The following is a 144179-nucleotide window of genomic DNA, read 5'->3' on the forward strand; positions in this document are numbered from 1 at the left end:
CAGACTTCCATTTTCATCTTTACACACACACACACACACACACACACACACACACACACACACACAAGATTATTGCCCAAGTCATCAATAAACTTCATATTAACAAATATATACTCCTATCTACTTGTCTAGACCATAGTTTCTAAACATTGTATTTAAATATTCTTGGTGGTTCCATGAATATATTTGTAGATATAACACTTTAATCAGTAGAGATCACTTTCATCTATTTAGTTAAAGACTGCAATAAGAAAAGAAAGAAAGAGCTTGACTTCCTAGGGGACTGGGAATTCTGCCAGCAAACAATATTCAAATTCAAACTACAACTCACCTTGGTCCTCAGAAGATTTTAGTCCTCTTGGTGTCCATAAGTGTGCAAGGTATTTGTTTTGTTCATTTTGCCAAGTTTTAAACACACAGATTTAGCTCCAAGTAAATTAATTTTATAACATGAAAGATATTTTATGTAAAAGCATAAAAACAAACAAAGTTATAATCTACATAGGTGGAACATGATTTTGATTTTCTTCTACAGTGGCCATTGGATACTGGAACATGTAACTCCAAGTGGAGGTGTCAGGTTTATGTTGGTTGGCTTCTTCAATTGTTCTCTATCTTATATTTTAATCTTTTATTTATTTACTTGCAAGGCAAGAGAGAGAGACAGAGAGAGAGAGAAGGAGAATGGGTACACCAGGGCCCCCTGACACTGCAAACTCCAGGTGCATGTGCTACTTTGTGCATCTGGCTTGATGTTGGTACTGGGAAACTGAACTTGGGTCCCTAGCCTTCCTAGGAGAGACCCTTAATTGCTAAGCCATCACTCCAGCCCTTTATTCTTTTTTTTAATTTTTATTTATTTATTTGAGAGCAACAGAGAGAGAGAATGGGCATGCCAGGGCCTCCAGACACTGCAAACAAACTCCAGATGTGTGCGTCCCCAAATACATCTGACTAACGTGGGACCTGGGGAATCAAGCCTCAAACCAGGGTCCTTAGGCTTCACAGGCAAGCGCTTAACCACTAAACCATCTCTCCAGCCCAGCCCTTTATTTTTATTTTAAGGTAAAGACTTAAGCATATGCATGTCTTAAGTAACATTCAAGAAAATTATATCTCAGTATTTAATATTATCTCTTCACTTTGTGCTTTAAATTCTAGAAGATTTAATAATTACATTTAACATCTGACCAAATATACCACATATTCTTCAATGAAATCAAATTTGGAATACTTGATATTTTCTTTTTTTTTTAGAGCTTATTCCTACTTTTTAAAATTAATTATAAGCTATACAATGAACAAATGATGTGTTGGTCCAATTTCTTCCATGTGTTATCTTCTTAGATCTCATCTTCCCCCCACTCCATTCCATTAAGAGTTACTCTCAGTGGAATTGTTGGTATTCACCATGGGGTTATGAATATGTCAGTCAGTTTCTCTGGGTAGAGGCACAATGTATCCATCATACCCTGTGGCTCTTAAAATCTTTTTGTTTCCATTCCACAGTGTTCCCTGAGACTTGGAGAGTATGTTACATGTCTGCTTTTGTTCTGAGTTCTGTTCATCTCTGGATTTCTTCTTTGATGAGTTTTGAGTGTCTTCAGGGTCTATCACCATCTTCTGGAGAAGGTTATCGGCGTAGCAGTTGAAAGAAGCACTCATGTTTAAATCATCACTTCCTCTGTGATGTCTCCTGGGCACTAGCAGATGTTCTAGAGATGGCTTATTTTTCTAGGAAGTTAGATATGTTTTCATGGCATATTGATGAATCTTCTTTGTTTTTGCTGATTTTTGTTGCATCTATAAAAACTGTAAAATACAAAAATAAATAAGCAGATTCTACAACCAAGAGTGAGATCAGTATGGATTAAAGGAGATAAACATTATTAATTAAGTCACATTTTGATGGGTATAACCAATCTTCTTAGCCAAAGAATATTGAGAGCTTCTCTCTGGGGTCTATGACCATAGGAGACATAGGATTCTGACTGGGCTCTCAGTACATAGTATGAGTTGTCTTCCACTGAATGGGAATTTTATCCAATCAAACAGCTATTGATTAATTGCATAGAATGTGTGCCACTATTCCACAGGTGTGTACCTCTTGTCAGACTGGTTGATTTTGCAGCTTGTGGGGTTTCCTGCTTGTTCACACTGTTGATGGCCATTATCCTCCAGCATCTCATATAGCACTTTCCAGCACTATGAGGGACAGCAAGGAGGGAACTGGTTTCCAATGTAATCCTTCAACGCCCTGTTTCTGCAGCCTATGATGTCTTCAGCAATAGGGTATTACCATTTATCTCTGCAGAGTAACCAAGTGCTTTGGCAACAGCCTTCATTGTTTAGGGGGCCTCATAGGTATCCATGGCCATCAGCTCACTGTGGATTATAACCTGGTTCTTGGACTGGGATTTACAAGTCAGTCTATAAATTTGGTATTGGTCTTTCTTTGCTGTCTTGCAGGACTCTTCTCCCTGAGTGCCCCTGCCTCCTTCTTATTAAGGGCTATATCTTTGACTTTGCTATGCAGGGTGAAGGTTTCTATGGTATTGATTCATATTGTCATTAGTTTTGTGTAAATAACCCACCCATCCTTCACCCTAATCCCCAATACTCTTTCTCCCCCTGTGATTTTTCCCTCTAGCTGCCTGTCAAATATCCCCTCCTTCACCCCCTCCCTATTGACACTTTCTCCTAGCTTTATTCTAGTTCCCTGTCAAGAATCGGAATATTTCCTGTCACTTACACACAGACCAAACTTCTGTGTTAGGAACCACGTGAGGGAGAACCTGTAGCGTTTGTCTCTCTGTGCTGGTCTGACTTTGCTCAGTATGATTTTTTTATTCCATCCACTTTCTGCAAATTTAATTATTTCATTTTTCCTTGCAACTTAGAAATATACTGTGGGTATGTAACATATAAGACCAGATGCTAGGTATGTACACATCTGCCTACAGCAGGTAAGAGCAGGCAGCTTCTAACACCAACCTTATTGTTTCTGTTTCCCTGAGGAATCCTGCTTAATAAATTTCCTATATTGATTCTAAAGTTTCTCCACTATGGCCACTGGCACATTCATTCCTCTTCCCTTTCAGGCTGTTTTAAACTTATCCTTTAAATAAAGTTCTATTTTCTTTATTGGCTTTCCATCAAGTCTCACAGCTTCAAATTCCACATGTATTCCAAGTTCTTACATCTCTTTCTTCAAACGCATATGTCTATTTATACACTGTGGTTTTAAAATATATGCCTTTTAGGGGCAAAGGAGTAATTCAGTTAGTAAGAAATTTGCTTTCCAAACACCAGAACCTGAATTTGATCCTCAATAGCTATGCAAAATGCTAGCTGTGGTACATGTCGGTATATTTTATGAGGTCACATATAAAAATATCAAGAAACAGGCTGGAGAGATGGATTAGTTGTTTAGGCATTTACCTGCAAAGCCAAAGGACCGCAGTTCGACTCTCCAGGACCCATGTAAGTCAGATGCACAAGGAGGCACATTCATCTGGAGTTCATTTGCAGTGGCTGGTGTGCCCATTATCTCTCTCACTCTCTCTCTCTCTCTCTTAAATAAATAAATAAATAAATAAATAAATAAATAAATAAATAAATAAATATTTTTTTTAATGTCAAAAAACCCATTACTCACAATGCTGGGATAATAGAGACAGGAGGATCTCTGGGACTCAGTGGCCAGCTAATCTAGCCATTTAGTAAGCTCCAGGCCAATGAGAGGCCATAATCTTTGAATGTGTGTGTATGTGTATTGCTAATTATATCACTAATTACTAATCAATATTGCTAATCAATAAATAGAATATCATCTTCTGCAGTAAATTTGATGTGAATGGAGGACTAATATTGAATATCTATGTTCATATGCAGATGTTTAAAGAATATAAACTGAATGTATAGTAATTATTACTAGAGGCTAAGACAAGGAGGGATAGAGAGGCTTTAGATAGTGGGGACCAAAACAGTTAGATAGAAGTATATTGTAGTGTTCCAGAGCTCAACTTCTTAAACTGCAGGTGGCAGCCTCAAATGGGGTGGTATAACTAAATGTGGTGGTCATAAAAATTGTTAATAGTAAAAGGCTTCTGAACACATAATTACCAAAAATTAATCCAATATCAAATGCAATATGATTCCAAATATGTTTCTGGCAGCACCTGTTCATGTTGCAGCACACAGCCTCATTGCCTCCTTGGCTCTAAACACACGATGCAAACACTTTGCAGAGCATGAGTCACCACATTGTGCATTGGCAATGAATGGTGCCTGAAACCCCTTGGCTCAGATTTGAGACTATTGTATATTATGAAAGGCAGTGTTTTTACTGTACACAAACATGTATATAAAAATGACTTAATTAGGCTAGAGAGATGGCTTAGCAGGTAAGATGCTTGCATGAGAAGCCAAAGGACTCACATAAGCCAGATGCAGAAGGGATGCATGTGTCCAGAGTGTGTTTGCAGTGACTAGAGGCCCTAGCACACCCATTCTCTCTCTACCTCCACTTTAACTCTTTGCTTGCAAATAAATAAATAAAAATTTCAAAATAACTTTCACAGCATGTAGTATCAAATTAGTATATACCTGGATCATATTGTGCCAAAGTGTTTATTTTTAAAATTATTGATTGAGTTACTGTCTTAAGTTTCATAAAAAAATATTAAATGAGCTGAATGTGATGGCATACACCTTTAATCCCAGCAATCAGGGGGAAGAGGTGGATCACCATGAGTTCAAGGCAACCCTGGGACTACATAGTGAATTTTAGGTCAGTCTGGGATAGAGTGAGACCCAACCTCAAAAAACCAAAAAAAAAAAAAAAAAATTAAAAAAATTATATATATGTGTGTGTGTGTGTGTGTGTGTGTGTGTGTATTGTAGCAGACAGCTTCAGGTTCGCTGAAATGAACCTTAAGACCAGACGGACTTATGGAGGAAGGGATATTTATTGAAGCTCACAGATCCAGGGGAAGTTCCATAATGGCAGAAGAAACTGGCCTGCCTTCACAGGACCAAGCAGAGAGAGAGAAGCACAAGTGAAAAAGCCAAAAGCCACATAACACACTTTAGGAACTCCAGCTAGGCACACTTTGCATATCTTTAAATTGAAATTTGAAATCTGAAACCCACCACCACACCTTAAGATCCACCCAGTGACACTGCCTCCATCCAGGTGGCTGCATATGCAAACTATAAACAAATAAAAAACTGAATATATTGGGGGCCATCTATTCAAACCACAACATACATACATACATTTATATATATATATATATATATATATATATATATATATATATATTCTAAATGAATTTTGGTTTTAGAAAAGGAAAACATTTTTAACAATTTCTGAAATGGCTCTAAGCATACTTCTGTCAGTTTGCACAACAAATTTGTATAAAACAGAGTTTTCAACAATGACAAATGACAATAAGAAATTAAGATAGTGATCAATTCTGAAAAAAAAATTAAGATTATCTACATAATATCAAATTCTTGCCAAGGGTTAATTATTTATATAAAAATAAATCAACAAACCTAGATCATTTGCAGCAGGTTTGCTATCATCTTAAATGAATTATAAAATTATATGGATACCAAAAAATTGTTTCAAATAAATTTTCTCTCCAATTTATCATCAGTAATTGCCCATATATATGCCTGTTTTATGTACCCATATACCACGGGTCATAGGAAAACTTCTTGGGAAAAATTTTATTGCATGCAAAAATAATTTCAGAAGCCCTGACCTAGGTAACATAACAAAATCCTACTTATAAAATGAATGAATGATAAATGAATATTTTTATAGAAAAAGGAAAAGCAATATGTACCTCTGTGACACTCCTCATAAATATCTATTTGAACATTTAAATTAAATCTGTGCTATGGCTGATGTCCTAGGTGATATTTTCATAAATTGTTTATCAAATTTTGGAGAAAATTCTTACAAAGCTTTTGGATGCTCCATGAATAATATATAGGCATGTTGTTTCTAGAGAGAAATAGTGGGGACTGTGTTAAAACATTCCTAGTACATATGTAAAATATGTGTAGTACCTTCTATACATAATGTACTTTTTCCTATTTATAAAGAACATAAATATAATGCCTTTCCCACATTAACAAAGTATATATCAAGCATGGTGGTTGTTACGTTTCATTTAAAGCTTGAAAATAAAACTAGCAAAAATATATTTTTCTTGTTCAAAAGTTGATGGGTCAAAGATTGGTTCCTTCTACAGAAGTTAGGAGCTTAAAGAGCTTTTACCTTTCCATTAAACAAAAGCACTTTTACCATACTTCCATAATCAATGTGATAACTTAGAAGGTTAGTAATAACCAATGTCAGTAGTCTATCCTGCATGGATATGCTAACCAAAGAGATGATTCCCATCCAGCAAAGGATGGAGTCAAACAATATGAGATCAAATCACACTACTCAGATAGATTGTTTATTTATGGAATTTTGTTTTATGATCATGAATAACTGAAGCTGTGGAAGACAAAACCATGAATCAGGTAGCCTCAAATTATTGAGAGGAATAATTATTGATTTAAGTATAAGTCCTAACTGAATTTGATTGTCTTGTCTTGGATGAGATAGGGACTGGTAAAGACCATTTCTGTTTAATTCTCTAAATTCCTTGCTTATACATGTTTATCAAATGTAACAATGCTATTAATAAGGTTTGAATTTTATAAAGGACTAATTTTGCTCTCAGTCTAATGACACTTGTTTGAAAAAAAAAAAAACTATTTAAATGCCAACTGATTCATCACTGCTCAACAGTTCTCAGTGGGAAAATGCTTGCCTAGCATGCACAGTGCCTTAGTTTTAATTTCCAGTACTGTAAAAAAAAAATCTGACTTACAAACTGAAGATCTTAAAAAAAGGCAAATCTTTTTTTTTTCATTTGATTTTTTTTTATTTTTTATTTATTTATTTATTTGAGAGCGACAGACCCAGAGAGAAAGACAGATAGAGGGAGAGAGAGAATGGGCATGCCAGGGCTTCCAGCCTCTGCAAACAAACTCCAGACACATGCGCCCCCTTGTGCATCTGGCTAACGTGGGACCTGGGGAACCGAGCCTCGAACTGGGGTCCTTAGGCTTCACAGGCAAGCGCTTAACCGCTAAGCCATCTCTCCAGCCCAAGGCAAATCTTAAAATAAATGTTACTGCCTCCTCATCATACCTGTCTTTCCAAACAAATATTTAATTACATTTTTTTAACTTTTTCAAGTTATTTTGCTTATATGTCTATGATATGTATGCATGTATATGTGTGGATTCACATGTATGTGTGGTTGAACACACATGTGTGCATGCAGGAGGCGGCCAGACATTGATGTCAGTGTCTCTTTAATGGCTCCCTACCTTGAAGTCAGTTTTATTCTCTCTCTCTCTCTCTTTTTTATTTTTGTGAGGTAGGGTCTCACTCTAGCTCAGGCTGACCTGGAATTCACTATGTAGTCTCAGGGTGGTCTCAAACGCATGGCAATCCTCCTACCTCTGACTCCCAAGTGCTGGGATTAAAGGCGTGCACCATCATGCACCATCATGCCTGGCTTTTATTCTCATTTTAAGATAAGCCTAAATCAGAAAAAAAGATAATAACTTTCTCAATGTCATTGTCTAAGTGATACATCTATCTTTCAAACTCTGATAAAATTTATGTCTAGGTATTAAAAAACACTTCTCCAATTTACCTCCAGTAGATTATCAGATAATGCTTTTCTATAAACCTACTTCATTGACATTATGAATACAAATCAAATATCATTTTATCTCTACCTATGTTTTAAGCCCTTTCCCTATAGCCATAATGCCTGAATGAGCTATCACCTTGGATATCATTTCACCTTTGTACTGTGTATTTCCTTATTTGACATATAAATAACTTGTCATCAATTTACCTGACCTGTAGGTAACAAAAAGGAAGGAAATGGGAGTAAGTAAAATATCATGTTAATATATTTTAAAAAATATTTTCATTTATTTATTTGCAAATAGAGAAAAGTGAGAGAGACAATGGGCATTCCAAGGCCTCCAGGTGCTGCAAATGAACAGAGGATGCATGTGCCACCTTGCACATCTGGCTTTAAGTGGGTGCTGCAACCAGGGTCATTAGGCCTTTTAAGCAAGCACCTTAACCACTAAGCAATCTCTGTAGCCCCATGTCAAGATGTTTTTTAAAGTTAAAATTGCAAAAGAATATTTGCAGTATTTATTTCATGAGTCACTCACAGGCTCCCTTTAGAATTTTTCAGTGTATATTGTCTATTCTTTTTTGAATAATTTGCTGTTCACTATTTTCAAATGTAAGCCTCCTTTTCATATATATTAGCTGCTTTTAATTTCAAGTAGAATTTATAAGTTTGGTGGGCTGTGAGCACAAGGTTATTTCTCCCCTTCTGATTATAAAACAATTATTGAAAGGCCAGAGAGGATGGCGGTGGTTATGAACTTGAGTTTACAATCATACAAATGAGAAATTATAAAGTAAACTTCATGTGAATGTTCTCCTATATCTACTGATGGCTAAGTGCATTCTGAAACATTATCAGTTATTTTTTTCCAAATTTTGAATTTGTTGTTCTCTCCAACCTCATCCCAAAGGTCAAAACCTCTATAAATTAAGTTCATGTTCCTATTACCAAAATATCATAGAGATATTTAAGAAAGGAAATATTTATCTGGCCTCATGGTTTAAGCAGACATCAGTATATCAGGACAAAAAAAAGGTCTAACAGAGCAAGTACTTTGACCAGCAGCTTCACAATTCACCACGGATTGGGATACAAGAGTATTAGGAAGCAGGGAATGTGTCTAACCATCATAAGTGATGCTCCTAGTGATCTGCTTCCTGTAGCTAGGCTCCACCTTCCAAAGCTTCAGTCAGAGCAAGGGTAGATTGTGATCAAATCAAATGAGTCATTGTGCATCTCCTTTTTGTGTATTACTAGTCTGAGCCCTGATTATAACCCTTGAGGTATTTCACTACATAAACTACAAGAAGAGTTAGGCCAAAACCATTACTCTGCTAGATTTCTTCATTGCTTCTCATTCAAGGGAAATGCTTCTCTCTATGATATTCAGTAATGAGGTCCTTGTAGATGAGAAGTGTATTTTGTCTCTTTCTGATTTTCACTTTGGAAAACATGTTTATCAACTCAGAGATGAATCATTGCAGCTGTTATGCTAAGTTGACAATCCCGGACTATGTAGTTATTTTCCACTATCAAGGCAGCCTCTCTTTTTTACTTACACTCCTGACCTCCACACAATCCTGTTGATCAGAAATGCTGGCCTTCTGTCCAGACATTCGAAATCTGATTATGGAGTAGTCTGAAGGCAGATCTGATTGGTTTACCCTACCTCAAGGTCAGCAACACCTCAGTGGGAGCCCTGCTTCTCCTCTCCAAGCAAGATGCTATGGAACGAGCTGCCAGCCACTCTGAGTCATTGGCCAACAAGAGTGGAGCACAAGCTGTCCTGAAATGACACAGGAGAAAGCAGAGTCAGGCATCAGCTTTGTTCTCTTCTGACTGCAGATGATGCTCAGGAGACAGGTTATAAGGATTCCCATTGAACTTTATCTTTCATTGAAAAGAACATCTATCCTTGTGAAGCGGTGTGGAGCAGGGGTTAAAGACTACAGTGGTGAATGCTTATGTTTATGTCTTCCAAATCCGTATGTCAAAAATTTCACTGCCAAGATAGTGGCAGTACAGGAGTGTTTAGAATGTGATTAGCTCACCAGGCAAAGCATTTTTGCTATCCTCATGAAAGAAGACCTTGAGAGACTCTGTGTCTGATATGCTCATAGGATTATAATGGGAAGATTTATGTAGTAGAAGAAGGCATCTCTAGGCATTGAGTCAGAATAAAATAATTTTCTGTTGTCTATTGGACACCAAATCCATTACATTGTGTATAACAGCCCAGGGACTGAGGTTATGAATCAAAGGTCATTGGATTCAGATTCAGGCATAGATTCACCAATGTTACCGAAAGACCGTTTCCTTGTTTGAGAATTTTGGCTAATCTCAGTAGTTACCATATAGGGTGGTTGTAAAGAATAGAAAATATGCTAAAGACAAAGCCTATGCCCAGGTACAAGATAACAACTCAAAACCTGGTGGTGTTATTGTGGCAGAAAGCTTTATTTTCATCCCAAATCAATAGCCTTTGAGCTGTCACTACTATCATATATCCTTCTTATTTAGCCATTCTCATCTCTTAACTCTCCTCAGAATGCTTCTTTTATCATACTTCCCTTCCCACCTCAAAACCATCCTTTATTCCAGAAGAAAAAAGACAAAGTTTCTCCTGCCTAAGGAACAGAATTCAGAACTACCACTAGCATTACTGTAAAACTCAAAGAATAAAATAATCCTAAATTATTTTATATGAAGGCCTATCTAAGACCTTCTGGCAATAACCTTTGTTTATTTCTTTGTCTTTAATAATTATTTTTGATTTATAATAATAGTAATAAACTCATTTATATAAATTTAGGCAAACCTTAGAGTATTTACTAATAGGTCAGAATTCACAGGGCATTGTGTTAGAAAAAAAAGTACAAATGTAGTTTAGAATAGAAAACAAAGTTAGGGGCTAGAGAGATACCTTTTAATTATTGTATAATATTCTGGGACAAATGCCTATCACAGTGAATAATTCATTCTTGTTTTGGTATATACTGAGATTGTTATTAAGTTGTTGGCTATTATAAACCCTACCATAAGGGGGAACATTTTTGTACCTATTCTCCATGTGATCATGTACAATTTTTCTCCATAAACTTTAACCCTTAAGGCTGAAGAGGTTTTATATTTATAACTGTATTAGATACGAAATTGCTTTCCAAAATGGTGTGTAACAACAGCAACCTTACAAAACTCTGTATTATATAACAGTGCACTTAATGTTTCTGATCTCTGATAAGTATCTTTTCTACATCTGTTAGAAACTTATGTTTCTTTTTTTCTCTCTTCCAACTTCTGCTCATTTTCTTACTGATTTTCAAGATTTAATTATATCCTCTCAATTCAAATGCTTTCTTGAATGTATCCACTGCAAATAGGTAAGGACAGTCTTTATCCTATTATTCACTGGTCTATGGTGTGTTCTGCTGAATGTATCACTTTTATGGTTTATTTTTCTGTGTGTGTGTCACACTGGTGTCACAATGTGCATGAGGAGATGAGAACAAGTTTCAGGTGTTGCTCCTCACCTTCCACCTTGTTTGAGGCAGGGCCTCTTACTGTTTTTTCACTGCTGTGTTGGCCAGGCTAGCTTCTGGAAAGTTCTCCTGTCTATATTGCCCATCTCATTATGAGCATGGCTTCTGGCATTTTCTGTAGAGTCTGCAGTTCCAAACCCAGGTAGCCAGGTTTAGGCTATATCCACTTTATCCACTGACTCCCTAGTCCTGTATAGAAAAATTTAATATTATCAAACTTATCTCTTTTTCCTTACAAATATGTGTGTGGGGTGGGGGTTGAGATAGGATCTCACACTAGCTCAGACTGATCTGGAATTCACTATGTAGACTCAGGGAGACCTTGAACTCACAGCAATCCTTCTACCTCAGCCTCCTTAGGACTGAGATTAAAGGCATGCACCACCATGCCCAGCTATTCTTTACAAATATTTTGGGAGAAAAAAAATGAAGAAAACATTCTTTAATAAAACATTCTTTAATATGGCACTTTTTATACTTAGGAGTATTTTCTTTTATTATTTTAAGTTTATTTTCATCTAGTCCATAATAAAGCAAACATGTATGAATCTTACAGAAATGTTGAATAAATTGGTAGGCATGCTTACCTCTTTTACAATCTTTGATAGCTCCAATGGCTGATTTTAAAGGTGATGAACTCCTTTTTATAGTTTGTTACAACTGGTGACCTTGTCTCTCATGAGCCTTAACACAGTGTAACATGAATGGCTCCTTAAGAAGTCTTTGTAGGTGGAAATCCTGAAAATATGCATTTGGCCTGGTTCTACACTTATTTATGCTCAGCACTACTTGGTATTTCTGTCTGAGATTAATTTTTAAATATCATTTTCTTTTTTGTTACAGTTTAACTATTTTTCTTATTTTCTTGTTTTCAATTTATTTATTTATTTGTTTATTTATGAGACAGAGAAAGAGGTAGAGAGAAAGAATGACACTACAGAGTCTCTAGCCAATGCAATGAACTTCAGACACATGCTCCATTTTGTGCATCTGGCTTTACATGGGTTCTGGAAATCAAATCTGGGTCCTCAGGATTTGCAGGCATGTTCCTTAATCACTTAGCCATCTCTCTAGCCCATTTTTTCATATTTTCTAAACGCAATGTATGTTGCATATATTTTTTGCACTTTATTACCTGTTTATACAGGTATATACTATTCATTGAGCACATTCCATCTCTCCAGACCTATTTTTCTTATTTTCTAAATGCAATGTGGATTGCATATATTCATTGCACTTTGTTACATGTTTGCAAATTAATACATCAAGTTTTGACAATTTTATCCATGTATATATTTTGGTCATATTCAATTCCCCCTTATTCTCTCTTCCTATCCCGCTGAACTCCTTCTCAACTAACCCTATTTCTACTTTGATGTCTTTTTTGTTTGTTTAATACTTTTTTATTGCTAAATATTATATATCCATAAGATATAGTAAAATTTATAGCACAAAATTAATAAAATATTCTTTGCTATATTTTTAACCTCACTAGGAATTTTGTTTTGGTCATAAATCACATGACAGTTTCAGATTTTAGAATCTCAGTGAATCTTTCATAAGGAGGATATCATCAGTGATGTTTTCCAGTCTCCACTGATTGTCACTGGCTGCCAAATTACTGCTGTTAGAAAAATTGCAAAAATGCTCAAGAGAAATATTGTGCTATCAAGAAATATTTCCTATCATCATTTTGGGGTGAAAGTAGGGCCAATCTGAATTTATATCAATAATATTTTTAAGTCTCACAAATAACATTTCTAGTGGTGTCCCAGGTGTTCTACCCTTAATAGCGCTTACCTACACATATATAGAATCATTTGGGCTGACAAGATTGTTTAGTGGTTAACATGCTTGCCCGTGAAGCCTAGTAACTCATGTTCGGCTCTTCAGATCCCACATAAGCCAGAAAGGCGACACAAGTGTGCAAGGTCACACATGTGCACAAGATGGTGCACGCATCTGGAGTTCAATTACAGTGGCTGGAGGCCCTGGCATGCCAATTCTCTCTCTCTCTCTCTCTCTCTAATTCTCTCATATAATAAAAAGGCCAGCCTGTTGGGCTTGCTTCCTCAATAAACAAAAATAAATAAATAAAAGAATCAAGTGATGTCATTTCTCAAATCTCATCTATAGGCTTCTACCAAGAAAAAGATTTTTTAATCAACTAAAATTTATTTTGCATAGGATTTATCTCTCTTTTTGCTTCTTTGATTTTTTTTTTTTAAATAATGCTTGTTGTCATTTGCTGAGAAAAGAGAAATTGGTAAAATGTCATTGGTTAATCTAATCAACCAAGAATGTCTGTTTAACAGAGTTCTCAGAAATCTCTTCACCCTTTATTTTGCTATGTGATTTCACAGAATGAGTAGTACAGTGGAATTAGACAGAGCCAATGTAGCACAGTTTCCAGAATTGAAGGAAACAATACGTCTTGTGTATGTATGCCATTCCTCTGTATCACTCAGCCCGTCCTGAGGGTGTTGAGCAGGAGTCCCTCCCAAGGTCCCCAGATTTCATGTAATGGAAAGCATATGTAGCTATGAAATTCAGTTGTTTATGAGAAGTCATTAGAGAAAAGTTTACTCACACAATGCTTCATTCATAAAGTGCTGGTGCTCAGCAAAAAATTTTTTAAACACCTCTATCATATGTAGTATATGATACATTTGCTTCTATTTGTAATAAAACACTAAAAGCAATTTCCTGGTGATTATTTTCAGAGAGCTTGAACTTAACAGATATTCCCAATATGAATCTCTTTGAGAGTGTCTATATTTATTTTCAACTCCTATTTTTTCCTTATTTAGATCTTTCACATTAAAATATCAACATTCTCACACCAAAATATTTATGTCACCAGTTACTACTTGCATTAAAAGTCTATGAGCATATAGCCTGACATGGTAGGTCATGCCTATAATCCCTGCACTGTAAAGGGTAAGGTAGGAGGGCCACCTCAATGAGTGTAAGGCCACCTGGGACTAAAAGTGAGTTCCAAGTCACCCTGGGCTACAGTGATACCTTATCTCAAAAAAAAAAAGTCTGTGGGGCTGCAAGATTGCTCAATAATAGTTAAAGGTACATGCTTGCAAAGCCTGCTAGCCTAAGTTCAATGCTCCATTATCTATATAAAGCCAGATGAGAAAAGTGGTACAAGCATCCGGCATTCATTTGGAGCCATGGGAGATCCTGGGTTGTCCATACCCCCGACCCCACACACACACTTACACACTTGCAAATAAATAAAAACTATTTAAAAACCTGTGAACAAGCAGGAATGTGGTGATTCATGCCTTTAATTACAACACTCAGGAGGCTGAAATAGGAGGATTACTGTGAGTTCAAGGCCAGCCTGGGACTCCACAGTGAATTCCAGGCTTTTCTGCGCTAAAGTGAGACCCTACCCCAAAAAAGTAAAGGGGAAAAAATTTGTGAACATATGTAAATAGAAGTGTTTTACAAGATTTTGCTGTGCATTTTAAATCTTATTTCATTGATGCATTTTGCAAATGTATCTATAATGAAAAAGGTTTATCACTAGGTACTACTAGTATAAAATGAAAAGAAAATTGAGCTGGAGAAATGGCTTGGTGGTTGGGGGTCTTTTCTACAAGGCCAAGGGATGCAGGTTCAATTCCCCAGGACCCACATAAGCCAGATGCACAAAGGGATCTGGAATTCATTTACAGCAGCTGGCAGCCCTGGTGTGCCCATTCTCTCCCCGCCTATTTCTACTTCTCTCTCTCTCTCTCTCAATCTCTCTCAAATCAGTGAAGAACAAGCAAAAGAAAAACATTTTAAAATGAAAAGATAATATTAATAGTACCTAAATAATCTGATGTTTGAGATTATACAAAACAGACCAGATAGAGCATGACATGTATTGCATATTGTAACATATACCACACTTGAAATTCTCAATTGGAATTATTTAAAATACAGAGAACTTTGATTAACCTAATTTTCTGGTGGTGTCAAAATATTTGTAAGTATCAGTAATCTGCAGTAGAAATTTTAAAAATGCCAGATGTACTGGTATATATTTTTAATCCTAGAATTCAGGAAACTAGGTCAGGGGGTTATGAATTTGAGGCCAAACAGGGCTACATTACTGAGTTCAAGGATAGATGAACTATAAACAAACAAAAAAAGAAAACAAAATAGGAGTTAGATAATTATGTTTTGAAATCTTGCTTTGATCATGGACTTTGAACTCATATTTAGAAAGTATTGATTTATTAAACTATGGCTTAAATTTTTCCTGTTATTACTAAGATAATACTTGATGTAAAATATATTCTCATTAATTCCATCTTTATTAACAACATTGAAAAATTAGAATATGCTCATATTTAATGACAAGTGAAGCCATACAATTTTATATTTTTGTGACATTATTCTATGCTTCTAATAATAGCATAATAGTTAATATTGTTTCAATATTCATCATTCTTTTATTTATTTATTTTATTTATGGATATGTAACATGGTGTGTGTTTGTGAGGTGGTATATGCATCTATATGTACCCTTAGAATACCCCATGAGCTCATTTGTGGCAGCTCACTTGAGCTAAGGTTTCTGTGCCCTGCTCCATCACTATTTGTCTTTGTATAGTCTTATTGGAACTTGAGTCTATGACTGTGCCTAGAACATGCCATTTTTTGTGCTGGAAGCTCAAGTGATTCTTGAGTCTCTGCTCCCCTAAAGGTCTGGGGTTGCAAATATTCATGGCCATGCCCAAATCATTATGTGGGTTCTGGAGATTGAACCCTCTCAGCCTTTCTAGTCCTTATGTTTGCAAAGGAAGTGCTCTTAACTGTTGAGCCATCCTTCCAGCCCCAAATTAATCAAATTTGTTAATTTTTTGGAGAATTTTCTTTGTCATAATTTTCAGTGTAATTCACTAGCACTCATCTAACTTGAAAATTCTTGATTCCTGGGTTTCTGGCCACTTTCTATTCTCCTATTTGAACTTTGTAAGCAGTATTCTCCAGTTGTTAGAACATAAGTTACTGTGTAGTAAGAGAAAATAGGTATGCTTAGTTTAGAGGGCAGAAGACATTGGCAAAAAATAACTGTTTTCATTTCTTCAAAGGGAATCCTAGGACCCGGGTAGTCCCTGGTGGACTTATAAATGCAAATGACAAACGAATTTGGAGCAAAAAAAAACCCTAAGTTTATAGCTTCTCTTGTAGATGTTCTCTGTCATATTAATGCCAACCTGTCATCTCATCTCTACATATTTTATAATTTTTCCATAAATATGAAATACAAATGTTCTAATATCTGCTAATTAACAATAACATTTGCTGCTACTGATGATCTATAAGCATCTTATAGATCTTATAAGATCCTATTAATCTTATAGATTAATAAATATAACAATCTAGAAAAGTAAAAAGAAAAAAATGGGACTGATGGCTCCAGGTAGTAAATTACAAAAATAGATATTATGATAAAATTTATGTCCCCTAAGATTCCTTTACTGAAGCTTAACCCCCTAGTACATTTGAAGGGACAACATTTAGTGGTAAGTCTTTAACTGTAGTAATTAGCTAAAAGCAGACCTTTAGGATGGTCCATAATTCAATCTGACAGATATCCTCATAAGGAAAAAGAAATGTTTGGATGCAAACTGTACCATGTGAAGAGAACAAGAGGAGACAGCAACCTGTAACCAAGAAAATGGGATTCTGGAGAAACCAAACCTGCTACCACATTGATCTTGAAGTTCTGTCATGGATGCACATAAGCAAATAAATCTCTCAGAAGTCACTCAATCTGCAGTATTTTGTCATGGCAATGTTAGAAAACTAATACAAAGGTGATGCTAAATGCAATTGACAATTGAAATTGACCAGGGTACTCTGCAAAACATAGACCAACATTAACCTAAAAAAGAGCTAGCTAATAGCAAACAGGCAAGTAAACACGAATACGCCTTAGAGGACAAACAGAAAACAGGTGTGAAAATTTAAAGAATGGTATCAAAGAATGATGATAATCATTGACCTAGATGTTTCCCAGTTTTGTTTCACTTGAACTTTCTTTTAGGGGTTCCTGAGAGACCAGAAAAAGCCTAGATCCCTATAAAAAGCTGGACCCCTGTGACACAGAGCAATGACAGGACTCAGAGTTACCCGAGGCTCAGGTTGTACACCTGTTTAGAAGTATGACAATACTGCATCTTTATCATTCACTACATGAAAATATCAATTGAACATTTGTAAAAAATGTAAGAAGCAAGGGTATAAAATACAATGGAAGAAGAGAACCTATTTACTGAAGAAGAAATCCATAATTACAAAAATGAATACTATTAAATAGATTAAACCAAATAAGAAATCATAAGAAAATAATGAGTTGCACAGAGTGAAGCAAGCAGTAGAGATCATAGTGGAACTAGTGAGAGAGAGAACAAAGTATAACAGAATTTTGGGTAAAGTACATGTGGGAGGCCTATGGCGATGCTAATAAAAATCAGTATATATTAATCATTAATCAAGAAATTAAAAGGAGTGGTAAATATAAAGACAGCATAAAATCATAAAAGTAGAAAAAATTATATAATGTACACAAATAATTTTGAAAACTCAGAATTTCAAATTCCTGAAAAATGAAATACAATTGTCAAAACTATTAACTAGAAACTGAAAATCAGAATACCTCAAATATCATTGAACATAGGGGAATAAGAATTTAAATACTTCCACAAGGAAAATACTAGTCCCAGATAATTTTAACTGAGTTCTGTCAAACAATCAAGAAAGGCATAATTTAAGTCTAATAAGAACTACTTCTTTCTTTTTCTTTTTCTTTCACTGTTTTACAAAATTTCTTAATAAGCTTTTAGTTTTCTGGTCCATGGAGTGGCCCCACATCCAATCAGAGAGCAGTTGGTTATCCTTTAAGAGTCATGCCACTACTGCACCAGTGAATCTGGCTTGCCTGGCTGCTTTGTTGTACTGCTCCAAAGCTCTACCACTGGGTAAGATCATTGGTGACTTTCTGATGCAGCAGCCTGCATAACACCTTCCAACCCGATGACAGTTAGCCATCAGGAAGAGAGCTCCAGCTCAGTTTCAGTTTGTTTTCTCTGTATCCTGGTACCAAAGCAAATGTTGGATTCCACTATAGGATCTTAGTATTTAGATCTGGTGAACAACCAAAATCAGTGTGATATGAACTATTCGTGAATGTCCAAATACAGAAGTGAAAAATATGTGACCTTCAATGGAAGAGCATGAAAAAAATCTCACAACTATATTATTGCATGAATATATAAATTTTCCTGTGATACATTAACATGGCACCATTTATGCAAAGTTTAAACATTGTAAAAGTGTATTTTTGAGACACACACACACACACATATGGTAAGCTATGGACAAATAAGAAATAAGAAAAAAGTAAGAAACAAGAAAACAAATACCTTCATTAAGTTACCTTGTTCTAGAAATCAGAGGCTATCATGTCAAAGCATGCATGTAAAATGACTGGTAGTGTCCTATAACTTAACGAGCAATGAGTACCTAAGCATTCCTTTTCTTATCTGTGTATTTTATGAATTTTAACTGTTACTAATGCCAAATTTGTACAAGAAGAAAATTCTCTAAGCTTTTAATTTTTTTCAATAACTACTAGATTCACAAAATTTAACAATGCAAAATATGGACAAAGTAGGAAATGGAAAATCTATTTATCATTGTCCCTGTTCTGCCAATTTCTAACTTCCTAGCAAACAATTATAAATCCTGTTATACTTTCTGAATTTAAGAGTTTACAAGCAAATATGCATATGTATTTAATTGCCCATTTTGCATGTAAATGATTATGTGGCATATAAACATGTGTGTATGCCTATCCATGTGTGTGGCATGTCTATGTATGCACATGCACATCCATGTGGATACCAGAGGTCAGTATCAGCTGTCAATTTCTCTCTACCTTATAATTTTGAGAAAGTGTCCCTTATTGTACCCAGCACTCACTGATTTAGTTAGATAGGCTAGTCATAATACTTGGAGGAACCTCCAGTCTCCAACTTACCATGGCTGGTATTACAAATGCATACTACCATGCCTAGCATTTCCATAGGTGCTGGGAATCCAAACTCTGGTCTCATGGAAGTGTTGTAATATGTTTTCCTAAAAGCAGTGTGTAGAATAGGTATTTTTTCACACAATGTCCTTAGATTGTGTTATCAAACTAACTCAAGAGTTTGTTTCTACTGTGATTCTTAGTATAGGGTAGTATCTTTTCCTCTTTTATTATATGTTATATTATGTTAATTATTTATATTATATTATATTAATTATATTATATTATGAGAAAAAGAGGAATACAGAGAGAGAATTGGCATGCCAGGGCCTTTTACCACTGCAAATAAACTCCAGATATGCCTACCACTTTGTGTATCTGGGCCATCAAGCTTTGTAAGCAAGTGCATTTAGCCACTGAGCCATCATCTCTCTAGCTTCCAAACTATTTTCTATAGTTTTCCTTTTATATCAAATTGTAAAGCCTCATAACATATTAGGTAGCTAAGCTCTATGTTTCTAATTGGTGATTTTCTTCACTGTTCCAGTTGTCTTTTAACTTTTCTTAAGATATTTTGTATGAAAAAATAAGATATCTTGTAATCAAATATTTTACTATGAAATTTGAATAATAATATGAAAGCTGTTAGTTCAAAGTTATAAAACTATTCTTTTGTACTGTCTATATCTTTCTGCTTTTTTATTTGAAAATTTTATTCCATTTCAAATTTATCATAATACATGATGTGGTATTTAGAGCTCCACTTTATTTTTTTATCATGTAGAAACTTTTATGAATGCATCATATGTTGGTACCATCATTTCCCTCCTCCCTGCCCCCATTCTACTGAGGGCCCTCCTCATTGGAATTTCTGGTATTCTCCTAGTTTTGCAGGTCATAATATGTAAAAGCATCAGTCAGTAATCATAAGGTGGGGGTCCAGTGTCGCTGGACATTTTGGGCTCAGCTTTAAGTGTTTTGTTGTTGTTGTTGTTGTTCTAGAGAGGAAGAGAGAGAAAGAGATGAGAGGGAGAGAGAGAGAATTGGCCTCAGCTGCTGAATTCAAACTCCAGACACTTGGGCCACCTAGTAGGCATGTGTGACTTTGTGCTTGCCTTGCCCTTCGTGCATCTGACTAACATGGGATCTGTAGAGAGAGGGAACATGGGTACTTAGGCTTCACAGGCAAGTGCCTTAACAGCTAAGCAATCTCTCCAGCCCAGGGCTCAACTTTTTAACCACAATCTCTTTCCTCGAAATAAAACAATTTTTTTACATACATTTCTGTCAACTGGCCACTATCTTATCAATATACTTTAAATGAATTGAAAGAGTATGATTCTGTGGAAGTTTTCTGTCTTCATTGTGGCTTCAATGCAATGTCTACATACATTATTTTTAAAACCATAAAATTGCAATTAAGTGTTAGACAAAAATGTTAGTGGTGGGCTGGAGAGTTGGCTTAGTGGTTAAGCACTTGCCCGTGAAGCCTAACGATCCTCGTTCGAGGCTTGATTCTCCAGGACCCACGTTAGCCAGATGCACAAGGGGCACATGCATCTGGAGTTCGTTTGCAGTGGCTGGAAGCCCTGGCGGGTCCATTCTTTCTCTTTCTCTCTGTCTCTTTCTCTCTCTCTCTCTGTCACTCTCAAATAAATAAATAAAAATAAACAAAAAAAGTTTGTGGTCATGTAACTCCGATAACATCCATTTCTAAATTCAACATCACCAATTATGGTAGTTTGAATGGAAAATATATGTCCACCCCCCCCATAGCCTGAGGTATTTTTTATTAAGATTAAGCTTCCTACTAGTGTTCATCAGACAGAGCCCTGATGGAGGAAGTATGTCCTAGGTATGGCTCTTGGGTCCAACCTTGCTGGGTCTGTGGAGAACCAGCTTGAGCTCTGGCTGTTCCTGCTTGCTGGTGTTGGTTCTGCCTCTCTGCTGTGGATGTGTGAAGTGAGCCAGCTCCTCCCACAATGATAGAGCTTCTCCTGGAATCTTGTAGGCAAATAAACCCTTTTCCCATAAGCTGCATCTGGCCATGTATTTGAACAGCAACAAGAATTATCTGTGACACTAATGCTCAAATAACTTCAGTTATAACCTGATTTTAAAAATCACCTTATGTTTAACTAAATAAAATATTTCACATGCTTAGATTAAATCCATGTATTAACACCTACCACTTATGTCCACATACATTCTTTTAAGATATGGCAATATCTGATCTCTTGCAATTCTAGCCCAGACAGTTCTGATAATTAATCTTGTGAGAAACCATGTCATAAGTTATCACACTGGGGGAAAATTCCTGAATCAACCTATAGGAAAGACTCCCTCTCTCTCTCAATTACTGCATCAGTTTTAACTATAGTAAATGTCTCCAAAGTCTCCGTAATTCATTGATAAGTGTAGAAAAGAAAGTTAAGACTTAAGGAAATTAGCTGTCATGAGCTTCTATCTTTCTCATTGGCTGAATAAATACTTCACACATAAGGGTTTGTTGAAAGTCTCCCTGATGTCAGGGAACACATTTCTAAACACACAGTAATTAGCTTCTCTAGGACTGTCTTTTGATTTACATTTAGGCCTGATGAAATGCTATCTTCCCACTTGGCTGGGCTCAGTCTAAATCCATGGACTTTTATAATCCTAAAATATTTATAACGTGAAGAGACCTTAATACCACCCACTCCCTTGAATCCACAAATGTCACTGAAGAAAATATTGGTAGAAAATTCTAGGCATAGCAAATGATAGGAAGTCAAATGAAGGCATATGCAGGTAGAACAAAATTTAACATTAAAAGGAAAATTATTAAAAGTAGTACAAACATAACTGGGCTGGTTGAGACTTATGTTTTTTTAGCAATTTTCTTAACTTATTGTTTGACTTCTCGGAAGACAGTCCTTATTTTTTTTTTAATTTATTTTTTGTCTGCAGTTTTTCAAGGTAGGGTTTCATTCTAGCACAGGCTGACTTGGAATTTACTATGTAATCTCAGAAAACAGTCAGAAATAGTTCAATATTTATATGCTAGAAAAATGAGGGATTGGGATTATTTAATCTTTAATTTGTTTTTCAGTAGTAACATTTATTTCCTCAAAGAAAGTGAGAAGACAGACTATCTTGGCTAGTAAGAAATAATAAACGCTATTTGTTTATTTCCTCTAGATGTTGATAATAACTTTTTTTGAGGTAGGGTCTCTCTGTAGCCCCGGCTTACCTGGAATTCACTCTGTAGTCTCAGGGTGGTCTGGAATTCATGGCAATCCTCCTACCTCTGCCTCACAAATACTGGGATTAAAGGTGTGTGCCACCATGCCTGGCTTGATAATAACATGTTTGACAATCTACATTAATTAAATATATTGGGTTATTATAAAATTTCTTCAAAGTTACTCTAAATTTTAAAATATGTATAATTAAAATAAATTAAAATATGTGCAGTTAAGGAATATGCAGTTCCTTAAATTTCACTGTCTTAAGGGAGGTGTGGAGAAGACAATAGAACACACTGAAGTGGATGAGAGCCAAATGGTACATCAGGGAAGTGGAGCAGGGAGATAAGGGATTAGGAATAGAACCAACAAACACAATGTATTATGAAAATGCCAGGAGGAAAACTGCTACTCTAAAAGCTAAGTAAAAGGAATAAGCAATGAAGAAACTTAAATGAAAAAACAAACAAACAGATGAGTTCTCTCTCTCTCTGTCTCTCTCTCTCTCTCTCTCTTTCTCTCTCTCATAAAAAATAGAGCTAGAGAGAAGCCTTAGCAGTTAAGGCACTTGTCTGTGAAGCCTAAGGACCTACCTTCAACTCTCCAGGAACCATGTAAGTCAAACACACAAAGAAACACAAGTGTTCACAAGGTCGCACATGTGCACAAGGTGGCAAATGTATCTGGAGTTGGATTACAGTGGCTAGAGTTCCTGGTGTACCAGTTTCTCTCTTTATCACTCACTCTCTCATAATTGAGTTATTTATGGTTTTAGCATTTTTGAGGAAATTCTGTTCAAGCATGTTTAAATGGCATTTAAGTAACAAATAGACCACTACGGGAATGTAAGTTTTTAAATTCCTTGCTCAAGAAAAATGTTTTTAGATGGCCTTTAGTCAATAAGTTATGTAAAATCAAAATTTTCTTTTAGAAGCTATTAAATCTTCAATGTTTAATAAATAAGGGAAATGCATTGATAATAATACCATAAAGACATCAGTTCATTAAAAAGGTAACTTGAAAAGTACCTATACCTTCCTGAATTCAAAAGCATAATGCAGTATTATGTCCATGATAGGTGCCTTTTTTCCCTTGGTAAATCTGATGAAGCAGTTGTCAATGTCATAAAATGTTTCTTTATGAAAGCCATTATTTCGAGAGAATCATTTTTTCTGGTAATGTTTTTAATAGTATGTCCTGGAAGAGTGTGTACTGATATGATTGTAGGTTTTGGTGTTTTAACATTTAAAAAAATATTTTTTTCATTTATTTATTTGAAAGAGAAAAAAAGGCAGAGAGAGAGAGAGACAGAGAAAGAGAGAGAGAATGGGCACACCAGGGCCTCTAGCCACACCAAATGAACTCCAGATGTATGCATTACCTTATGCACATTGCTTACATGGGTACTGGAGAATCAAAGCTTGGTCATTTGGCTTTGTAAGCAAGGGCCTTAACCACTAAGCAATCTTTCCAGCCCTGTTTGAATTTTTTTTAAGCATGAGAAGTGAATTGTTTTATGTTCACTAATTGACATGACATATAGCTTTTAATAATGGATGCTCTCCATTACTGAATTTGTTCTATATTACAAGGCAATGGTTGTTTGGAAGTTGTATATTATAAGGAAACTGTATTTACTCATGTTTCCTCTACAATGAACTATAGTCAATATTCATGGTATTCTTCTATTCTGTCTATACTTTGAGGTTTACTCATAGTAAATTTCTCAATGTATCTTGTGATATAACTACCTAACAGAAAGCAACCACTCTCATTAACTTTCACATGCAAGCATGAAATAACCCTTCTAAAATCACCAACATTAGCACCTTTGGAACCACACCAGTTTGGGTTTGTCTTACTGATATATAAAATATACCCAGATATATCATCATAAATTATGGGCTTATAATTCCATCTGCTGATAAGATTAAATGGCAGATTGAATTGTGTAAAATATCAGTATTTTAAACATTTCTTTCTTTCTAATAGAAATGTGACATCTATTTTTTAGTTATTATAAATTAAAGCAGTATTGAAATACATCATAAGATAAACCTAAGCACACTGATTGTGAATTTGATTTGTCCCCATATCTGCAAAACCTGCAACTTCTGAGCATATCAACAGCTGAATCCATCATCCCCTCCACTTATTTTGGAGGACGATTTTCTAAGTGACCCTGTCTTGTAACTGCATTTATCATTCTGAAAATCAGGACATGCCTTCCAAAAATTTAGAGTTCACATAAAATATACAACATAGCCATACATGTTAAAATTTAAGGAGATTTAATGTTATGTCAAAAAAAGTGAAAGGGCACACACCCACATTTATGAATCAGGAATTTCATTTAGTGACATTTTATTTAACAGAGCTCCGTTCATCCTCACAAATCAAAAATGACAATGCAATAGTTTCTTTGTGACAAGTAAATTAAACAATAATGTTATGTTTTCAATAACATACATCCATTACAAAGTGGACACAATAACATTTCCAAAAGAATATATATTTTAGGACTACATCATAGAGATTATTAAAAAAAGAAAACCTCAATAGGTGAGAACATGAACTGCATATCTTCCATGAGCTGCGCACACTTGAGTTTGAACTCTGTACTTCTGGAGTGACACTAAGTGCATTTTTAAAGTTTTGCAAAAAGAACATAGAGGTAAGTGGATTCTCCTGTACAGACTACCAAAGATCAAATTGCAATAAATAAGAAAATGTTGCCTTGCTCCTGAACAACAGTAGCTATTGTCTCCTCTAGAGAAGTTTCCCCAAGTGTCTGTCAACCCTGATCACCATATATTTGTGTGACTGACAAGGTACATGATTTATGTTAATTAACAATGTGCTGCATAGCACAAAATGAGAAATCCCAAAGTCACTAAAAGACTGACCAGCTTCTGGAATATTTTCAAATGTCTGTCCCTATTCTCCAGGATATGAATCCTTGATTAGTGTCACTTAGTAATTCTGATCTTCAGTGTGTTCTTAGTACAAAGCCTGGAAGGAGATGATGAGACTGGAGGCTTGAGTTACTACACTTTTGGGAAAGGCAAGACATTATAGCTGTGGGAAAGGTACAACTTAGGTTTGGTAAGAATAAAAGAAAAACTAGAAATTTCTTATAAAAATAAGAAAGCAATCACACCACAAAACATATCTGGAATATCTCATTAACAAGATTAATAAGTCATTTCAAACAGTAAAAAATTAAGAATATGTAGATAGTCAAGATAACTTTTGTAATTTTACAAAAGTATAACTGTAACTCAAATAAAAATGAAAAGCAAGAAGTACAGTAAGCCAGACAGACAATATGAGCATGATCCCTACTATCTCGTGTAAGAACTAAATTTTTTTCACCAAAAAACAAAGGTATCAAATGTAAAACCTAATTGATGTAAAACTTCTGTGAGCAATGTTTGCCGACTAAATGCATGTAATGTATTATTTCTAGAGCATGAATGAATCTTTGAATCACCAAAATACTTTTTTGTTCATATTATGCTTGCTATAGAGAAGGTATAATCAAATCTCTCTTCTTCCACCCCTCTTCTTTATAATAAAATAACTACAGAGACACATTGTCTTAATCTGGCTTTCATTATTGGAAGAATTAAAGTTTTCTAACTTCCTGTAGATTTTAAAAATTGGAAATAACTAAAATTATCACTGAAGAGTAAGTCCCTATATTTTCTATCTCAAAACCACTTTCCACCTGAGGAATCTTATGGTATCAAAGAACTTTCACCAAGTATAAAATATGTATAGGACCCAATGATGACTTTTGAGTTATTTCCACAGACCAAGCTGATGTATAACTTGTTTTCTGGAATTGAAATTATATTTAGAGATATGGAAAATAAAAATTCTGGTTTATATTTCTATTATTATTAGGGAAGGAGAAATTTCTCATTTAAAATATGAATAACACAATTATTTTAAGATTAAATTAAAATTTCCTTAAATGTATACTACTGGCTAATATATAACAAGGACTTAAGCCAATGAAGAGCTTCATTCAATCTTTTTTGGACTTGCTACCATGTTTCAGGTACTGTTTACGACACCAGAAAGCAACAGTAATCAAACAGACAAAAATTCCCCGCCCTATGGAATCACATTGCATTATGAGAAAATGTCAGAAAAGTAAATAAGGTATGTATGATCTATAAGGAGATCAATGTTATGTGGGAGAAATAGATCAAGAAGCAACTCATATTCCTTCATTTTAAATACAAAGAGAGGCTTTAGTAATAGAATGAAAGGGACTTGAAAGATGTAAAAGAGATGAGGGATAAACCCTATGAGATGGACATATGAAATGGAAGCATAACCGTAACGAGGTGGAAGTATCTCTGTCACTCAAGTGCCTAGAAGAATAAGAATGGTTATTTGGCAAAGGAATAATAAAGGACATATTATTAAAAGATTGTCTGAGAAAAGTCAAGGTCAGGGGTGCAAAAACTTTAAAAATAAAATATACTTTCAACAAGTTATTTTGTATGGGTGGTAATACCATTCCAGTTGAAACTGCCCAGTGGCTACACTGATACTTAAGGGACTTAATATGACTTCTCCTTATACATCTTCCTATACACTTTGATTTGGGGAATAATAAAACTATCAGACTTACAATTTAGTAGGTTTAAGCTTGCAAATAGTTAGAAGCTAAGGGCAGAAGCAAAGAGACTTTGAGATTACCTAAGTACTTCAGGTGAAAAATCTTAAAAGACTGGGACAGAAGTACTAATAAAAGTAAGAAAGGTGTTCAGTACTGGATACATGCTGATAGAAAGCAAGCAGTGCAGTTGGGCTGATTGCAGGAGTTCAGAGAGAGAGAGAGAGAGAGAAAGAGAGAGAGCAGAAGTAAAGTGAGAACTTCAAAGATGCAGCCTTAGAAGCTTGGAGGTTGGAACCAACACACTGTTAAGATGGGAAAACTAAGGGATACATGGAGTTAAATCAAAGTTATATAAACTTAAAGATGTATAAAAGCAAAGTTTTATAAATTTAAAGATGAGATCCCCTGAACATAAAACTGAAGTGTTTATGTATGTGTCTCTGTGTGTATATATATATATAATATATATGTATATATATATAATATATATGATATATATAATATATATTACATATATAATATATATTACATATATAATATATATTACATATATATTATATATTACATATATATTATACTATATATTATTACATATATATTATATATATAGACAGAGATACATATATATATGTATATATATAATATATAATGTGTATTTGTAAAAGAATGTTAGAATGATACTAGTTTTCTCCATAAATTCTATTCAAAGAATATTTCATTGTCATCTTGTGCAAATACTTTATAGGTACACCCTTTTAATTTTAGATACAATTTACAAAGTAGCATGCAAGTATTTTAATCATATGAACCTTTATTGTGATTATAGCTGGATAATACAGCATCTTTCAAAAAAGGCAATAATGTATGTGTGATTTCTGCTGGATATTTTGTCACAGGAATTTTTTTAAATGCAGAATAATTAATACTTATCTTGATTTTTGGCAGAAAAGTGATGGTCATAGGTAAGAGATCTGGAGAATGTGGTCGCTATGTAGATCCAGACTCCACCACAGCCTGGCCTTCACCTCTACACAGCTTCTGCTCATTGAGAATATAAACCTTTGACACTTTTTAAAGAGTTTTCTGTATTGTAACAAAAATGTTTTCTCCTTACCCCTCCTAAAGAATAAACATGAAAAGGTGGAGATTGTATTCTTGAGTTTTCTTGCAGTCTCTGATTGCCCTGGGCTTATTCCCATTAAAGATACAAGTTACATATCCTGACAAGTCTTTAAAAAAAGTGCTGATGATGCTCAAATCATATCCAGGAAAATTCTTTATATTTGGGCCAAAGAGAGTCATAAAGAAACCTATAGTGAGACTGCAAATGTAACTGAGTATCTTTCACCTCACTACCTGACTTTCTATCTGCAGGTACAGCAAACAAGTGAACACCATAGAACGCACAAATTTGTATTTGTTGAATAAGCATGCTTTCTTCAATTAGGCTAATTTCTATTTTACTTACTATTTTGATCTCGGATTATTTTCAATAGGCTTTATTTAGATCAATGTGTAGTTTTGCAATGCAAATTTATAAATTTAGTCTTTTGCCCACTACAATGGTGTTCTGTGAGAACGTGAAAGTTTTATTTAGAAACTGCTATGCTAGTGTATACAACGTAAAAGTTAAAGTCTTTAAACTATATTTTGGAAGTCTATGAGGATATAGAATACAAAATATCATTGTGATAAAGCAAATGTGAAATTATAGACTTTCCCTTTAAGGCCCAAATATACCAATAACAGGAAAAAATTGAGGTAACCTAATCTAAAGAGTCAAGAACAATTTCTCCAAACAAAACAAATCACCAGTGATTTTTAGGTGGCACCCTGGAACCAACATGTCTCAAGCACAGCAGGTCTAGTGCCGCAGGTCCACGTGCAGAGTAAATATTTCTGACCGGAATGCATACTTCCTACATGATATGCTTTGCTAGCTATAATTTTCAATTGCAAGTCATAAGACCCTCCAAAGGTCAAAGAGAAAATAGTATGATATAAAACATAAATTATGTGTAGGAGCAGTAGCAGCAATTATCATATTTGAGCAAAATAACATATAAGGTGTTTAGTTTTATCAAAAACTTATTAAATTTCCTCTTAGATTCTTTTTTATATTTATTTGAGAGAGGCAGAGAGAGAATGTATGGGCATGCCAAGGCTTTATGCAGCTGCAAATGAACTCTAGACACACGTGCCACTTTTTGCATCTGGTTTACATAGGTACTGGTGAGTCAAACCAAAGCCACCAGGCTTTTCAAATAAGCACATTTAAACACTGAGCCATCTCTCCAGCCTCAGCCTCCTATATACTTTTAATGGACTATTGTTTATTTTATTTACTATTTTATTTTCATTTATTTATTAGGGAGAATGGACATGCCAGGGCCTCTGGCCAATGCAAACAAAGTCCAGACACATGCACTACCATGTGCATCTGGCTTATGTGGGTTCTGGGCACTCAAACTTGGATTCTTAGGCTTTGCAGGCAAGTACCTTAACCACTAAGTAATTTCTCCAGCCCATAACAGATATTTTTAAGACAAAAATATTGAATTTTTTGTAATTTTCTCATGTGATTTTTAATGAAACACAAAACCTGAAAACACTAAATTAGAAATAAGACAATAATTTGAATCTGTAATATGTAAATTCATGTTAGCTCACTGGAATTTTTCAAATAGCTTGGTATTGGCTCATACTCAAAAGTTTTGTTAATATTTGGTTGATTTTTATCCAGATCTATTTCATTAGCCAAAAATATTTTGACTAAGTTAATGTATTTATCTGATAACTTTAAGGATGAAAAATTGTCATTGGGACTTGAAATTAAGTCAAATACTGTTATCGTTTTGAATTAGTATGAAAGGTTTCTTATTAAAGGTACTTATTAATTTTACTTCAACAATTAGATGTACAGGCTACTTTGAATTGGAAGTCCAGTTTTAGTGCTTCAAACACAGTTTCAATTTTCAAATTTCTTCCTAGAACCTGTGGGAATTGATTCTCATAGTTACTAAGTGATGCCTCTCATAGGATTACTTTTATTTGTGGGACTAGCCTCCAGATGTTCATAAAAAAAAATTTTGAATTCGTAAAAATATTCTGCAGGCTATGAAAGCTGTGAGAAGGCTACAAAGTCAAGCCTTGCATTTCTATTTATTTTTCCCATTTGAAGTAGGAAATAATGACTGATCATTCTGAACACATATGAGTAGCTGTTTCTTCTAATGTAACAAAACAGGCAAATATTTCCCATGACTGAAGATGGTACAAATCCTGCATATTGAGCCAGTCTTATTTTGTTCAATATACTTGCACAGATTTACATTGTACAATCATGTTTTAGGCTACACATGCATACAGCAATTCTAAAATGGAATATTTTACTATGAGCCTATTTACAAACATGTAAAGTTGAATTATCATATCAGGACTGTATTCATTTTACTTTGCATTTTGAGAGTCTGTCTGGAATGTCTCCATGGTTGATGGTCACTTTTCAAGTTGTCATTAATATTTATTCAGCAAAAGAAGCAAGGAGACATGATTAACCAACAAAACAAGGCAGACTTTTAAATAAAACAAGACAAGACTATGCAGCCTTTTAGCAGTTTTCCTTGGTGTACCTTCACTGAAGGACCACAGGCATAAGCCTAAGTCTGCACTTGTGTATAGAAGCAGAAAGAGCACATATTAGAAGATACTGCTTTAGCTGTAAAGGTTTCTTACTGAGAGGAGTTACACTTTCCTTGAAGCCTAAAACAATTCTTCATTTTCTTGGTGCTGTAGAGAGCCTTCTATTCCCTTGGGAATATTACAAAAACCATAAACATTTTACTTAATAATGTGATCCAATTGATAATATCAAAGAAAAACTCTTACTTGCATTTTCTATTTGTGAATATGTGAGTTTTAGTATCTTAAAGTTAACAAGCATTTTATATGAATGGACTTATGGAGTACTTCTGTCTACACTTATGAAAACTACTACTGAATTAAAAGAATTCATGGCTGGGCATGGTGGTGCACACCTTTAATCCCAGCACTCGGGAGGCAGAGGGAGGAGGATTGCCATGCGTTCAAGGCCACCCTGAGACTACATAGTGAATTCCAGGTCAGCCTGACCTAGAATGAGACCCTATCTTGAAAAAAACAATCACGTATACCCACTTCAATAACTTGCTTGAAAAAAATCCATTTAAAATGTCAACATTGTTTTAACATAGCGCTATGTTTTGAAGTATGGATTAAAGTTATCATTTTTAATTTACATAGTAGACTTAATATTGTATGAAAGTATTCAAACCAATCCCTCAGTTATGTTTTTTGAATAATATCTGTATTTTACCCTCTCAATATAGATATGCATGATGATTTTTGAAAGGGTGGAGATAAAATTTGTATACCTTTATCTCTGTTATTCTATGCTTAATGAGGCACTTCCTATTTCTTAGAATATATTTTCATAATCACTTTCTATTAAGTAGCAGTCATATGTGGGTGCAAACCTCAGAAAATGATAAGAAAGCAATTCAAATTTTTTTTTATTTTACTTTTTAGCTTTGGAAATGTATGCCTCTGAAACAGCAAAACAAAAAGAAATAAAGAAAGAGATATGAAATACAAGGTTGAACAGAGTGAAAAGTCAAAAGGAGGCTGACAAGTAGTTAAATGATAAGTGCCTATCTGAGCTTCTTAAGACCCTAGATTGGATCCCCAGCACATTTTTTTTAAAGAAGTAAAAGTATTATTTGACTACTCCCAATCAATGAAGACCACAGATTTTAAGTAATAAAGAAATTAAAAGGCAGAATATAAATCTCAAATAAAAGAGAAAGATTTGTAGGACTATCTAATGTGCATATATGTGGGGATTACTGCAGCAATTAAAGCAAAAGAATACAGCACTGCTTCTGTATGAAACTACATAACCATAAACATGAGGGGAAACCATGTCTAACTAGTGTTAGTCAGATGGTGCTGAAGGGAAAAGCTATAAAGCTGAGTAAACAACCCTTGAGTGAGCAGCTTCCAAATCACTGCCGGAAAAAGAATTTACTCACAAACCGAACTAGATATAGCAATTTCAAAGGGCATCATTGTTGGGATTTGTTCATTCACTTTTACATACTTTATACCTCATAGCCAACTTGCAATTGCTCATTTGAAGAACAGACACTTGGCAATGCCAATGTTAAATTTCCAAATACGGGGTTGGGAAAGACTGAGAAAGATGCTAGTCATTTTTACATGTGACACAAACATTATGAGAGGGGAATGAAGTAGGCAATGCTAGCTAACATTTGAAGATAGTGAAACTCTTAACATTGGCAAGGAATGATGCACATCAATAGAAATGCATGAGAATGAACACTTGATTGCCTGTCTATAATTACACTGTTTCTGTTATATCCCAATAGATTATGCTATCTGACACATGTTTGTATTGTATATAGCTCAGGACTACAGAATACATGCCAGGTAGACAGAATCAATGGAAGGTTCTTCAATTCATTGCAATCTCCATGCCAATGATGGGGAGAGCACAGTTTCTAACAGTTCATTCTGAATCTGAATGGAGGTCCTACTTTTCTTAAAGTATCTCTCAAAACTTCTGGTAATTTTTATTTTACAAACATGAGCATGGTACAGATTGGTATCCTGATTCAATTGTAATACTTTTGGCTGTATGATTATAAGCAGAATTTTTTAACCTTGTGGCTAAAGAGTGTGTAAAGGCTGTTATCTGCCTTTACTTCTGTGAATTTCCAAGAGTTTTTGGATTTACATTTCTTTCAAAAGAATGGTAAATTCTCAATTTCAGAACTCATCATGCTGAAAGGTTGATAAAAATCTTGCCTTTCTACATAGGAGTTTGAAAGTTAAAATAAGACTTTCAACATTTGCTGTAATTACAAAATTTTTATAAAATGAAGTTTTAATTCATATACAGATTTGAAGTTTAGAATCAAATCATTGTATGTTATATTAAATTCTCTCCAATGCTTTCATAGTTTATCTGATTGTATCATGTTTTCCTTCAGTTTATTTTTTCTGTAAAGAAAATATGGGCACATAGAAACACTAGGACAATTAACTTGTATTTAAGGGAAACTATTTTATTCTTCATTGCTAGTACCTAGATTATGTTGAGGCTCATTTCTTCTTTGAAGAAAAATATATTTTGCTATGGTGATACTTATTCAAGAATGCATCCTAAGATATATTGAAATTCTAAGGTGAAACCTATTCAAGAACATATTCTAAGATATATTGAAATTCCCTTAAATTGTCACATTAATATGCTTCACTATTTCTCATTCTCATTATCTTCAGTGAAAGTGATTTCCCAGAATTGGCATCTCATACAAATATCTATATCATCTCTATGACTGTTAATGCTTGTGATTTATTTTTGAAGCCTGTCATATCAATAATTAAAACTCAGTAAAAATATATGTTACATGTGAATATATGTATTTTACAACAAGTGCATACTAATTAAAAATTAGTCCAATACTGGTAAATTTCATCTTCAAAATTAGCTGTCAAAACACTATTCATGTATGAGTTCTTTTTCCTTGGCCAAAGAATTATGGGGAAAACATTCTTAAGGTACTTCAGAGATTACAATGGAGTCTGAGTAAAGGGCATATGGTGACAGCAGTATAGAAACAATCCATTCTTTTTCAGAATTTCCCACCCTAAAAAGGGAAAGAGATCTTCTCGCAAGACTCTGAGAACTGAGCAACACAGAGTTCAAGTGCTTCATTCACCAGCTCATCCACCATTCTTTGTCTCCAGAGCATAGTCAGTGATAGTTCTAGAACATAATTTCTCTGAAATGAAAGTTACTAAATACATGAAGTGTAACAATTGCCTAGAATTATTAATTTCCAGTGCCCATTTAAAGTGTGTTTGAATACTGACAAGCGTTTCTGAGAAAAAAATGAAACAATTCACTATGATAGCAGAAATATGGCTTCATAGGAAATAGGGCTACATGGAGTTAGCTTTGATATTTTGCTTTTTTCTTTTTCTTGTTCATATCACCCATCCCATCTTTAAGACAATCTTTCCCAAATGAAATAACTACCAAAATTTACAAACTTGACATGAAGATTATATTGTATTTACAAAGACCTTGGCACTTACAGAATAAATTAGTGACTTTTTTTTTTAGAAAAATCCAACCTAGGGCATCCATGGTTCAGGCAAAGGCCTGATGCCTTATTATATATTATGCTACATTGTCAAGAATAAGTAGTCTTCAAGCAGATAATTCCTCCAAAGTTCTGTCCTTGCTGCTGAAAACCAGTACCTTCTCTTATTCTGTGTGTGGTAGGGGAAGATCTTGGGAAGTTACTAGTCCAGAGACAGCAAAGGCTGCATGTTTTCTTCCTCGTGTTTATCCATGTGCTTTAGTACTGTGGGATCCACTACTGACTGGGATCTGGAAAGGACAAAGCCATGGTCAATGAGTTAGTACCAAATAATTATCAAGATGACATTTTCTTCTCTGTATATTTTGCCACTTCTCCTATAAATGTGAATTCTCTTCCACTATATCAGAGAATGTACAAGCCTTGTGTCTCGCACATTTAGAGAAACATTGTAAGATTTGGCACCAAGGTGAGGAAAGAGTTCCCTCTGACCCTAAACACAGAAGTAAAGGGCTCTAAACACATAAGAATTCATGGAACTTTTTTCTTCATTATTGAACAAGAGACTTTTCTTTAACACACTGAAAGTTTCTATTGTAGGACATATCTTTTCCAATATAATATATCCAAATTGTAAAAAAAAAGAAGAAGAAGAAGCTACAACAGTGCAACGATTGTTATAGCTTAGCTAGGAAGAAAAATCTTAATTTTTAGACCCTAAATATGATAAAATGTAGCTACAATTTCTGAATTTTAAGACTTACTAAGTAACAATAAAAGTAAACTCTGAAAGAAGGGAAGTTAGAAACAGTTGTGGGGTGGGGTACCTGCTCACAAAGTACAGGTGGCAGAGGCATAGCATTGTGAACATGGAACAAGACCTAGTGAATGAAGTTGCCACAAGGGGATGGCTAAGGGAAAGACTTTATTAACTAGTAAAGGAAGAATCATGGGTACATTAAATATACCTTTCTCCAATTCTTAAACAGCTCATTTCCACAGACAGGGAACTTGTGCCATATTATCCTGAAAGGGTAGAAGTGATTTCTGTCAAAAACATGAGACTACACCTCCAGACTGGAGCCCTGCTCTACTAAATACAGATTGTTAATACTGAGGTTACAATACCTGTTTACTAAGCTTGCTATTTTAATATAATACATTAATGTATGAAGGCACCTAGTAAGGGCCTTCCTTATTCCCAATGAATTGCTGCTAAATTATAACTATCATTAATAGAATTATTTGTATTAAATGGGAATTATTCACAGGAAATTGCTTTTAATGATCATTTTATAAAAGCTTTTTTGGAGAGTTTGATAAAATATATGCCTTCCCTCTAGAGATATGTGAGAAAAATTATAACTTATAAATATATTTACACACACACAAGAATTTTGACATAGTTCCATACTGAACAAATCTTTGATAGAAAGAAAAGAAAGTACAATAACAGCAAGGTGGAAGAGACCAACTTTAGATTATGTGTAGCACCCCCAAGTCAGAGATATGACCAAGAGACCATCAGACATTCATCAGAAAAATATGCAGGTCAGAATTTATCATGATAAGTGTAACATCTGTGCATCTTCCTTGAAATATATGAGGAGAGACCCACAGGGCTATGACTGACACAGTTCTGTTGATGTTAATCAAACATGAGTAATCTTTGTTACCATTATTTGACCACACTCTGGGTTTCTGGGGCATGAGGAAGCCTGTGACTTCCAACCAGTCTTGTTTGCTATATGTTGCAAAAGCACAGCCAATTCTGCCTGAGTGTGTCTGAAACCTTCCCCACCACATGCTGAAAGAAAAATTGGTAAAGTTGTATAAAAGCTGTGAGTGTAAACTGAGCACCAGATTCTGACTCAAGAGTGAACTTGACAAAGATTAAACCTCTAAAGAAAGTATTTTGTACTATAAATGGTTAGACCTTTACATAAAGACTTGGCAGAGACATAGAAAAGATAACAGAAGCCTTGTAGGTAGTATTTGAATAAGATTTTGTGAGCATGTGAACATGCATGTGTGCATGTGTTACTTGTGTGGTCCCTTTCTTCAAAGATAATCTTACACTGAATCCAATAAATAATTAGAAAGTTGTTATCACTGCAAGCTTTTAAAATCCCATGAAAGGAAAGCATGTCATGTGTAACTGGTCCCACCTCTTCCTCTCGGCACCATATTGAGCTTGAATGGAAGAGGGGAGTCCTCTCAGGTCTCAAAATTGAGGTGAAACCACAGCCTGGTGCCCCAGCCTGACTCCATCCATTACTACTGTGGGGAAAGGCCATGATCCAAAGGCACTATAGCAGTTGAAAAAGCTGTTTATTAATGGTCTGGGCTTTGAAAAGACAGATGAGTTTGAGAAATGGAGCACACTCACAGATTGTACGGTCATGAGAAACTCCCAAAGTGTTCCAGAGGCTTTGGCTTTGTGACTAACACATGTGGTGAAGAGGCGGAGGCAGCAGTGTGTGCTCGGCTACACAAGGTTGACGGGTGTGTAGTGGAACCAACGAGACCTGTTTCTACAGAGGATTTTGTAAAGGCTGGTGACCATTGAACAGTGAAGAAAATTTTTGTTGGTAGTATTAAAGAAGACACAGAAGAGTATAAACTGAGAGACTACCTTCGAAAAGCATGACAAGTTTGAAATCATCAAAGTGACAGAAGATAGGAAAAGTGGGAAAAAGAGAGGATTTGCTTTCTTAACTTTCAATGATAATATAGTTCATAAAATTGTCATTCAGAAATATCACTCTATCAATGGGCAATTTTGAAGTGAGAAGAGCCCTTTATGCTGGGTCACAGAGGTTATAGAAATGAATATGGCAATTTTATGAAGGAATAGGAGGAAGCTTTGATGATGGTGAAGGTAATTTACCATGATGGAAACTTTGGCGGAAGAGGTGGCTAAAGAGGTGGAGGTATGTTAGAGGTGATGGTGGATATAATGGATTTGGAGATGACAGTGGCAACTATGTGGTTATAGTAGTAGAGGAGGCTGTGGTGGCAGTGGACTAGGACATGGAAACCAAGGTGGTGGGTATGGTGGTGGAGGAGCAGGATACGATGTTTACAATGAAAGAGGAAATTTTGGTGGTGGAGGTGGGAACTATAATGATTTTTTAAAGTATAGTGGACAGCAGCAATCAAACTGTGGACCCATAAAGGAGGCAGTGTAAATAGCTCTGGCAGTCCCTATGGTAGTAGTCGTGGATCTGGTGGTGGAAGCTGTGGATACGGTAGCAAAAGGTTATAAAAACAGCAGGAAGGGGCCACTGCACTTAGCAGGAGAGAGTGCAAGGAGTTGTTGGAAAAGCTGCAGCTTACTTTGAGACCATCGTTCTAAATGCACTAGAGGAACTGTATGGCTCTCCCACAGAAGGAGGATGGTCCACAGTCAGAAGAGTTACTGTAGCTTAAGCTGGAAAGGCTTCCTCTTCAGGACTTCATAGTCACCGTTTGCAAAAGGTGCAATTAGTGATTAATGCAATGTAGTGCCAATTACATTGAGTACATAGAGTCATTCCTGAGCTCTTTCATCTTTTTTTGCCTTGTCTTCTCCTTTTCCTTTCATTACATCAGGTATATTGTCCTGTAAATTGTGGCAGTGGTACCAGAACTAAAAAATTAAGGATTTTTTAACTATTCAATATTTCTGTAGCTCAATTTTTCTATTTTTCTTTTTCTGTTTGGTACAGAAACTTTAGCAAAATGCAGTTTTGAAGGTATTTCCTCATGAGTTAATGAGTAAAGAAGACCATTGTTAATTACTATTTTGTATGAATTTTGCTAATGTTAACTGTAAATAAGCATCTACTGAGTTGCAGTTTAAAGGGAATCTATTCTCCCTACTTTCAAACATGCTACGAATGGCCACCACATGTGGAAAGAGTAGATATTTTTGTTTATAATGTGTGTTCTAGAATAATTATGATTGGGTACTTAATGGATTAGCATATTTGTGAACTTAATAGCATTAAGATTTCCTTCAAATGAAAAAGATCTCAAATTTTCAAAAAAAAAAACCCACAAAATACATTAATGGATTGATTAACTAAAAACATATTCAAGGAGAAAATGGAAGTTGGACTCAGGGTACCCTCCCCCACACCAGCTCCAGCCACTTTCCATCAACCTCCAGCATACCTACCTCTTCATGGACTTCGGGGAGAGTTCCTTTTCTACTTCCTTCATATGCATGCTATAGGAGTCCACATTGTATTCACTGTCATCATCATACTCGTGGTCAAGCAGGGTTCTTGCCCATGTGCCCATATCATATGGGGGTAGCATTCCTCCAAATTCAGAGGGCAGGATGTCAGGATGAATTAGTTGATGTAGACTGTTCAGATTGTTACCATGCAAAAATATCTATAAAAGTAAGACATGGCATGGAAGGGAAACACACAGAGGAAACTAAATACCATTCAAAGACTGTGGGGAACCCATGAGGATGGGCAAAGCTAATACATGTTTTCCATGTCTGTCAAAGTATTTAAGCCTCCATGTACTCCATGAAACAGGCACAACTTGTGCTCCCACATCATATCAAAGTCCTTAGATGCAGGACTATTTGGTTACTGGAAGGTCGGATAGGGACTGGGTTAAGCAGCTGGGATCATAAATTTGGATTCTTGCCTCATAGTCAGGGGCACAGCAGCATCAGCTCGGAGATCTGTACTCCACCTTAGTATTCACTGTATACACCTAGTGATATGCATAGTGAACATTGTTCATGTCGATCCTTCTCACAAGAGACTCATCAGTTCCAGAGCACACCCAAGTAATCAGTGGCAAAAGATGTCCCTGCTGTGGATTTCTCTTTATCACAAATAAATGGAGGAATGCTGCAATCACCAAATTTCTACTTTATAATGTAAAGTGGGTGACATACATTAAAGCAAATCAGCATCCTCATAAAGAAAGACTGAGTGAGACCCATGTCCCAAAGGATGTATACTCTGCCGGGCAACCAGCAGCCTCTGTCCTACAAACTTCCATACTCATCATCCGAACAGAAAACAGAACAAGGATTGAAAGTGAAACACAGAATATGCATGATACTTATTGGTCTCACTGTATTCATGGAGCTGATTTTAATAACCTGTGACTGGTTGAAGCCACCATCTCAAAACTTGTTTCTCCATTAACTGCTACTCCTCCCCTCTACTCTAAAATAACTTTATTCTAGTTATTTAATTCCTTTCATCAGAACTATGTGTTTGGTAACTTTTTTTTAACAAATGTTGTATATGTACTTAATAAATTTTTATCATAATTTTCCCCTTACTCTCTATTTGTCTCCTGCTTCCATGTACCTCTTCCTTGAACTCCTTCCTCCCTCCAAACAGTTCCTGTACTATTTGATGTCTTTATCCTCCTCCAGTATCCATGAGATCCTGTTGCCTAGCTCAATATTGTGCAAAAGTAATGGCAGCCAATGCAAGGTCCATTCATGGTCCAGAATACAGTGTTTCACTCCTCCCCATCTTCTGGCTCTTACATTCTTTCTGTCACCATTTCCACAAGGTTCCCTGAACCCTGGTGATGCTCAGTGTTTAACTGGTATTCCTTTCTTCTGTTTTCACTTATATCTCAACACTACATATCAGCCTTTTCTAAGAAAACAGTGTTGTCATCTCACATAAGTTTCTGTAATATTTAAGAAGGACAGTTCATAAACAAACTTGTGCACACTTTTGCCTCAGTGTACTGAGTTAACCTGAAATACTTCCATGTTTTCAATTTTGTTTTTCTATATTGTACCATTGCAGAAATATGCTAGGTAATTTGGAAGAGAAAGAATCAGCAAGGAGTAAAAAACAGTCTACCATATTGGGGAAGAGACAGTAATTCAAAAGTAATTCATGCTATTTTTATGAAAACTGGCTCCCTGTCAATCTTTTGAGGGTAGTAAATCCACAAATAGCAGTTGTTTAGATTGCAATAGGGTTGAAGCTGAGCCATGAGGGAAGAGCAGAAGTCTTTAATTCCAGGAATGAATACTCTGTTGAACAATGAGGTTGACAGGCATGGTCATGAGAGATGGGAAGGTTGGCATGAAAAATTCCAGATATTGTTGAAACTATGAGAAGGAGCCTATAACACCAAAGATTGAAATTTATGTAAGCCCAATATTTTGGAGACTCAATTTCAGAATGAATTTAATTCAAGCAAATGATGAACTAGATGTTTCTTGCATACCTCGGTCTATGGAAGAAAATTCAAAATTTTTAAGAATATCTTTCACCAACGTCTCAGAACATAGATTTATATGTAGTCTCTGACTTAGGAAGTGCTTAAGTGATATTATAGTACTGAGTTCCTTGTAATGCCAGTAAGAAATATTTTGCCTTGAATATTTAAGTATAAACCAAGTTATTTAATATATATTTATTTTATATGAAAATTTCCAGGTCATAATTTTAATTAAAATTCTGAATTTCATTTATCTCACTTCCATCAGCAATAGTGCTAGAAATCCATTTTTGTATGTAAATGAAGCAAATACTGTCAAAGTCAGGCTGGGGATATGGTTCAGTGGTTCAAGGCACTAACTTATAAAGCCTGCTGGCCTGGGTTAAATTCCCCAGTATCCACATAAAGCCAGATGCACAAAATGATCCATGAATCTGAAATTCATTTGCAGCAGTAAGAGGCCCTAATATGATATCTATCTCTCCCCTCACCTTCCTCTTCTCACAAATAAATAAATAAGGCTGAAAAGATGGCTCAATAGTTAAAGGTACTTGCTTACAAACAAATATATATATTTTTTAAATTGCCAAAGTCAATAACAAAATTCCTAAACCTAATGTTCCCTCTGTTTTTCAAACTCTTCAGCCTTCTCCAAATACAAAACAACCATGTTATATCATGTCAGAAGAAGACACTGCTTTGACCAAGCCTATCAAGTATTTATTACTTTACTCTGACTGAAAGACAGAAGGCCTTACAATGGTGCCCAAGCCATGTATGATCAAGTGTACTGTAGTCTCTTCTACCCCAACTCATACTACTTTCCCCATGTTTCATTCTATTCCAGATCTTTTGGCCTCCTTGCTTTTGTCAAATATCTAGGCAGATGTCAATCTACAGCATTGGTCTTTACTCTCCTCTCTGTGTAGGATTTTCTTCCCCATCAACCTGCAGTTCCAGCCTGCTACCTACTAGTGGTGATTCAGAGATTGCTCAACTTTCTGTGAGCCATGTCCCCATTGATGAAGTGAGAAAAAACAATACTTAACCTAAAGCGACTATTTGAGAATGAAATGAGTTAACATGTGTAAAGTGCTGACAGCACCATGTGGTACATGAACACATATAAGCATTCATGAGTGTAATTTGTACTAAAAGCCCCAGCAGGTATTTTAGAAAACCTGATCACTCCTTCAGGAAACAAAGCCTGGAAATGCATTTTCTGAGGCACTTGAATATATTCTTTCAAACTCTATAGTATGCATAATTTCATGCTTGGTGGTAGAAACAACTTTTAATATAAATTATAATTACTTGTAGAGCTCTTCCTTATAAACTACTGGTTATCTTCAATAAGTTCATACACAACCAACCCTCTGCTCACTAAAGTTTGATGTGAACACATAATTACTATAAGTTCATACTCACAGTGAAGTCTTTACAATACTGAAACACCTGAAGCCCTTTCTCAAACATTAAGATGCAAGTTGTGGACTGGAGAGGTGGCTTAGCAGTTAAGGTATTTTCCTGTAAAGCCTAAGGATTCAGGATTGATTCCCCAGAACCTAGATAAGCCATATGCATATGCATATGGCACATGCATCTGGAGTTTGTTTGCAGTGTCAGGAGGTCCTGGTATGTCCTATCTTACTTTCTCCCTCCTTCCCTGTCTCTCAAGTAAATAAGTAAAACTTAAAAAAATTAAAAAAATGAAAAGCTACAAGTTGCTATTATTGTTCACATAGGTTTAGAAGTAAGTATATTTTACGGTGGGTGGATCTAACCATTTGTAATTTGAGCTACAAAGGAGGTCTCACCATGGAGCCTTATGATTTGGGTTTGTATGTTTATATGGTTTATATGTCAGCACTGTAATTTTACAGCTGTGCCTATGAGTAAGCATGCCACCTACTTAATCAGCCTCAGACTTCCTTCCTTAGCTCTGAGATAGGAGATCATGTTTAGTAAGTTCACTTTGAAGAGTTGAGAGGAGAAAAAAGTTATCAGAGGCTGGCAAGGGAGAGATGGGGAAAATGTGGTTTATGTGTAACAAGTTACAATTTAATAAGGAACACAAGTCAGCATGGCAACTGTAGATAATGATAATGCACTGAGTAAAAAGCAGGAATAAAAGAGTATGAATGTTTTCATCACAAACAAACAGTAACTATTTTAGGAATAGATATATTTACCCTGATTTGAACACCTTACAATATGTACATGTTTTGGAAAAATAAATAAGTGAACAATGCTTTAATATATTTCCCAGAGCTGCTGAAAGGATTAAATGAAATGAGATGGACTAAAATGTGTTCTACTTTATTTTGTTAAAATATTTTATTTGCAAGCAGGGAAGGAGGGAGGGGAGAGAGAGAGTGAGTATGGGTATGTCAGGGCCTATAGCCACTGCAAATGAACTCATGTGCCACCTTGTACATATGGCCTTACATGGGTACTGAATAATCAAACTCAGGTCTTTAAGGCTATGCAGACAAACACCTTAACTGCTGAGACATCTATCCAGTCCCTAAAATACATTGTAAGCCTATGTTAATATGAATGATAAACATGTTTAGATATACCATTTGCTATGTATTGGTAGTAAATGCTTTAAATAAGTTATCATAGTCTCAAAAATTGTGGCTATTGTTTTATGCACTTTGATTACCCTCCTTGTTGGATGAAATTCAATTTTAGACAAGTTGAAAAAGCATAGAATTTAAATAAATATTATGGTGCCTATACATTACTACAATTTTCTAAAAGGCTGATTTATCTAAAATTGTGCAAGTATATCAAATATGAAAATTTCACTATTCATGGCAGTAAATATTGTGCAATGATAAACTCTCATTTATCCGCAAGTAAACTACAATGTTGTCTCAGCCTTACTAGAAATGAAGTGTACCAATAGCAATATGGTATCATTGCTTCTGAGCTTTACAATGAATTGAGTGTGATAAAATATCCTGCTTCTGTAAGAAAGCAGAGCTTGTTCTAAGTGCTCCATTTACAAAACACTGTACAGAATTAGCCACTAGGTCTCTAAGACTTTACAATGCCTGTTTTTATATTTTGATTTACTTTTTCCATTTTTAAATATATCATATATATATATATATATATATATATATATATATATATATATATTGAGCCTATTCCCCACCATTACCCCCTGTTTATGCCTCCTCTCTCCTATTAACATCCTTTTCTCCCCCATTAATCCCCATCATAACTTTATACCTTTTTAAACTCATTGCACTAAATTAGGGCTGCTTGCATGATCATGGGTGGAAGGTTCTTTACCACAGAAACTTACCAGTACCTACACAGCTGATGAACCTGACTTGATATACATAACATGACTGCACACTCCACCTTCTGCACAGGAAACATTATTTTTGACTCAATGAATGGTGAGAAGAGATTTTAAAACAAAGAATAAGCGTACCCTTTTCCGAGTCTTTTCCTTCAAGAATGGCCGGATCACAGTGTACAAAGCATGAATATACCATGGTTGATTGACAAAATGAATTCCTCCAAATCGCGCTGGGAAGCTATCCTAGGACAATATGGAAGGGGAAAATGTCAAGGCAAGCTTATCTACACAAGGTAGCTCAGGGGAGGTCTTACAGCACTTACATTATTTGTCACTCCACATACGAGAGTATCTGTGCAGCTACAGAGAAGGTCTACCCTCACTGCACTGGAACTTTCTTACAGAAACTAAAGTAACAGCAACATGGAGTAAAGTAAAATCTTCTCATGACAGGTTGTTGAAGAGAATTTTAGCATTTTTTAGAGTATGCCATGTTGTAAGTTTACAAACTGCTAACATTCATTATCATCCCAGAAACATAAATACAAAGATAAATATTTGTCAAATATTGAATTTATGTAGAATGCCTCATTTAAATTATTTATATTTATAAACAATGAAAATATTTTGTTAAATAAAGTTAAATATTTTAGTAAATTTTAAGTGCAGCCGTTTGTAAATGGGAATACTACTAGATATCAAAACTCACTTCTTCTCTCATCTTATTACTTATAAATTTATTATACAGAGTCTACTTTCCTTATTTCATTTATAAAACTGGAATCATACTTAAACAAAAATGAAAATACACAGTTGTGTTTCAAGAAATTTGAGGATCCATTCACTAGGTCAAATGAGAGTCTAAAATGCTCTGACCTCATGCTTTTAAGTCTTCCTAAGAAAAATTAGTGAAACAAGCAAGGGTGCTGTTTTCCTGATGAACTGGATACCAGCACAAGGGGGAAAGAGATCAACACAGAGAAAAATCAACTCCTACCAAATCAGAGAGCCAGAGGCCCAGAATCCCCCAACACCTCATCACTGAAGCAGACCAAAAATGAACCTAACATGGCTTAGAGAAATTTTGCAGAAGAGGGACAGAAAGAATGTCAGAGCCACATGTTGGGTCATAATATCTTACACCTAACTGTGGGCTAACTCCACAATGCACAACCCATATACCTCAATAAGGAGGGGCCAAGGGGATGAGCCTAATAATGGTACCAAACTGACTGTATTTGCTGAAGACAAAACTGATTAATAAAAAAAATAAAAAAAAACAGTTGTCAATGACATAAAAAGTAGCTAACCAGATGTCAAATAATAATAACCTACTTAATAATTTTAATGCTATAAAAAATAAATGCTCAAGATCTAAAAAAAATAAAAGTCTTCCTTCTTAGTAAAACTTACCAAGTGTTAAACTTAAGGGCAAAGTGAAAAGAGAGATATGTTCTTGCCTATGAACACACGTGTATCTGCAGGCCAATTCCTAGTGTGAGGGATCCCTAAGTCATGTGAATAGCAACCATGACACCTGGATAAGTATGTGAAGGATTCTACACAAAACATCTTGTCTTTTCTCTCCTCTGTTAATTCAAACTTCCACAATGAATCACCTTTCAACATCTTCAGACATAACCAAACAAAATACTCCATCTACACCTATCCATTAAGTAGCATCTTAATAACTGGCATCCTAGTGTGTACTACTCAGAACATGGGCAGGGGCAAAGGAAAGGCCAGGGTATAGGTTTAATAACTTGGTGATATTTATTAAAACACCCCTTTAGTAAAAATCTCTGGCTCCAACACACAGAGCATAGCCCATTGAAAGGTTCTGGTTTCATGTGAGATACTTAGTGAATTAGTGATTTTTGCAGACTGAATTCAGAGCTAATGAATAGTTCTTTAAGAAGTTTAGGGATTGCAGATATAGTTCATTGTTAGCATCTTGCCTAACATGAATGAGATCCTCAACACATGCATATGTGGAAACAACAAAACATCAGTTTAAAAATGCTTTTCATTCAGCAAGAGAATATTACAATAAGAATTAATAGTACAGAAGTAAAAATGTGATGAATACATGAATGTATAAACCACAAAGGGATAATGAAACACTCAAGTGATTCCATTCAACTTAAACATACAACATGATAGACTAATTTGAGTATTATAATATTCATATAATTTCACTACTCGCAGCCTAGAGTTTCATATTATATTTTGTTTATATTTTGTTTTAAATATTATAATCTTAAGCACTATTTTTATTAACTTATTACTTTTTGTGTCCTATTCTATATCTTACTATGGGTATGCTCTTAACATACTAAGTTCTTAAAAACTTAAAAACTTTATACAAATGTCATATTGTAACTACATCTGGTGTCATATAACATTGTCTCTGAGGTTTGTTATTCTTTAGATCATGTACATTGAAGGCAGCAATAGTTTCCTTACCATTGTAAATTACATCATAATTTATTTACTCTTGTTTGTACACATTGATCTACAGGATTTTTGTTTATTTTGCCATTACCAACATTGTTACCTCAAGACTTCCTAAGCACTTCTGTCATTTCCTAGAGTGCATGTATTTCTAATTTCCAAAATCAGTAAGAGCAATCCTACCAACTTGCATGCCTCCTTTCCCAAGTAATGTATACCATTCCAGTTATTCCGCATAGCATGCTAAGTCTATTACAAAATTTTTAACTTTTCCAAATTGTGTAGAAATAAAATATAATCTCATATAAATTTTATTTGCTAGGTTCTTAGTCTTTACTCATTTTGATTAACTTTATAATTAGTAATGGGAGTTTTTAGCATAATATTTTATTTTTGAGTTGCTGGAAGTGTGAATTGCTTTTGATCTTTACTGACTTTTCTCATGGTTTCTGGTTCATGATGAGCTCATGTTTGGCTAATACCAGTTTCTAAGGAGCCTGAAGTGGCTGTCTTGATGATGCCTTTGTCCAGACAAGATCAATTTTTCTCCTCCACAACGGTGAGTTTGTGCCTTGGCACTTGCCTCCAGAGCTGTCTGAATATCATCATCTACCTTCCTTTTATTTTCCTATAGATTTTGTGTCCTTGGGCCAGAGAAGTTGACTCATGTTCCTGAGAACTCAGAGATATACATGTAATTGTTTTGTTGTGATGTATCCAATATCTTTCTGCTTCATGGCAGGAACAGCTTCAAGAATTTTGAAGTAGACTATGTTTTATGTTTTTAAAACATATTCCTGTATGAGAATTTAATCTCTATGACAAAATATAAATAATGTCAACTTTCAAAGCCAAGTTCAAGATTCTTAACCTTTAACAATCAAAGAGAAGCCATGTTAGTTTTCTCCTGAAAAGTCAGTCTGTACTAAATATACATAACCTGAACATAATGTCATGGATTTAATGGACATATCTTTCAACATAAACTGGATTTGTACTAAATTACAGTTGAGGCAGAGAACAAAGGCAGGGAAAGTACTCCCTTTTTAATTAAGTAGATTTAGTTTAAAATTTTCCTTAATCAACCATCAAAGTCCAAATCAAAGATAACATCATTCTTTTCTGGACTGGAATTTTCTCCTAATCATGGTATTGAATCTTTCCACAGCCCTTGCTTCTGTGAAGCTTCCTCTTCTCCTTACACACCATGTCAATATGATCCCATGAAAGCCTAAATCCCATCAACTTCACAGCACATGACTTTCTTGCATGCCTTTCAAGCCTGTGGTCACCAGGTTTTTCATGTGGACTTTGTTCTCCTTCCTATGCCAAGCATGACCTTCTCTCCCTTTGTGTATATTCTGCTTCTACTGAGCGCAGACAATATCATTTCCATAACTCTTACTTCTCAAATCCCTTCTCTCAATTCTCATGCTAGTGCTCATTCACAAAAGTCCATATTCTGCTACCACTAGCACCATTCCCAATCCCATCCCTACACTTGCCTCACAGTCCTGTCTTTCTATTTGTCAACTTTGCTCATTGAGTGCAAAAGCTGAGAGTTTTTATATGGTCTACTGATGCTTAGCCTGGAATCCATTTCCACCCATACCAGGACCCACTCTAGAAGAAGAAGGTCAAAAGTTAAACATAAATCTTGCAGAGGGTTGTGACTGAAGAGTTCTGTCAAAGAAATACACTTGAATGGGAATTAAAGAATCAAAGGTAGAAGCAGTCACCTTCCTTCATAATGACAATGGCTAGTGAAGCTCTCAGACTTTTGTTGGTAGAGCCTGCAACTTCCTTCCACTTGCTAGATGCCATTCAGGAGGTAAGTCCCTAGGGTAGCTGCAGAAAATGTGCTCACAGCAATTTATTGGTTTCTGAATAACAAGATATGGCCTCAAAACCAAGACCTTTGAAGCAAGACCTCCAGTAAGTTCCATTGCCTCACCTCTTCCAACAACCTACTTGTTCTTGAAAACTTGCTTTGTGTAATGAACTGAGCTAAACCAAGTCTGAGTCATCCTAATTTTCTCAGTATTTTGCAAATGTCCCAGAGCAGAGCTAGGCAAATTTTATTGAATGAAATAAACTCTGGTATTTACTACTTAAATAAACTATCTTTCTTCTATGAGCCACAATTTCCTTTCCTGCAGGAACAACATTTTACAAGAATGTTAATATCTAACAATTTACTAAACATACTTCATAGATACAAGGTGCCGTATTCATTGTTAAGCCCACTTTAGAAAACTGAAAATGTTCATGAATGAATTTTATAATGAGGTAAAATGGGCAGCTATTTGGCCCATAAGAACACTGTGTTGTAGAAAAAAAACAAACATAACCCATCAATGATTCTGCCTATATCACAGTTCTCCCCTAGAAGGAGTGACACAGAAAATGCCCTACAGCTAGTAAGAGCATAGCCAAGATGGGCTTAAGATAACGAATGAAATTTCTACCCACCACAAGTTCTGATGATTCACCCATTCTATTTATTGATATTTTTCCTTGAGCAGAACACACTGTGCTTGACACACAAATTGCTTTGTCTGAATGCTTCAGAGACTGAAGAACTGGTCCAGAAAGGTCTCATTGAAATCAGCATTTCTTCCAGCCTCTGTTAACAACACACCCTAACAAATATCCTTCTCAGGGAGAGGATGGATTTGGATGTACATCCAGCATACAGCATGAGTTGCAAACAACTACAATACAGGTATGGAGTGACACAACCCTCTATCTTCTCATTAGCACCACACACATTATATTGGGAGCATTTGTGTGTATGTATACATCACAAGTGTCAGTGAATTGTTCATATATTTCTGGCAAAAAGGTCTCAAATAAGTTCTAATAAAAATGGGGTATCTGAACTACTAGCATGTCATTCAGGTTTGGAAATTAATTTTGATGGATCATATCAATTAGTATAAGCTAATAGTCTTAGGTAATACTATCAATCACAGGATAAAAACAATGTAATTTTTGATGCAATCATGGCACAGTGTGCAGCATAAATGAGAATAAATGAATTTTCCTGTATTAAATCCACAACTCTGGTATTATTTCACAAGTCAGACTTCAAGGATTCCTGAAATCAATGGTATTAAAACATACTCTTGGGGCTGGAGAGATGGCTTTGCAGTTAAGTGCTTGCCTGTGAAGCCTAAGGACCCCAGTTCGAGGCTTGGTTCCCCAGGTCCCTCGTTAGCCAGATGCACAAGGGGGTGCACACTTCTGGAGTTCGTTTGCAGTGGCCAGAGGCCCTGGTGCGCCCATTCTCTCTCTCTCCCTCTATCTGTCTTTCTCACTCAGATATATAAATAAATAATGAACAAAAAAATATTTAAAAGAAAACATACTCTTTGTAAGCAGAAATTGTGTGTGTGTGTGTGTGTGTGTGTGTGTACCTCACCCATTTACCATTAAACCAATCAAACTACTACTTTCAGCATTATGGGAGACATAGAAATGCAAATATAGTGATAAATTATAGCAATTAGCACTCAAGAATTAAATTTTTAATTCCATAAATCTACTTTGTTGTGATAATGGATACTGGATCTAGAGACATGGACGTGCTATCCAAAGACTCTACCACTGAGCTGTATTCTCAGCTTTCTTGTTCTTTCTTTATTTCTTTTTTTTTTTTTTTTTGACACAGAGTATCACTAAGTTACTCAGACTAGATTTGAACTCACTCTTTAACCCAGGCAGTTATTGACATCTTCCTGCCTAAATGTATTAAGTAGCTGGAAATACAGACCTGCGTGACTAGGCTAGGCCCATTAATGTACTCTTAAAGTTAAAGAGCCCAATACAATGCAGTATTCCTTTATGATATTTTACTATCAGTAATAAGACATGATTTTGTACAAATGTTGATTTTAAAAAACACAATAAAAGTTACTCATGTCCTTTTCAGTCAACAACAACAATATTCTAAACATCTTGTTATAAGTTCTCAATTCACTTAGTTTTTATACAAATGACATGAAACTCTGGAAGTCTAGCATGTTGATAACAGCTTTTCATAACTCACAGATACACACTATTACTTTCTCTGACAGTGTGCCTTAATACAGGAAGTAAAAGGGACCGTTGCAGCAGCTGGTGCACCTGGTCCCTGCCGTCACCATTAGTCTTCCTTCCCTGTGTCTAAACTTCCCAAGCTTGCTGCCCTTTGACTTACTAACTCCACTGTGTTGTCCTTAGTATGTCCTTTGGGGACTTCTTTTCTAGATAGTATAATAATGTTCACATATGTTACCTCCGTCTTTTGTGATTTATATTAACCATGTTTATCTCTGTTCCAAATGCCTAAAGGAAATTAAGCTTGTCTTTGTTCCAAACCGTTACTCCCATCTCCCATGTGAAGTTGAAGAAAAGGAAACACTAGTTGTAGTTACACAAGCTCCAACTCATCCTTACTAAACATACAGATCAGGCAAGTGGTTCATTTGCTTCCATAAAAAAAAGGATCTTTTTCACTTTTTCCAACTAGTGTCTTCTGCCAAACTGAGAAGGGACAGCCAGGAAAGCATTTTCTTACCAGCTGATTAGAATGAATTTTTCTGTTCCTATATTTTCAATGGTAATGAGCCATATTTAATGGATCGAAGTAACTAGTTGAAAAAAAGCATTTCATCCCTAATCTGGCACAGATATAATAATTTAATTTAAAATTATACACTTGCTGTGTAAATCTTTACCTCCAACCTCTTAACTTCAAACTGCTCATTACAATCTCTTCCTACCCAGGTTGACAGTAAAGTCATTTGTTTAGATGCATTTAGATGTTAGATGACTACATAGAAGCAACATTTCAACAACAGAAAATAATTGTTCTGATATATATCAGAAAATAATAACACTTTCTACAACCAGATTATTTAACACTTAGGAATTTTCAACAAGGGAAAGAAAATGAAAAACTGGTTAAAAAATGGACAATTCCTTTTATAAGAGCCAAGGAACCTCCTATGGAACAAGGCACTGTACTCCATAGCAGGTAGCCAGTCTTTCTATTTGATAACTAATCTTCAAAGCAAAATAGATGCAAGACACACATTTATATTTTCATAATTCCTCTAAATTTTGTCTTAATTGTACTAGGTATTTTAAGTCTTTATTTTTTAATATAGTTTATTTATTTGAGAGAAAGAGGGAGGGAGACAAGGAGAGAGTGAAAGAGAGAAAGAGAGAATGGGCACACCAGATCTTCAGCCACTGTAAACGAACTCCAGACATATGTGCCACCTTGTGCATCTGGCTTACATAGGTCCTGGGTAATTTAACCTCAGTCTTTTGGCTTCACAGGAAAACACCTCAACATCTAACCCACTCCTCCAGCCCTGTAGTCGATATTTTAAAGAAATAGTGTAGATTTACCACAATGGATTGTTTAAAATTGTATTTCTTAATTCCACTTTAATACATAACTTTTTAGGTAGAATTGTCTCTGCAACTTTTAATTTTTGAAACATGGATATATGTTGAAATAATTGTGGCCTTTCAGGTGTTAAAAGCTAAAATCTAAGTATATATTAAAATGCGGGTAATAGTCTAGGTTCTAATTTTAAATTTGAAAACTAATTTTCAAGGTTTGTACTTTTATATTTGTGCCAGCAACACTTTTGATTGTTCTGAAGACATGCATGTCAACATGAATTTCTCTCCAGGGAGGAACAGAATGGGCTATATTTAAAGGTGTACCTATCATTTCATGGACTTCTATTTAAAAATTGCAATTTCCGGGGAAGGGAGGGAATTGCCATGGGATTTTTTTTTTATAATCTTGGAAAATGTTAATAAAAATTTAAAAATTAAAAAAAAATAAAAATTGCAATTTCCATGGGAAGCACTGGAACATGCTTGTATCCCAGAACTCGAGAGGAGGTTGCAATAGCATACCTGAGACTTTGACATTAGTACACAGTAAAGCCTTGCCCCAGATAAACAAACAAGCAAAACGTGAATTTTCCCATCATACATGCATTAATATTTTGCTAATGAATATTGCACAATATCATACTACCTGGAAAATTTTCTTGTGCCTTGCCACTGTCCTTTCATGGGATTTAGTTCCTATTATAGAAATGTGCTAGCATTAATCTATTTCAGTTCTGTCTAGGGGTGTCTTTTTATGTTAATTTGAAATGATGTTCTATTCTAATAATATTTTCTGATGAGCTTCTGTACAGTTGCAAAGCTAACAAGCAAATGAATGAATGAAGGACTCAACCATCTTGAATAAATACAATACAGGGACATATCTTCTCAATGCACACACTTGCAAAACTTCCAGAGAAGAGGAGAGGTTGAAGAAAGAGATCCCTCAAATTGTGATGGACATATACTCGAAGAAGAGCCAGTCTCATGAACTGTTTTGAAGGCAAAGGCATTTGACTACATTGCTTTGATAATTCTGATTAGCATTTGTTGTTTGGATAAGGAGATATTTTCAAGCCAACTGGGAAGTATGTTCTTGGACCACTTATCCCACAATAATGGCCAGTACTACTCTGAGAAAGGGGTAGGATGACACTACATTCATCCAAGATTACACCATGGTGGTTACCTACCTCTGTTAAAATGAGAGATTTTGTTTCCTTGTCATTATTGCATCATAGTGTAGATTCTCATTTCTACATTAATAATTTTATTTTGTAAATCTAGAAAATGCAGTTAGTATAGTTGATTTAATAAATTTATAGTGAACAACCTCATTTCCTCTTTTGACACTAAATTATTGCTTGGAAATACAATTATAAGTTTAGTCCTTGTGGAGGAAAATATATTTTTACTCCTGTTTTTTCTCTTGCTATGTTTTAAACACAATATATTGAAATAATATATAACACTCTTGTCTTATAAGTTCCAATGATAAATTCACTATCTCCCAAAATAGAACTAATCCAAACAGCAGACTTGGAATATACTGAGTCATTATATAGCTGAATGGGCAAGAATATATCTCTGGTAAACAAAACGAGTATGGCATCCTCTCAGCTGCTCTGTTAGAGAAGGTTGATAATGCATCGAAGTCATAGCCACCAGCCTCCTCTCATCTAGGTCACTGCTATTGTGCTGATGTAATCAGGAAGTCAGGCAGTCTTGAGAACATGACAGAAACCATGCTTAAATATCTTCCCAATCCATGAAGTACCAAGGTTAGTGAAGTCTAACAGCAGAGAGAATCCACAGTAAAAACTCAAACTTCTAGGAGAAACATCACATTATCACATTGCTAAGCCGGGCTCTTTTTGAGGGTTATAGTTCCCATCTCCACATCAGTTGACAGTAGGAATGCCTTACTCCTACTCCCGCGGGTATAATGACAATGGATCAGGTCTCCCACGGGACTTTCACACTGCGCGAAATAACATGCATCCAGAAGTGCTCCCAAGTGCCCAAAGGGAAGGAAACAGCAGAACTGCAAGAGGAACTGAAAATAGTGAGTATAGTAATAATAGGACAAAGTCCCTTAAATGGGTATTTCAGGACATCCTTGTCTTCACCAAGCATATTACACTAGTCAACATTCCAAGTAGGCTTGGCATAACAAGAACTGTCATAGTTAGCTAAGGAGCACAAACTTATAACATAGTTCTGGCAGGAACTTTAATAACTTCTGTTAATGTCACCTAATGTTACTTCCCGCCGTTAAGTATATGAAAATTATTAGTAATTGTGGCAAAATGTTATATAAAAGAATGTTATTAATTTTTACATTTCATAACTAATAAAATATTGAGATCAATTTTAATTTACTTCAAGAAATGAAGGAACAAATTCCGTATATATCTTAAGATGAAACATAAAGAAGCCATTAAAATAATATTTCCAAAGAATTCCTAAATTCAAAACAACCAAAATATATTTATAGTATTATGTCAACAAATCAGGAGAAGATTAACTTACTTTAAATAAGAATACACAAAAAAAACAGAAAAATACATCAAAAACTACATTAAAAGATTAATCTTTTTAATTCGTATAGTCGAATAATATTTGACTTTAATTTATTCTTTGTACATTGCATATGTTTGTATATGAATGTGTGCCTGTGTGTGTGTGTGTGTGTGTGTGTGTGAAATCCAGGGGACAACCTTGGATATCATTTTGCAGGAATGCTTTCTTGAGACGGGACCTTTTTTTTTTTTTTTTAGAAGGCTCTCCCTCTAGTCCAGGCTTACTATGCAGTCTATGTATTTACTTAGTTTATTTACTATGTAATAGACTATGCATGAGGCTGGCTTCAGACTCACAGCAATCCTCCTATTGTTGCCTCCTGAGTACTGGGATTAAATATGTGCATCACCATGTCCAGATAGACAGGACCTCTTAACGTCCTGGAGCTCACCAACTGGGTTATACTGGCTGGCCAGTGAGACACAGACATCTACTTGTCTCTACCTACACAGAGCTGGAAATACAAGCGTGAGCCACCATATATGACTTTTTGTTTACTCAGGTTCTTATGTATAAAGGCAAGCACATTACCATCAAAGCTATCTCCCTATTCCCATATTTGATATTTTTCAAAGGTTTTGAAATAACTATATACTACATACATGTGTACATACACTTTTATGAATATGAATAATAGTAAAATGTCACATATTTTAGAAAATCAGTACAAAGACAACAATATGAAGCACTCAATATCAAATAAGTCTAACTTTTACTGAAGATTTCTCAAGGCTGAGAAATGTAAGAGGAATGCAAGTGAATATTCCCTTTACAATAAAGGAGTTTATGCTCTCATAACAAAAGTAATAACATAGATCACTTCCAGCCAAGATGGCGACCACCTTACTATGCCACACATCCCCGGTAAAGAAAGACAAGACATTAATGGTTCACTGGGTCTTTTAGGGGAGAGCAATCTCCAATAGATTGCTAGTGGGAGGGCACAGAAGGGAAAATCATGGAGTTACTAATTCCCTTGTGAGCGGGTAGTCCACCCAACCACCCAAGCAGCCACTGTACCCATAGTTCCAGCTTCAGAAGACTCCTGCACTTATTGTAGGAAAAGAGTCCCAGGCCAACATAGTTCCACTTGCTTCACTGCACAGAGGCAATCACCCTGCTATCTCTGCCCATGAGTGACCTTGGACAGGCTACACCTGCTGGCCCGTTGGAGCTCAGGCTTCTTTGATGAATTTGCCCCCCAAAAGTGCCACTGTGCTGATCCCTGCTTGTGCAAGCTTAGTCTGCTCCACCCATGTGCTGACCTACTGCTCAAGCCGCCCCACATATTCACACTCGAGCACAAGCCCATTACAACTGCCCACACAAGCTCAGGCTGTCCTTGTCTGTGCTCATCCCAGCTCAGGTGCCAGCCCCTCCCTGTCTGCCATGCTGGCCAACCACCATTGTCCTGTTGCAGGGGAGCGCAGACTGCTTCCAGGTCCCAGTGTTCCCCCATGCCAGAGTTTGGACTGCTTGCCTCAGTGTCCCTCCTAGGGCAAGTGAAGGCAGCTTTAACACACTACTGCAACAGAGCTCAAGCAACTTTGGCACCCCTGACAGGCAAGAGCTCCAGCAGCTTTGGCAAGTGAGAGCCAAAGCCCAGACTGCTTGGCAACTGCCTCAGGCTGCTTCAGCTTCCCACTGTGCTGGAGCCCAGGCTGATCCACCCACCTACTTGCCCATACACTGCAATGGGCAGACCACAGCACAAAAGAAATAACATGAAAAATCAAATGCAAGAAAATCCAGTTAGATCACCAAATCCTACAATGAACATCTCTAATCAAAACACAGAAGAAACATTAGGACCAGAACACCAAAATGAAGCTATGAGCAATGCAACCCTGAGTAAGCTACTGGTAGAACTTGCAGAAAAGCAACATAGGACCGATAATCACGTGGATGCTGTCATCACTAGACTAGACCTAATAGATAAGAAAATGGAAGGAATTCAAAGACAGTTAAGAGATATGAGGGAGAGTGAAAAAAAAAAATCTCAAAAATCAGCTGACAAAGCTAAGTGAAGACATAAAGGAATGCAAGGATTAATTCCAAGAAGCATCAAGAAACTCAGAAAATGATGTGAAAAGGGAGCTTGTCAGAGGGATGGAAACTATAAATAGAAAAATAGTAGAAAATGCAAACCTAATGGAACAAGTCCAAAACTCTCTAGAAGCTCTCAAGAATACAGTCAGCCATGTAGGGGATAGACACTCTGATCTGGAAGACAAGATGGAAGAAACAGTTCAAGAGTTCAAAAGTTTCTGTGAACAGAACATGAGGGAATTGTGGGATATGTTTAAGCATCCTAATATCAGGATCACTGGAATACCAAAAGAGAAGAAATTCAGACCAAAGGCATGGAGAACTTATGTAACAAAATAATTAATGAAAACTTCCCCAGTCTCTTCAAAGAAAGGCCCATCAAGATACAAGAAGCGAACAGAACTCCAAACAGACTGGACCAAAGGAGAAACTCTCCAATACATATTGTCATTAAGACTCTAAACATTGACACCAAAGAGAAAATCCTAAAAGCACCTAGGGAAAAACAGCATACAGCTTTTAAAGGTAATCCCATCAGAATTACTCCACACTTCTCAATGGAAACCCTGAAAGCTAGAAGGGCCTGTAATGAAACACTGAAAAGTCTAAGAACCTATGGCTTTCAACCCAAACTACTCTACCCAGCAAAAGTATTGCTCGTAATAGATGGTGAAAGAAAAACCTTACATGACAAAACTCAACTTTACAATTATATGAACACAAAACCAAACCTACAGAGAATATTTCAAGAAATTCTCCACAGAGAAAAATCAAAAAAGCAAACTCAAATGCCTACAAAAAGCAGAAAACAACTCAGAGAAGGCACAAAAAGCTTCAAAGTCCATGGAAACACCAAACCACATATACCATCACAATATGGCAGGGATCAAATCAAAACTCACAGTCATTACCCTAAATATTAATGGCCTTAATTCCCCCATCAAGAGACACAAGTTAACAAGATGGATCAAAAAATTAGACCCCTCAATCTGTTGTCTTCAAGAAACTCACCTCATGACTAAAGACAGACATCTCTTCAGGGTGAAATGGTAAAAAACAATATTGCAAGCAAACAGGAATAAGAAAGAAGCAGACATAGCTATATTAAAATCAGAGAAAATAGACTTCAAACAAAAAATAATCAAAAAAAAGAAGGCCTTTTCCTACTTATCAAGGGAACAATCCATCAGGAGGGTATTACAATCATAAATCTGTATGCGCCAAACACAGGGACACCACAGTTTATAAACCAAAATATACTTGACAATAAAACAGAAATAACCAGCAACACCATCATAGTTGGGGACTTCAATACACCATTATCAGTAATACACAGATCATCCAAACAGAAACTCAACATGGAAGTAAAAGAGTTCAACCAAACCATAGATTTAGACCTAACAGACATCTACAGAACTTTCCATCCCAAATCCACAGACTACACATTCTTCTCAGCAGCCCATGGAAATTCTCAAAAACAGATCATATACTGGGTCACAAAGCCTGCCTCCACATACTTAGGAAGATGGACATAATTCCCTGCATGATATCAGATCACAATGCTATATTGCTAGAAATTAACAACAAAAGACCCACCAAGAATCCCAACAGCACCAGGAAACTGAATAGTACACTTCTAAACAATAAATGGATAATGGATGAAATAAAAAATGAAATTGCAAAATTTTTAGAAATAAATGACGAGAACACATCATACCAAAAGTTCTGGGACACAGTGAAGGTGGTCCTCAGGGAAAAGCTCATAGTGCTCAATGCCTTTGTAACAAAGACAGAGATCCCAAATCAATAACCTAACCATCTACCTGAAGGCACTGGAAAAAAAAAAAAAAAAAAGAAAAATCAAATTCAATGAGCTTCAGAAGGAAAGAAATAATCAAAATCAGAGCTGAAATTAATGAATTGGAAACTAAGAAAACAATTAAGACAATTGACAAAACAAAAAGCTGCTTCATTGAAAAAGTGAACATGATTGATAAACCCATGGCCAATTTGATCAAGCAAAAAAAAAAAAAAAAGAGAGAAGCTTCAAATTAACAAAATTCAAAATGAAAAAAGAGAGATCACAACAGATATAAGTGAAATTGGGAGAATCATCAGGACTTATTTCAAAAACCTCTATTCCACAAAACTGGATAATATGGAGGAAATGGATAAATTTCTGGATGCATACCATCTATCAAAGCTAAACTCATAGCAGATTAATCTCCTAAACAAACCTATCACACTCATTGACATTGAAAAAGTAATAAAAACCTCCCCCAAAAAAAGTCTCCAGGACCAGATGGCTTCTCAGCTGAATTCTACCAAACCATCATGGAAGGACTAAAACCAATCTTCCTCATACTGTGCCACACAATTGAAGAACAGGGAAAGCTACCCGACTCCTTTTATGAAGCTAGTATCACCCCAATGCCAAAATCAGTCAGAGATGCCACAAGAAAAGAAAAATACAGGCCTATTTCCTTGATAAACTTAGATGCAAATATCCTGAATAAAAGCCTCACAAACCAAATCCAAAAACACATCAAAAGCATTATCCACCTTGACCAAGTGGGATTCATCCCAGGAACACAGGGGTGATTCAACATATGGAAATCCGTCAATGTAATACAACATATAAACAAGTTTAAACACAAAAACCACATGGTCATTTCAATAGGTGCAGAAAAGGCATTTGACAAGATACATCATTTCATGATCAAAACATTGGAGAGAATTGGCATGGTTGGTTCATATCTTAACATAATAAAGACAATATACAAAGCTCCTAAGGCCCAAATAATACTTAATGGAGAGAGACTTGAGGAATTCCCATTGATATTAGGAAGAAGAGAGGGTTGTCTACTCTCACCTCTGCTCTTCAATATAGTACTAAAAGTCCTAGCTCAAGCAATAAGACAGGAGAAGGAAATAAAAGGGATACAATTTGGAAAGGAAGAAGTTAAGTTAGCCCCATTCGCTGATGACATGGTTGTATATGTAAGAGACCTGAGAGACTCCCATCCCAAAACTCCTGAAGGTGATTGACTCCTATAGCAAAGTAGCAGGACACAAAATCAATGCAAAAAATCAGTAGCCTTTTTATATGCAAATGACAAAGATACAGAGGAAGAAATATGGGACATGGTCCCATTTTCAATAGCAACAACAACAAGAAAATACGCTGGAATAATGATAATCAAGGAAATGAAAGATCTATACCATGAAAACATAAAACCACTCAAAAAAGAAATTGGGGAGGACTTGAGAAAATGGAAATACTTCCCATGTTCCTGGTTAGGCAGAATTAACATTGTGAAGATGGAAATCCTATGAAAGGCAATATACAGATTTAATGCAACTTTAATTAAAATCCCAACAGTGTTCTTCACAGAGATAGAAAAAAATGATCTCAAATTTCATATGGAAAGGCAGAAGGCCTCACATATCCAAACATATCCTCAGCAAAAGAAATACCTCTGAAGGCATCACCGTACCTGATCTAAAGCTATATTATAAAGCCATAGTAACAAAACAGCATGGTATTGGCATACGAACAGGAGTATAGACCAATGGAATAGACTTGAGGGCCTGGACTTTGGGTCAAGCAACTATAGCTACTTGATGTTTGACAAAGGCCCTAACAATATAGGCTGGAAAAAAGACAGAATCTTCAACAAATGGAGCTGGACAAACTGGATAACCATATGTATAAAACTAAAAATTGATCCACATATTTCACCATACACTACACTCAAGTACAAATGGATCAAAGACCTCAATATAAGACCAGAAATTTGACTACTACTCAAAGAAAATATGGGAGGAACGTTCTGTGATACAGAAATGGAAAAAGACTTCCTGAACAAAACCCCAGTAGCTCACGATCTTAAACTGTCACTCAACCAATGGGATCACGTGAAGCTGAAGAGTTTCTTTACAGACAAGCATACAATAAGCAAAGTCAATAGATTACCCACAAAATGGGAGAAAATATTTGCTGGCTATCCAACTGACAGAGGCCTACCCTAGAATCTACAAAGAACTCAAAAACCTAAACAATAAAAAGTCAAACAACCCACCTACAAAATGGGGCAAAGAGCTGAACAGGCAGTTCACAGAGGAAGAAATCCAAATGGCAAACACAAACTTAAGAGAACGTCCATCATCCCTAATCATCAGGGAAATGCAAATTAAAACAACTATGAGATTCCAATTTACCCCAGTAAGGATAACAAATATCAAAAAATCAAGTGAAAATAAATGCTGGCGAGGATGTGGAGAAGTAGGAACACTCATCCACTGTTGGTGGGAATGTACAATGGTTCAACCACTTTGGAAAGCAATATGTAAACTCCTGAAAAAGCTGACTATAGCAATACCAACAGACCCAGTTATTCCCTTACTGGGCATCTACCCTAAAACTGTTAGACCACAGGTCAGAGATTTGCTCAACCATGTTTGTAGCAGGTCAATTCATAATAGCTAAGAGCTAGAATCAAGCCAGATGTCCATCACTAGTAGAATGGATAACTAAGATGGGGTATATCTACACAATAGAATTGTATACAGCAGTAAGAAAAAATGACATAATGAAATTTGAGGAAAAATGGTTGAGCCTGGAACAGATCATTCTCAGTGCACTTACCCAATCACAGAAAGAAAATCCCGCATAGTCTCACTCATCTATAGCACCTAACCTGAATCTACCCACAATTCCTTACATACCCAGATAGCAGCTCGTAGACTAGACAATATAATGGGTGGGGAAGGAGGGAAGGACAAGAGAAGTAGTGGGAAACACAAATCTAGACCCAAATGGCAATGGTACCATAAAATTCTACATCCTAAAAGGCAGAACAAATGGCTGAACCTTCACCAGGCCCTTGGAGGGAACACCTGAGCCACAAGACACTGGATAGGGTATGATGAAGACTGACCTTAATCTTCTACAGTTTCTCTCTTCCCCCCTTCTCGCTAACTCTTTTATATTAGTTATCTTTTCTTCCTTTTCTTAGTGGGCAATGACCTATAACTCCCAGTACCAGCATGTGGCTATCATCCACAATGAGCTTTTGTCCAGAGGGACCTACAAGGTTTCCTAAAAGAAAGGCAGATTTCTTTCAGAGTACTTGATGACCTACCAAAGATTAGTGATAAGACCCTACTGCTGAAGACACCTTATGTGGTTGACACATAAAATGGAAGATCATGGCTGGAAGCTGGAAGAGAGTCAGTCCCCAGACAGTCAGTGCATCTAGTGCCAGAAGGTGATAAATGTGCCACTGGGGAAAAATGACCAATATCTGTCCAAGCAACTCAAGGTGTAACCTACTTAGCAGCAAATAACCTGCTGTGATGTTAACACAAGTGCAATAGTGGCACACAGCCATGGTGAGGAACCAACTGCTCTTGATTAGGCTAACTGATCCCCTCAGTGGTATGGGACCCATAGCTGGAGCTGGGAAACAAGTCAGAACCATATCCAAACCTAAGCCCAATCTCCATTATCAAGCTACCACCAATCGTGGGCTACAAGAGGGCCTACACCTATTAAATTCTCTATAAAAAAGTAAGGGTTATATCATTTCTCTGGTGCTAACTTACTCTCCACTGGAGAATCTGCTTCTCTTTTTCAGATAGACATAGATCCTAAGGAGAGAGCCACCCCATAATACCTCAAAAGGGCCCCAGCTGAAACTAAGAACAATTGGCGAAACAAGCAAGGGTGCTGTTTTCTTGGTGAACCAGGTACCACCACAAGGGTGAAGGAGATCAACACAGAGAAAAATCAACTCCTACCAAACCAGAGATCCAGAGACACAGAGGCCCCCAACACCTCATCACTGAAGCAGATGAAAAATGAACCCAACATGGCTCAGGGAAATTTTGTGGAAGAGGGGACCAAAAGAATGTCAGACCCACACTTTGGATCATGATATGCAGTGACATTTATCCTACCCATAACTGGGGGATAACTCCAGAATGCATGACCCATATTCCTCAACAAGGAGGGGCCAGGGGGATGGGGTAGGACATGGATGAGCCTAACAATGGTACCAAATTGACTGTATTCGCTAAGTACAAAACTAATTTAAAAAGTAATAATATAAAACAGGGAACAAGTTTTTGTGAAGTTTAAAGAAGAAAAAGAATGAGAAATCAGAGCAAAGAGATAGAAGCATGAGTAAAGAACTGTCAGAAGAGGAAGTAATTAGAAAAGTCCCTATGGTTACGCTTTAGAGTCCTGTAGGGGAGCATCACCGGGAGAAGGAAGAGCAGACACACACAGGAAGAGTCCCGTAGGGGAGCACCCCCAGGAGAAGGAAGAGCTGACACACACAGGAAGAGTCCTGTAGGGAGCATTGCCAGGAGAAGGAATAGCTCTGCCCCGGCTGTCTGTGGGCAACTGAAGGTATGTGTCAGGAAGTCTTGACAGTGTGTGTAAAAAGAAGGCAGTTTTGTGCCATTTTGGCAATAGCAAATGCTCTGAGAGATTTTTTAAGTCTTAGTGTCCTTGAGAATAAAGCAGTGTACTAGGACTGTGCTGCAGGATCACTAACTTAGCAAAACCTTGTAGAAAGGAAATTTGATATTTTAACATTTTTATTTCAGTGTAACCAATGAGGAGACAATTTCAAGTTAAAAACGAAAAGAAACCACTAGAGGTTAGGTTTAATTATTTTGCTAGGTGACCAAGTATTGCAGTTATGTTTTGTTGCTAAGACAAAATACCCAACCAGAAACAGCTTATGGGAGGAAAGAAGTACTTCAAGCTTCCATTTTCAATAGGAAGCTTCATCATGGTGGAGGAAGCTGACTGCCTTTATCGCACATGCACAGCATAGAGAAAGGCAAGAATGAGCCAGCTCTGGACCTCCAATGGGCTAGATGCACCAGTGCCAAGGTCCCCCACTAGTGAAACACCTCCTTCAGCAAGGCGCAACCTCCTGAAGGCTTGACTAGTAGAGGAGTAAATATCTGGCTTAATTACGAACACTTGAGATTACAGGGGATATTTTACATTGAAACCACCACATCAGGTAACCTGTGAAACTGATGTTCACATGCCAGGTAAGGTCTTAACTTCTGCCAGGCGTGGAAGTAAGTGTGATGAATGGTTTACTGCTGGAGTAAGGCCTGGAAAGAGAAGACAAAGCAGAGAAGACAAAGGAATGTCTCTGGTACAAATTTCCTGAAACAGAAATGGTGATTTTATGTTTTGGTGTGCTCTATTTGATGATGACTCACAAAATTTCTCTTTTTGATGCTTTATTTTGTTTGTTTGTTTCTTTGTTTGCTTGTTGGTTTTGAGACAGAGAGTGAGTATGGGTGTGCCACAGCATTCTGCCACTGAAAACTAAGTCCAGACACATGTGCTACTTTGTGTTTCTGGCTTTATGTAGGTACTGGGGAATCGAACCTAGCCCATCAGGCTTTGCAAGCAAGCACCCTTAACCATTGAGCTTCACTTAGTCTCCAGCCCCTCACAAAATTTCTTGATCAGCTTTATACAAGGAAGAAAACAATGAATGGAGAAGAAAGTGAAGTGATGAAGTCATAGTAGATTACACAAGCAGTTAAAGCCTAAATCTTAGTTACATCAATGGGCAAACAAAAAGTAAAAGAAGTGTGCAAGTTATAAATAGGGGGAGAGGGGTTGAGAGACGGCTTAGCAGTTCAGGTGCTTGTCTGAAAAGCCTAAAGGCCAAGTTTTGACTCACCGGAACCCAGATGAGCCAGATGCAAAAGGTGATGCATGTGCACAGGAGCTACGTGTGCACAAGGTGGCAAACACATCTGGATTTTTTTTAATTTTTTTGTTTATTTTTAATTTATTTATTTGAGAATGACAGACAGAGAGAGAAAGAGGCAGATAGAGAGTGAGAGAGAGAATGGGCACGCCAGGGCCTCCAGCCACTGCGAACGAACTCCAGATACGTGCACCCCCTTGTGCATCTGGCTAACGTGGGTCCTGGGGAATCAAGCCTCGAACCAGGGTCCTTAGGCTTCACAGGCAAGCGCTTAACCGCTAAGGCATCTCTCCAGCCCACATCTGGATTTTCTTTTTCAATGGCTAAGGCCCTAGTGCACCAATTCTCTCTCTCTCCCTCTCTCACCCTCATAAATAAAAAATTAAAACAAAAAAAATAGGAGAAGAAATAGACCATACAATCCAATGAGGGCTGATATCATGTTGCCCCCATTTGAATCATGACTACTAGAGATCACTAATTGTACTAGAAACTTAAAGAAGGAAGGGGTTATATTTGAGGAGCCATGTGATATACTGAATTTCAAGTTTCAATAAACCATATATATGAATATTTTCCTAAACTGACCTAGTTTGGGCTAGGGTAGATATGCAGAAAATCAGAAATGGTTCCAGGAATATAAATAAAAGTATTGAAGTATTTAAATATTATTTATTAATATTGACATTATTAATATCATTAAAATAATGGAATTGTGCATTTATAATTTTTATCCCTAGCTTAAGTTGTTGATCATTATCATGGAACTGGCTGGAGCATGGATTGGAAAGAAACACTGAAGAGCAACAGTGTCCAGAACACTTTTAAGTAGCTCTGCACTACACCTAGAGCTGCATGGTGTCCATATAGAATGTGAGCTCATATTGTACAGTGTGAGAGAACCTAAAGTTGTTTCCGGACATGATCTTCAAATAAAGGTCCTGTAGACTCCAAGTGGAGGCCTGGGCTGCAGCAGCCTCTCTGGTTGTCCAGCAGTGGAGATGAGCTCCCACTCAGCCTCTAACAACTGCATGGAGTGGAGAGGAAGAGAAGTCCTCTGCCTACCTGGTAAGGAGAATACTTTTTTCTCTTAGTTTTACAACAGAAAGGGAGCAACAGATCAGCTTGAGATCGTTACTCCCTTTCCAAAATCCAGAAGCCATGAATGCACCTCTAAATATGAAAAAAAAAAAAAAAAGAACTACTAATTCAATGCTTTAAAAGTTTTCTGTGCTTTTCTTGTACTTACTACCAAATCTTTAGATACTTTTCAATATTGGTTGTACAGATTTTAATTAAACCACCAGGAAATGCTTGTGGTCTAATCCATATGTTTTATTTTTGCTTTACCACCTGTGACTTAATTGGAAAATAGTAAATCACCCAAAGTTATTCCATAGTACTTTTCCTTCAAATAGCTTCAGTCTTCCTACAAAACAAAGTTGTGTAAAACATACTTTAAAAGTGTCTGAAATGTGGTGTGATCCCTGGAGTTGAACTGCCTACCATGCCATCACTATGACTTCAGCATCTCTGCTCACTCACTCTTAAATGTTACAATGGAATTCAAGAGCTTATATTGGACTTTATGTATACCAATCATATGAACAAGTATGAGTAATATATTTTGGACTAGCTTTTCCAAACATTTACAACACAGCAACCATACATATTTGTGGTCTTTCATCCAACAATCACATTCATGATGTATAACAGAAAATGAAAAATTGTCCAGCCAACTTAATAATGATTTCTAAAGAAAAGTCTTATTTTCTAAAGAAGAAAAAGTTATATATAATAGGAGTTACATAGATTTATTTAATTTTTTTTTATTTTTGAGGCAAGACCAAAAGACGGGCCTTGTTTATGAGACAAAGATAGAGTTTTGATGTATGTAACAGGGCCTCCAGGCACTGTAATCAAACTCCAGAAGCATACACCACCTTGTGTGCATGTGTGGCCTTGTCCATGTATAACCTTAGGTGGGATCTGAGGAAGTCAAACCTGGGTCCCTAGGCTTCACAGGCAAGCACATTAACTGCTAAGCCATCTCTCTCTCCAGACATATATATGTGTTTTAAAAAATATTTTAATTTATTTATTTGTGAGAGAGTCAGACAGAAAAAGGAAGAAAGAAAAGGCAGAAAGGAAAATGAGTTTGAGTATGCTAGGGCCTCCTGCCACTACAAACGAACACCAGATGCATGCACTACCCTGTGCATCTGGTTTTATGAAGAACTGTGGAATCAAACCCAGGCTATAAGCTCTTCCTAACAAATACCTCCAACTGCTGAGCCATCTATCCAGCACATGTTTGAGTTTTTTTAAGGCCTCCTAGCTTATACTCCCTTGGAATTCATGAGTAGAATAAACAAATTTTTTTCTACCTACTTATGATACCTAATTGAGCATAACAATTCTGAAATAGAGCAAAGCTGATCCATGACATAGGAATCTGAAATTGGGGCACTGCATGTCATTTGAAATGTAGAAAATCGTATTTTAGGGCTGGAGAGATGGCTTAGTGGTTAAGCGCTTGCCTGTGAAGCCTAAGGACCTGGTTCGAGGCTCGATTCCCCAGGACCCACGTTAGCCAGATGCACAAGGGGGCACACACGTCTGGAGTTCGTTTGCAGTGGCTGGAGGCCCTGGCACGCCCATTCCCCCTCTCTATCTACCTGCCTCTCTCTCTCTCTGCCTGTTGCTCTCAAATAAATAAATTAATTAATTAAAAATTACAAAAAGAAAATAGTATTTTAATTGATGTCTGTTTTGCTTTGTTTATATTTGGTTGTTTCTTCCTGTGAGATCAGTTCTAGCTTTATTGCCCAGGTAAGCCTCATCCTTCTGCAGTCAAGAGATCTTACTGCCTTAGCCTACAAGGATATGAGTATAACCACACATGGCTAACATGCATCACTAAAGAAAATCGTCTATTCTCTAGGATAGAAAGTAGTATGGCTCATCTGTGACACAACTTAAAACTGCTTAATACAATTGTGTGACATTTTTTGAAATAGATAATAAACATTTTCTCACTGACTATTTATTTCTTGTGGTTCATACATACTGGCACAGTGAAAGGAGCAGAACATCTGGTCTGTGGTCCTGTCACTTTTTTACCACTCAGTACATACATGTTTTAATCTACTAACTCAATGATTCTTCACAATCAAGTTCAAAAATTCTAGCCAGGGGCTGGAGAGATGGCTTAGCGGTTAAGCGCTTGCCTGTGAAGCCTAAGGACCCCAGTTCGAGGCTCGGTTCCCCAGGTCCCACGTTAGCCAGATGCACAAGGGGGCGCACGCGTCTGGAGTTCGTTTGCAGAGGCTGGAAGCCCTGGCGCGCCCATTCTCTCTTTCTCCCTCTATCTGTCTTTCTCTCTGTGTCTGTCGCTCTCAAATAAATAAATAAGAAAAAAAGAACAAAAAAAAATTAAAAAAAAAAATTCTAGCCAGGTCTGGTGGCACATGCACTCAGGAGGCTAAGGTAGAAAGATCACCAGAAGATCAAGGCCAGTCTGAGTCTGTAGAGTGAGTTCTAGGCCAGACCAGAGTGAGATCTTGCCTTAAAAAAAAAAAAAAAAAAACTTTATTCCTAGCTCTAGACACCAAAGAGTTTCTAAAAGTCTTAGCCTTGTGTTTTACATTTAAATCTATCATTGATTAGAGTTAACTCTTGAAAAAAGTTGAGATTCTTGGTTTTGCCTATGAGAGTCCAATTATTTCCAGCATCAAGTGTTTATAAAAGCTGAACATCTACTTTGTTGCTTTTGCAAGTTTTCAAATGTTAGTCAGCTACACCTACATAAGTCTACTTCTCTATTCTCTTTCAATGGTCTACAGTTATCCCTTTATGAGCTCTAAATTCTGAAATCCATTGAATATTCTTACTGTTATATATACTTCACAAAATGTACAAAATATCTATATAAAGGCATATAAATTAAATATGCTACAAATATAACCCTGTGCTGTTCTCTAAAAGCTAAGTAAAAGATAATTTTAAAAAATATTAGTGACCAGAAACAGCAGTCAAATGAGCTTGTAATTTTAAATCCTTTAATTCCATGAATTAGAGATGATGAGTTTGAAAACAGAAAACAACTAATATGTCAACATGAATCAGGACCTTAGTCAAAGGACCATTTATACAAACAAAGAAAAATTAGTAGCAGCAAATGACTAATTAAAATCTATGACATGTATAAAAAGGTAGGCAACTTTTAAAAGTATGTTGGTGTTTTTGGCTTACAAATGCCCATAAGATCTTCACAAACCTGTGTTACTGTAATTCAGACCCAAGGAAGTGTTATCACATAAAAGTAAGTCCTGTTTAATCAAGCATTCATATTCAAAGTTAACATGTTCTCCTACCATATTTTAAATTTTATCACGTACTTCAGGTGGATCATGTTTCCCCTCCAAACTGGTAAGTGGAAAGGAGTATAAAATTGAATATCAAATCAAAGCTAAGTATAATACTAACTAAATGTAAACCAATGTGACATCCATAGTTGTGATGTGGCTTCACCCACCTTACCACCAGCACCTCCTTCTTTAACATTTCAATAGATAAGTCAAAAAGAAAGCTGTATTCTATCATGAATACACTAATTCAAGGAATATTGTGAAACACTATTTTTGACATTTTCTTAATGCCTATAACATACCACACTGTTTTGCTATCTAACTGAAATAACTGTTTTGTACTCTATGTTTGGTCAGAAAACCTTTTGGCGAATTACAGTGATAAATAAAATTATTTTAAAGAAGAATAATTTTTTGCTGACAGAAAAGGAACAAGAACATTTATTTGTCTTCCATACTCGTGAGACTTCATAAAAAGTGGTTAGAAAGAAATTTTTTAAAGTAGTAACAACTAGCAAAAAGTCTCATTTAAACCATGTCAAACTATTTTTGGAATAGGAAAAGGAGACAGATGTCTATTGCATAAAATAAAGGCAATCCAAGTACATAATGAAAAATGCAGGTTAGGCATGTTTTATGTATTAAACAAGAAATAGTAAATTAAAAGCAAGGGTTAAATAAAAAGTTCAGAATCACACTCATACAGCCAGTATAGAAAGTAGCTGGGCAAGGTAGAATAAACAGAGGTTAGGCCTAAAAGAAAGAAAGAAAGAAAGGGAGGGGGGGGGGGGAAGGGAAGGGAAGGGAAGGGAAGGGGAGGGGAGGGGAGGGGAGGGGAGGGGAGGGGAGGGGAGGGGAGGGGAGGGGAGGGAAGGGAAGGGCAAATCAAAGCAAGGAAAGGAAAAGAAAAGAAAAGAAAAGAAAAGAAAAGAAAAGAAAAGAAAAGAAAAGAAAAGAAAAGAAAAGAAAAGAGAAAAGAAAAGAAGAGTAATATTTTTTAAAGAACAGAAATTATTTCCTAAATTAATATTATAAAAAGTAACTCCAGAATGTTGGTAATAGACCATAGTGTGTTACTAGCTTAAATTAATAATATAAAAAGTAACTCTATTCTCAAAAGAAGAAATACAGATGGCATAAAAGCATCTATAAAAATGTTCTACATCCTTAGTCATCAGGGAAATGCAGATTAAAACTACCTTGAGATTCCATCTCACTCCTATCAGATTGGCTACCATCATGAAAACAAATGACCATAAATGCTGGTGAGGATGTGGAAAAGGAGGAACCCTTCTACACTGTGGTGAGAATGTAATCTGGTCCAGCCATTGTGGAAATCAGTGTGGAGGTTCCTAAGACAACTAAAAATAGATCTACCATATGACCCAGCTATAGCACTCTTAGGCATATATCCTAAGGACTCATCTGACTACCTTAGAGATACTTGCTCAACATGTTTATTGCCGCTCTATTCACAATAGCTGGGAAATGGAACCAGCCTAGATGTCCCTCAACTGATGAGTGGATAATGAAGATATGGCACATTTACACAATGGAGTTCTACTCAGTGGTAAAGAAAAATGAAGTTATGAAATTTGCAGGAAAATGGGTGGATCTGGAAAGGATTAGACTAAGTGAGGTAACCCAGGCCCAGAAAGCCAAGCATTGCATGTTCCCTCTCATATGTGGATCCTAGCTACAGATGATTGGACTTCTGTGTGAGTATGAAGAAAACTCAGTAGCAAAGGCCAGTAAGCTAGAAAAAAGATATAAAGGGAAGAGAAAGGAAGGGAGGGGACAATTAATAGGATAGTATTGTATATATGTAAGTAGAAGGATAGATTAATGGGAGTGAAAAGGCCCAAGTGAGGTCAGGGGAAGAGATTGAATGAAGGAAAGGTAGAGGGAGGCCTAATCAAAATCTAAGAGGATATACATTAATCATATATAAATAATATGGAAACCTATATTTTTCGACAATGGAACACTCAGGAGACATAGATTGTTACTACAAAATTTTCAGAGCTAAGGATGGGATACCTTCCAGTAAGTTGTTGTCCAGGAAGGCCCTTGATGCCCCCAAAACATTACAGGCCATTGACAAGGCCCTTGGTTCCCACCAGGAATAGATGGTAAGACCCTATTGCTGAAGATTCCACATACTTGAGCGGCAAGGCCACTCAGAAATCCTGCTGGAACTGAGCTGATAACCTCCTCCATGTAGACCAGCTGACAGAAAACTGGAAGAACCCATTCTGCATGCAGTTCAATGGAAGAAAGAGAAATCACCAGTGAAGATACTCAACAGTGGACAATGAAAGCCTTATATTTTGCCAGCTAGGCCAAATGAGCCAACAGAAGCAATAGTGGCATGTCTGTCATGGTGGAAACCAACTGCCCTCTAATTGGACTGCAGGCCCACTCCATGGGCAGGGGGAATACATGCCTGATACTGAAAACCTAAAACAGGGGTAGTCGTAAGCCTTAGGGGTGTAATGTCTGCTACTCTCTGGCTAAATATATATACTATGCTCATCAAAGAAGCACTTCTCTTAATGTTCATACCTATATATTAATGCTATTCTCACTTTTGGATAGAGAACCTTCTCTTTTCAGATGGCAGTGACCTTGGGATGACTCAGAAGGCATCGTGGTGCTGGGAAGAAGTGACAGGAGTACTGAGCACTGCAATATCTCTATCACACCTTCCAAGGCTCAGGGTCCATTGTGGAAGAGGTGACAGAAAGAATGTAAGAGCCAAAGGAAGGGTGCAACTCCTTACAACATGCTCCACCAAATATAAAATGGCCTGGGTATCCTTGACCTCACAGTGCCTGACACTACCTACATAAGACCATCATAATAGGAAAACATGATGACATCAAAATAAAAGACAGACTGATTCAGAGGGGGAAGGGATATGATAGAGAATGGAGTTTCAAAGGGGAAAGTGGGAGAAGGAAGGGCTTTACCATGGATATTGTTTATAATCATGGAAGTTGTTAATTAAAAAATAAATAAATAAATAAATAAATAAATAAATAAATAAATAAATAAATAAAACGTAACTCTAGAGTGTTGGTAATAGGCCACAGTGTATTACTAGCTTTTCTTTGTTTGTGAGTGAGTACTTGGCAGAAACAATTTAAAGGAGGAAGGGTCAGCTTTGGCTTATAGTTTCAGAAACTTGGGTAATGAGTTCTTGGCACCATGGGTTTAAGCAGAACACTGTGGCAGTGATAGCATGTGGTGAGTAACTGTTCATGTCCCAGTGGTCAGAAATCAGAGAATAACAGAGGAAGTGGTCAAAAACAATATTCTCTCAAGCAGCCACCCTCAGTATCTCACTTTCTCCAAGTCAGGCCCACCTCCTACATCTCCACAACCTTCAATAAGGGACTGATGCCACCTGGGAACCAAGCATTCAAATCATAAGCTTGTGAGGAAGCAGGGCATGTACAAATCACAATGGTGGGAATATATTTTACCTTAGTTTTTTTTTTAACTTTTATTTATTTATTTGAGAGTGACAGACACAGAGAGAAAGACAGATAGAGGGAGAGAGAGAGAATGGGCACACCAGGGCTTCCAGCCTCTGCAACCGAACTCCAAATGCGTGCGCCCCCTTGTGCATCTGGCTAATGTGGGACCTGGGGAACTGAGCCTCGAACCGGGGTCCTTAGGCTTCACAGGCAAGCGCTTAACCGCTAAGCCATCTCTCCAGCCCCTTTACCTTAGTTTTAAGTTTATTCTTTTACATAGAGGTATAAAATTCTAACTTGATACTATATCACTAGCCAAATGTAAAAACAGGAAACATATGGCCAAGACTTTAAAACTAAGGCTAGTGCATTTGTTTAAGTGGCCATGTAAAAGAATATCTGATTACTTCTTCCCCTCAATTTTATTGAGATACATTAACTGATAAATTTTAAATATGCATATTTAATGTGTACCCCATTTTGACATACATATATTGTGAAATAATACTTAAGCTAATTAACACATCCATCACTTTTCAAAGTTACCACATGTGTGTGTGTGCATATGTGATGAGAACATTGAAATCATCCCTGAGCAAATTTCAATATACCATGTAGCATCATTATCATAGTAATGGTGTATGTTAGATAACAAAAACTTACTCATCTTGTATAATTGAAATTTTATTCCCTTTAACCAACATCTCCCTATTTCTCCCTCTTTTAGCAGATAAGTGAACTGAACTTCAAGCTGGCATTTGCTTCTGCAAACAAAAGTACCTTAGTAGCATACAATAGCAATCTACCCTTCATTCATGTTGCAATGAACCTTGGACAATCTTCTGGGGGTTGGGGGTTAATTCTGTCCTTACAAAATTAATTTTATTCTGCATAATATATAGCAAATAAGGTAGAATTTGAGGCCTCATGATGTACTCTATATGGTTGCCTGAGATGGTTTTGTTCTCTTATATTAACATGAAGAATAGAAATGGTTCAGTAATAGATCTGTACAGCCCCGCATTCTTCTAATACCCCTGGACTGGAAGGTCAGCCTAGAGCTATGGATAGAGGCAAAGGAAAGCAGACCTGGATAGAATGCTACTAAAGATGGAACTGACCTTGATGCTTACCAGCAGGAAGTGAGCAAGTTTCCAAGTAAGCAACCCCATTTGTCTGAACAGCATATAGATTTAGATGGCTCAAAACAAGACTTCAAAATGGCATTCTTGCTTCACAGTGCCAGAGCACAGAGCACAGTAAAACGGAACATTAGCAAAGGTTCTTGGGTAACTGGGACTTCATTGAACATATACATTGTAGAACTGAGGAACCCAGTCTCATATCTGTCTCCTATAATAGCTCCAAAGGACCAGAGATGAGATCAAGGTTCAGGCACAGACAGAACTGAAGAAGAAAGGAACTAAATTTACACATTTTATTAACAGCACACTTAAAAGTCTGTCTCAAAGAAATAGGAAAAAAATGATATAAAAAGAGCCTTAGGGCTATGTCAGGACAGTGCTCTCACAGGGTTAAACTGTATTTCCTTTTTTGACAGTCATCATTTGTACAGCTTATTGTGCTCTCTGTGTGGCTTGCTAAATGGGCAGTGTGTAGAGTTACAAGCACTTCACTAAATGAAGGCTATGCTTCTTTGGTCTAATAGCCATTCTCATGTAGGAACATTCATGAGAGCTAATCACAGGGTGTATTTGACAATGACTAATCCATCAATCTCTGCTTTCAATACACAGATTGCTTGCTAGCTATGGATTCCACAACCACCATGTGTTGTTTTTCTTTTAATGCAGGATTGACCACCTCCTTAAAGTGAACCCACAGCATGTTGCAACTCTTGCCACATCTCCCCGTTTATCCATCCTTTGTCACAGATCACCAGCTTTAGCTACTAAATTACATTTCTTTTGTCATGTCTAAGCTTATTCCTACAGAAAAAAATATTGTTTTCAAATTTTCAGAGTGATATTCAAGGCCTTCTATTTTTTGCTCTTTACTAAAATCTGTAACCTTATTTCCCACTTATTCAAAAATGCTAAGGTGCAACTAAATTTGTTAATCTCGGGCTAAAGAGATGGCTTAGCGGTTAAGCGCTTGCCTGTGAAGCCTAAGGGCCCCGGTTCGAGGCTTGGTTCCCCAGGTCCCATGTTAGCCAGATGCACAAGGGGGCGCACGCATCTGGAGTTCGGTTGCAGAGGATGGAAGCCCTGGCACACCCATTCTCTCTCTCTCCCTCTATCTGTCTTTCTCTCTGTGTCTGTCGCTCTCAAATAAATAAATAAATAATTTAAAAAAAATTGCTAATCTCCACAGATATCACGTGAATAATTATCCCCATCCCCACACCTGTCCCTCACAGTGCATCATTTTTTGTTCTTTTGAAATCCCTCTAAACCTACCTGTAACATTTTTCTTAGTCCTTTTTCGAAAATCTAATTGTTTTGTTCTCCCTTTATGGCCCTTTGATATATGATTTGTACTTTTTTAAAGAATTTTAGATTTTAAACTATAACATGACAATTAAAAATTGAATCAGCCAGGCGTGGTGGCACATGCCTTTAATCCCAGCACTCGGGAGGCAGAGGTAGGTGGACTGCTGTGAGTTCAAGGCCACCCTGAGACTACAAAGTGAATTCCAGGTCAGCCTGGGCTAGAGTGAGACCCTACCTTGAAAAAAAATTGAATTATGTATCTTCTACACTGTTAAACATGTGCACACAAATGGAAATATGGAGGCAGTAACTATTTTTCTTCTTTAGTGTCATGGTTGGCTTGGGGTTCCTTAGCAAGAATAGCTTAGCAGAAGGGGTATAATTCATTCCCAACACATGTGGGGTACGAAGACCAAGATCAGAATGCCAGCAAGGTTGGATTCTGGTGACAGCCCACATTCCAGTCTCCTCACACAGAAGAGGTGCTACAAACAGGAAGTAAGATCTTTAAGAACCTCTACTTTAAGCACAATCCCACTGTCAAGGCACCACACTGGTGAAACAATCACCTCCTAAAGATACAACTTGTGTCTCTCTGGCACACTGGTGATTAGAACTTTAACATATAAGCTTTATGATAACAAACATACACTCAATCTCACTGGAGATAAACTGACAGCCTGTGAATTGGAAAGAAGGCAATGATAAACATGCACTATTTAGAAATTGTCAAGACACAAAGGAACAGAGAGGTCAAATATATTTAGACAAAAGAATTAGTAAAACTATCAAATAGTGTGCTGTTCACATTCCCCACTGCTGACAAATGCCTGAGAGACCTGAGAGAAGAATGAATACTTGGGTTTAAGTTTCAGAGCTGTCCATCCATCATAGCAGGAATAGTGAGACAAAACAGAGCAGCTCACATCATAGCAGCCAGGAACAGAAAGACAGAATGCCCACACTATCAGACTGTCTTCTTTCCCCCTCATATTCCTTCCAGGACCACAGCCTATGGAATCTCAACACCAACATTCTCTCTGGCCCTGACTGAGCTCCCTGTGGACATGCCCTCACAGGTGTGTTTTACTATTTGTCTTCTCAAATGAAGCAGTTTGATAACCAAGAGTAATGGTCACAAATCCACCCCTTGCCAATCCAAATATGTCTCCTTAAACTATAACAGATAGCTTCAAAATGTACAAAGAATAGACCTTTGTATTTGAAAAGTTGTTTATGAACGAGATAGTGCATTAAGTAGAGGACATTAATCATATGTTCAATAGCTGATAAAAGGGTTCAGGAAGATTTTAGCTGAATCTCAAAAGTTGCCAACCTCATAGAAATGTAAAGAACTGTTGTTTGAAGTGCCAAATCAGATGGTTTTATGTCCTAGCAGAAGCTGCTTAACTGTCTCTTAAGACTGTTGCAGAAGTAATTCTTTTTTTGGTGGGGGGGGGGGGTTGCGTCATGATGTACAGAAACATTTCCTCCTACCCATAACTGTGGGATAACTCCACAATGCATGACCCATATACCTAAACAAGGAGGGGCCAGGGGGAGGAGAAGGACATGGACGAGCCTAACAATGGTACCAACTTGACTGTATTCACTGAGTACAAAACTAATTAATTAACAAATAAATTAATTTTAAAAAGAAGTAATTCTTAAATGAGATTGCCTGTGTGATGTCTGTCTCCTTCAAACATGAAGATTCTAAGATCCAATCTGTCGAAGTTTTCTCTTTCAGAATCTGACATCCATGAGCTTCCATGTGGCAGATCCTCTAAAACTGACTAGGGTCTATGTTCATTGGTTTACAGTTCTACAAAGAATAACACACAATATCAAGACATGTCCTTCTACTAACTGAAAAACATTATAGTGTGATAACTTAACTAAGTTTTTCTATTCATGTGCACTTACTTAACAAGCTAATAAGTTCACAGGAAAAATAAGTGACCACTTATAAATTTCTAACCTTGAAAGCCTGAAAAAAGTACATAGTTACTTATGCTTTACCAACACTTGGTCAGATTTTAGAAGAAAATTAATGTCTTTATTAAAAAGTATTCTAAAACATTATGCCATGAGTGCACTTCTCTGGAAATGCACACTCTATTATGGTCATAATACATCATGAGATGCGAAGCTAGTGTGAGCAAAAACTTTTCATGCAAATAATTTCCCACAAGAGACTTTTAACATGCATAGCAACTTCTAACTCTTCTGAAGCATTCTAAATTAGGTCACAAACCACCATCTTGCCAAACCTCAGTTTATTCTGTTATCAGTTAAGCCAGGTGAACTCTGAGTATATCCAGCATGGCTGGGCCTTTCCTTCACTTCTTTGCATGGGATACAATGTAAGCAAAGCCATTTGTTACTTTAGGGAACAACTGTGGTCACTATGGAGAGATAGGAACAGAAAATGGCAGGACATAGAAAGATTCACTTTTATGTTTCTAACATACCCAAGATGAGATGTAACAATGGATTAGTAAGAATAGGAGAAAATGGGTAGAAGGGAGCAAGGACAAAAACCATCCTCTCCTTTCTCTCATTATTACTGGACTGACACCATGTGGCCTTCCATCATCCTCAGGAAGGGACTACTGTTCAAGTCTCTAAACTGTCTACTTTTTAAATTTCTCTCCTTACACATACCCCACTCACTGAGTACATGTGCAATGAAAACATGGCAAATAAATGACAAGTTAGTTTTTCTGCAATCCAATTTTTATGATTTCTTTCTATTTATATAGCTTGCTTAAATTCAAAGAGCACCCCATTTTGCTGTAACTAATTAAATAGTTTATTCAGCTTACATTGCCTGACTTTCTTAAATTGAGCATTCATATAAGATTCTTTAAATATATCATATCCATAATGCAATACATACCCTATTACTTTTATCCCTCATGTCTGTCCTTCCTGGCCTTATGCCTTTCCATTCACCTGCCATGTCATCAATGAACAGCTAGCTCAGTCCTTCCTAACATTTTTACCCATGCATCTTAAGGTATACTTTTAAAAATTCCTATCCATGAAATGTATTTTGTTGTATGTTGAAATGATTTTAATGAATCTGAGATGTAACTAATGAGTAGGAACAACATATATTGTAAAAGTTTGAGTGTCTTTGTAAGATATAATTTATTTCCATTATTTTGCTAGTTTAATTCATTGATGGCTATCTTTTTCCATCATTACAAAAATTTAGAGTTCTACTGATGGCTGTTGGACTTAATTCCAATATCTTCCTTCTTCTAACCAAAAACTGCCTAGTATGTGTTGGGTATAATATTAGCATGATTTTAGGGATTTTATATTTGTCTGGTGATGTCAAAAAGCATAAAAGATCCATCACTCTTCTAAGACATATTTTCATTTCTATTGACCCTGCTTCCCTAGGTCTTGTAAATTATCTGTTGGCTGTGGGCCCAGATGTGACCCAACACTGCTCTATGTATTAACACTGCATAATTTTCAGCAATGTAGCTGTGTTATTCTATTAATTTACTCATCACACTATGCTAATAATATTTTTAAATAGAAACAACCCTTTTAAAACAAGATATATTATATGTTATATGTATATCACAATTGTTTTAAATACAGTATCTATTATTAAAAATGTAGTGTTGGGGTTGGAGAGGTTTAGTGGTTAAGGCACTTGCCTGAGAAGCCTAAGGACCCAGGTTCATTTCCCCGGTAACCCACATAAGCCAGATTCACAAGATGGCACATGAGTCTAGAGTTCATTTGCAGTGGCTGAAGGCCTTGGTGGGCCCATTCTCTTTCTCTCTCTCTTTCTTTGTCTCTCTCTCAAATAAATAAAATTAAAATTAAGAAATTTATATATATATATATATATATATATATATATATATATGATACAATCTTCAAAATGCAAAAAGTAGAAAAGATAAAATTGCATCAAAGTTCTACCACTTTCATATACCTCTGCTTCCATTCAAATGTATTTTCTTCTTTCTTTTTTAATATATTACTGACATAATGAGACAATGTTTTGACTCATCTGTATCACAAAACTTTATGCACAACTGTTTCCATTATTTATAAACTCTACAAGTGTTACTACTAACATGAAAAAAATGTCCATTACAGGAGCCTGTCTCACACTACTTGGCTAGATTTTTTTTACTGTGTACACCATAAATGGGACATTGTTTTCTAACATAATTTCTGATTAATTTATAAAAATAATAAGTAATGTCAATAATGCTGTATCTTTTAAGTTTACTTTCTTGTGTATCTCACTTTGAAACCAAGATTTGCTTGACAAAGTCTCCTTATGTTCTTATCTCAGGAACAAAACTCAAGAATGAAAAGAAGGATAAGTAGGCAGATAGAATTAAATTTCAATACAGTTACAATGATGACTTCAACTGATCCTACAAGATACTATAGATCAGGTGGCCTTCAAAAAGGAGACACTGAATTGTTATTTCTACATTGACCTGGTCATACATAGATTTCATAGGAAAGTAACTTCTGTAAAGTAGCTCCCTCAAAACTAATTCCTGGAGAGTAAACCAGCATAGATTATCAGTTGCTGGAACACCTATACCATGAGAGAATCATTACCTGAGTCTTACACAAAAGATCTGGCAAAACATTTTACACTAACCCTTTGTGCCACTCAGTTCTTCTCAATTCAGGTAACAAGTCATCACACCTACAAATAACGCCTCCAATTTTTTGGAGGGATTGCCTCTACTTTGAAATTTTAAAACCCAAACGTCATCACACATAGCTCTTCTCTCGCTGGATCTACTTGTCTTATAGCTCTTCCTTCTTAGACTAAGCTTCTTCCCAGATAAAACAAACGAGTCTGCAGGCCCTGTGGACCCACTATGTGTCAGGTCTCAGCTAGAACTCCATTTTCCCATTCCCTTTCCCTATACATGCCCACCCTCATGAGGAGGAAAGTGCTTAAAGATGCAGCTGTAAGTCCCTCACATGTCAATACCAACTTTTCTCCTGTGTTCAATCACCCTTGAAATGATTACAAGTCTCCCTTACTCAATTACTTCGGTTTTCAAATGAATGGCTGTGCATCCATTCAAAAGGATGAAATAAGGGTTGTGGATGTAGTCTGCATTGATTATACCAGATAAAAATCATACTTGTGTCTAAGACTATATTTTCATGATTCATAAGTTTACTTATATTTTCTCCTTGAGCACAATTCAAGGAAAAGGCAATTTAGACTATTCTAACTAGGTATCATGCTCATATTTTCCTGCATGTTATCTTGTTTATTTTTTTAAATACCAAGTAGAAGGTATAAATCGCATTTTATATGAAATCACAAAGACCAATATAAGTGTTCTATCTGAAGTTGCCATCTGAATCTGGCAGAAGCAAGATTCAAAACCAAGAACACTTGATTTTAAAACCCAACCTATCCTATGTGTTAGAACAGGAGAGATAAGTTTTCTTTGACTGCATCCTACATAACTATTTCTCCAGCTAACTCTTCATTAAGAAAACAAATAATTAAAACACAATTTTTCCAGAAATTCACTTTTAGGCTAAAAAGAAAATCTTTCTTTGCCTCACATGGCCTCATATGAAATATAAATCACAATATGTCACTCATCCTCCTATAACCAACAAATGAATAGTTTGTGTTTGCAAACCAGGTGTAAGCAACATTGTGGGAAGAAGGAAGGATGGTTATGCTCTCAACATCAGTACATGAGTTGTGTTTGTGAACCAGGTGTAAACAACTTTGAGGGAAGAAGGAAGGACAGCTGTGCTTTCTCTGTCAATAAATGAGGTTGTGTTTGTGAACCATGTGTAAACAATATTGTGGGAAGAAGGAAGGATGGTTGTGCTATCACTGTCAACATGCGCTTCCAGTACAAATCCATTAACACCAGGAACAAACCTGATAAAGGAGTCTCAGAAGACCCTTGGCCACATGAAAACTGTACTTCATCCATGCATTCTCTGAGACTCAAAGATGATAGAGAAAATCTGTATTACAGTGATGTCAGTGTTCCAAGTTAGAACCATTTACTTCAGAGGCTTTGATGAGTAAAGAAAGCAGACTACCAATCCAAAAAGGACAAGTGATGGTGAGTCCTGGGAGCTCTCCATGGTACTGATAAATCAGCCCGTGCCGCCTCTGAAGGTTTCTATTTTTCTTTCTTTCTTTTATTTATTTATTATTTATTTATTTATTTAAGAGTGACAGACACAGAGAGAAAGACAGATAGAGGGAGAAAGAGAGAATGGGCGCGCCAGGGCTTCCAGCCTCTGCAAACGAACTCCAGACGTGTGCGCCCCCTTGTGCATCTGGCTAACGTGGGACCTGGGGAACCGAGCCTCGAACCGGGTCCTTAGGCTTCACAGGCAAGCATTTAACCACTAAGCCATCTCTCCAGCCCTCTGAAGGTTTCTAAGAAGCACTGAAGTTGCTCCACTCTTCTGGGAGTTAAGGTCTCTCACAGTTTTCAGTTTTTATGAATTTATTATTGAGCTCCATATTATTTACAAAAGAGTGTGCTTTCTCCCTCTTTACTAGCTAACCTTAGCAACATGGCAGTGGCCCACTTTGATGTTGCTTGTTCATTCCAGGCTAAGTTACAAGTGCATGTAGTTTGTGTTCCAGTCTTGTAAAGGAACTTCATCACCCTGCATGGGAAGATTGTAGTCTACCTTAGCTGTGTAATAAGATGTGACAATGAGCTCCCATTTCATCATTCTGAGGGCTTCTTTGGAGGCCAGGTGACAAAGTTTCCCATGGGCCTAAGGCACTGCACCTTTGCAAATAAATATGGTGTGCTCTGCTTTATTATTGAAGATCAAGTCTTCTAGAATATGTTTTGTTCTGATTATGCAAAGTGGCTAAACAAAAGCTTACTCTCACCAGTCAAAGGACCAGGAAAAGAATATACTAACAGCACAAAAAGAATTTAGGTAAACTATTGGGGGAAAAATGTAGACACCTCCTTACCCATACCAGCAAAAACTGAAAAAGGAATCTGACGTTCCACACTGACCAGGCTATCATGAGGCACCCCATTTGCACCAGTGTGGTGTGAGGAAATGCTGAGGAGGCGGCCTGGGCCTTCACTCTGCTGTGTCACTGTCTGTCTCCTTCAAGTGATACTGTACAATAGTTCTGTAAGATAGCACCACTGAAGGAGACCACACAGGATCTCTGCATTCTTTCTTTCTTTTTTTTTTTTTTTTGGTTTTTCAAGGTAGGGTCTCACTCTGGCCCAGACTGACCTGGAATTCACTATGCAGTCTCAAGGTGGCCTTGAACTCATGGCGATCCTCCTACCTCTGCCTCCCAAGTGCTGGGATTAAAGGCGTGCGCCACCACGCCCGGCTCTCTGCATTCTTTCTTAAAGCTATATATGAATCTACAATGATCTTGAAATTTTAAAGCTCAATAAAAAACACATGTAACTATGAGATAGAAACTTTATGATATGCATTGCAGAGGTCTAAGAGTACAGATATGGAATCCAGGCTATGGGAGAAGGGTCAAATTAAGAGAAAATAATAAAATTACTTTCTTGACTAATTGAAAATTTCATCAATTTAATTGTTGATGGGCACTTAAAAAGACCTACTCCAAGATGTATATTTGCAAATACTGAACACAAAGAATGATCCTGAAATTTTAACAAAGATATTTCAAGTACCTGCAAAGTAACAAGAGTTTGTAGCTAGGCTTCCTGTCAGAAACAATGTATGCCCAACAACTATGAAATGTGATTTCAACATAAGGAAATTCTAGATTTAATTAAATTGTCAATGAAATCTGACAAAAAAAAAAAATTAGAACAAACACTCTGCAAGTTTATTTTCCCTCCATTCTCTCAGATCAAAGCCCACCAACAAAGTAAACAACAGCTCCAGGTGTGGTGCAGCATGTCTACAACACAGCCTGTGGGAAACTGACACAGGAGGATTGATGCCACTTTGAGGATGGTCTGAGGGCTACATAGTGAGTTTCCAACCAGCCTGGGATAGAGACCGACACCCTACCTCAATAAAGCCAAAGACACAAAAGGATATAAAAACAAAACAACTCAAAAGGAGAAAGAGCAAGAGAGAGATCCAAAAATCCAGGCAAATAGAATCCGAGAAGAGGGAATTAAAACACAAATGTGACATTTTGAGATTTTTCTGTCTAGGAATATAGCTCTAATGTGAGTATAAAAATATAAAAATGAAATTATAACAAAATGTGATAAATTGCTAGAGTATCTTTAAGAAGGAAGAGAGTGCTGGAGAGATAGCTCAGCACTTAAAGCTGTTTGCTTGCAAAACCTGAAAGCCGGGATTCGATTCGATTCCCCAGTACCCACATAAAGCCAGGTCTGAAAATTGGTACTTATATCTGGAGTTCATTCCTCCCTCCCTTCCTCTTTGCAAATATTTTTCTAAAGAGGGAAGAGAAATCCTTGTAATTATACAATTTTAATTTAATTTTAAATCACAAAGTAATAATACAATTCTCTATGACTTTCTATACTACAATAATATGCTGGCTTTTGCATTTTTCACTGTGTGGCAAAATGGTAAGTAAAAACTCCAACTAGATTTCTGCACAGTTAATAAATACTCATAATGTGGTAAGTGCTATTTAGAAGCTGAATTGTAAAATTTGACAGCAAATTTATTCTCTAAGTCTACAAAACAAGACTTTATTAGGAAATTATGTCAGTTCAGTGTATACTATGCAATGATGTTTGGGTTAATGTAAACTTCTAGGTTTGTAATTATACTCTATAATATTGACCTAGTGAAATCACCTGATAACCGCTCTCTCAGAATGTACCCCTACTGCTGGTACATGAATATGTTTTACCATTTACATTATTTAATGAATTTCAGTATTCTTTTCTGGAAGTATCTCTAATTATGTTACCTCATCTAAACATATTTTATTCTCAATTTATGAAAATTAAATTCCAAGTCTAGCTCATTTCTAACATCAAGGCAAAGAAGCAATGTTGTCAGGACAGCTGGTGTAATGGTAGCTGGTTTATCATCATTACTGGACAAGAAGGTACACACACTTGGTAATTTGGGTACCTGTGATGGTGGCTCTGGAAAAGATAAAGAATTGAATTTGTAGAATGAAAAAGTAGGTTACTTCCTCCAATGTGGACAGGCTGGATAAAAGACAAAGTGAAAGAAAATCTCAGTGCCCCCCCCCCCGTTCCCACTCTCTTCCTCTCTCTCCTTCTTTCCCCCTCTCCTCTGTCTTAGTTCTTGTCTCTTCCAGAGCCCAGAGAAATATGGCTGTCCTGGAGACAGTCTTAGGAATTTATAGGACTGATATATCTTTTTCTCTTGTTTGATTCAAAAATTCAGAAATAATCATCATAAAGGTATCAGAAGGTTCCTTGGAAAGCTGAATTGATTGCACTTTAGCTGTTACACAGATAGAGTTATGCTAACACAGGTAGACAGAAATAGCCTGCAAATTAAGCAAAGCAAGTTAAGTTTAGAACTGTCAGTGAGGACAAAGAGTGAATTGTAGGAAAGATGCAGTTATTAATTGTGCATGAATGTAGAATGTAGAAAGTACAGTTCATTGAATCACTGTCCTTTCATGGTACATAAGCAAAACAACCCTTGAAGAGCTGCCTGAAGAGTCATTGAAGTTATTTCAGGGAATCAGCACTGAAAGAATACCAGGTGTCCATCGTTTCTCCTCATCCTAGAATCCCAGTGAAGTTTCATTTCTTAGCTTTCCTTCCTCACAATGAGTGTCTAATGTGTACTGCTGTAAATGCTAGCTGACAGGATTGATTGCATGTGATCTTTCACATTCTTCATTTATAAGGCAAAGGGGGAAAACTGGGCAAAGTGAGTTGGGAAAGCCGGTGGAGAAGGCATCAGTGAGGAAAGAATCCAAGCCATGAGTCAGACTGGGCAGAGCCATCTGCTGGCCACAAATGAAAAAGTCCACGTCTGAGGTGGTTGAGTCAATGAACACATTTGGAAATACCAGTTACAGTAGCTATCATTACATTAAGGATCCTTGTGACACCCTCATTTTAACATTCCAATTGATTGTGGGATTTCAGGCTGCAGTCTATTCTGGGCAGTACAAATAGTGCTACTAATTGTCTTTAGGAGTAAAGTCCCATGAGATCTTTTCCTTCCTCTTAGGACTCTATATGGCTTCTCCAACTGCAGAGGACAACAAAAATAGCACCCATTGAAACAAGGCCTCCAAATAGTCACAATGAGGGATAGATAGCACTTTAATTTCTAGAACAATCAAGAAAATACAACAAAAGTATTACAAGAGTATTATTCTTCAATTAAATAATATAATTCCTGGCTTTCAAGGTTCTGTAAGTATGGTACTATAACTTTAAATATAAGAAAAAGAAACTCACACTCTTAATTACAATTTCAAAAGCTCTTAACTAAATGTTCCTAAGTAAAATGCCTAAAGAAGAAATAACTAGGAACTGATGAGTAAGCATACCAGGTTATTAATATCCATAGACAACCTGATGCCATTCAGGTACTTAATTAATTTTTGAAAGGTATAAATATATGTTCATGTTTATCATTTTGGATTTGAAGAGAAAACAAGAATCCGATGAAAGAAAAATATTTATCAAGATGCATTGACATTGCTGATGAAAAGAGTGGGAGACATTCCACTTACTCTTCTCCTTATTCTCTAGCCCAGGACATTACTGAACATAGCCAATGTTCAGAACATTGCAATGCAGAGTAACCCATATGGGTCCTTCAGGTTTTCATTACAGATAGTTGTATTCCATACATTCTTCATCATTTAAATAGTTCAGGCCAAAAGTCAGTGTTATTTACCCCGTTCCCTATTGTAGCTTCAGTTGTTTGAGTATCAAAAGGCAAACCTTTGTTAGTAATGAAAGATGACAAGCATTAAATCTTATTAGTAATTGCTCCTACTCTTTAATTCAGTAAAAAAATTAACATTAGAGCACTCATCTCTTCATTTTTTAACACCTACTTCACACAACTAAAAAAAAAAATGCTTAACACCTTTTGCTGTTAAATGAAAAGGATAGCAATTTTAGTCCAAGCAAAAATGTATGGAGCCAGACATAGTGGCACAAGCCTTTAATCCCAGCACTCGAGAGGCAGAAGTAGGATGATAATCATGAGTTCAAGGCCATGCTGAGACTATATAGTGAATTCTAGGTCAGCCTGAGCTACAGCAAGGTCCTACCTCCAAAAAAGCAAAAAGAAAATGTATGGAATAAATGTTCACACATATGTGTACACAACTAATGGAGCCCATTATCAAAGGCTGTATAGTTCTTTTCTTCGCATGGTGTGGTGATTTGATTCAGGTGTCCCCCATAAACTTAAGTGTTCTGAACGCTAGTTTCCCACCTGACGGCAATTGAAAATTAAAGCCTCCTGGAGGCAGTGTATCATTGGGGGTGGGCTTATGGGTGTTATAGCCAGTTTTCCCATGCCAGTATTTGGCACACTCTCCTGTTGCTATTATCCACCTTATGTTGGCCAAGGGGTGATGTCTACCCTCTGCTCATGCCATTGTATTCCCCTGCCATAATGAAGCTTCTGCTAGGGTCTGTAAGCCAAAATAAATCTTTTTTTTTCCCAAAAGCTGCTCTTGGACAGGTGATTTCTACCAACCTGACTGCAACACATGGGTATGCAATTCTATGCATGTATGCACAGGTCAGAAATCAACTAATGCTGGGTGGTCTTCCTCAACCACTATCTTATTCTTTGAGTCAAGATCTCTTGCTGAACCTAAAGCTTACCAACTTGGCTAGACTACCTAGCCAGTGAGCCTCAGAAATTTCCTGTGCCACCTCGCCAGCCCTGAGATTACAGACATGCACCACCACCCCTAGTGTTTTTTTATGGTTTTTTAGAACACTCAGATCCTCACACTTTCATAGCAAATTGTTTGCCCACTGACACATCTCCATTGCCCAAGGTTATATAATTCTTCACTGCCTTGCTGAACTGAGTTTTATATAAGGATTTTACTTAACTAATGTCAGTCTTTAAGAAAGGAAACATCCAACTTCTGAAAACTAAACCTCAGCCAAAACACATTATCACACCATAAAATAAAGTAACTTTAGAATTTTCACTCACTTTGTTTTAGGCTGTGCAACACCTGAAAGGAAGTACACTTAGCTGAAACAGTTATGCGTGTGATAAATAAAATGCCACTTTTTAAACACACTGCTCTTGTTACTGTGTCCCAATATTTGTCTGCCTGTGCATATAAAATGTGGAAATAGATGCTCCCTCCTCCAGGCTGTCTGAAAGAAGACAGATTACATGAGTCTATGTGATCATTTTTCATTGTTTCAATGCTCTTCCATCAATTCTGCCTTAAGATTCAAAGGTAGTTTGTAAGCAAGAGGTTTCTGCTATTTTACACAGCATTCTAAGCCTAGAAACAAACATTGCAAAGAATAGCTGTGAAGCACAGACTCCTGTCTTATAATAGATTCCTAATTCAGTCAATATCTCACTGAGTATCTTTTTCCTTTTCCTTCCCAACCACCTTGCACTCACATATATACTTGTGCAACCTCAAAGTGCCAGGAATTACATGTGGGATTTAGAAGACTGTATAAACTGAGGCTACACCGAAGCAAATAGCACTTTGACTTGCTGGCCTTGAGCAGTGATGTTCCTCATCATTAGCATGTCCTCTCTGATCTTGGCAAAATTCCCTAGGTAGAACTGGACTTCCAAAGAGTCAGAGCCAGATTTTGTAACAGCAGCACTTTTTTCCTTCCACATGAATGATCAGAGCTCTCAGGGCTACCAGACTTGTCTCTGCTGGTAATCCTGGGTCCTTGAGTCAAATGAAAGGGCCAGTGAACTGACCACATTTGTTCTTTTTCAAGTCTTCCTTAATAGGGATTTTGGAATGCCTGGCACTATGTTTGGCACTTTACAATGGTCTACATCTGAATTTTATGTAGCAATTCAAAGAGCTATTCAGCCCCTTGTTATAGCCAGAACCTTTGCCAGCAAGCCACACATTATGAGGATAGAGTTAAGGGTCCCTGTGAAACTCTGAAAGCAAAACCACCACGGAGACAGCACATAGCATGCCAGCACAGCACATTGAAGATAAGTGCACTCCAAGGACAACAAAGAACACAGGCAGGATGCGGATAAGGTTTTAGACTTTCACTATTGAGAAATTCTGGGCTCATTAATGTGTTTGAGATTTTCATTACTAATGAAGTTTAAAAAGTATTTTACAAGAAAAAAAGAGCAGTAGCTGGGTGTGGTGATACATGCCTTTAATCCTAGCACTTGGGAGACACAGGTAAGAGGATTTCTGTGGGTTCCAGGACACCCTGAGACTACAGAGCCTGGGCTACAGTGAAACCCCCCCTCAAAAGAGCAACACCAACAACCAAAAAGAGCAAAAGAAACCAAAACACCAAAGGCATATCATCAATTCACTATGAATTCAAATCTAAGTGATCCCAGTTATTTCCAAACATTGTATGTGTTAATTGGCTTTCCAGACATATATTTTACAGCCTACTAGTCACATTCACTTAATCTTGTATTGATTTTGAATGAAACTTCCTGTTTCTATGACTATACTCATCAATTAAATTCTTTATTTTTTTTTTCCTTTGTCAAGGTAGTGTCTCACTTTAGTTCAGGCTGACATGGAATTCACTATGTAGTCTCAGGGTAGCCTCGAACTCACAGCAATCCTCCTACCTCTGCCTCCTGAGTGTTGGGATTAAAGGCATGCAACACCATGCCCGGCTTTCAATTAACTTCTTGCAACTAGCATGAAAAGTTTCTCTTTTTCACTTCTCTCCAATGAAGCCTGAATATGTTCTTCCTACAAAAAATACCTGATGCTGCCTTTAACCAAGAAACCGCATTATAGTAGTGAAAATGGCTGACACTTTCACTTTGTGGATGATTTTTCTCTGGAGATTCTGTGCAGAAAAAGCACATGGAGTGCTTTGGACCAAAATTATAAGTGTCTGATCAATGTTAAGTTGTATTTAAAAAGTTCTCTTTGGTAACAGGGTCTTATGGTTAGCTTTCCCTTGCCCCTCACGCTCGGTCCTAGAAAACTGTGCAGGCATCACTGGAGGAGGCTGCTCACTGGAGAAAAGATAACAGTTCTGCCAGTGAGTGTCAAAAAGTACAAAAAGCAGGATAGCTATTCATGACTTCATCAGCTAGAAGTGAACTGCCCAATCAGATTTGGATATTTCACTTATACTGGAATGCAAGGATTTGGAGATAGTGGTAGAGTTACTTTAACCTGAACCTACCCATTCTTTTCTAGGGTCAAGTCAGGATTCAAGGTGAATAAGACTCTGGAAAGAAATTTTCTCCACACACAGTCTGGACTGTGTGGAGCCTAAATATCCACTAAGAAAATTTGGCTAAGTATCATAAACATGCCAAAGTTTCAGTTCCTATCCTGTAAAATAGAATTACCATAATTAACTCAAGAGCAAGGAGGAGATTCTCTAAGTCCAACTTCTCCTTACTATGATGCAAATTTGTTTCTCTCAGCAAAAAAGTCTTTTAGTGTATTAAAGTGACCAGGATAATTCCTTCCCCAAATCCCATGGTGTCTGGGGAGCAAAGAGCTCATGCTCTTCGTCCCAGAAGGCCAGACCACAGCCTGTCTGCCCAGCCTCCTCCTCTCCTCTTATTTTCCTGAACTCATTTCCCATCATCATCATATCAAAATGGATGCATTATGTACTCGCAATTTCTTCTAGCTTCGTGCTTGCCTAAGGTATTTCCCCATGTCCTCTTGCTTGAAATCCCTTCTTGTTGTCCACTTAGCAAACACATTGCTCAGTCTCCAAAGCCAGCCCTGTCTGTACAGATGACACCTTTTTAGCTATGGCTGGTGTTTCTCCCAAAGAACTAACTTCTCACTGTAACTAGGTGATACAGTTGGAGTTTGGGTTTTATTATGACTTCCAGGGGAAAAACATTTTATATTGTATAGCATATGAAAACACCTAGATGCTGTTTAACAACAAAGAAGTGACAAGGGTAAAATGCAATTTATTTCTATAATCTGACCTCCAAAGGAAATTTTTTAAAAGACAGAAAGAGGCATTTTTATTATTATGATTACTTATTTATTTACTTATTTGAGAGAGGGAAAGAGACAGAAAGAGGAAGAGAGAGAGAGAGAATGGGTGTGCCAGGGCCTCCAGCCACTGCAAACAAACTCCAGATGCATGTACCACCTTGCACATCTGGCTTACGTGGGTACTGGAGAATTGAACCAAGGTCCTTTGCCTTTGCAGGCAAGCACCTTAACCACTAAGCCATCTCTATCACCCCCCCCCCCCAAAGAGGCTATTTTATTTGACAAAACTGATCAACTACAACTTACACAGATTAGGAAACTGATGCTGAATTGTGACTACATGTGTACCCAGGGTACTGGTCCATGTAGAGCTACAGCTGTGTCCCATGTATCTTTAGGTACTAGGTACAAAATGCTTCCTCCAACCACATGACACAAAATATTCTGCCTGAGGAAAAGGTGTTTTTGGTTGGTTTAATTAAAACATACAGATAACACAAGAGAAAAAGAGATGGATCTATTAATAAAACACTTCATTAAAATATATCTTGTTTGCTCTAGAATTACTAGAAGCCTTTCTTATTTTTGGTTTAACATCCTAGAATATTAATTATGTTTATTTAAATATAGTAATATTGTACCAGATTTATGGCATAAGTTTATCCCTGAGTTACTACAGAGTCTCATTTCTTAATTGACTTAACAGAGTTAACTAGAAGGTACTTACTGATGTGGTACTGTTGCTAGTCTTGGTTATAGAAGTTTTTGTTTAACAACCTAAAATTGTTTTCTACTTTGACTTCAATTATGTAATTATGTTTCAGACTGATGTTAATCTTGAAAACCTTTTAGTTGATACCCTAATTAAAATATACAACAATGCTTGGAAAATGCTTCTCATATATTAAATACACACTAATAGGAACTTGATTTAAAAAGTCAGAAATTACTACTTCCATAAGAGATCGCACATGAACTCGGGCATGTCATGATGTAAAACAGCAGTCCCCCTTACCTAGGGTTCACAACTGTCATTGCTTGATATACAGTGATATGGACAAAGAACCAAAGTAGATACAGCATGAAACTATCTATGTGAGCTCACAGAAAACTGAAATTAAAGTTTAGCAGCATGTCCAGTCTGCTCTCAGGAGCAGCTCCTTTTAATTCTTCCCACCTGGAGGTCAAGGGCCAGTACTGCTGATGAGTCCACATTTTGGAGAAGAGAGAAGACTAAGATGTTTATGGGGGAAAGAGAGAAAGCAGAAATCTATGTGTGCAGTACAGGCCCATGCACGGGACAAGGGGATCACTTCTCTAAACACAGGCACAAAGACTTCATCTGCTGTGCCTGCTGCACCTGTGCTAAGTACTTGGAGCTTGGGCAGAGGATATGGCAGCAAGACTCTCCCAAATGTCTCTAGATTATGTGTTTGTTCTCCTGTGATGACTTAGCACAGTATAAAATGTGCAAGTTGGAAAAGAGTAAAATCCTAAATCAATCCATGAGGTGAAATGTCTTGGACATGCATTCCCTATTCTTACAGCTAAAGGTCTACCTGAGCCTTATACAGAGGTGGGGTACAGGTTAGACAGAGATAGAAATTTGACTAAGTTACCATTCTGTGTTAGAGTTAGTATCATAGTAGTAACCAATTTTCACAAGCTGAAAAACACTTTATATATTGCTGGAAATTGAGTAGAATACCTGACATACACATTGCCAAGCATCCATTCTCCTTGGTCTCTCTCAATTCTTACTAAATGTCTCTGTGAAGTCATAAAACAGTGTCACTTAAGACAGAAGCAAAGCTAACTCACAAAAAAAGAAAGAGTCAAAACTATTACACTAGAAAAAACATCTATATGGAGAAAAAGATCAGTGTGTAATATTCAGGCCTCCAACTAAGATGCCTTGCTGCCTGGAGAAGGGACCCACTGTTAAAGTGCAAGCAGTCAACCACTTAGTTGCCTGCAGATACTCACAAAAAGTTATTATGGAAGAGAGCTGGATTGTTTTGTGTTATTATCATTTTTAAAGAGCACAATATCTTGACTTAGTGAATAATAAATATATAATTTGTATTTTAATATAAATATTCTGAATGATAAAAGTTAAAAATTTAATATTGGCTTGCAAACTCCTAGAATGTATATGGGGAACACAGAATAAATGCTCAATGATGTCATTTGAATGAACTTAAAAATTTTTCTAAAAATTCAAATTCAGATCATTAAATATTATATGAAAAGGTACATGTGATAATACCACATAACTTCAATATTATACCCTCTTCCACCAACAAAGAAAATGTAGTAGGACCCCAATATGTCTTGGACATCATTCAAAATGGTAATTTCTGTAAGGATCAAGAAAGTAAACTGGTTTTAGACATTATTAAGCAACATGAAGATAGTACTGATCTAACCCAAATGAACTAGATGAGAGTCATGAAAGAATGTTTTATCTAATTCACTCATAGCACAGAAAATGAAGGTAAAAAAGCAACTGTAAATGCTTATAAATCAAATCCATAAAACACTGCATGCTTTGCTTTGCAAGATAAAAATCGTAGTTCATTGCCTGTTTATGTTTAAACATAGATTAGGTTTCTGCCACAACTACAAACTACAGACCAACACATTGTAGGGGCTTTTGTGTGTGTGCAATCCTTGGGTTTTAAGATTTGTACTCAAAAGCTATATTCTTTTTCTTTAGTATTCAATGATACATTCTATATTCTGACACATTGGACAAGTAAAGTCATATGTAGGAGGCCCAAGAAATGGTAAATTCAGGCTGGAGAGATGGCTTAGTGGTTAAGCGCTCGCCTGTGAAGCCTAAGGACCCCGGTTCGAGGCTTGATTCCCCAGGACCCACATTAGCCAGATGCATAAGGGGGTGCACGCATCTGGAGTTCATTTGCAGTGGCTTGAAGCACTGGCACACCCATTCTCTCCCCCCCGCCACCTCTCTCTCTCTCTCTCTCTCTCTCTCTCTCTCTCTCTCTCTCTCTCTCTCTGTCTGTCACTCTCAAATAAATAAAAATAAACAAAGAAAAAATTTAAAAAAAGAAATGGTAAATCCTTACCTGAAGGCCTTCAATGGCAAGCCGCAGCATGCTTGGTGTAAGCTTAGAGGCTTGCTTGAAGGTAAAGTTACTCCAGTCTATGATCAAAACAAACCCATTTACTTGAAGTTCAGGATCCTCAATCATGGCTTCTAAAGAAAGTAAGATGGCACGCAATATATCCACCAACGTGTACCTACCAGTAACAGAAAAGCATGAAGTTAAATCTGACAGCCACTACCAGAGGCTCTTAGATAGAAGTTACCAAAAGTTTTGCTGTTTGTTTTAGCAAACTAAAAATTCCCTTTAAAATACCTGAGGAAGTTTCAGGAAATGATTATCCTAAAAAATCTGTTTAGAAGAGACTGATTTTATATAGGCTCTGAAGATATATTAAAATTTAACATGAAATCTGCCCAAACAAAAGACATTTTTTAAACATACTACAGTTTGTTTCAAATTTTATAGTAATTTACTTTTCCTCCAAGCCTACCTAAGATTTTCTAAACTCTCATATGAACTGCTCCCCCCAACAGTAGGCTTCTAACTTTGAAGCATCTTGAAAATGCCCTCAGTAATATCAACACTTTATCTTCCTATAGGGATTCTATATTTGAGAGACCTGCATCTGAGCATTCAATCAAGGATCAAATATCAAATATACTTTGTAAATACATACTGAACATTTGCAGGTGGCTTTGCCTTATCGAATAAATACAACTAGTTATATGGCATTTGTACCAAATTAGAAATTATAAGGGCTGGAGGGATGGCTTAGCAGTTAAGGCATTTGCCTGCAAAGTCAAAGGATCCATGTTTGATTCCCCAGGACCCATATTAGCCAGATGCACAAGATGGCACATGAGTCTGGGTTCGTTTGCAATGGCTAGAGGCCCTGGCATGCCCATTCTCTCTCCATCTTTCTTTGTGTGTCAAATAAATAAATAAATAAAAATAAAACATTTAAAAGAAATTATAATCAAGAGATAATATAAATAGAAATATTAAGGAAAACAGAAGGGGACACGGGTTCTAGATGAGCACTTTGTCACTTTATGTAAGGGATTTAAATATCTGCTGATTTTGTTGTCTGAAATCAATGCACTGAGGACACTGTGGATATTCGAAGGAATCTCACCAATCAATAATAATACTGGTAGTTACAGACAAAAGTGCTAGAATATCATAATTACTTCTATTCAGTTTGTATGATAAATAAAAAAGAAGGAATGGAAAATAGGAGGAATAGAATGAGAGATCAATGTGAACAAAAGGCGAAAGTCACATTAATTTACCACTATTTTAAATTAAGCCATCCTAGGCTGGAGATATGGCTTTTAATTTAAGATGTTTGCCTCAACACCCAGGTTCTATTCTCCAATGCCAATGTAATCCAGATACACAAGGTGGCACATGCATCTTGAATTCATTTGCAGTGGCTGGAGATCCTGGTATGTTTGCTCCCTCTCTCTCTCTCTCTCTCTCTCTCTCTCTCTCTCTTTCTTTTTCTCTTTCTCTCTCCCTCTCTAATAAATAAAAATCTAAATTAAGCCACCCTAACTTATGAGTTGGGCTTTTATTTTTCTCTTGCCATATATTAGCATTGTATCTGATACATTCTCAAAAACCAGTAAATGCACTTGTTACTATGAAACAAAACCACTCTGGAGCACCAAAGCAGTAGTTGTGGACTATGACACTGTCTCACTGAGGACAGAGGAAGAATGAAATAGAAGACAAAATCTGAATGGCATTTTAGCGGAAGATTACTAAAACCTGATATTTGGATGCCAGAGAAAAGAATGAAGAATGATACACAGATTCTTGTTTTACCACTAAGCAAGTGGTAAAAAATTAAAAAAAAGAAATAGTGCAGATAAAAAATATTAATGGATATTGTTGGAAATGTAGACTTTTGAAGAGAACCTGCTACATCTGAACATGCAGAATATCCAGAAAGATACTTTAACATCTGAAAAAATAGGTCCTAAACTCAGGAGAGAACCCAGAACTTTAAATACTGCAGAGGCATACAGACTCTAAAATCAAGAAAGTGAACAAGGTAATGTGACAGACACCTAACATACAACAAATAATTATCCTAAGAAATACATCTTTAGGAAATTCCAGACTTCAAGTAGAGTCCTCAAACTTATAGAATGCATTAACAATTTTAATATTTGGAGAATACTTTAAGGATTTTATCTATGGTCATTGAAGTGAAGATGATCAGTAATGTCTATAAGAAAAGTTGGACCTCAGGGAAGAGGTATGCACTGGGGAAATTGGAAGTAGAAACTGACATCATTCAGTGAAAGAGGTGGTTAATAATAAAGACACTTTGAGACCATGTACATTTAAGAAGAATAGTTCTATTTTATTTCTAAAAAAAAAAAAACATTTGGAGACAAATAGAGAAAACATAGCTGTTCAGAATGAAAGGAATATTTAATATGGGAACTTAATTTCTCACCTTCTCTGGACCTCATTTCCCATCTATAAACCAGGAGTGTAGAACAGAATTTTCTTTAGAATTTTAGAATTAGCCAGCCAAGTATAGGGCATGATGTGAGAAAAATTATAAAATGGAAATTCTGCCTGCCCCTCATGAGCTGGGCTAGATGTCCTTCATGTGTCATTAACTATAAAACCTAAGGATTAGTTTCTTTATCTGAAAAGGAACAGTAGCTATACTTGACTCACTGTATGCCACTATCATGTAGACAGGGGAACAGACACAAAAAAGTAACTCTGGAAAAACCATTATCACAATTCTAGGTATACAGTAGAGGTTCAGTAAATGTTTAATAAAATAGATACACTTTTATTGTAAAAGTATCACTAGAATGAGTGTACTAGGTAGGGTATAATCGGAACTGAAGAATATTTTACTTAAAAATCTACAGAGGTCTTCAAGGTAGCCTATAACTATTACAGAAAACCAGGATAAAAAGATTACTTTCAACTCTCTGGAAAGCAGCCAGCATACTACATGAACACACACACACACACATACACACATTCATATATATATGTAAAATCTGAAAGTATTTTCAAGTATTTTCAAGATGTTTAGAAAGAAAGCTTTTTGCAAAGTTCTCTTATTGGGTGTGTAAAGCAAGGATGACTTTAGTATCACTTGCTGGCTACCCCCTTCACTGTAAGTATGATGCTCTGGGAAGTGTCATAAACTTCTGCAAACCCACACACAGGAAAGGTAGAGCAGAAAGTCTGTATTTTGTATTAAAAGTATATACCCTGAGCTACAGAAATGGCTTACAGGTTAAGGCACATGCCTGTAAAGCCTAAGGACCCCAGTTTGATCCTCCAGGTCCGACATAAGCCAGATGCACATGGTGGTGCATGTGTCTGGAGTTCATCTACAGTGGCTAGAGGTCCTGGCATGCCCATTCTCACTCTCTTCTACCCTTATCTCTCTCTCTAATAAATAAATTTAAATTTTTTTTAAAGTATACACCCTTTTGAAAGATAGCTTAATTTTTAAAATTCACTATAATTTTGTGTCAAAATTAAAAATCAGAAGAGCCCAAGTTGTAGTATTTCCTCATTGTGAAGATGATTTGTTCTTATGTCTCCCATAAAAATATCAACTAGCATTAATATCATATAGCACCATAAAACATCATTGGAATCTGAAATCAGCTTTAGGAGTATGATGTATTTATATGTGATACAAACAAATCATGGTAACAGTAAGGGCTGAAGACAAGAGGCAATTTGTTTTAAGAAACACACTTGAAGTATGGTGCTCGTGTACTTGATCAAATCAAGAAAAAATGTATGCATGTGTCATTATTCTAAAGAAAGCAAAAATAACAAAAGCCCCAGGATCAAGGAGAAAAACATCCTGGTTCATGAAGTTTACAAGAGAAAATCTAACCACTTTAATTATTATCTTGCTCCAAGAAGAGAACTAAGGAATTTTTATATGAATAATCTTAATTTGAAAGCTTGGGAAAAGCCACATAAAACACCCCAGCTTACTGCCTTCAGAGGACAGGTCAATATCACCCTGACTTCCCCCAGGCCACTGTTGTTAAGAATATCACATTATTAGCATTCACATCTCTGCAGGCTATGATTCAGCAGAACGTGATTATACCTGCTCTTCACAACATCTGTAAAATATCTTCTAAAGAAATGGAGCATCTGCTCAGGAAACTTACCATAAACTTCTCCTTTTAAACTACTGTTAACTAACATAAATTAGAGGCCACTACAATGAAATACTTCACACTTGCTGCTATTATTTGCTAAAGTGTTGGAGGGAAGCCATAAATAAAATCTAGTGCATCATTGCAGCTCTAGATTCTGATTCTGCTTCCCAAAATAGCACTAACTAAAGCTTGAATCTTGAGAGAACAAGGTATGGCATGTAGTAAAAAGAAAATCAGGATAGCATCAAGAATTTTACAACTGACAGGAGACTATAAACCATTGTTCTTGAAAAGACTTCAAAGCTGCCATGATATATACAAACAAACAAACAAACAAAAAAAAAAAAAACCCATAGCTCCTTCTCACTGTGTAACTGGAAGGAAAGCATCTAAGCCCAGGTGCCCAGCCCATTGAAATTGTGATATGATACTGTCATCTATAACATGTTAGGCTGTGCACCTGTAGCTATTTTGAGATGCTTATAGTCCATGAGTTGAGATTTCAACATACCTGAATCTCTCTTGAAAGTTGTTCATTATAAAATATTCCTTATTGAGTAGAATATGTGTTAAGAAATGAATAATATGGAGTCTTTTATTTCACTTAAGTTCTTTCTAATGTAAAATTTACAACTATACAAGATAAAATTGGGCTCTCACCTATTTTTATAATCTCAGCTTCGCCCCACATCTTGATGAAGTTGCTGAATAGTGCTAAGCTTCTATTTCATATTTAAAAGTCATATGTAATACTGAACTCGTAGAACAGAATATAAAAGGCTTAGCCCTATACCTGACACACAGTAAACACTTTAAATGTTAACTTCTATCATTTTTGCAATTACATGACTTTTCTTCTTTCTACTTTTACATATTCTATACCTGTTTATATACATTTCAAGTACATATTCTTAACTTCAGAGACTTTTTGTGAAGATTAAAAATAGCATAAAACAGTATGTAAAGCTCTTAGTAGTACTTGGCATGTAATTGGACCAACAGGTATATGTACTATAATCAATGCTATGGAAATTCTCTATTATATTTGCTTCTGCAATGTTATATTGAACATTTTCTCCTCCCACTTTTTAACCACTAGTTTCCATCCTTTGTTCCACTCTTTCCTCCAGTGTCCCTGATGTAGAAATAGACTTTTGTCTCTTGTTCTCCTCATGTAGCATTTCAGAGTTTCTGAATCAAACCCATGTCTCTTGGGCCAAGATATTTGCAAATGACTCACATGTGGGCCCAGAGCCTGGGCAACATCCTCATATTCCCAGTTACAATGTAAAAACCAACACCTGAGCCACCCTTGTTACCCAAGATATTTCACCTTAAGGTAACTAATTCTAGCACCTTCCAAACCAATTTCCTCTCTGGGGTTGCCTTCACTAACTAATGAAGAATAACTATTGAAAGTTTCATTCCATTTATTCACCAAGTCCCAACTATTTTTCTCTTTAATTTTTAAAATCCTTGGTACCCAATTATTTCTTTCCACTAAAGTTATACTTTCATACTTTCAGACACATCTATCTCTTTGTCTTTCTCACCCTATTCTTCTCCAAGCATCTTCTCTATACCCTTTTGTGAGATTTTTTTCGTCATATAACCTGCATGTAACATTGTTCACCCACAGCTCTTCTAAACCTCTACCATTGCCTTAATATATCTCTTACCTTGCAGACCATGCAGAGGCTCATCACGGTTTTGTTACACATCCATTCCCCAACAAGCAGAAACTGTTCTCCACTCTTCCTTCCCTTCAATCTACTGAGGACATTACTCCATTTTCATTTTTCATAAGTTCTTCACTTTTATCTGTCTTTCTCACCTCTAGCATGCCCTGCTGTGTGTAAGTCTCACTCCTGTTGGAGACCTTGGTACTCTTTTCCATTCTGAAACTCTGTACTGTACTGCATTCTTATTTGTCCTAAGGTCACTGCATATAAACTTACTTTCTGTCCTTGGTGCTCAGTAGTGTACCCTGAACACACTCATCTGCAAAAATATTTGTAAGATTACATTTTTTCCAAGGGTATAAAACACTTCATTCCCCCATACAATGGATTTTAAGTGTCATCATTTGGCATTCACTGATGGCTTCTAGCACTGCCCCAAAAGCAAGGGAAAGCACTGTCTGGGAAGCAGACAAGATCTTTGCCATTAACGTTGCAGAGTGGAGGGAAATCTGTAGCCAGGAGCTTCCTTGCTCTTTTTTTTTTTTTTTTTTTTTTTTTTTTTTTTTTTTTAATAAAGTACATTTTTTAAAAAGTTAATGGCAGGAAGGAAATTCTGAAAAATATTTTTACAAGATTAGGCAGCAAAGCATCTTTTTCTACCTCTGGCCATGAATTTTGTAAAAATATTTGATTTACCTGCAAACAGAGAGGGAGGGAGAGAGAGAGGCAGAGAATGGGCACACCAGGGCCTCTTGCCACTTCAAATGGACTCAAGACTTATGTACCACTTTGTGTGTCTGGCTTTATGTGGGTACTGGGGAATGAAATCTAGGCCATCAGCTTTGCAAGCAAGCTCCCTAACCACTGAGCAATCTCTCCAGGGCAGCCTACGCAATTTTTAAAAAATTTTTGTTCATTTTTATTTATTTATTTGAGAGTGATAGAGAGAGAGAGATAGAGAATGGGCACGCCAGGGCCTCCAGCCACTGCAAACGAACTCCACATGCGTTCGCCCCTTGTGCACCTAGCTAATGTGGGTCCTGGAGAATGGAGCCTCGAACTGGGGTCGTTAGGATTCACAGGCAAGCGCTTAACTGCTAAGCCATCTCTCCAGCCCAGGCTATGCGATTTTTGATGACTTCCTGGCCTGTGCCTCTCTCCTAGGGCCCACAGCCTCCCCTCCTTCAGCACAGCTTACAGGAAGTACAAAGATTAAGTAAAATGGCAACAGATCATAGCCTTCTCTTCTCCAAGCTTTTCACTCTAGAAGGGAAACTCTGACATCCTAGCAGTAGTTGAGCAGCACAGCACCCAGCAAGTTCCCTTTGTAAATAAATCAATTGCTATTATTAAATCCTTCACTAAGGCTGCCCCAACCCCTCAGTTTTCATTAAGCCACATTCTCTAATGTCTAAAGCACTTTCTCTCGGAAAGGTGCTTGGGGGAGAAACAAAGGAGAAGAATTACCTTTACTAATGCCTCAGGGTGTCATTAGTGCTAACATAATGCACCCACCCATGAATTGCATATTACTGGGTGGTAATAATAACAATACCTCTATCTGCATAACAGTTAAGATTTCAAAAGCAATTCCAAATGTATTATGTTAATCTTGAAATAATAGTGAAATTTCTACATAGAGTTTGTTCCTATTGTTTTACAGAGGATGACAGTCTCAAAGAATTTAAAGTTTGTCCAAAGCTACCATAGGAGACAGGGGTAGGAGGCTAGGTTAAGGTAGGAAGCCAAGTTTTTGTGACCTCACTTGAGTCAGTGTTATTTTCAATTCTCTTGGTGCTTGTCATAGTCAGCTTTATGTTGCTGGGATGAACCTCCAAATCAGACACAGTTCATAAGAGGAATGGAAGTTATTCCTGGCTTACAGATCCAGGGAAAGTTCTATTATGGTGGAATAAGAAACTGAACCCCTTTACACAGATCCATGCAGAGAGAAATACCCCTAGCAGTTCCATAAGCAAGCACATCCAGGAACCCCAGAGAGCTTACACACTGCCTATCTTTAGGATGAAACATCAGATCTACCCCCCCCCCCGACACACCTTAGGGCTAGACCCTAGGATCCACCCACAATGACACCTCCTCCAGCTAGGTAGCTAGAGATCTAAAGCTTTAATTAACTCTTGAATCTACTAGGGGACATCCATTCAAATTATCACATACCATCACTGGCCCCAATAAATTTATAACCATCTCACATTGTAAACTGTATTTAGTCTAACTTTACAGGTCTCCATAGTTTTACCAACTTAAAATAGTTCCAAAGTCCCAAGTCTCATCTGAAATTTAAGACTGTCTTTTAATTCTGAGTCCTATAAAATCAAAACAACTTATATACTTTTAACATATAAAGACACAAAGTAATCATTTCCAACTGCTACAAGGCATAACGAGGAGAGACTGAGCCAATGTAAACTTAATCATCATCAAGTAAGCATCCAACATCTGTAATTCAAGTCTTATATCATAACTAGCAACCAACAGTCTCCAGATTTTCCAGTTTCTCCCTTCTGCTGGGCTAAATAGACAAGAAAACCTTTCATCCCAAGCCAACAGTGCTCCATGGTAGCCCTTGCACAGTCCTGGTACATCCAAAACAGTCTTTAGGTCTCAATGCAAACCGTGGCCCATCTTTTAATGGCTCCATTGGTCGTTCAGGGTCATCACACCCTGCCTATATGCCTCATCTCAGCAGCAGCTCCTGGAATACTGTGAATTTCATGACCCACTCTGTATTTTTCACACTTCCAAAATCAATACCAGGAGTGCAGGACACAGCCATATTCTTAATTTAGGAACCAAACATAGGTGACTTTGAAGAGCGGGTTCCTTCTTTTTAGTCACCTTCCTTCAAAAGAGGTAACATTGGGCTGGAGAGATGGCTTAGTGGTTAAGCGTTTGCCTGTGAAGCCTAAGAACCCCAGTTCAAGGCTCAACTCCCCAGAACCCATGTTAGCCAGATGCACAAGGGGGTGCATGCATCTGGAGTTTGTTTGCAGTGGCTGGAAGCCCTGGTGCACCCATTTCTCTCTCTCTCTCTCTCTCTCTCTCTCTCTCTCTCTCTCTCTCTCTCTCTCTCCCCCTCCCTCCCTCCCTCCCTCCCTCCCTCCTCCCTCTTTCTCTCTCTGTCACTCTCAAAAATAAACAAAAAAAAGTTTTTTTAAAAAAAAGAGGTAGCATTTATACCATTCATTCCTTCCTCAGGCATCCTTTCCATTGTTTCAATGTAAAGCATTTGGGTTATCCTTAATCATGGTAATATCTCCTTAACAATAGCAGCTTCAGCAACCAGTCTCAGTGCCAGTAATTTTAAACTTGATTGTGGTTTTCCAACTTTAAAACTTATATTTTTCAGTAATATATCTTTAGCCAAGTAAATCAGTCCATTATAAATTTAACTTTCATCAAACTGTCTGTGCATAGTCAGCAGAATGCAGCAAACCATTATGCCTGTAGCCCATTTATAACAAAGTTCTTTGCTGTCTCTCTTTCCCCTTAGAAACTTCATAATATAACCCTCTAAATACAATTTTCTCTATACACAAATGCACTCCAGGAAGCCCAGACAGGGCTCAGACACCCTACCTATCTTTAGGCTTAAATTCCAGAACTGCCACCAAACTCACCTTAGGGCTAGACACTAGGATCTGCCCATAGTGACACCTCCTCCAGTCAGGCAGCTAGAGATCTAAAGCTTTAATAAACTCCTGAATCTATTGGGGAACATGCACTCAAACTATCTCAGTACCTCATACAGAATTTGACAAACAGCTCATTGGTGTTTTCATGTCTAAGTGGTCTATGTGTATCGGAGGGTAACCTATCACAGTGACAATGTAACCTGGTGGAATTGTGCCAGGCATCTGCAACCTCATACTGGCTTTGGTAAAGCAAAAGCAAAAAGGTACTCATAGGCATTAGGATGGAATCAGCTGAGTGTACCAGCCCTACGAAAAATACACACAAACTCTGAAGTTTTCATCTGCCTGGCCTGAGAACTTACAATCAGCTTCCTCAGCCTTGCTTTGATTTCAGGGCTTGGGAATGTAATTGTGAGAATAGGAGAATCACTAGAAATAAGATATCTGCAGATTCAAATGTCATTCAAAGTAGTTTACATGCTACAACAACAAAAATAAATGAAACAGATTCATGCTAGAAAGGCACAAACACATCAGGTAATCAACTTTTCAGGGCCAATTCCCCTAAGCAAATGCCTTTGTAGTAAAGTCTTTATCATAAAAACATTTATTCTTTCACCTTACCTTTTTGCCCCTTTTTATCTAGAGTCTTAATATTAATCAAGATTTTTGAAATCATACAAATATTTTAAACTATTATAACTAGGTATTGATATAATTATACTTGTCTTTCCCTTCGTTTCAGTAGGAAACTGTACCATAAAAAGTGAGTAGCACTTAATAGTTTTATGATCCCAGAAGAAGTATTAATTCCTACTTAGCAAGCTATAGAAGTGGAAATAAATGAGAGAAAGAAAAAATAAATAGGAAAAGAAAGGTAAAGGAAAAGGAGAAAAAAAGGTAAACAATAAGGCTGAATCAAGTTAAATAAATGGGAATGTTTCCCTCCACAAACAGTAACTCACAGCTGCCCTTGAACCATAAACTTCCAGCACTAATGTATCCTCATCAAACATTTGGGAACTGTTGAAGTTACCTTTCTATTGCTGATGACACCCAGCCAGGGAGAAAGGGGTTTATTTCAGGTTTCTAGCTTCTTGGGGAAGCTGATTTTCTTCATCATGCAACCACTGCAAAGAAACGATAGCCAGAGCTCAAGCTGCCTCTGCACACACCTTTGGGCTGGACTCCGGATCTTCCCCCAGTTACATACCTCCTCCAGATGCTCAGTGGGTATTAGTCATCACAAACACCTGTGGCTATGGGGACATTACATTCAAAACCACTACAGGAGCCTCCTCTTTAGGTTGTCACATTTTCATCCCAGAAAGTCTGTATTACCCTTAATGTTACAAAGAAAATGCCATTTCACCTTAGTTTACCCTAGTACTTAAAATTTTGTAGATATATAGTTAGTACTTGACTCATGTTTATTTTTTAAATCATTTTGAATGAAATGTTAACTGCTCAGCTTGTTACCTTCTATCATAAGGATCCAGTATACAGGAATAGTTTTGTAGTTTTGTTTTTTTTACTCATGTCCATAACACTGCTTATTATGACCCACACAACATAGGAAAAAAAAAATCTCAATTATTGCCAAAATGGAGGAAATTTATTCCTTTAACAATAAGTTGTGAATGTACAGTTAATATTGTTAATGTAACTGTTGGCTTGTGTTCCTTAAGGACAAATTGTGACTGTACAGTTAAAGTTGTTCATGTAATGTGTTAAGCTGTGTTTTTAAATAGTTGAGTCAAGTCTCCAGGTCACTGTAGTAATCTCAGATCTTTTACTTCTCTTACCATTGTTTAAAGTTGCACACCTTAAACATAGACACAGCCCAAGTCAGACCCAAAGAACATGCTACTAATAGTTGTTTCTACAGTTTTTGCTGTTATTTCAGGACTATTTCATTAACTGCTATAAAACTGTCCCAGTTTAGAGACTGCCCTATTTTTTAAGAAATTTATCACAATATCCCATTAAGATTTTTTAAAATATTTTATTTATTTATTGGAGAATGAGAAAGAGGAAGGGAGAAAACGGGTGCCCCAGGGACTCTATCCAATGCAAACCAACTCCAGATGTATGCATCACCTTGTGTATCTGGCTTAGATGTGTACTGGGGAATCAAACGCAGTCTTCATTTGTTTTGTACATTTTACTATTGTACTAGTTTAATTAAATGTTCATAAATTATAGAAATATCATAATTCAAACAGAAGTCAGGAGAGCTGACTATTTACATGTTTTTGTGAAAAACCCACACAACAACAATACATAAGAATAACTTTTAAAGAAAATTTAGGGCCAGTAGAGGGATCACACAAATGTATGTCCAGTCCACTTTCATGCTTGCATAACTTTAATAGCATAACAATCATTTTGACAAGCCAACAATAAGGAGAGGTTTTCAATGCTCTATGAATTTCCAGGAAGAGAGAGCATCTTAATTCTACCTTTGTTTTGTTAATCTGGACTAGTGGCCAGAGTCCTATTAAATGTTGCTTGCAGCAGTAAAGAACAACTTCATAAGTCAGTGGTACAATATAGAAATAAAATAGTAGTAGCAAGCTGACAGCTTTCATGCTAACTCCCATACTATGTCACTCGAGAGAGTCTCTGATAATTACATATAAGTGGATTTCAGCCTCTGAGATACATGCTCTCGGATCTGGGATTAGAAGGCCCTATCCGTTCATTACAATCCTCCGTTCACAAGCCATGCTATCTCTCTTAGCTTCCTGTACGACTATCCTTACACTTTCAGACAAGCAGGGGAGTGATTGAAATTCAGCTTCTGAATCCTAAGCAAAGCACTACAATTGAGAAAGGCATGCAGCCTGTGGCATATGGGGTACGGGGAAGACAGTACAGTGTGACTAGAGAACTGTTCATGATGTTGTGGTGTTAACTTCTGTCCTCAGAAATGATTTCAGATGACCTGCATGAAACGAGAAGAAACTGCATGCAACGTTGCCAAGGTACAGCCTGATAAGTGCAATGTAGCAGATCATCTGAGCCTTTTATTCCTTTTGAAAAGAATACACACCAAAGTCAATGTCATGTTGATATTTTAGTATTTCAGGTTTTTCTACATATATTTTAAGATTTTATAGATTTATCTTGTAGGTAATTTTAATGATTCAGTTCTTCACAATAGCATCAAACTAGCTTGCACAAGTATTGCAGGAGAAACAGTCACTCTTATTTATAGCTGCCATCTCACATACATTTATTTACTGTTTTCAGTGTCCCGAGGAACACAGAGAAACCTTCTGATTATTTAATATATGAGAAAGTGCACAATAGATAACTTCCTACTTAGCATTTTTTATTGAAACTGTGTAACTTTATTTCAACTCAGGTACCTGTTGAGTGTCTAGTTCAAGTACTACTGTAAATATAATGGCTTGAATTATATAGACTTACTCTTTCAGGGGACTTTGTAATTCTTTTCAAAGTTCAAAAAATCTTGTTTTCCCTTTTTATTTAGGAAGTTAGATATATTTTTAAGTAGGGGAAGGGAGATTCCTTCTACATCATATCTTGAATTTTCCTGTGTAATACTACACTTCCCACCTTAAAGCCCTACTTAAAAAATAGTTATTCAAGGCTAGGGAGATGGCTCAATGGTTAAGAGCACTTTCCATGCGAGCATAAGGGTCTGAAGCCTGAGACTGCCAAGTTTTATTCCACAGAACCCACACAAACAGCTGGGCATGGCCACACACATATGAAACTCTAGCCCTGGCATGTAGGAGGATGTAGGTCTGCAGAGACCAGAGAATCATTGAGGCTGGCTGACAAAGAAGGGAAAAAAAGGCAAAAACCTAAAACTGCCATTTGGGTTTGGTGAGAGATTCTGTCACAAAGAAGCAGGCATATGAGCAGAAAGAGGAAGGATTCCAAGGGATCTCTGTCTTTCTGCATGCAAGTGCACTGGGCACATGCATCTGTGTACACATGCGTACATACTACAGACATATCACATATGCTCTACACACACGCATGCACACACACACACACACACACACATACACGTGCATAACAAAATAAAAGTATAGTTACTCAACTCAAGGCTTATCATCAGAATTGAGTTCAGACATGCAGTCTCTGCACCAACAGACAATTTAGGACTTGGAGGATGAAGAAGGAAATGTGAGAAGACCTGAGCCACATACCAGGAATGGGTTTAGGTGGGTTTAGGATGAGAAACCTGCACATGGTGTACTTATCTTAGAGAAAAGATATTTCACAGGATAGGTGCCTGAAGCCCCGAGGAAAGAAGGAGATCCAAACTGAAACAAGACTCTGAGCCTGTCAGAGAAGCAGCTGTCTTTCTGCCTCAGGAAAAGGCCACCACACTCAGTCCATAGGTGCATATCCTGGAGATAAAGGTTTACAGGGGGAGTCAAGAGGATAGGGCCATTTACTGACTAGGCCCAGACAGACAGTACATGTAGTATGAGATGGGTGGTAAGTAAGGAAAAGGAGGGAACTTTTCTGTTGAGAATATGAAAGGAGAAAATATCTGAAATGTAGGCAAGCTATGAATCTTTTGAATTTCTCCTGTGTACAACAGGTTCTTGATTTTTTTTCCAACCATAGAAATAGAATTGCATTATTAGCTTACAGGCTCTTACACGGTATTTAACAGGACATGGCTTCCTACTCTTAAATTTAAATGAACAATATTTTATTATTATTTATAATTTTTTGCAGGCTTAAAAGAGTAGCAATCTATAAATCTCCTATTATCAATTTCCAGAGAGAAATTTTACTTACTAGTCACCTGTCTTTTACATAAATATGTTTAATAAACAGCTAAAACATGATTTAGTATAACCAAAACTATCCCCTTCTTACATGCATGAGAACTGTGACTTCCACCTCAATGCTTATAAATGTACTCATTTAAATCACTTAACAAAAGAAATTAAAATTATTTGGTGTGTGCGTGTGTGTGTGTGTGTGTGTGTGTGTGTGTGTGTGAGTGAAATCTGACTCTTTAGTAGACCGCAAGATATATATAAACATAAAATATACACAGCTCATATATCACTATAGCTCACAAAATAAACTTCCAGTATAACTGACATATGCAATATTAAGTTTTTATAAATATGTTTTAGTTTCGATACTAACAATCTTAGTTTGCATTACTCTACAATGAACCCATACCCTTAAAGGAAAAATGTCATTCAAAGAAAGCCTGTGGTCAATTCAGTGAATTTCATTTCCTTCTGATGTTTCCCACCTGAGAAAAAGGAGAGTAAGATCATACATCTAGACAGGGCAAAGGAGATCCATTCCGTCTCAATGGAAAATTCTTTCTATAGCATTCTAAACTCTGTGATTTGTGTAGTAGTTTGTTTTTATATTTACAAAGAAACAAATCACATAGCTCTAAACCTAGATTGGCAGGGGTAATGGCCAATTAAAGGACAAAAGCTATAAAGGCATTAATTTACCGTTTAACATCCTAAGACTTTCAGAAGCCTGTGTAAAAATTCATGAGATCTATAAGATCCCTCAGTTAAGGCAAAAGTCATTTACAATTGCTCCAGAGATAGTTTAAGCTAAACAGATGTATCCAAAGGTACCAGTCACACAGAATAAAAAATATATTAGTGTTTCATAGCTAGCTTTTTAAGATTCTTAGCTTTGGTAGCATTTTTAGTCCCATGAAACCATCTTTTACTGTGTAATAAATTGAAGCCACTAAACCCAAGACCTTTTGATAATTTCTTGTGTCTTTCAGCCTGAGAAAGTGATGGTGAGTGAGGAAGCACAAATGGTCCTGTCTGCCTTTCCCACAGTAGATGAGGTGAGCGTGCCATTTCCCCTCTAGTACACAGCAGCTGAGATCAGTCTACCAGCTGATATGTCTTAGAATTTTCCATTTCCTTCTAAAAGAGTAAAAATCACATCAGGCAGGAAACATGTTTTTCAGATTAGTGACAAGTGTACAAGTGGCACGCCAGTCAGCCTTTATTTCCAGTGTTGCTAGGCATGCTCAGCAACAGAGGGTACAATTCTTCCTTCTCACTGAAGTGACACCCATCATATTCTCTTTTCATCCACACATCACTAAGCAAGAAAGTTCTCAAGGAATAAAACACCTCATTCTTTGTTGAGCAGTATGCCACTAGAAGGTAAAATATCACCATTAAAGGAAAACATGATGAGCATAATGATGGCAGTGGTGGTGACGGTGAATCTACTCTACAAATCTCTTTACAAACAAGTAGAAGTCGTGTCCATCCTCTACTCATTTACCCACATCAGTACACTAATTTCAGTAGTGAAGAGTTTGGAAGCTTTGTTTAGAAGCCAGTTGATTTAGATTGGCATAAAAATGAGGTTAGGAAGAACTTAGATCTGCAGTAGAAGCTGTCAATGAAGGACAAGTTCTTAAAAATACATGCCTCCCTTCTGCTCAGGATGCCCACCAAATACTCATGTCTTAATCGCATTTTCTCCTTTCTCCCAGCCAAATAAACAAAAAGATTAACACAGTACCTTTATGACACACCTCAGAGTAAATTCTGGAAAATGGGAGGGCAGAAGAATGTAAAGACAAGTCTGGATTTAGGATTTACCTGCTTTGATCCCAGTTGGCAGCAAAAAGGACAAGAATCTTCCTGCCATAGTGGTCCAGATTGGCCAAGCCACCAGGAAATCCATCCTTCAGTGCCTGCTTGATGCCAGGGTCAGTGGCCTTGAAGCTCTTAAACATATCCAGGTTCTGCTGCCTGTACTCAAAGTATTGGGCCAAGAGGCGGAAGGCCTCAAAGTGATGAAACTTACGGGCCCGCAAGAAGCGTAGAATGAAAGCATCATCAGTGCGCAGAAAGCCAATGTCCGGCCTAGTGATGACCATGTCCCTCACCTCCTGGATGTCCTGGTGCAGCGTGTCCGGATTCTCATTGAGTTCCAGGCGAGCTTTCTCCAGGGTTTCAGGAGAGAGACCAGCTTGTAAATGAGTCATTGTTCTGCTGTACTCAAGCCCTCCTTGACTGTCCCACAGCAAACCAGGCCCTGGCCACCTCCACACCACACCCTGGCCCCCAGTGCTGCCTGCTTCCTTTCCGTTACAGGAAATGATTGCTCTTCGTGTCCAATCAAGGACCCTGTTGCTCCAGCTTTCGCCCAGGTTTACTGTGAAGGATCTGAAGTTCTACCCAGAGCCCCTTGGAAACCACACCCGCATTAGTTCTTTCCTTTACAGAATGGGACCTCTGGAGGGCCCTGCAAGCCTGACTCTTGACCTTCTTTATTTTCCTCGTGCTCTCTTTCCTTCCAAATGAAACCGCCTTAGTCCCACCTAGCAAGGGTGCTTCTGATCTTGGTACTGTCCTCTTCTCTTGTCTTCCAAGATGTAATAAAAACAAGCCCCACGCACATCTCCCAGCGCTGTGACTGTGCTGCGGTCCCTGCTGAAGGATGTGCCTGCCAAGGATAATGATGGGAATTCTGATTAATAATAAGGTGTCTCTTCCACGCTGAGATCCAGGGCGGGAGAAAACATCTTTGCCAGAAAGAAAGAGAGAAAGATGGAGGGAAAGGAGCTTATTTCTCCTTCTGCTTATTCAAAAGATGTTATTTTTAAAAGGTATCTGTGTGAAATTACTTAAGATGATTCTGATCCAATTAGGGGAGACTCTGCGGATAGCGCACGTTCCCTCCACCCCTCTTGGATGCACCGTGATCTCATAGGGCGCCGGCAGGGTGTTTGGCAAAGCTGGCACCAGCATAGGCTCCCCACCCCACCCCCAGCTTCTGCTCCTCTATCCCTTTATTTCAAGGACTTGCTGCGGGGGTGGGGATGAGGGTGATGATGGGAGGTTATCTCTCTGGGAACGTGCATGTCAAAAATGGGGGTGGGTGCAGGGAGTTGCAGAGAATGAAATAAAAATGTCTCTATTCCTCTAAACCCCAAAGCAAAAAGCAGAGAGCAGCCGCTTCCTACCAGGAAACCCGGAGGCAGGACCGCTAAGGGTGCGGCAGTCCCCGGCATCCATCAGCCAGGCTTCGGCGACGGCGGTGGCATCAGCTCCGGTCGGCGGGATGGAGCGAGTGGGGAAGGCAGGTGGCGGCGGCGGCGACCCTGGCTGAGGACTCGCTGGTGAGCAGCCGCGGCCACATCGTCCGGGAGGAGCCGCCGCCGCCCAGGGGAAGGCTGGGGACCGCCCAACTAGGGCCTCGGCTATCCCAGGTCCGCGCCTGGCCCGGCCGCGCTCGCCTCGGGGGAGGGAGGAGAGCCCCGAACGCCGCGGGGAAGGAGCAGGCCGCGCGGGCGGGCGGGCGGGCGGGCGGCGCCGCCTTTGTGCGCCCGGGGCGGTGGGCGCGGTGGGCGGCCGCCTAGGCTCCTTGCTCCCCCGCTGCTGCGACTCCTTGTTTGGAGCCCGAGCCGGTGACCGAGGCTGCACTCGACTCCCGTGAGCACCTTGCTCTCGCGCCCCGAGCCCCGCTGCCCGGGTACTGCTGCAAATTCAGAGGCATCCAAAATCCCCAGCCTCAAGTGGAGTTCCTCCTGGTCCGCGCGCCTAGGCCTTTGTGTGCTGGACCCCGGGTGCCCGCCCCTCGCTCTACCACGCCACACCACAAACCTCTGCCAGATCCCATAGGTGAGGTGGATGTGGCAGGAGGAGGAAAACATGCCGTACCTTCTGCATTCGATGAAAACAGAGATGTTTGATATGCAACGACCACAGTGGTTTCTAGCATTAGCATTACTTAATAAGCCTGTGGAGGAACTTACCTAAATTTTTTTTAACCTTAAACTATCTCTGCTAACTTCCTATTAAGGAAGATGAAAATAAGAACCAGGATTAAATAAAGTTGCCAACAATAACAACAACAATAATAACAGTTGTTTAAAAAAGCAAACACGACTCATTTCGCATTTCATAACAAAGTGTATTTCCGGTTATTGCTTGAGTTTTATGATCTTTCACTTTTGATGCTTCTGTATACTGGAATCATCATAAATGAAAAGTCCTTGAGCCTATGGTGACTGGAAATGGTTTAAGCAAAAAAAAAAAAAAAAAAAAAAAATGTTATCACTTTCCAAGCACTGGTATCCATACCTGAAACTGCCTCTCCAGCTGTGTTCCTGAGCTACAATTACCTCTGTGCTATCCTCTCCTGTGGGAGGCACTTTGTTCTACACTGTGTAGATAGGAAGTGGTCTTAAAGATAAGAAAATGTTGCTGCACATTAATGACTCTTAGAACCTCAAATGACATCTTTTTTTTTCTCTTTCTCTCTCCTGGTGACCACGTTGTTAGGAAAAAAGAATTGTATGGCAGAACTCCACGATTTTATTAATGAAATTAATACAAAATAATTTAATAACCAGAAAAAGAATAGCACATAACAGTCATTATTCTCAATGAATATCAGTAAGTGTATAAACACGCACATGCTGAGCATCTATCTGGTACTTAGCCCAGCTTGAGGAAAAAATCCAGACTTGTCACTGGTCACTGGTCACTGGTAATGATATCGGACTTGAGTTGCAGATGTTTGATGTCAGTTTAATGGTGATTGAGTTTGCAGTGTTCTAGTCTCTCCTTGTTATGCACAGCAGCTGAACATCACTATTCTGTGCCTTTCTATGTTAAAAATGACTTTTTTTGACTATGGCGACCTTAGAAGTTGGACTGAATATGATTTCCAATGTTACATGGTTATATATCTATTGGAGGGCAGGGGAAGCATGTGATAGTTTGAATGGCTATCCCCCAAAAGACTCAGTTTTATTAAGGCTTTTTAAATTTCCAGTCCATGGTTGGATTCTAGGATCCAGCCCTGAGGTGCTTTGGGGTGTAGATCTGATTTCCAGCCTAAGATATGCACAGTGCTTTGAGAGTTAGCTGGGTTCCTGGAGTGTGCTGGTTTTGTGGTGCTGGTGATGGTTGCTTTACTCTCTGCGTGGATCTGTGAAAGGAGGACCAGCTTCTTCCGCCCTCAAGGAACTTCCCCTGGATGTGTAAGCTACAATAAATTTCTTCTTCCTCCCATAAACTGTGTCTGGTCTGGAGGCTCATCCCAGCGATTAGGTCCCAGTGCAGCTTTCGCGGTCCGTACTCACCTCCTACCTACTTGGAAGCAGTCTGTTCTTGTTTCTTGCTCTGCTCATCAGTCAGCTGTCTTTCCATCTTGGAACTTCTTTCTCAGACTCTGCTCTCTTAGCGGGGATCTCATGCTGGGATTATAGAAGGCTGCTGTGGGTTCTGGTTTTGACATAGCGTCTGGGGAAACAAACGCAGGTACTCACACTTATACATCAAGAAATTTATACACAAGTCATCTCCCCAGCCCCTCAAAAAGAAAAAAAAAAAAAAAGTTTTAAAGCAGGATATGGTGGCTCACACTTAAAATTCCAGCTCTGAAGAAGCTGAGGCTGAAGGATCAGTGTGAGTTTGAGGCCAGCCTGAGAAAGAGTGAGTTCCAGGTCAGCATGGGCTAGAGTGAGATCCTACCTCAAAAAATTCATTGTTAGATAATGGGCTGGAAGTCAGAGAAAAATTCTGTCTCATATCAATTTATGAACAGATTTTAGCTATCGCCAATGCTAAGAGACAATTCTCCAGAATTCTCTTGTGTTTCTACGTGTTTTACAAAGAAGGTAGTAAGTGTCTTTTGTTTGTTTGTTTGTTCGTTTGTTTTGTTTTGTTTTGTTTTGTTGTGTTCTGTTTTGTTTTATTCCCGGACTACCTTTACAGAACTGTTAATGTAGTAGACAAGTTTTGGAGGGGCCTTGGAAGATGGAAATGGCACTACCCAATGAAGTAAAAAGGGTAAGTCTATTTGTGGCTATGGAATGACAATGTCTCCCTACTGAGTGAAAGACAAACTCGTGTATTTGGATACTTTGAACAGAGTTACACTGCTCCAGTGCCAACTCCCTAGCTTCCCACTTGCCCCAGTGTGTTCTTGCTTTTGGTGGTGGAGTTTTCTTTTTCATCATTATGGAACTTCTCGTGAATCTGTATGCCTGAAATAAATTTCCTCCTCCTAAAAAAAAAAAAAAAAAAAAAAAAAAAAAAACTAAAGCCAGAGTTAGTGGCACATGCCTTTAATCCTAATCCCGGCACTACTGAGCATGAAGTAGGAGAATCACTGCGATTTTGAGGCTACCCTGAGACTACATAGTGAATTCCAGGTAAGGCTGAGCTAGAGGGAGACGATGCCTTGAAAATCCAAAGGCTGTGCATGACATACGTGCAAACTACCACAACAAGTAAACGCTGTGATTGGCTTCTTTTTATTCAACATTGTTGTAATGCTGGCCCATGTGGATCAATCATATCCAGTGACAAAGCACGAAATTGTATTTTACACACGTACCACAATATAATTCCCATTCTACTGTAGAAATTTGGATTATTTTTTATTGGAAGTGGTTATGTGTTATGTGCAAACATTCTCATACACTCCTCTTGAGGTTCATGACCACACCCTGGGATGAAAATTGCTGATTATATGTAATGTTCATCCACAGCATTTACTGTAGTAAACTTTGTTTACTGCTCAAATCCCAAAAGACCCCAGAACCCCTAAGTATACAAGTAGAGTTGGTGCACTTTGTATATGGCCTTAGTTAAATCTTCTCTTTTGTATGATTGGAGAGTCTGTGACTAGTAATGGTTTAAACACAAGTAGCATGAAAAACATGGACTAACTTGACAATCTTTTCTGTCAGAATAATAATACACTATGCTTGGGGCTACTATTGAAATCAATATACATTTCTTTTGGCTATTTCAATTTTTTCTTTCCCTTTTCATTTCTAAGTAATACTACATAGATAAGTGGAAAAATAAGTATATTATCACTAAATGCATTACAAAAAATGGGTGTTTACAGATCCAGTTGATAAATTCTCATTTCATTTTAATGCTGTTGCCAATAAAATCACACCTTCTCAGTCACCAGTAATGGCAAATTGATCCAGTCATTGCTCTGATATGAATTGTTCCCAGGGAGCCTGTCAGATGAAGTAAAAATGACATTATTCTCCTTTCTTTCTCAGAAGTAAATGATATTGAGGAGGTAATTATATTAAGTCTTATTAGTCTGGAAAGCTTACTATACTATTTATATAACATTATAGAAATATTTTAATGATCTTTCATTTCATAGATCTATGTAATCTAAATTCATCTTTTAACTTATTTTAGAACATTGTATTCTTCTATATAAGTTTACCTAAGAGAATATCATTTCCAAGGGTTACTTAATTCCCGTGTCATTAGTTCCAATATACAGTTATATAGGTGAGATTAGATTAACCATCAAGGGCTGAAAATGCACTCCTTAAAAGATGTGAAAGGGTGTGTGTGTCCACAAGCAGATGCACATGTGCAAGTAGAGGGGGTCAGTGTAAATAGACACATACAAATTTCAGCTATTAACACACTCAGCTTCCATATGCTCACACCCTGGCCAGCAGCTTTGGTAAAGCAACAATGTTAAACCCATTGAAGTGCATGTGTACAGGGTGAAGTGACCTCAGCAAATACACCGTTATTTTGCTGCACCTGGCAGAGTTGTCATTTTGCAGTGAGTGCACTTATTTGCAGGCATGGCAATGGCAGCAGATATGTCTGGTAACTTGTGTTATCCTGTTAGTGATGTCTTGTTGGTAGAGAAGAACAAAGTCAGTTCTACCTTGTTGCTCTTGTTTTGAGATTCACAATTTCAGCTGTGACATATTTTCACACTAACTGTTCAACCTCAAGTTTCTTTCATTTCTCTCAGGAGAAGTTTTACTCTCAAAAATACTGACAGCCTTATTATTACATCATATCTGTTACTAATCACCTACTGGGACCTGGGATTGCTTTGATGGAACATTATTTGTTAAACCTCATAAGTGTTCCAATTTAATTTTCTACCATAAGCACATGGAAACTTAGAGAGTTTGCTCTGTCTTGTAGCCCTAATGACTAACTCATGTTACATACTCAAGTCCACTAAAGGGGAAAAGATTAAAGAAATTAAGAATTATGAAGTTAAAGAAAGCTCTGATGTGTTTCAGCTATCAATATTATTTTTATCTGAAAATTGTTCACATAATGCACACATGATAGATTTTTATAAGCAGCCATTTTTTGACATTTGACATAATGTGTTCCATATTGGTATGATTTCGTTAGTGCATTCATTAAATTATACCATTAAGGGATGGAGAGTTGGCTCAGTAGTTAAAGACATTTGCTTGCAAAATATTTTGGTCTGAGTTTGGTTCACACATAAAAAAACAGACAAACAAAGTGGCACATGCATCTGGAGTTCGCAGTGGCCAGAGGCCATAGCATGCCCATATTCTCTGTCTTTTACTCTATCTTCACAAATAAAACAATAATATTTTAAAAAATAAATAAATCATACCATTAGATTTTCTAATGCTCCACTTTCTCTCTGGCTATGAGATATTCTTTTGTCTTTCTCAAGCTGTTGGTCTTTTGGCATATTGGAGCAGATTGTATAGGAGAAAAATTGAGAGTTTCCAACTCTATATAAGTATAGATGGATACTACAATGGCATTCTTAGTAAGGCAAAGAGCAATTCATGTCATTCTAATCAGTTATGCATTGAATCCTCACATAAAATTCAAAAGGATGAAAAGGGTTCTTATGTAAATATGCAAATGAAAATTCAATCTTTTAATAATTCATTTGTTCTTCTGAATATTTATTAACAACCAATTATGGTGGAGGCTCCCTCTTTCTTCCTACTCAACTTACCACTAAAGATAATTATCTGAAATCTCAGAGGCTTATTCTCCAAAACTCTCACTTAGTAGGTTATATTGCTATCATCATCATGTTTTCTACTTTAGGTATTGTTTAGGTTAATGAATGCTACCAATTACACTGTCGCATTTATTTTTCAGTATCTCTTTAAGAATATTTGTTTTTCCCAAGTATGCAAAATGGGCTTTCTCAAGTGCTGCAGAAAATGCTGTATGTAAGGACTTCATGCCATGATCCCATAGAGAAGGTAGGCCTATAGGCTGGGTATAATTCCTGGAAAGCTTCCTTTATCCAGGACTCCTTTGATCAAAAGTGCTTCAGAAAGTGTTAGATTGCCTGGTTTGGTCTCTAGCTCAGTATAGGAGTGGTGGCCTAGCAAGTGTGAAACCTTGAGTTTGATTCCCCACAATGAGAAAAAAATCATTCACTTATAAGAATATTACATGGAACATTACCTCAGTTGCATGTATGAAAACAGATCATTTCCAAATGTCAGTACTTTTAATCCCGATGGGAATATTTCATATATGATGTACTATAATTTATCCTTCCCACAATGTGTCTGTTGACTCCCTGTAATTAAGAGGTATTAGCCTTGAATTCATCCATTAAAGTGAAGCACATCTGTGTCTGCATCTACATAATGAGCTTTGATAACAATTATTTTAGTGAACATTCTCTTTAGCACTGTCAGTAGCCCTCTTCCTCTCCCTGCCTCTGACTCAGCTCCTCCTAACCTCATCTGATGTGGGCCATCTCACATCTCATACTGCTTTGCCCTCTTCATGGTTAGGATATTGCCTTTTACCTGGAAGCAGGCATGAGTCATCAGTACACAATTTCTTTAGAAGCTGAACATAAGTTCCCAAGGCTTTCAGTGTTCTCATACTAGTATAGACTCTGGAGGTTACATCATGACAATGTGGACATGAAGTGTAGGCTCAAAGACACTAAACTAATGCTCAGAGGATATCATTCCACTGATACTGCAACTAAAAGTTGCATCCCCTCTAGGTAAGCAAATAAGTTCACCAGCAGTTCTGAGAGATGGTAGTACCAGGCTCTCCCAGCAGGTAGTGCTGGGGGAGGATCAGGCCTGCTGGTTCCTCCCAAGGGGTTGAGGAAGAGGGTGAGTGTAGATGGCTAGGAACAAAACCACCAAGCAGGGAGTCTCATCAAAGCAGGAACTCACTTTATTGTTACCCAGCAGGTGTTTATATAATGTTGAGAATGAAGGCAGGGATTTTAGGATGGGGTGGGATGTAAGGGCCAATAGCATACCGTGACCTCTGAGATGATTGGTTCTAACTCTAACTTCCTGTGTGGAAGTAGTAGGCCAGAGGCCATTTGGGCCCCTGCTGAGTCATAGTTGGCCAGAGGCAGTTCGCCAAACTTTAGCTAGGCTCAGGAAGTTCCACTAGGCCTCACCTCTGGGCCTCTCAAGGCCCAACATTATAGGGCTCTGTATTTTCACTTTTGTCTAACATTGCTCTCAAATACATCAAGATTACAATGTAAGAGAATATGCCTTCAATGGGCCAGAATGAACCTTCAGTTTTCTAATATCTCTATTAAGCAACTTTCTCTTCATACTTCAACCAGCTGTTTTAAGCCTGCTATTAACTACTAATCATTCATATACTCAGCCCTAGGTAGTCTCTGCTATAAAAGCTAAAGTCAGAGATTTAACTGCCAGATAGATAGATATCAAGTTACTATGTAAAAAGAACTGAACACCTCTAAAAATGAACGAAACTCCAATATAAAAATAATATTAAGCTGCTTCTGGAAATTTTCTCCAACTAGAGCTTTTAAGTCAGACATTGATAAAGGACTAATCACTGAAAATCATCTAGTTGATCGTCTAATCCTATAATCTTCTAGAAGACACAAAACAGAACACTAATGACAGCAGCAAAAGTGCTGAAATGAGAGTCACAAAAGAGTGGCAAAAGAGATGGATTTGTATTCATTGCAGAAGAAATAAAATTGATCACAGAAAACTAACTTCATTATAAGGCAATGATTTCTCAAATGCAAAATTACTAAGGAAAAGCCTTTCTAATTCAATATCTATTCAATATGCCAATATCATATTCTTAGTGTAAATGTTTCCACTTCCTACCCCCTACAATCACCATATGCATTCTTCCATTCTCTGTGCCCAACTTAGTCAGTAGCTTTTCTTTGGCTTCTCAGAAGAGGGCAGTGTAAACTTGGTGGAGTTTGACTAATATGCAGTATCAAAATCTCAGTGGTCCACTATGACACTGTGCTATGTAATGCCATTTGAATGTAAGGTGACAAGATTTGATTCTTTTTGGTTCTGGGTAAGATGGCAGCATAGGAGCCATGTCAAACCAGCCTAGGGAGGGATTTAAGCAAAACAACAGAAAAATATACTCTTCTTCTGAAAAATGAAGTATAGGTTATTCTTAGACACAGTGGAGAAGCAGAAAAGACCAAGATCCACCAGAAAGGAGGAAAATAGCCAGAATCCCACGGAGTTGCTTGCATCCGTCCATCCACATGATCGACACGCATGCCTGCCACCACCTTACCAGGCTCACCAAACTGCGGCAGCAGCAGAGACCAAACAAGGGGATTTTCCAGCCTCATCAGCCTCCTTGCAAAGTCAAGAAATCTTAAGGAAAGACAGCTGAAATCAACTACGGAGCTACTGCAAGGGATACAGTCAGGACTGTGTGAGCAATTCCAGGCTTTTTCCACTCTCCCATACCCCAACCATCAGAAACACGAACCTCCAGCATTCAGCCACCAGTGGCAGGCAATCAGCACAGCTGATCAGACCTCCAGCTCCACAGCACAAGGAGGGATCAAGGTGGGCACTCAACGTTGGTGGGCTTGGAAACCACCCCAAAAGGTAAGGAGGCCGACTGACCAAAAAAAAAAAAAAAAACAAAAAAAAAACAGGTACATAGGCCTGCATTGGAAGAGCTAATCTCTCTTTCCATATCAGGGCAGGATATGGGTTATATATTCTTGGTTGGCTTTACCATTTTCAAATAAACTGTACTTAGGAAGTTGAATATTGTTGCCTTTGATGCTTTCACATTCACAGGACCTTTGTCTTTTGCTTCTAGATCCAGGCTGACCTGGAACCCAATTGAGAATATAAATCTCTTCCTCCCAGCTGACAAAATTAAGGGTGTAGAACAACATACACTATTAGGGATTTTGGCTTTATAAGACTATCTGTTTGTTTTAATCCCCCCAATTGCATACTCTGTGCTGGTTTTTATTGAATGTGTATATTGCTCAGTTGAAGTTTAGACTTTGCTACTAACTTATTCCACCCAGTCTGCTAGCATACTTGCTGAGCAAGCAAAATTAATACCTAGGATTACTTCTGCAGTTGGATTGGGGTACAAGAGCTACACCTGGCACCTAAAACTCATATCCTGAAAGTATATAAAGGTGGATCACCACAGATGGCAGATCTAATACAGATCAACAAAGAGAAAGACAAGCTAATAGGAAGGTATGAAAGTAAATTTTAACATATCCAGGAGAGTATGAATAGATCAAACATAAGAATTAGGGATAGAGTAAAAGGAGAAGAATTTCAATCCAGAAGCTTAGTAGGCATTTTCAACAAAATTATAGAAGAAAAATTTCCCCAAATTGAGAAAGAAATGCCAGTGTAGATATGGGAAGCTTGGAGAACAGACAAAACCAAACAGAACCTGAAAAGAACCTCTTCATACCAGGTTATAATAAAACTACTAAACACAAAGACCATATATATATATGGCACTTTGAGAGAAAAAGCAAGTCAATTACAAAGGCAAGCTCATCAGAATAACAGCAGATTGCTCAGCAGAAACTTTAAAAGCCAGAAGGGCTTGGAATGATATATTCCAAGTTCTGGAAAATAAGAACTGTCAACCAAGATTACTTTATCCTGAAAGCTAGCTATCCAAATTGATGGAGAAACAAGGATATTCCACAATAAAAAAAAAAAAAACAGGCTAAAGGAATTTGTGACAACTAAACCAACTCTTCAGAAAATACTTGAAGGAATCCTTCCAACTGAAGAGAAAGCAAAACACACAGGAAGAAAGAGAAAAAAAAACAAACCATACTGAAGTAACAGTTAAAATGAGTAAAGGAAAAATAGGAAGCTCTAGAAAATAAGAATATTAGTGAAAATAAATGCATACCTTTCAATAATAATTCCTAATATCAATGACCTCAATGCCCCAACCAAAAGACACAGGCTTGCAAACTGGATTAAAAGATGGAATCCTGCCATTTGTTGCCTCCAGGAAACTCATCCCTCCATAAAAGATAGACACTGTCTTAGGGTAAAAGGATGGAAAATGGTATTTTAAGCAAATGGGCCTAGGAAACAAGCAGGGGTTGATATCCTAATACCTGACAGGATAGTCTTCAAACCAACTTTAGTGAGGAAGATAAAGAAGGTCATTTTATACTGATTAAAGGAACACCCAGCAGGAGGACATTACAATGCTAAACATATATGCACCTAACATGGGGGCTCCAAGTTTCATCAAATAAACACTATTAGACATTAGGTCACAGATAACATCAAGCACAATTGTAGTGGGAGACTTTAATACCCTACTCTCATCAATTGACAGGTCATTCTGGCAAAAATGAACAGAGAGACAACTGAATTAAATGATGTCATGGAACAAATGGGCCTAACAGATATCTTCAGAACATTACATCCAAATGCTGCAGAATATATATTTTTCTCAGCAGCACTAGGAACATTCTCTAAAATAGACCATATATTAGGACACAAAGCAAATCTCCACAGTTATAGAAAAACTGAAATAATCCTTTGTATTCTATCTGACTACAATGGGATTAAACTGAAAACCAACAACAAGAAAAACTACAGAGCATATCAAAATTCATGGAAACTAAACAGTACACTGTTGAGTGATGAATGGGTCATTGAATAAATCAAAAAGGAAATCAAAAAATTTATACAATTAAATGATGAGAACAAAACAATATATCAAAACCTTTGTGACGCAATGAAGGCAGTCCTAAGAGGAAAACTTATAGCTCGAAGTGCCTATATTAAGAAATTAGAGAGTTCACAAGTATACAATTTAATGCTGCACTTTAAGGCCTTGGAAAACAAAAAGAACAAGGCAAACCAAAAATCAGTAGATGGGAAGAAATAATAAAGATTAGGTCAGAAATTAATGAGTTAGAAACCAAAGCAACAATCCAAAGAATCAATGAACCAAAGAGTTGGTTCTTTGAAAGGATAAACAACATTGATGAACACTTAGCAAATCTGACCATCAAAGAGAAGAAATAAAAATTAATAAAATTAGAGAAAGAAAAGGCACCATTACAAAAAATACCAAAGAAATTCAGACAATTGTTAGGACATATTTTAAGAATATATGCCTCTAAGTTTAAAATCTGAAAGGAAGTGATGATTTCCTTGATTCATATGATCTACAAAAATTAAGTCAAAATGAGATAAACCATTTAAATAGACTTATAACAAGTACAAAGATCCAAGCAGTTATAAAAAATCTCCCAACTAAAGAAAGACAGGCCCAGATGGATTCACTGGTGAATTTTACCAGACCTCCAATGAAGAACTAACACCACTGCTTCTCAAACATTTCCATAAAATAGGCAAAGAAGGAATTCTACCAAATTCCTTCTATGAAGCCAGCATCACCCTGATACCAAAACCAGGCAAAGACAGAAAAAAAAAAAAAAAAAAAGAAAATTACAGACCAATCTTCCTCACAAACATAGATGCAAAATTCTGAACAACTTATTGGGAAACAGAATACAAGAATATATCAGAAAGATTATTCACCCTGACCAAGTTGGTTTTATCCCAGGGATGCAGGGATTGTTCAACATACACAAATTGATAAATGTAATACACCATATAAATGGTCTGAAGGACAAAAATCACATGATCACTTCAACAGATGCAGAAAAGACACTGGACAAAATTAAACATATCTTCATGGGAAAAGTATTACAGAAACTGGGAATAGAAGGAACATATCTCAACATAGTAAAAACTATTGATTATAAACTTACAGCCAACATACTACTAAGTGGGGGAAAACTTGAAGCTTTTCCACTAAATGCAGGAACAAGACAAGGGTGCCCACAGTCCCCACTTTTATTTAATATAGTAGTAGAATTCTTAGCTATAGTAATAAGGCAAGAGATACTCATAAAAGGGATACAAATTGGATAGGAAGAGATAAAATTATCATTATTTGCAGATGATATGATTCTATACAAAAAGGTTCCGAAAGACTCCACCAGCAAACTGTTAGAGCTAACAAACACTTTTAGCAACATAGCAGTATACAAAATAAATGCCCAGAAATCAGTAGCTTTCCTATATACTAACAACAAACATGCAGAGGATGAAATCAGGGAATCTCTCCCATTCACAATTCCATCAGAAAAAAATAATGTACCTTGGGATAAACTTAAACAAGGAAGTGAGGATCTCTACAATGAGAACTTTAAAATGCTCAGGTAAGAAATGCAGAAGACACAAGGAAATGCAGAGACTTCCCATGTTCTTGGATTGGAAGAATCAATATTGTGAAAATGTAAATCTTACCAAAAGCAATCAACACATTTAGTGCAATCTCCATTAAAATTCCAGTGGCATTCTTCATAGAAATAGAAAAAAAAAATTCTAAAATTCATTTGGAAGCACGAAAAAAATAGAATAGTCAAAACAATTTAGAGCAACAATAATAAGGCTGGTGATATCACCATACCCATTGTTAAGCTATATTACAAAGCCATAGTAACAAAACAGCATGCTATTGGCACAAAGGCAGACATATAGATCAATGTAACAGATTTACAGAACCCAGATGTCAATCCAGTTAGCTACAGACATCTGAATTTTGAAAAATTGCCAAAAATATTCTTTGGAGAAAAGATAGCCTCTTCTACAAGTGATGCTGGGAAAACTGGATATCTATATGTAGAAGGATGAAAATAGATCCTAGTCCTTCTGCATATACAAGAATCAAATCCAAGTGAATCATCGACCTTAATATCAAACCTGAAACTGAAATTGTTAGAGGAAAAGTTAGGGGAAAACCAACATTTTGGCATAGGCAATGACTTTCTGAATGTAACCCTAATTGCTCAGGAAATAAAGCCACTAATCAACTACTGGGATCTCATGAAATTACAAAGCTTTTGCCCAGCAAAGGACCCTGTGAATAGAGCAAAGAGACAACTTACAGAATAGGAGAAAATCTTTGCCAGCTACACATCTGACAGAGGATTAATATCCAGAATATACAAAGAACTCAAAAAACAGAACAATAAGAAATCAAACAACCCAACTTAAAAATGGGCTATGGTGCTAAATAGAGAGTTCTCATTTGAAGAAATACAGAGGGTATATAAACATCTAAAAAAAAAAAAAAAAAAACTGATCTACATCCTTAGCTATCATGGAAATGCAAACTAAAACTACTTTGACATTCAAACTCACTAAAGGTTCACGAGGATATGGACAAAGGGGAACACTTCTACATTGTTGATGAGAATGTAGTCTGGTCCAGCCATTGTGGAAATCAATGTGGAGGTTCTTGAGACAGCTAAAATTAGATTTACCATATGACCCAGCTATAACACTCATATGCATACATTCTAATAATTCTTCTCATGACCTTAGAGATACTTGCACAACCATGTTTATTGCTGCTCTACTCACAATCACTAGGAAATGGAACCAGCCTAGATATCCCTCCACAGATGAATGGATAATAAAATGTTGTACACTTACACCATGGTGTTCCACTCAGCAGTAAAGAAAAGTGAAATTTTCAGGGAAATGGATGGATCTGGAAAGGATTATACTAAGTGAGTTAACTCAGGCCCAGAATGCCAAATGTCTAATGTTCTCTTTCATATGTGGATCCAAGCTACAAATGTAAAGAGTTGAGTTTGAGCTGGAATCAAAAATTGGTAGCAGAGGCCAGTAAGCTAGAAAAAGGCTATAAGGGACGGAGGAGAAGGAAGGACTTAATGGGATGGTATTGTATATATGTAAGCAGACAAATGGATTACAGGGATGAGGCCAGGGGAAGAGATTGAGTAAGATAAGGGTGAGGGGACAGTCAATCAAAATTCAAGGTATTCTAAATACAACATATGAAAGCCTACTGTCTTTGATAATGGTATATCCAGAAACCATAAATTGTTACTAGAAAAATTTCAGGGCCAGGGTTGGAATATCTCCCAGTGAGTTGTTGGCCAGGGAGGTCCCATTGCCTCCAAAACATTACAGGTTATTGCCAAGGCGCTTGGTTTCCCTTGAGAAAGAGATAGTAAGACCCTATTGCTGAAGACTTCACATACCTGAGCAGTAAAGTCACTGAGAAATAAAGCTGGTGCTGAGCAGAATACCTTCTCCCTGTAGACTGATGAACACTGGAAGCCTCAAGTTTGGCCAGACAGGCCGAATGACTGAATGGGTTCAATAAGGCATTTTTACTCTGGGAGAAATCAACTGCTCTCTAATTGGACTGAAGGTCTGTTCTATGGGAATGAATACATGCCTGGTACTGAAAACCTAATCAAAAGCTTATGGCAGGGAAGGTCATGAGCCTTAGGGGTACAAAGCCTGCTCTTGTCTGGAAAAATGCATATATTATTCTCACCAAATTGCCCTGAAAGCACTCCACTTAATGTTCATAATCATATATTAATGCTACTCTCACCTCTGGTTAGAGAAGCTTCTCTTATCAGATGGCAATTACCACTGGGATAAGCCAAAAGGAAACATAGTGCCAAGAAGGGACAGAGGAGTGTCCAGCACTGACATATCTCTATCACACCCTTCAACGCTCATGGTCCATTGTGGAAGAGATGGTGGAAAGAATATAGAAAACAAAGGAAGGGTTCCTCTCCTTACAATGCAACTGTCCAGACAGAAATTTGCCTCTATATCCATGATGTTGCAGTGCCCAGCAATACCTACACAAGACCCTCATAATAGGGAAAAAAGATAATGACATCAAATTAAAAGAGAGACTTATGTAGAGAGGGAGGGGATATGATGGAGAGCAGAGTTGTGAAGGGGAAAGTGGTGAGGGACATATCATGGTTCATTGCCTGTAAATGCCGGGCTCCTCCCCGGCAGGTAGGTAGTGCTGAGTAGGGACCAGGCCCGCTGGTTCCTCCCAAGGGGTTGAGAAAGAGGGTAAGCGTCAGATGACTCAGAACCTCTCCCAGTCACCAGAGAAAAACCACACTGAGTCGGGAGTCTTGTCAAAGCAGGAACTCGCTTAATTGTTACAAGCAGTTGCCTATATAATGTTGGGAATGAAGGTGAGGATTCTAGGATGGGGGAAAGGTAAGGGCCAATAGTAAACTGTGACTATTGAAATGATAATTCCAACTCCTGCATGGAATTAGAAGGAAGGAAGCCATTAGGCATCTTGTTGAGTATGAGGCAGATCACCAAACTTTAGCTAGGCTCAGGAAGTTCCACTAGTCCTCACACCCAGGCCTCTCAAGGCCCAACATCTCCCCCTTTTGTTTTTGTAAGAGCATTAGTCACCATGGCCCCTGTCTTAGGTTGTCCCCCTCTAGGGATCTTACCCATCACTGGGCACCAGGTGTTTAGCTCACTGAGAACCCACTCCATGGCCTGTCTTAGGTTGTCTTAGTCAGTCTGAGATCTTACCCGTCATTGGTCACATGGAGGGTAGAAGAGGTGGCAGTGGGTCATCTGAGGAACTTACTTCCTGAGTTGCCAGCCTGTGGTAGTGTATCTCAACTTGATGGAGTTTTATTGCCTCTAGCCACTGGTGAATGAGTTGTGTAATTTTGTTAAGTACACCGGGCCGACAGTGAGGAAAAGGAGGAGGGGAAGGAGGGGCCTAAGTAGAGGGAGGAGATAGGGGAAGAAGACATGTAAGCCCGTCCACAGTGGGCTGTCCTGGAGGTCCCACCATCTCTTCTCCAGGTCCTCCTGGAGCCTCTTAATCTTGTCCTGGACGATTTCCAATTTATTGGCATAAAAACAGCATTTTTCCTGTAAAAACAAGCATATGCCTCCCTTTTCAGCCGTTAGTAGGTCTCGTCCCCTCCTGTTTTGTAGGACTACCTCAGCCAGGGAATCTAGCTTCCAGGAATGATATCTACATCTGGGATTAAGGTGGCTGGGGCACAAAAGCCAGTCCAATTGGAGGGCACAAAGTCATAGGACATCCCGCCTCCACAAACATAAACCATTACAGAAGGCAGGCAGCATTGAGCACTGGGCTCAGTTGTGTTAAAAGTACATAAGGAAGGATGAATGTACCCCACATCTATACTGGAATTATTAGGGAACAGCAGGGCCCAAATGCAAGTTCCAGAGGAAACACTGGAAAAAGCTGAATGGGGATGGGGAAGGTGGCTGAACAATTTTTTTAAGGTTGTATGGGCAACTGTACTATAAGCAGCCAGGGAGGCCCAGATTGGAGGCAAAGCCAGAGCAGGGTGAAGACCATTTGAGGAACAGTCCTCAGTGGTGGGACACTCCCTGGAGAAGTGATTGTCAGTGTCCCCTTGTTGGAACAAATATTTTAGGTCTCTCGCGGGTACCCAAATGGGTCTTTTTTTCATCTTGACGGAAGACACATCCAAACCCTCTCCCTGCTGTGAGGAGTGGATCTGGTCCTCTCCAGGCCCCAGTCAAAAGGTCCCTCCATCTTACCCAGATAGAACTGTAGGTAACAGATGAGGACCAATGTTTTTGAAAAGGGGATAATTGTTTATTTTCTTTAGAAAAATTTAAAATATTTAGAGTAAATAATGCCTTTTTTAGTTGGTCATGTGGGGGTAAGAATTCCCCCTTTTGTTTTTGTAATTGAGATGTGAGAGTCTGATTATATCTTTCAATGAAAGCTTGGCCCTGGGGGTTGTATGGGATGCCTGTGGAATGTGAGATTTTCCAGGTCTGGAGAAAATATACAAAGGCCTTGCTTACAAAGCAGGGGCCATTATCTGTTTTAATTTGATCAGGCAGCCTGAAAGTGTCAAAACATTGAAGCATATGACTAATGGCATGTTTAGATTTTTCTCCAGCATGTGCCGATGCCCTGCAGGCTAGGGAAAAGGTATTGACTGAAAAAATATATATATATTTAAGCTTTCCAAATGGAGAATAGTGTGTGACATCAATTTGCCAAAGATTATTAGGGTGGAGCCCGAGGATTTATTCCTGTAGTTTGAAGGGTGCAGGTACTTGGAGGAAAGGCTGACAGGACATACAAGTCCTGCCAGTGTTTTTAAGGTCCTTAAGTGGTACCTGTGGAAACCTGTGCTTGAAACCTCTCCAGTTGACATAGGTCAATAAGTGGAAGCATGTAGCTTCTGTAACAGTATTACACTGAGGCATAGAAGCCATTTTATCAGCCAAATTGTTTCCTCAAGAGATAAATCCCAGTAAGTTTTGATGACCCCTGAGATATTGAAGAAAAATGGGGTTAATTCTTTGTTTGAGTAGAAAACAAGCTTGAATCATCAGAGGAGATATAGGAGGGAAGCAGTCCTTGAAAGCCGAGATCATAGGGAGGCCGCCTAAGGGGGGGTATTTGACCCGTCTCCACATGTGCCAGACAAACAAGGGCCTCTACCTAATCCCATGTGTCCCAATCAAAGAGATTTCCTTCCAGCAGCTATGGCATCAGCTTAAGAAGGCAATCCCAGGTCTGTCGAGCCTGATTATCAGTCAAATAAAGCCCTTTACTCTTTAGGAGTTCCCTGAGAGATTCTAAGGCAGGATTGGATTTAGAGGTAGACTGTCCCATATTATAAAGTTGAAAGAGAAATGTCCATAAAATTAGGGCAACAGCAACCCACATACACACGAGTATAACACAATCACAAGGATCCAAAAGATAGGTAAACATGTTGTACAAAAGCTGCAGATGCAGCTTGCCTGCAAACCAAAAGTGAAAGGAAAGAGAAAGCGAATGAAGAGATGTTGACAAGCAAGTAGAAGCAAAGTTTAGCACATTAAATATGAAGACTGCCTCAAACCTCATGAGGGTATGCTAAACCGCACACCGATTGACCTCCTCAATGAATGCCTCTTACAGGGCACTAATCTGCCAGGTTCCCAGAGCCCCATGTTAGGTGCCAGATGCCAGGCTCCTCCCCAGTGGGTAGGTAGTGCTGAGGAGGGACCAGGCCCGCTGGTTCCTCCCAAGGGGTTGAGAAAGAGGATGACTCAGAACCTCTCTTAGTCACCAGAGACAAACCACACTGAGTCAGGAGTCTTGTCAAAGCAGGAACTTGCTTTATTGTTACAAGCAGTTGCCTATATAATGTTGGGAATGAAGGTGGGGATTCTAGGATGGGGAGGGGAAGGTAAGGGCCAATAGTAAACTGTGACTATTGAAATGATAATCCCAACTCCTGCATGGAAGTAATGGAAGTATCAGGCAAGAAGCCATTAGGCATCTTGCTGAGTATGAGGCAGATCACCAAACTTTATCTAGGCTAGGAAGTTCCACTAGGCCTCATGCCCGGCCTCTCAGGGCCCAATATAGAAGATATATATATATATATATATATATATATATATATATGTGTGTGTGTGTGTGTGTGTGTGTGTGTGTGTGTGTGTGTGTGTGTGTGTATGTGTATGTATGTATGTATGTATGTATGTATATATATATATATAGATAGATATAAATATATATATATATATACATATACATACATACAATTTATGGAGGAAGGAAAGATATTATTAAACGTGAATTTGTGGGTGAATGTCACATTTATGTTGATTTTTAACTAAATTCAAAGCTTAACTAGATGTGATATTATTTAGTTGGCAAGTTGAGTTTGAAAGTCTTTTGGGTTACAGAAGGGAAGAAAGAACAGTTACTTTAAATAATGATAGACAGGGCTTTTTTTTTTTTTTTTTTAACCAATACCAGAATTGAAATGAGAATGAAATGGGACAAGGGGGTCATGGTAATTTCAGGTTCATGAGGCTGGAACCAAACCTTTAGAAGAAATGATCATGACTAAAGGAGAATGCCTGCAGGACCATGGGGAATGTAAGGCCAGCACTGCAAAGAACTTAGCATGGGGACTTGCTAAGGGGAGTTGCACCCTGAGAAGCATAGTCATTTAACTTGTTTTAACTCTTTTGGCGGTAGGTAAGACACTCATAAACACGCTCCTGGGTCATAAAAGGGAAATGAGGGGTCAGAGAGTAATGTACTTACACAAACTAGGTAGACATTGTGACTGTGTATGCCATTCCAGGATCCTGGGCATAAATGAAAGGAAAACAAGCACCACGGTGTGTTCATCCTACATGTACACGGAGATCCCAGGCTTTCTCAAGGAAAGAACAGAGCCCTAGTGTTTAAGTAGCTACTATACATGCCCATCTTAATTTGATTTACATGACACTGAGATAGAAACCAATCGTTACTCCAAGGAAAGCAAAGAGCTTTCTCGTACCAACAACAACTACATATATTTAAAAAATGATTAGCAAATAAAAGTGTACTGCAGACATTTTCAAAAAGAGATAACAGTGATCAGACACAATTAAGTGATACTTTATTAATATAAAATTGAAATATTTCTCTATGAGCACTAAAACCTAGGGTAGCAATCTTTCTTCAAAACCAAACACATTCTCTTATAAGAAATGGCTAGCCATCAACTTTTGGAATGGTGAGCTCAGGGTAATAAGCATTTATATTATTGGGTGAAGCATAGTTCATGGAGAAGCTGTGAGCTTAGTATATGATGATGTTCTTCTGGAATAACCTTATTCTTTCCTCCTTCCAGAGCTCACTATTGGCCAATGGCTCTGAATTGGACTTCCAGGGGACTCCACATGCTCTTTCCAACTAATTCCTGAGGAAGATGGGTGCTTCTGCTTGACAGACTTTATCTGCGAAATCATTTTGTGAATAAAGTATTACATTAGATGCATGAGAAACAAGAAAATGGAATAAAATTAGGGGGATCAAAGTAACATTTACCTTATCACATAAATTTTATCTTTTACTGCAGTATTTCTTGTTTCTATGACATTTCACTTTCCTGATGTGCTTCAAGTCACCTTCTAAAGTTCACATTACAGCTCATACAAAACCACATTTTTAAACTGTCTCCAAATTGAGACTTTCATAGTGCCAAGTAAGACCAGCATTACCCAACTTTCCATGAGAAGTCATGCTGTGTCCCCAAACATGGTAAAAGGATGATCAGTTCTTAGAATTCTGAATCCCAAAGAAAATGCACCAATTCATAATATTTTCTTTCTTTGTTTAAATGCTTTATCAAGATATGGCATCACTCTCGCTAAGGCTGACCTGGAATTCACTATGTAGTCTCAGAGTGGCCTCAGACTCTTAGCGATCCTCCTATTTCTGCCTTTCAAGTGCTGAGATTAAAGGCATGTACCACCGTGCCTTCCCAATTCATAACATCTATAACAATTCTGCTAAAGATACAGTATACTGGATACTGGAGATACTGGAGAGATGGTTCAGCAGTTAAAGCATATACTGGTGCATGCATATGGAATTGTAGTGGCAAAAGGCCCTGACATGCCCATTCTCATTCTCTCTCTCTCTCTCTCTCTCTCTCTCTCTCTCTCTCTCTCTCTCTCTCTCTCCTTGCAAATAAATAAGAAGAAAAATAATTTTAAAAGATATAGGGTCCATGGTGTGCCTATTACCTCTCTTTCACACTCTCTCACTCTCTCTCTCTTTCTCTCTTCCCTCTCTCCTTGTCAATGAATAAATTTTTTAAAAAGATACAGAGATAAAAGGAATATTGTGGGGCATGAAATGATTTGGTATTTTCATGGTAGCTTTCAGGTTGCCATTACTATATGCATGACATCCAAACAAGAAAGTCTATACAGCATGGTGTTGGTATCTAGTGAGGGTCTCACTGGCAGTGTCCCAACTAAGTAGTGAAGCAGAAAGGAAAACAACTCGATGGAAGATACTAAGCACATGGGATGGCCTTAAATAACCCATTACCAAGAGTTAACTTAGTTTTGTAAGAACTAAATGACCATTGAAGGTGGTGTCTGAATAACCAAAGGGCCTTCCACTAGATCCCACCATGTCAACAATGCCATCCCAGTCACCATGTGCACCTTTGGGCAACAATACATATCCAATTCATAGCAGAAACTACTTATTTTTTTAAGATGTATGGGGAGTATGAGCATTTTCATAACATTCTTTACATGTGTTCTAATCCTTAAGTGTTTCATGATAAGCATTTAAGAAAGAAGAAGAAATCATTTACTGTGATCATATACATACTATGGCAATTTATGTATGCTCAGAGTATGTGATGCAAATTTTTGTAGCATGATTCTTTTTATTTAGAAACGTATCATCTCTGATGTTTCTATATTCATTCCATTTATAAGCCAAAGGAATATATTTATATGAGCTATCAAAATGTCTTCATATTTTAAAATTCTAGTGTCTATAAAGGTGCTATTAACCATGAATTTCTTCAATTCTACAAGCCACTGTACCAACTACTCTCTTTCCTTTTCCACTATTTGGAGAAAGCTGTTTAAAGTGATTATTTCCCTTAGCTATCCTCCATTCATCTTAAGTTAAGCACTGAAACTTCACTCATGTGCTAGTGGCTGTCACTAACAACCTTTCTAGCTAAATCTTCCTCAGTTTGTAGCATTTGCACCATTAATCACTCCAATTGTCTTGTCATATTATCCTATCACATTTAGAGTTCCATGAAATGAGATTAATTTGGTTTTTCTATTTTCTTTTGTTAAGTAGAAACTTTGTATGGACAAATCATTTATTGGCACCATCATTTCCCTCCTCCTTGTTTCCACTCCACCGAGGACCTTTTTTAGTGGGATTGTTGGTATTCACCATGGGTTTGTGCGTTATGAGTTGTAAGAGCAGCAGTCAGTCATTGTGGGGGAGACAAGGCCTCTGGATATTCTCTCCAACCCTGTGGCTCTTACAATCTTTCTGCACCCTGTTGCTCAAAATTCCCTGAGCTTTGGTGGGTGTGCTATAAGTCAACTTTAGTGTTGAGCTCTCAGCAGCTTTTGGTTTTCTGCTTTTGTGTATTTTTTTTTAATTTTTATTTATTTATTTGAGAGCGACAGACACAGAGAGAAAGACAGTTAGAGGGAGAGAGAGAGAATGGGCGTGCCAGGGCTTCCAGCCTCTGCAAAAGAACTCCAGACGCGTGCGCCCCCTTGTGCATCTGGCTAACGTGGGACCTGGGGAACCGAGCCTTGAACCGGGGTCCTTAGGCTTCACAGGCAAGCGCTTAACCGCTAAGCCATTTCTCCAGCCCTGCTTTTGTGTATTTTGAGTATCCTCAGTGTCTATTTCCATCACCCTAGCCCAGGTTTTCAGGCTCCCCATGGAAGCAGCATTTTTGTTTGTATCTTGCCAGTTCCTCTGCGGTTTCACCTGGGCCCTAGCTGCAGTGCAAGGGGTGGCTCATCTCCTGCCAGAGGGACAACTATCCTTATCTTGTTGATAGATCTTGGTTGTCCTCCATTCCTGCTGATTTCTGAGCAACAAAACCAGATCCCCCAATACAGACTGAGATAAGGATAGGTTAAAGGGTAAAAGCATTGTTAATTTAAAGATTTTTATAGGTATAGCCTCACATTTGGACCAATATTTGTGGGAGCTTCTCACTGGAGCCCCTAACTGTGTTCTCCATAGAATTTTGACTTGGTTCCCCAGTTCTAGTTGGTTCCTTTCCAGTGAGCTGATTTCATGGTCCATCAGAGAGAAATTGGTTACCCATCTAGGCTGTGTACTACTATTCTATGGGTGTGTGCATCTTCTCAGCTTTCATACAATAGTGTTTGCTGCTTGTTAACAACATTTCTGACCATTTTCTTTCAGAAACTCAAGTAGCCCTTTTAAGCACTATATGGGCTAACCTTCTGGGAACTGGCTTCCTCCCAGATTCAGCAGGATCTCTTGATGTTCTGCATCCATATCATGTGGTGTCTTGAGAAATAGGGCCTTACCTTTTACTTCAGGGTAGAAATCAAGTGCTTTGACAGAAGCCTGTCTTATTCTGGGGACCTCATAGGTCTCTGTGATCAACAGTTTAATAGGAATGTTAACCAATTTCTGGTATTCGGAGTTAAAATACAGAGCCAAATGTGTTAGGGTTAGGCTTCATCCCACACTTTCCAGGGACCTACTTACCAGACAGTACCTCCATGCTCCTATTGATGGTTATATCTTTACCTCGGTATGGTGGTTTGATTCAGGTGCCCCCATAAACTTAGGTGTTCTGAATGCTAGGTTTCCAGCTAATGGAAATTTGGGAATTAATGCCTCATGGAGGTGGTGTATTTTGGGGGTCAGGCTTATGGGTGTTACAGCAAGTTTGCCCATGCCAGTGTTTGGCACACTCTCCTGTTGCTATTGTCCACCTTATGTTGGCCAGGGGGTGATGTCCACCCTCTGCTCATGCCATCATTTTTCCCTGCCCTTGTGGAGCTTCCCCTCAAGCCTGTAAGCCAAAATAAACCTCTTTTTCTCACAAGCTGCACTTGGTTGGGTGATTTCTACCAGCAATGTGAATCCAACTGCAACAGTAAAGTGGTACCAGGAGTGGGGTTGCTGGACACCTGACTGTGTGCCTTTGGCCTTTTGGAGCTAATTTTCAGAAGAGGAATGTGGAAGGCTGTGAAACCACGGCCTAAGAGATGCCTTGCAGTGCTGTAGGTACAGCTTTATGGACTATTTTGGTCAGAGTTGAAAGACTTAAAATGTAGTAAGTAGTATGGACCATGGGGTTTGGTTTATGAGGATGAGAAAGAGCTTTGCTTGGACTGAGCTAGCAGTTTGTGTGACAAGCTTGCTCCTATGCCCATGTCCTGAGAAGTTGTGAAGGGTTTCCTTGCATAGAAATGAACTTATGGTAGAGGGATATGACTGGTCTGAGCACAGGGATATGGCACAGAAAGAAATTTTTAGGCTGAAACTACTGCCTGTTCAGCTGCAATTGAGAGATCAAAACCTTTGAGATTGTGCCAGCTGACCTGCAGTAGGGCAACAGGAAGAATGTACACTCTTTTGAAGAGGCCTGAGTGTTCAAGGAGTGTCCTTCGAAGTCTACTTTACTCACCCCTGGATTAACAAATTTCCACTCTGCCTGATATTGTGGAGTATAAGAAATGCAGGAAAGAGGGGGTAATTGAGTTTGCAACATGGCCTTGTGTTTTGGAAATGACCATGGGCAGTCTGAATCAGGTTTGCTGGTTGCCTGCATGGAGACCCCATGGGACCGGACCAAGAGAATGAACCATGGATTCCAGTGGAGCCCCAGTGGAGATGCCAGGACAAGATGGCTGCTAAGGAAAGCTGCTGGCCCCAGTGAAATTTTCCAGGACTGTGAGTAGCCTAGCTGGAGGGGCAGAATTGGAATGCTAGAGACTTGTATCTGGTTTGGAATTATCAGACTTGGGGATTTATCACTGGCTAGAATTGTACTTGAAGCTACAGAGTTTGATGTTTGTCCTGGTTGTTTTAAATCTTATATTGGTTGAATATTTCTTTGCTATGCCCAATGCCATCTTTTGCATTGTGAATGTTTATTATGTGCTATTATGGGGGTTTTTAAGGTTATTTTTTGGTACTATGGCTCAGTTAAAAGCTCTTGGACTATGGAGATGCATGAACATCATTGGAATTAATAAAAACTATGAGGACATTTAAAGTTAGATGAATGAATTTCATTTTACATCGTGTATGGTTATCAGTTTATGGGGGCTAAGGGCAGAATGTGGTGGTTTGATTCAGGTGTCCCCCATAAATTTAGGTGTTCTGAATGCCAGGTTCCCAGCTAATGGAGATTTGGGAATTAACGCCTCATGGAGGTGGTGTATTTTGGGGGTCAGGCTTAAGGATTTTATAGCCAGTTCCCCCATTTCAGTGTTTGGCACACTCTCCTGATGCTATTGTCTACCTTATGTTGGCCAGGGGGTGATGTCCACCCTTTGCTCATACCATTGTTTTCCCCCACCATTGTGGAGCTTCCCCTCAAGCCTGTAAGCCAAAATAAATCTCTTTTTCCCACAAGCTGCTCTGGGTTGGGTGATTTCTACAAGCAATGTGAACCTGATTGCAACACTGGGATATCCAGTGAAAGGTTTCTATGGTACCAATTCATTCTGAGATTGAATTTGGTCATAAATATGTCCCTCTCCCCTGATTCCCTCCCCCAAAACTTAATCATCAGTTTTATTTGTCCCTCAAATTGGCTGTCAGGTTTGCCTATAACTCAAGTTGTTCTAGTTTAGGATCTATAGACAAGGCATTTTGCTTTCTGTTCTTGTGTGAGTTCACTTAGTATGATTCATTCCAAGTCCATCTATTTGCCTAAAATTTCATTATATCATTTTTCTTTACTGCTGAATGGAATTCCATTGTATATATGTACCATACCTTCAATATTTGTCAAACGATGGGCATCTTAGCTCTTGTGAATTGAACACCTATAAATATGGTTGATCAAATATCTCTGCAATAAAGATTAAAACATTTAGGGTAGATGCCAAGTAGAGGAATGATGTTTTCAGGAGTCTCCATGTTGATTTCCATAGTGGTTATATAAGTTTGTATTCCTACCAACAGTGAATGATAGTTCATCTATCCCTGCATCCTTGCCAACATGTATTATCATTTGATTTTTATTTAATGATTGCCATCCTTTCTGGAGTAAGTTGGAATCTCGTAGTTATTTTAATATGCATTTATCTGATGGTTATGGTTGTTGAACATTTTCTTAGGTGGGTATAAGTGTTTTTATTTCTTCCTTTGAGAATTTCCTATTCAGTTCTCTGCCCGCCCCCCACTTTTTTTGAATTTTCCAGGTGGGGTCTCATTCTAGCACTCTAGTCCAGGCTGACCTGGAATTCACTATGGAGTCTCAGGGTGGCCTCAAACTCATGGTGAGCCTCTTACCTCTGCCTCTAGAGTGCTGTGACTAAAGACATGTGCCACCACACCCAGCTTTTCTCTGCCCTATTTCTTGAGTGGATTGTTTATTTTTTTATTGTTTAGCTTTTTGAGTTCTTTGTAAATTTTGGATATTAGGCCTCTGTCAGTCACATAGATGGCAAAGATTTTCTCCCATTCTGTGGGTAGTCTGTTGGCTCTGATTGTGGTGTGTTTCTCTGTACAAAAGCTTTTTAGCTTCATGAGATCCCATTGGCTGAGCAATTGCTTAAATTTCTGGGCTACTGGGGTATTGCTGAAGAAGTATTTCCTCACTCCTACATCATGGAGAGTTAGCTCATACTATTATTTCAACCAGTAGTTTGAGAGTTTCAGGTCTTATATTGATGTCTTTCATCCATTTGGAGTTGAGTTTTGTGCATGGTAAGATTGGGTCTAGTTTCATTTATTAGTTGTCCAATATTTCCAGCACCATTTGTTTAAGATGCTGATTTTTCTCCACTGTACATTGTTGGCACCTTTCTCAAAGATCAGGTAGCTGTAATTACTTGAAATAAGGGCTGGGTCTTCAACTCTATTCTATTGGTCTATAGGTCTATTTTTGTGTCAGTACCATTCTGTTATTTTTTTAATTTTCTATTGCATATAGGATGGCTACTGATTTTTTTGTGTTGACTTTGTATCCTTCCACTCTGTTGAAGGAATGTAGCACCTTTAGAAGTTTCATGATAGAGTCTTTTGTGTCCCTTATATATAAGATCATGTCATCTGCAAATAGGGCTAATTTCACTTCTTCTTTTTTTCCAATTTATATCCCTTTATATCTTTCTCCTGTCTTGTTGCTATTGCTAAGACGTCTAGCACTATATTGATGAGTAGTGGTGAGAGTGAGCACCCCTGTCTTGTTCGCAATCTCAGTGGGAACTCCTTGAGTCTTTCTCCATTAAATATGATTTGAGCTGTAGGTGCTTTGTATATAGCCTTTATTGTGTTGAGATGTAAATCCCCCATGCCTGTTCTCTCCAGTGTTTTGATCATGAAGTGATGTTGTATTTTGTCAAAAGTCTTTTCTGCATTTATTGACATGATCATGTGTTTTTTCTATTTAAGATTATTTATGAGAAGTATTATGTTAATTTATTCCCTATGTTGAACCATACCTGCATCCCTTGGATGAAGCCATCTTCCTTGAGGTGAATGAGACATTTGATGTGTTGCTGAACTCAGATTGAGAGGATTTTCTTCAGGATTTTTGCATCTAAGTTAATCAGGGATAGAGGTTGTTGCAGTCCAGTTCGCATTGCTGGTAGAAATCACCCAACCAAGAGTAGCTTCTGGAAAAAAGAGGTTTATTTTGTCTTACAGCTTCACAATGGCAGGGGAAAACAATGACATGAGCAGAGGGTGGACATCACCCCCTGGCCAACATAAGATGGACTATAGCAGGAGAGTGTGCCAAACACTGGCATGGGGAAACTGGCTATAAAGCCCATAAGCCTGCCCCCAACAATACACTCCCTCCATGAGGCATTAATTCCCAAATATCCATCAGCTGGGAACCTAGCATTCAGAACACCTAAGTTTATGGGGGACACCTGAATCAAACCACCACATTCCGCCCCTGGCCCCCATAAACTGATATCCATACATGATGTAAAATACAATGCATTCAGTCTGACTTTAAAAGTCCCCATAGTTTTTAATCAATCCCAATGATGTTCATACATCCCCATAGTCCAAGATCTTTTAACTGAGCCATAATACCAAAATATAACCTCAAAAAAACCATAATGGCACAGAATAAATATTCATACTGCAATAGATGGCATTGGGCATAGCAAAGAAACATTCAACCAATACAAGATTTAAACAACCAGGGCAAATATCAAACTCTGTAGCTTCAAGTCCAGCAACTCTAACCAGTGACAAATCTTCAAGTCCAATAATTCTAACCAGCAACAAGTCTCTGGCATTTCTATTCCTCCCCTCCAGCTAGGCTACTCGCAGTCCTGGGAAACTTCATCGGAGCCGGCAGCTTCTTCATAGCCATCTCATGGTCCTGGCATCTCCACTGGGTCTCCACTGCAATCCATGGGTCATCCTCATGGCCCCATGGGGTCTCTATGCAGGCAACCAGCAAACCCACTTCACACTTCCCATGGCCATTTCCAAAACACAAGACCATGTTGCAAACTCAATGACCCTCTTTCCAGCATTTCTTATACTCCACGATACCAGGTAGGCAGCCAATTTGTTAATCCAGGGGGGAATAAAGCAGACTTTGAAGAATAGGACACTCCTTGAGCACTCAGGCACCTTCAAAAGAGTCTACATTATTCTTTTTGCCCCAGCGCAGGTCAGTTAGCCCAGTCTCATAAGTTGTAATCTCTCAGTTGCAGCTAAACGGGCAACAGTTCACCCAAAGATTTTTCTTTCTGTGCCATATCCCTCTGCACACACAAGTTCATTTCTACGCAAAGCAACCCTTCAAAACTTCTCAGGACATGGGCATAAGACTAAGCTTCTCACACAAACTGCTAGCCCAGTCCAGGCAAAGCTCTTTCTCACCCTCATAAGCCAAACCTCACAGTCCATGGTTCTTATTGCATTCAGGTCTTGCAGCTTAGACCAGAATAGTCTATCAAGCTGTACTTACAGCACTGCAAGGCATCTCTTAGGCCAAGGTTTCAAATCCTCCCACATTCCTCTTGAAAATCAGCTCCAAAAGGCCAAAGCCACACAGTCAGGTGTCTAGCAGCAAGCAACTCCACTCCTCGGTACCACTTTACTGTTGCAGTCCGGTTCGCATTGCTGGTAGAAATCACCCAACCAAGAGTAGCTTCTGGGAAAAAGAGGTTTATTTTGGCTTATAGGCTTGAGGGGAAGCTTCATGATGGCAAGGGAAAATGATGAGCAGAGGGTGGACATCATTCCCTGGCCAACATAAGATGGACCATAGCAGGAGAGTGTGCCAAACACTGGCATGGGGAAACTGGCTATAAAGCCCATAAGCCCGCCCCCAACAATACACTCCCTCCAGGAGGCATTAATTCCCAAATATCCATCAGCTGGGAACCTAGCATTCTGAACACCTAAGTTTATGGGGGACACCTGAATCAAACCACCACAGAGGTCTATAGTTTTCTTATCTTCATCTGATTTTTTTGTATCAGGGTGATGCTAGCCTCATACAAAGACTTGGGGGGGGGGGGGGCATTCCCTGTTCTCCAATTATGGGAAAAAGCTTAAGAAGGGCTGGAGAGATGGCTTAGTGATTAAGGTGCTTGCTTGCACAGCCAAAGGACCCAGGCTCATTCCCCCAGAACCCACATAAAGCCAAATGCACAAAATGGCACATGCAAAGGCAGGAGGCCCTGGAATGCCCGTTCTGTCTCTCTGTATGCCTCTTTCTCTACCTCTCAAATCAATAAATAAGTAAAATTTTTAAAAGGCTTAAGAAATGGCTTCTGTTTTCCAATGAAAGTTTGGTACAACTCAGCTGAGAATCCATCAGGTCTTGGACTTTTCCTTTTGGGGAGAGTTTTTTTTTAGATTTTCAATTTAGCTGTTTGTAATAGGTTTATTTAGGAGATTTATCTTCTCTGAATTTAATTTTGGTATGTTGTATGTCTAGAAAATCATCCATTTTTTTTTTCCAGGTTGTCCAATTTTGTAGAGCACAGGTTTTGGAAGTTTGTCCTGATGGTTCTTCTAGTTTTGATGTCTGTTGTAATGTCTCCCTTATCATTTCTAATTTTGTTAATTTGAGATCTCTCTCTCTCTTTCTGTCTTTTATTTGATCAAATTGGCTAGACTTGTCAATCTTGTTTACTTTTTCAAATAACCAGTTCTTCATTTCATCAATTTTTTAAATTGTTTTCTTAGTTTCCAATTCATTAATTTCTGCTCTGTTCTTAATTATTTCTTTCTATCTTGCACTCTTAGGGTTGGATTGTTCTTGTTTTCCCAATGGCTTTAGTGGATGATTGAGTTATTAATTTGAGATTACTCAGATATTTTATGAAGGCATTTAGTGCTATAAATTTTCCTGTTAGGACTGTCTTCATGCCCCATAAGTTTCAGTATGTTGTTTTTTTAATTATCATTCAGTTCAAGAAATTTTACAATTTTCTTTTTTATTTTCTTCCACAACACATTCATTTTTAATAGTTTGTTTCTCAGTCTCCAGGATCTAGTGCAATTTCTGTTGTTTCTGTTATTGTTAATTTCTAGCCTTATAGTACTGTGTTCCATATGATGCAGAAAGTTATGTCAAATTTCCTGAATTGCCCAATATGATGCAAGAAGTTATGTAAATTTTTTCTAAATTTATAGAGGTATGATTTATGTTCTAATATATGGTCTATTTTGCAGAAGGTTCTGTGGGCTACTGAGAAGAATGTGTGTTCTGCAAAACAGGGGTGGAAAGTTCTGTAGATTTCTGGTAGATCTAGTTCATCTGTGCCATTGTTCAGATATATTATTTCCCTGTTGATTTTCTGTTTGGATGATCTGTCTAATTGAAGTTCCCTACTATGATGGCATTGGGATTTATTCCTGATTTGTTGTCAAGAAGATTTTGCTTTATAAATTGTGGTACACCAGTGTTTGGCCCATATAAATTTATTATTGTGATGTGCTCTTGTTGGATCATTCTCTTGAATAAAATGTGGTCTTCTTTGTCCTTTTTAATTACTTTGGATTCAAGTCTATTTTGCCAGATATGAATATAGCCACAGTCACTTGTTTCTTACTACCATTTGCTTGGAATATTATCTTCCATCCTTTCACCCTAAGGAAGCATCTGTTTCTAATGTGAGATGGGTTTCTTGAAGGCATCAGATGGAAGGATCCAGTTTTCTGATCTACCCTTTTAACTTGAGTCTTTTTATGGTTAAGTTAAATCCAGTAATATTTAAAGTTATAACTGTTAGGTTTGTTTTAATCCATGTCATGCTGGAGGGTTTAATGCTTTGAATGTTTTCATGCCTGATATAGTTTTGGTTATTGTGTTCATCCTTTTGTAGACTCTTGATATTGGTTGTTTGAATCTTCTGTGTGGAATATTTCCTGGAGTGTTCTCTGTAGGTTTGGCTTTGTTTCATATGATCATAAAACTGGCTTTGGTCATGGAAAGTTTTCTTTTATCCATCTATTATTAAGGATACTTTTTCTAGATACATTAGTTTGGGTTGAAAGCCATGGTATTTTAGTTTTTAAAGTGTTCCATTCCAAGCACGTCTGGCTTTAATAGTTTCCACTGAAAAATCTGATGTAACTGATGGAATTACCTTTGTATGCAATGAGTTTTCCCTCTTGCTGCTCTTAGCATTCTTTCTTTGTTTTCATTGTTAAGAGTTTTACCTATGATGTGTCTTGGAGAGTTTCTTTCTTGGCACTGTCTGGTGTTCTGTGAGTGTGTGAATCTTCTCTTTTGCAAGATTGGGAAGATTTTCTTCAATAATTTTGTTGAATATATTTTCTATGCCTTTGTCCAGAATTTCTTCCCCTTCTGCTATACCCATGATCTGGATGCTTGGTTATCTTAGGGTATCCTACAATTCCCTTATATTCTATTTGCACAGTTTTTTGAAATTAGTAAAGTTTTTGGACTGCCAATCAATTTCTTCTGTTTTGTCTTCCAACCCACATGTTCTGTCCTCTATTTGATTGTCTCTGTTAGTGAAGCCTTCTAGAGATGATTTCAAAACTCTGTTTAATTGTTTTTCTATTAAGATTTTTTTCTATCATGTCCATCTTATTTTCCCCCTGAGGTCCAATTTCAGGTTGAGGCTTGATTTTCTTGATGCTTCCTCAAGTTCATACTTGCATTTGATCATGACTTCATTAAGTTTAATCAGTTGGTTGTTGAGGTCCTCTCTTTGTTTACTCACATTCAATTTATTAATATCTCTTCAGAGATCTCTCTATATTTCCTCCATTAAGTTAACCTTAGTGATAAAAATCCATGTGCATTTCATTTATGCTATTTTTTGTTTTCTGATGGTTTCTTTTCAGTTCAGCAATTTACTTGGTCAGAGTCACATAGCTTATTGTGTTTTCATTTTGAGATTTGATTTCTGTTATCTTCTCTATGTTTTCATTGGAGACTTCCATTGTGTAATGAGGCAATTGATCTTTCAGTTTGTTGTTTTACCTATTTTATGTTGTTTTGTCTTTGAGCTGTAATCTAACCATCTCTGGGGTAAAAGTCTTTTTTTGTTTGTTTGTTTTTTCAAAGAGAGAAGCAAGAATTTGCCTTGTAGGATCTTCAGTGAGTATTCTGTTTTAGGTTTCAACTGGCTTGGAGTGAGATGATTACATGCACAGGTTGGAGAGTTTGAAATTGTCTGTGCAACTCTGGGCTGGTGGCTCATACAAACGCTGAGGTTGGAGGTCCAGAAATTCTTCAGCACACTATCCCACCAATGCCTTGTGTGTGGGTCTCATTAGTAGTAGTACTTGACCCTGCCAGCCCCCAACAGCTATACCCAGCCAAGCAGATTGTGGAGGATGTACCATTACCCTTTCATAGGTAGTTGTTAGATATTCCTATGTTCCCTGTCTGGGGAACTGGTTGGTGGATGTTGGTGGTGGGAAAGTGGAGGGGCGATGATGTGGTGGATGATCCTCCAGGATTCAGGTACCAGGCCTGAATGTGGACTGAGGAGATGACTGGTGTGGGGCTTAAGTATGTGGATGTGACCAGTGGCACCCCTTGGCATGACCAGAGGAGGCAGCAGAGGTTAGAAAGATCCACTGAGGCTGGTGGCTTCACAACCCCTCAGGTGCCAGAGATGTGGGTTGGGAACCCACAGGGGCTAACTGCTTAGGTGGGATGGAAAAAACATGGGTCCTAGCTCTGGAACCCTGGGGACCCACAGGAGCCAGCAGCACAGGGAGGATCAGAAGCTGTGGTGGGTGGGGTGGAGGCATGGACTCTAGCTCTGGTACCTTTGGGACACCAGGGACCAGAGCCATAAGGATCAGGGGTGTAAATTCATCTCAACTCCAACTCACAATGGCATGCAGTGTGACCCTGCTCCCAGCCTCTCTTGTGTTAGCCTCACCCTGCCAGGCAGCTGACCAGGGATGGATCTTCCCTTGGAGCTTGATCCCCAAGTCACCCAGGCTCACAATGGTGTGCAGTGAAGCTCTGCTCCCCTGGCTTTTCTATTTTGAGTGCAGGTTTTGACATTTTTTGGCAATTTTACTCCTAGCTAAATTTTACCCGTATATCAAATTTTCCTCACTATAAAGATTACTCATTACAACATTATTTATACTATTATGCCCATGCCATGTAATTGATAGGCAGATAGCTTTTTAAAAATACAAATATCCAGGCATTGTGGGGCACATCTTTAATCCCAGCATTTAGGGAGACAGAGGTAGATTACTATGAGTTCAAGGCCATCCTGAGACTACAGAGTGAATTCCAGGTTAGCCTGGGCCACAGTAAGATACTACCTCAAAAAAAAAAAGAAAAATAAAAAAAGAAATTATACACACACACACACACACACACACACACAGACACACAGTAAAGCTGGTGTTGATGAAACAGTCCTTAATCCCAGCTCTCAGGAGGCAGAAGTAGGAGAATTGCTGTGAGTTTGAGGCAACCCTGAGTAAGTCTACATGATGTATTCCAAGTCAGTATGGGCTAGAATGAGACCTACCTCAAGAAGAAAATTTTAAAAAACAAGGTAATCCAGGCATGGTAGCACAAACCTTTAATCTAAGCACTCAAAATACAGAGGTAGGAGGATCACCATGAGTTCAAGGCCACACTGAGACTACATAATAAATTCTAGGTCAGCCAAGGCTACAGCAAGACTCTACTTCAAAAACACCACCACAACATGGGAAATTTTTTTATAATCATGGAAAATGCTAATAAAAATTTTTAAAAAAATTTAAAAAGGGGGAAAAAAACACCACCACAAAAATGTAAATGAACTCTTATCATAGACAATTTACACAATTTCTAAAAGAAAAAGAACCAAAGGATTATCAATATAATAAGTATATAAAAGTAGGAGAGATTAGATAAATAGTGAATATTGTGATATAGAATTGGTTGCATAGTATATTAACCCAAATTATGCATAAGCACATATTACTCTGACAACCATAAAATATGAATGTGAGAAATGTGGTTATAAAAGGCAGCACTGCATTGTCAAATTCATTAAGGTATACTCACTTGGCTTGGATTTATTGTGGGCTGACTGTTTATTATTATCTCACTATGCATTTTATTGTTTTGTTATTCTTCT

At 37.6% G+C, this 144179-nt stretch overlaps 1 protein-coding gene across 5 annotated transcripts; it reads right to left on the minus strand.

Annotated features, from left to right (window-relative positions):
* Positions 1-29643: 29643 nt before the first annotated feature.
* Positions 29644-110251, minus strand: Clvs2 (clavesin 2). 5 transcript variants are annotated; one of them, XM_045159764.1, is made up of 6 exons: positions 110103-110251; positions 108733-109582; positions 92627-92801; positions 44013-44123; positions 38514-38734; positions 29644-34641 (listed from the first exon to the last, which is right to left on the minus strand). In XM_045159764.1, exons 2-6 carry the CDS (start codon positions 109119-109121, stop codon positions 34554-34556), a joined length of 984 nt encoding a protein of 327 aa, XP_045015699.1. In that variant the 5' UTR covers positions 109122-109582; positions 110103-110251; the 3' UTR covers positions 29644-34553. The 5 variants fall into 5 exon arrangements, with proteins under 5 accessions (XP_045015699.1, XP_045015700.1, XP_004651287.1 ...); XM_045159765.1 differs by having other exon boundaries at positions 108733-109661; positions 110103-110238; XM_004651230.2 differs by having other exon boundaries at positions 108733-110239.
* Positions 110252-144179: the final 33928 nt, after the last annotated feature.

Source organism: Jaculus jaculus, chromosome 9 (genome assembly GCF_020740685.1).
Source record: "Jaculus jaculus isolate mJacJac1 chromosome 9, mJacJac1.mat.Y.cur, whole genome shotgun sequence".
Lineage (NCBI taxonomy): Eukaryota > Metazoa > Chordata > Mammalia > Rodentia > Dipodidae > Jaculus > Jaculus jaculus.

Coding starts and splice junctions, on each gene's coding strand:
- Clvs2 (XM_045159764.1), bottom strand. CDS start 109,121: ATGACTCATTTACAAGCTGGTCTCTCTCCTGAAACCCTGGAGAAAGCT. Junction 44,124..92,626: donor TTGCCATTGAAGGCCTTCAG/GTAAGGATTTAC, acceptor ATATTGTCCTAG/GATAGCTTCCCAGCGCGATT. Junction 34,642..38,513: donor TCCCCGAAGTCCATGAAGAG/GTAGGTATGCTG, acceptor TGTCCTTTCCAG/ATCCCAGTCAGTAGTGGATC.